At 40.9% G+C, this 143,078-nt stretch overlaps 7 protein-coding genes across 7 annotated transcripts; 1 reads left to right on the forward strand and 6 right to left on the reverse strand.

Annotated features, from left to right (window-relative positions):
- Positions 1–514: 514 nt before the first annotated feature.
- Positions 515–3,949, reverse strand: runx2a (RUNX family transcription factor 2a). The gene is made up of 6 exons (XM_072391546.1): positions 3,916–3,949; positions 2,741–2,931; positions 2,393–2,552; positions 1,927–2,031; positions 1,771–1,842; positions 515–916 (listed from the first exon to the last, which is right to left on the reverse strand). Exons 1-6 carry the CDS (start codon positions 3,947–3,949, stop codon positions 585–587), a joined length of 894 nt encoding a protein of 297 aa, XP_072247647.1. The 3' UTR covers positions 515–584.
- Positions 3,950–3,966: 17 nt separating this feature from the next.
- On the forward strand, positions 3,967–11,031 carry supt3h (SPT3 homolog, SAGA and STAGA complex component). Its single transcript, XM_072390562.1, has 12 exons — positions 3,967–4,027; positions 5,032–5,137; positions 7,280–7,364; positions 7,697–7,783; positions 7,883–7,979; positions 8,062–8,198; positions 8,293–8,368; positions 8,610–8,722; positions 9,568–9,669; positions 9,757–9,885; positions 10,008–10,097; positions 10,764–11,031. The coding sequence occupies exons 2-12, from the start codon at positions 5,046–5,048 to the stop codon at positions 10,803–10,805; spliced, it is 1,050 nt and encodes a 349-aa protein (XP_072246663.1). The 5' UTR covers positions 3,967–4,027; positions 5,032–5,045; the 3' UTR covers positions 10,806–11,031.
- On the reverse strand, positions 10,957–20,086 carry cdc5l (CDC5 cell division cycle 5-like (S. pombe)). Its single transcript, XM_072390561.1, has 19 exons — positions 19,879–20,086; positions 18,682–18,785; positions 18,318–18,479; positions 17,754–17,881; positions 17,443–17,542; positions 17,200–17,326; positions 17,016–17,107; positions 16,626–16,770; positions 16,309–16,500; positions 16,027–16,175; positions 13,873–14,038; positions 13,615–13,779; positions 13,410–13,490; positions 13,012–13,263; positions 12,777–12,884; positions 12,531–12,620; positions 12,297–12,428; positions 11,895–11,975; positions 10,957–11,331 (listed from the first exon to the last, which is right to left on the reverse strand). The coding sequence occupies exons 1-19, from the start codon at positions 19,921–19,923 to the stop codon at positions 11,218–11,220; spliced, it is 2,433 nt and encodes an 810-aa protein (XP_072246662.1). The 5' UTR covers positions 19,924–20,086; the 3' UTR covers positions 10,957–11,217.
- A 696-nt stretch (positions 20,087–20,782) lies between these two features.
- napba (N-ethylmaleimide-sensitive factor attachment protein, beta a) lies at positions 20,783–30,364 on the reverse strand. The gene is made up of 10 exons (XM_072390569.1): positions 30,142–30,364; positions 27,735–27,814; positions 27,159–27,275; positions 24,866–24,912; positions 24,712–24,789; positions 24,556–24,611; positions 23,862–23,946; positions 23,131–23,235; positions 22,944–23,012; positions 20,783–21,793 (listed from the first exon to the last, which is right to left on the reverse strand). Exons 1-10 carry the CDS (start codon positions 30,237–30,239, stop codon positions 21,641–21,643), a joined length of 888 nt encoding a protein of 295 aa, XP_072246670.1. The 5' UTR covers positions 30,240–30,364; the 3' UTR covers positions 20,783–21,640.
- A 4,960-nt stretch (positions 30,365–35,324) lies between these two features.
- On the reverse strand, positions 35,325–66,009 carry LOC140312768 (1-phosphatidylinositol 4,5-bisphosphate phosphodiesterase beta-1-like). Its single transcript, XM_072390570.1, has 32 exons — positions 65,548–66,009; positions 61,974–62,051; positions 59,661–59,729; positions 58,479–58,619; positions 58,315–58,394; positions 56,883–56,936; positions 56,198–56,273; positions 54,953–55,053; positions 54,150–54,313; positions 53,044–53,190; positions 51,231–51,388; positions 49,856–49,938; positions 49,672–49,756; positions 49,404–49,569; positions 47,147–47,202; positions 45,983–46,079; positions 45,593–45,677; positions 43,799–43,923; positions 42,283–42,437; positions 41,897–42,064; positions 41,731–41,830; positions 41,158–41,262; positions 40,553–40,665; positions 40,331–40,481; positions 40,148–40,201; positions 39,865–40,042; positions 39,513–39,645; positions 38,753–38,829; positions 38,083–38,172; positions 37,857–37,914; positions 37,682–37,768; positions 35,325–37,229 (listed from the first exon to the last, which is right to left on the reverse strand). Exons 1-32 carry the CDS (start codon positions 65,644–65,646, stop codon positions 37,077–37,079), a joined length of 3,486 nt encoding a protein of 1,161 aa, XP_072246671.1. The 5' UTR covers positions 65,647–66,009; the 3' UTR covers positions 35,325–37,076.
- Positions 66,010–80,766: 14,757 nt separating this feature from the next.
- crls1 (cardiolipin synthase 1) lies at positions 80,767–88,554 on the reverse strand. Its single transcript, XM_072390571.1, has 7 exons — positions 87,974–88,554; positions 84,729–84,866; positions 84,402–84,531; positions 84,212–84,297; positions 83,853–83,921; positions 82,406–82,497; positions 80,767–81,499 (listed from the first exon to the last, which is right to left on the reverse strand). Exons 1-7 carry the CDS (start codon positions 88,400–88,402, stop codon positions 81,403–81,405), a joined length of 1,041 nt encoding a protein of 346 aa, XP_072246672.1. The 5' UTR covers positions 88,403–88,554; the 3' UTR covers positions 80,767–81,402.
- A 158-nt stretch (positions 88,555–88,712) lies between these two features.
- On the reverse strand, positions 88,713–97,539 carry mcm8 (minichromosome maintenance 8 homologous recombination repair factor). The gene is made up of 20 exons (XM_072390572.1): positions 97,423–97,539; positions 97,156–97,221; positions 96,973–97,055; positions 96,708–96,857; positions 96,356–96,453; positions 96,077–96,275; positions 95,853–95,938; positions 94,226–94,371; positions 93,893–93,967; positions 93,670–93,808; positions 93,248–93,278; positions 92,986–93,123; positions 92,728–92,788; positions 92,523–92,603; positions 92,163–92,358; positions 91,864–92,077; positions 90,825–91,034; positions 90,649–90,725; positions 90,133–90,322; positions 88,713–89,471 (listed from the first exon to the last, which is right to left on the reverse strand). The coding sequence occupies exons 1-20, from the start codon at positions 97,439–97,441 to the stop codon at positions 89,379–89,381; spliced, it is 2,352 nt and encodes a 783-aa protein (XP_072246673.1). The 5' UTR covers positions 97,442–97,539; the 3' UTR covers positions 88,713–89,378.
- Between the last annotated feature and the right edge of the window lie 45,539 nt (positions 97,540–143,078).

Raw genomic sequence — 143,078 nt, forward strand, 5'->3', positions numbered from 1 at the left:
CAGTCTTATATTAAAACACTTTGTTCATCATGTTTATTCAAACAAGTTACATATGTACCAATATGTCTTCATTTATCTATATGCTTTTTGTATTTAAAACGTGTTTTGCTCTATAGATGTTACTGTTTTTATTTATTACCAAGCTTGTTAGGATTGTGTTTTTTCATTATTTCTGTCATTTATTCTGCCTAAAATTCTCTTTATTATTTAATCAATTATAAACACGCACAATCTAAATCAGCAACAATTAAAATTTTATTGTCTGCATTTGTTTAGAATATCTTTAGAAGTTTGTTCAACCCTCAGCAGATGAATTCAGGGTAAACAGTTTCATTACAGCAGTTTGTGTGAACTTGTTAAGTAAATGTAGGTTTAATATCCTAAAAATATCAAAAGGAGAAACTGCTGCGTGATTTTTTTTGGATAACTTATTCTTTCACAAAATCCAAATGTATAATTACAAAATAAATAAAAATGAAAAGGACAAAGTCATCAAAGTTGACTTTTTACAGGAAGGTGAAAACAAAACAGAAAACCTGGTTAATTTTTTACGTTATTTTGAGATGACTCAGCACATCCAATCATCAATAAGGTCTCCAGACAGGCTCCTCCCCCCTCATGGCAAAACACGCCCCATCTATGTAGTTGGTCAGCGCAGTGATGGCGTGGCGGTCGTCCACCTGTTGGTTCGGTCCATAGTAGAAGCTGCTCGGCTGGAACGAACCACTGTGGCTCAGTGGAGGAGGAGCAGGAGGAGACGACAGGTAGGAGCTGTAGGAAGGGGGCTGGGTGGAGTAGGGGAGGGCAGACAGGTGGTGCATTCTGGGAGTTGGAGCGTAGGAGGAGGTCAGAGAGGTCACCTGACCCAGAAAAGAGGGCTCATTGGTCCATAGAGAGGCGGAAAATGACCTACAGTCTGAATAGAGAAAAAGATCGTCAGCATAAACATATGTTTTTATTCTGGAGCTTTCAGCTGAATCTCACGGTCTTCATCAGTGGATCAAGTTTCCTCAGTTGTTCCATAATACGCGAACATCCCTGAATCTCCCTTTACTTCACAATGACTTATAAAAGTGCAACAACGAGGAGGAAACTTGGATTGTTTCTCATGAGAATATCTGGGATGTCTGAATTGAAAATAAAACCCTCTTCAGATCATTCCACAGTTTGGGCAAACGTCATTACCTCTCATATGGATTTTCTCCTTATTTCCAACCCCTCTGCTGTTGATTTGCTTGTGCTCTGTAGCAATGTGTCATCTCAAAGCTCCTAACCCTCTGATCACAGACTCCTGTCGTAACACTTCTAGAAATAGTCTGAATTATTCCCTAAATGATGGCATCTGGGTCTTGACTTTGCAAAGCAGCCACAATCCATGATGCTCCTACCATCATGCCTCACAGTTGGGACGAGGTTTAGGTGGTGCTGGGGGCGAAGTTAGGACCCTCTACAAGGGTTAGGGTTAGGGTTAGGGTTATCATCGAAGAAAATTCCTGTGGTTACAAGGCAGCTTTTATATCCTTATTAGGAGGGAATCCTCTACAACCAACACCCAGTCTGATCAATTCATTTGAAGTCATTTGCACAGAAGCACATATGTCCTGTCTCCATTGTCAGTGTGTTCAATGAAGAGTAATTTACCTGTGCAGTACAATTCAGTTCCCACTGTTGCTAAGAACTAGCTAAAAGGTTCTTCTACCAGCTCATACTTGACCACTCCACTACAACCTATAGTTGTGTAGTTGTTTCTCGTACCGGATGGGGCAGAACTGCTGCTGATGCTGCTGATGTTGGAGCTGGAAGGTCTGAACACTCCCGGCTTTAGCTCCTTCTGTCTCTGCCCTGTGACGAAAGAAAAAGAGTGTGAAGAAATTTAAAAAATGGATCGCAGCAACTTTGAGTTTACTCTCACCGATGGTTACTTACGTCTCGGCAGCCGAGGTCCATCCACAGTGATCTTGATGGCTCGGTGCAGGGTGGCGATCTGAGGAGGCGAGGTCATCACATTTATTGATAAGGTGAAACTCTTGCCTGAAAAAACAAAACAACACACATAAAATAGTGGCACTTTGAAGGACACTTCGTTTTTCTGCCCAGTCCAGGGTACTTGGATGTTACAGTGACTCATTTACAGCTTGAAAAGCAGACATTTATCTGAAGTAACATTTCAGATAGCAGAAACACACGAGTCTACCCTGTGGCTGTAAATCCTTCTCAGCCACACTCATCATTTTGAGTTCAACAAATAAACTTGACTAATGAAATGGTGCGTTCAATGCGTAAAATGGCTTTCCCAAAGTATAGTAAGTAATGTGAAGGTTGTCACAGGAAACAACAATGACTATATTTGAGGAAAAACAGTTCAAAACACTGCAAACATCTGGCTGTGTACCTCTGCCACTGCGACCTATGAAGCGGAGGTCGTTAAAGTGGGCGCAACCTTGCTTCATAGTTGTTGTCGCATTGCGTAGCTCAGCGCTGCTGTTGTCGTCGTTGCCAGCCATCACTGTCACAACCACGCCATCAGGCACGTCACTGCCTAGGGCGACCACCTTTAAATGAAGCATCAAGAGGGATCCTCTTAGGGGTTTCTGAGTCTGAGCAAACCAGACTCAGCAAAAAGCAAAAAGGCAAACTGGACGATAAAAGTCATGTGCCTACAACATTAAATTACCTTTGACACTGAACTGAAGGCCGTGTTAACAAGACAGAGAGATGGACTTATAGTTGGGTTACTCACAGTGAAAGCTCTTGGCAGGGTCTTGTTGCACCTCCAGTGCTGTGGCAGGCTGCTGCAGAGAAAGTTTGGGCTGTCAGTCTGTACCAGACCTCTGGCTGATGCTGTGCTGCGATGGTGCAGAGGCCTCTCCTCTTGCTCATCATGTGGGCGACTGTTAGGTGATGGCGCCAACCGACATTTCCCCACATTATCTGAAAAAGAGTAACGCATAAAAAGCTTTCTATCGGTTCTAGTCTTTTTGTTCTTTCCTATAAAATGTTGGAGGCATGATTGTTTTGTCTGAAACAAGAACATGTTTACTATAAAGAGTCCAAATGGTTTGTTTCAAACTTTAATCTCTTTCACATACTTTTTAAGCTGTGACTGATGCACCTTCTGATGTGTGAAAGTAAAGAGGCGGAATGAGGTCAAAATTGATCCACCATAGATCTTCCTCTGAAGCAGCCGGGAATTAGAAACAGGGGCGAAACTATTCCCCCTTGTGTGTGCTTTCAAGCTGGCATTTTAGAACTCGCCTCTCCAACTAATAGTGGCGAGTGTAAGAATACAGTGATGCGGTCTCTGTTTGGCATGTGTGTATTAGAAAATATATTTTCTCCACCTATGAGGTGCACCATTTGTAAAGAGTCTTTTTACGTTTCACGTTAAATTAAGATTAATATACATCTTGGCTAAGGGGTGTAATACACATACTTCCATGTAAAGATGAGCTAATCTAAAATAACTATTGATTGTTTTGTGGGGCTTGCAAACGTCCACACAAACACAGCAGAGGTGTGACAAAACCCACAGGTTCAATAGACTGGATAGTAATGTGTTAAATATCTGAAATATGACACCTAATTTGTAAAAGACAAAAAAGTGTTGTTATTTGCAATAGAATTTGTTGAATAGGACGGAAAATGAGCCAAAGGCGAATAACGTTTTTTTTTAAACAATTCAACAGGTCAATGCTATTAGATTAGCTAAAACGTTTGAATTTAACTGAGACTAAAAGGCTAATTTGTCCAAATTGATCCAATATTTCACTTGTAAACCGAGCGCACAGGTCAAATTACCAAGTAATGGTGTGCCATAGGGCGTTATTTTCTTCACATATTTTGTTCACATATTTTCACGTAAAATAAAACTTTTTTTAACGTAAAACGTGGAAAAGGCAGAAAAACTACATCTACCAAAGTCCAACGCTTCCGGGGACACGTACGTCATCAGCGCGCGCCTGGAATCGAACAAATTCGACAAACTCAACAGCAGCAGTTGACTGCGGCTGGTTTCTGAGAAACTCCGGTGAGAATATTCACTTTTCCACCTTCTTCTCCGTGTCTTTGCTTCTCGTTCCCCCATCCTCCCGTTCGCCTTTCTTCTTTTTGTTTTCTGTATTGTGCTTTATTCACCGCAGTGTTTGAATAGGAGGGAACTGCGCTGTATTATCATTCAGATTTTACTGCCGGAGGGGAAGTTACTGCGGTCACACCACCTCTCCGCACCTGTCCAGCTCTGAGCGTATGAAGGGGTGTGTTTGAACAGTGTGTTTATTCGCCTCATATCTGTTCTGCTATTTTGTTATTTTAAGCCACTCATTATCTGTTTTGCTCTCCCACACAATTGACAAAAAAATACCCAAACTTCGGAATCCCTTTGAGAGATCTGAAGTCAACAGACCACAAACAATCTTTTTTTCTTTTTAAACACATGAAATAATAACGTAATCATAGAAAAATGTTACAAATAATGAACAGCTTTTGCAGAATCCAACATGTAAAAAGCACAAACGTTTTCTCAAAGAAAGGAAATTATATTTTTTTGTAAAAAGATACAAGAACTTTATATTTTCACTTGATGAATAAATAGGGAATTATATCACTCTGTTACTCATTTTTCTGCTCATTGATTAATTGAAGAGCTCAACCAATCAAGTGAATTGATGCCATTATCTTAAGCTGTGATGTAAACAAATTAAAGCACTTTAAGATGATATTTTACAGTTTATCAGATGTATGAAAGCAAAAAGCTCTTTTCCTCCGTTTCCTCTCTTAAAGGTTGATAAAAGAAACTGTTAATCTACGACTTTAAGTTTAATATTAAATTATTTTCGATCTTGAATCCCGAATGTCTTGCTTGTAAAAAAAAAAAACAGGTAATCGGGACACAACATCACACTTCTTTAAGATGCTGACATTGTTCAACATATCGATGAGTGGCATCATCATAAATATTAGCTCAGGAATGATCCACAACCCATCAATACATGTTTGACTCTTGCCTAATGTTTTTTGTTCTTGTGTCATCAGGTGTATGTGTGGTTATGAGCAGTCCCATGGCTGGATCTGCTGCCTCTAGTTCTAAAGACCGTCCAGCTTCCAGGACCAGTTTCATCCCAGAGCTGCAGAGCATGATGTAAGACACACACACACAGAGGAAAAGATCTCACCCCAGTACAGCATTGGGCTGCTGCTGCTGCTGCCGAACAGACTGTTTGAAGCCATGGAAACCTGTTTAACAAACGACAGAGCCGCAACAATCCCATTGAGATGTCTTGAACTAGAACTTTACACAGTGAGATGACAATAAAAGGCTAAACATTTCATCTGAGTCATTTAAACTCTCAGCCTTTGACATTCAGCTCATTCAGTTTCAAGCAAGTGTGCAAAATAAATCCTAAAACCACAGAGCAGCAGGAAGTATGATAAGTATGAATAACAGGTTTAATTTTTCTTAAAGTTGAGTTTGCAGCAGGCTGGAAATGATTAGTCGGTGAGCAGAATGACAGATGAATCACTTTTAGGTCAAAACAGGGAAAAAGAGGATGGAGATTCAGCTCTTAAATTTGGTAAATTGGTGTAAAATTTATGGTTTTAGTTCAAATTATTGAAGCTATCAGTAGAGATCCATTTAAGTCCACTACGTTCAAACTGATCTTCTGATTTTTAAATGTTTGTTTGCACAAAACGAGATTTTTCCAAATATGCGAGCTGCATGCTGTGACATCCATGAGTGTGAGTGGGTGCATGAGTGCGATGTACTCACCTCGTGTTGAGTGCGGGCTGCAGAGAGGTTGTTGGTGGCGGTCAGAGAGGCTGAAACCAAACTAAACCCCAAAACCTGAAACCAGCGCTCTGCCTGAAGCCAGATCTGCAATCCTGAGGCCAACATGCCCGCAAACCCAAACCAGAGCTGTTCTCACCTGTGTGACTGATGGCTCCAGACGGCCAATCACAGCTCAGACCTAAGAGGAGGAGGAGGGGGTGTCTGTCAGGTGTGTGATGGGGGAAAAAAGAAAGGATAGACGGAGGGAAGAGAAGAAATGAGAGAAGAAAATAGCTGCAGGATGTGGGTTTAGCTTAGTTTGGAAGTGGCCTCATTGGATGCAAATTGTGGTTTGACCAAATTGTGGTTAAACTGTGTGTGTGTGTGTGTGTGTGTGTGTGTGTGTGTGTGTGTGTGTGTGTGTGTGTGTGTGTGTACACATTTGCAATCTGTGTTTATATAGACAGACTTTACTTCACTATACTTCAAGTGCAGTTTTTCATCTGAATGTAAATGCAAATTGATGATTTTCTGATGATTTTATTTTAAAAAAGTTAAATTTTCACAGTATGATGGATAGACTTTAATAATCCCTTTGGGAGGTTCGCTCTGGGAAATCTCCATCTCACTCACGCTCAGCACTGTTATACACAGAAATGTACAGAATAAACAAAAGTGGAAAAACACCCAACACCAGCATCCGTATAAACGGAAAGATAATAATAATAAAACTAATAGTATACCAGTAAAAGTGATGAAAATAATAAGAACAATAGTGAATAGTGATGCTAATGAATAATAGTACGTATATAAATGTCAGTATAAAGTGGAAAGTAAGGTTATTGCACACCACATAGATTATTGCACTTGGTTAGCCAGACAGACTGACTGCCACCCGCAAAGAGGACGAAACATCAAAAACAGTAAAGACCAAAGTGAGAAAACCGGCTGCACCGGTAGTTCCTGTAAGATTTAGTTTCATTCAGTCATAAAGCAGATCTTTGTCCACAGCTTTGATGAAACAACTGTTGTGAACGACAGCTGAAGTCTATTAAATCAACTCGACGGTTCTGTGAGGTCAGGATGAGAAGTGGCATCGTAACTTATTCGGCTTCAAACTGTCAGGTGCTAATATTTTGAGACGTTTGACACACTGTTCTGTCTTCATCACCCGCTGTTGAGCCGGTGAAGCCCAGAACAAGCCACGCTTCACCATATTTCCTTGTTGCCGTGTTTGGTGTCATGTTGCCATCATTTGCGTAATGCGTGAAGAGAGGTGCTGTTTGTGGGAATTCATCACAGATAAAACCATTTTTGCAGGAAAAAGTTTATCATCATTGTTGTTTCTAGTCCTTCCTCTGCGTCCCGGCACTGAAGCAGCAGCCTATCGGCAGTCCCACAGATGCTGAGCTCTTAAACAGATGAGCAACAGCTGCAGTTTAAATTTCACAGCCGCAGGAGATTTACCGGAAGTCCTGTTTGGCTGATCCTTTGCACCTGTTGGTTCTCCAGGTTTGCTCTGGGAGACGCTCGCAGGCCTCTGCAGGAGACGGCGGCTCTGGTGGAAGATGTTGTGCACACACAGCTCATTACGATGGTAAGACAGATGTTTTCTGTGTCTTACCTTCGTCTGCACTTAGAGGTTCAGTTCATTCAGTGAACTTTAGCACTTTGAGAGATGTTTGTGGTTCTATTCATGCCAGATATACAAAATATTCCAATAAAATCTATGTAGAAATCTAGATTTACTGACATGTTGTCTGAGTAGCTGCTGGGAGTTTGTCACTGAAACATGAGCGCAGTCTGCTGGATCATTAGAATCATCAACAGCTGATTTCAGACAGCTGCTTTATTGCTGAACGTCTGATTGACACGAAAAGTCGTGTAGCTGGACTCTGCTGTGTGATCCTGATTTGATTTTTCTTTCAGCTGCAACATGCCTGCGAGGGCGCAGCGCTTCGTGGTTCCAGGGTCATTTCAGCCGAGGACATCCTTTTCCTGATGAGGAGAGACAAGGTACGCACTGAATGCAAGCTTCCCTTTACAAGTCAGCCCCACTGATTTGTGGCGTTGAAATGAATCATTTTCCAACCTTCTTCTTTGTCTGGAAACCAGAGGAAGATGGGACGATTATTGAAATATCTCCAGTTTCGAGATTACAAGTCAAAGCTGCTCAAATCTTTAGAGGATGAAGACCCTCAGCAGGAACCAGGTAAACACGGGACAGTTTATCATAAAAACACACGAAAACAAAGAAACTCGGGCTTTATCTCCGAGTTGTGTCGTGTTCGCAGGTTCTTCTTTAGCCGGCGGTAACCAGCGGAGGCAGCGGTTGGCCCAGGACTTCCTGGTGTGGATGGATCAAACCGGTGAACTCCTGTCACTGGCTGAGCGACAGGAAGTAGACCCAGTCAAACAGGAGAGGATGGAGGTCAGAGGTCACCACTTACTGGCAGCACCAATTTGACCGTATCTTGAAGTTTGGTGTAAAGAAAACTGATGATTTTATTTGTGTGAATACTCAGCGAATGGAGCGCCGGACCCAGAATATGGACCAGGCTCAGTACACCGAGTTCTGCGAGAGCCGACAGCTCAGCTTCGGTAAGATTTATCCCCTCTGATTTTATTCTGATTCATCTCCAGAAAAGGTGTCAGTTTGAGCTGAACTGAAGCTCAGAGTGTGCAAAGCTAATCCAGGGGTAACCCAAGATTAAGAATAAATGTCTGGACAGGATCACATCTGGTCCACTTTGGAATTGTTGATGCCTTTGTGCCCATTTGGGCTCACGGTTCAGGCTCGTTGTGACCTCTTGTGTGTTTGTGTTGTTTGCCTGTGCTGCAGCCAAGAAAGCGTCAAAGTTTCGGGACTGGCTGGACTGCAGCAGCCTGGAGCTGAAACCCAACAGCATCGCCATGGAGATCCTCTCATACCTGGCCTACGAAACAGTTGCCCAGGTAACGCAGGTTTTCTTCGGGCTGCCTCTTCCCGTCCCTGCAAAAAGAAAATGTTAGGTAGAGGTTGAAATGGTTGGATATTGGTGATCAAAGCTTTTATATTTCTAAAGTCACCTTCACTGTGACATCACAGAGCTCATTATTCAGAGATTGTGACCATATTATATTTGGTTAAACGAATCTTGGCATCCATCTTGTATTTAGAAGCCTTTATGTTATTAGAATTTGTATCTTTATTGCAGCAACATCCAAACTTTCAAAGACTATCTTCTGACATATCTCAGACTCAGGCTTTATTGGCCCAACTTAAAGCCATTTAAAGGGGTAGTTCGCTTTTTTAGAGCTACTGAGAGCAGGGACTAATTATCACATTACAGGTAATTGTACATCGCATCACTAATATATCAGAACATTGTTTACTGTGTCACTATTTTCTCAGTGAACAACGTTGGTCTGCGTCACTGCACTGTGGCTGCCAGCGTATCCTGATCTGCTGAATCCACCACAAGTTGTTTCAGATGGATGTCTGGTTACATCTCTTACCAGCAGTTCTTTCTCTGGCTCAAACCGTCATCTTTGCTCTTGTAATCATTTTTACAGTCTGGTGGTTGTAGTTCTGGGGATTAGACTGGCAGAACTTGGAGTCACAGCTGATAAGCAGCAGGTTGAGAAAATAGTGACAAAGTAAATGATGGTCTGTTAAAATAATGACGCACTATCCCTTTAATGCTTTTTTTCAAATAACTCCTTAAAAGTCTTTATTGTGTTTCTATGTACGCTACATTTCTGGACAGACATGAAGACAGTTAGTTTAGCTGTAAAAATGTTTCTCTCCATCTCTGCAGATTGTGGATTTGTCCCTGTTGATAAAGCAGGAAATGATGGCAAAGACTGATCCCGTCAGTCATGTGATCTCTGCCAGCTACATCCACTACAACACACACGAGGTACGCACGCTGCGGTAATTTGAGTAAATTAAGTAGTTTTCAGCCGCTAATTTTAGGTATTGTTTAATTTGACTTTCTCCCTGCTAGGTGAAGAAGGATCCAGACTCACCTGAGGCCACGCCTCCTTCCACTCCAGGGTCCTCCCACGCTTCAAAGCCCCTCCTGCAGGGTAACGGCAGCGTGGACAGCCGAGCGAGGCAGAGGAAACGCAAAAAGGTGTGTACAGGCTTCTCATCAGTGGTTATTTCTCATTTTCACCAGCTCCACATGAGCATTGGATTTAAATAATGCCATTTATGTCACTAAAGCAGATCCTAACGCTGAATTGTGCGTTTCAGAGCTGTCCAGCTGCAGTGGAGCCTCCCAGTGGAGCCATCCAGCCCTGTCACATCAGAGAGGCTATAAGAAGATACAACTACAGACATACGGTATGTACACACACACAAGCAGTTGCATGTTAATTTATTTGGGCTGGGCAAATATTAAATTCTTTAATCGCATGATTTCCTGGGATTAATCCCATTGTTATATGCAAAATCCAATAATGACTTCAAAAGCAGCATATAACACACTGTTATTGGAACTGTACAGTCATATGATGGAAGTACTCCGGTGATAAGACAATTCAACGTTACAGAGCTTACAGATAACTTGGAAGCAACTTATGAGGCTTTTTCAAAATAAAAGCTGGTGAGCAACAGACGTTTACAATAAAAATAATAAAGAATAAAAACTGCGCTAATGGGAGACAAATAATTGTTGACGATAATGAATTTATTAGCTAACGTTAAAGTGCCCAGCCCTGTAAATTACTGGTTTCCCTGATTCCTCTCCTCTAAATTCCACATCAAGCCAAAGTTTATAGTTATAGAATCCAGAAACTCTTAGCTTAAACAGCAACTTCTGAGTTTAACCTCCACAAATTAAGGGTCCTTAACGCCTTCCAAACATTATGAGACAGTCATGAGCAGAACCATGTGTTTACATGCAGAAACATGGGGAAAAATCCAAGCTTTTCCCATTAAACAACAACATGTTGCACTCAGAGGTGACTCTGGATCAGTGCTGAACACTGTCGTCTTTCTGTTTGTCAGAGTGCGTATCGGAGGACTGGGATGGCGTTCCTCGCCTGCTGAGAGCGCTCACATGGACCTCCGAACACATTGTTGTTGTCTTGGTATAATGAAGACTTTTTCCCGGTAAGCTGGTGTGTTGGAATTTTTGACCCACACTGAATCGCTCAAGCTCACAGACCCCCCCCACCCGCCTTAATTAAAATGCATCACGTCATTGCTGAAAAGAAACTTTATTGGTCACTACTACAGAAAACTATTGAGCATGCTCAAACTCAACATGTGACATCGTAGCAACATCAGCACAGAGGAGGAATTTATCTCTGGAGTTTGCAGCAATGTTTAGAAGACCGCACGGTTCAACACGACAACTCGGGTGGGGGAGGGGTGGAATAAAGCTGTATTTCAGAGCAGCTGCTAGCTTGATATTAATGTCTTTGAATTTCTGAATGAATGTATGATTAGCTTGTGTTGTTCAGTATTTCTGAGCGCTGTTGACCAGCGACTCCCTCTCCATCAGCAGCTCTCCATATCTCTGCTGAAGCTCTCTTTCTCTCTCCATCTGCCTCTCGACATCCTCCCGCAGAGCCTGAAACACACAAGAAACATGTCAATTAAGTCTTCAAGGCTAAAGGTGATGTTTCTGGACCACTTTTTTATTTAGTCGGGTTAACAGGAGGGATGTGCAGACATCTAAACAAACTGACGTTTCCTGCTGCATTGATTATTGTAATGGATTAACAATCTGCAGCAGACCTTAATTGTTGAACTGGTATTAAAATAAAAATTTATCACAAAAAACAGTCTGTTTCACACCTGGTGCCTAAGTAACAGCCTCCCTCTACCCTGAAACAATATTCCTCAGCTCAAAGTGTAATTTCAGAGTGCTAAAGCTAAGCTGAAACCTTTTTGCTTTTATTATTGTCAGTTATCTTAAGAAAGACCTGGAGAAGCAGAGGAGAAGTGTTGAGGAGGAATCTCTGCCAGTTCCCACAGTCAAAGGAGAAGTCTTCAAATTTCTATCTATGTCCAAAATGCAACTACATGTCATATGAAAAGATCTGTAACAGGAATAAGCCACTTTCCCCTCAACGTGGTGAGTTACAGCTGGAAAACAGAGCTGTTCAGTACAGTAACTGTTAAATGTTTTACCGCTTGTCTCCTGGGAATGGCGGTGTCCTCCTGCTTCTTCAGCTGAGTGAAAGTCTGCAGCTCCGTGGCTGCCTGCTCCACCTGGTGGACACAATGAGCATAACACCATTACTGCAAGCTGTCGAAAAATAATCATTAAGCAGCCCACCTCAAGGGAAATGAGGCTCTCTTTTGATAAGTTTTGTAAGAATACATCTGAATTATACGAAATGTTACATTCACTTTTAAAGCTACAATGTTTGCTACAACATGAGGATACACTTGTAATGACTTGAATGATATCATATGTGGCTGTGAATACTGGAAATAAATGGAAATAGTGAGTTTGTTTTGAATTCTAGTGTTAATTCTTCCTCCTGCTGAAATGAATCCTGGCAGATGAGATTCAAATCTGTTCTGTACCTGTTCCCAAAGTTCATTGTGCTGCTTCAGGAGTCCCAGCGCTCTGGACTGAAAGCCTCCGAGCAGGATTTTCAGTTTCTTCTCCAGTTTAGCTGCTCTTCGAGCCTCTGCTGTCATGTGACCACGGTTCACCTGAAGAGCGCACGGACACATTGGACCAGGATTCTCTTACAGCTGTTCGAAAATAAAACTGAACAATTCAAGCTCAGGTTGAAGTTTTGTGTAGTTTCTCACCTCTAGCTTCTTGTCCAGGCTCTCAATACGATCTTTCTTTGATGCCAGATTCGCTCTGGTGTATCTGTTCTGACCCGGTAGATACAACACCTGCACAACAGCAGAAGCAGACATTATTAGAAACAGTCAGAAAAATGCATTAGATCATGAATCCAGCAGATTTTCCAAACAATTACCAAGGAATGTGTTCTCTAAAATGATTGATATTAAGGTTTTTTATGTGGGGACAGTGGCTACGATGCTTACCTGTCCGTAGCATTCCTCCCACACCTGGCTGTAGGCCTCCATACTGAGATCACCGTGACCCATTCCTCCCTTCACCACCTCCATTTCTGCTGCCAGGATTAACTTTGCCTATTTATTTTTATATTAATCAAATGGATAATGGTTAAATTGCTGCCAGAAGTCCATCAATACCACTCGCAAATGTACTGAAACCCTAAAGCGTGTGAAGAGGAAACAATGGTGGCGCGGGCGTTACCTGCTCCATATCCTCTGTGTTGACTGGTTTGTAGGGACGTGTTTCAAGGTAAGAGATATGCGAGGCGTTGTTGGACGTAGAGGCGGGGCCTCTGCTTTTGCCGCGCTGCAGCTGACTGGCGGCGTTGGCTGAAGGATGGTGGAGGCAGTCGAAGTGCAGCATGGTGATCATTTCCTGTTTGATGAGCTCCTCGGCCATCTGGAGGTCAGAGAGCGGCTCCATGGAGGAGGGCCGGAGGACGGACTCGTTTACCTGCAGAGACGGGCGACAACAAGTGGATATTCTTCATTTAAATAAAGGCACTCGTGATCGGAGAGCAGAGACTCCATAAACCCAACAGACAGCCTTTCAGTGGCTTGATGAGCACTCGTGGATCTGGTGTCAGGGTGAGACTGTACCTCAGTGGGTCTGGGGAGACTCCTCTGAACGGGGGTGTGCCGCAGCTTCAGCTCCTTCTCTCTCTCTGCGTCCCGCTGCGCCTGATAAAACAAGTCAACGGTATTCATTAAACTAAAGACCTCTGAGCCACCGGGACACAACAAAGGGAATAAATCTGAGCTGAGGTCATTCCCTGCACATGCAAGTATGGCTCTGTGAGATTACCTGCTTGCGGGCCTCAATATCAGCAGAGTCCTCGATAAATCCCGTCTCCGTCTCAGTTTCTTCAAGCTCCTTCTCTGCGTTTTCAGGAAGAACGATCTCGAAGTCGTTCTTGGGAACAGGAAGTGACATGAGGCCCTGCCTCAGCTGCTGCAGGCTTTCCTTTTGCTGTGATGGGAAGAGAAGGGCAGCAACATTGACTGATCGTCACTAAAAGCTGACGTTTGTGTCCTTATATGTACAGCATTTACAGTTATTTACCAGGTGTTTGGCGTACGCAGGGTCAGCCAGCTGCTCTTCGCTGTTAATGTTCAGTTTATCCCTCAGCGGCGTGCGGCTGGGGGTCAAACCGGGCGTAATCGCCCCACGTGGGGTCATCACACCTCCAGCTTGAGGTGTCATGCCCTCTGAACCCTGCCCAGGAGTTCTGTTTAAGATGTAAAGATTCGCATTTACAGCAGGACTGAATGATAACAGTAAATTAATTCAATTAACATTACAAAAACAAGAAAAGTGACAAATAGTCTCAAAGAAATAGTCCCTGTGGTCTCTAAAACGACACATTCTGGTGGCAAGAAACAGTTGGAGATTGGAGACACATCAGATGATTTTAGCAGAACAACCTCAAACATTCCTGTTGAAATCAGATACAGAGAAATAAATATTTCAGTCAATTAACTGGCCCTAATATTTGCCTGCTCTCCAGGTAACTATCAGCCATTGTACAGCTCATGTTTGACCGTCAACTGGAAAACAAAGGGTGGCGAGCCCTTTAAAAACCAGACTAAACTATACCTCTACAGCATCTTTAAGAGGATTCAACCAATCAAATCAACAGAAAGGAGCCACTTGGTGAAACACTTCCAACATGAAAACCCATTAATGTTCTTTACTCCTTATTCAGTTGAGATTCCTTCCAGTTCTGGTGTAACTTTTACCTACTTTTGGTCCAACTTTCCACATATTTGTCAGCCAATTTATATTTTATCATCCAGAACAATGTCATATCTTCAATAATAGTAAAAGCAGCAATAGAATTTTCCCTCTGGCATTAATAAAGTATTATTGAACTGAATAACTGTTATACACATCCAAGCTAACTCACAATAAGCCTAAAATCCACCTGCAGCTCCCATGGAAGACAACACCTGTCCAAAAACGACGACCATTGGCTGTAAACACAATCTGAACCCTGTTAGGATGACTGTAGTCCCGCTGCCTCGCAACGTGACAAATAGGTCTCACTAACCTGTAATGTACTGTTAGCTCATGGGCGTGAGCGTTTCGACTGAAACAGCTCAGGCAACACAAATCAGACCACAGGTTGACATTTAGTGATGTGAAAATGGTTCTGCGCCATGAGGCCAAATGTCAGACAGACGGGCTGTAACATCACAGCTAACGTGTTGCAGGGCTGTAGCGATACACTAATCTCACGATACGATACACGGCGTTCAGTCAACGATTCGATTAGTACACAGAATATTCTGAAAGATTTTAAAGGGACAGTGTCCCAATCATCTTGAAGCAAAGCCTGACAGCACATAAAAGCCTGGATGTCTGGGATTCGTTACTGAAATTAAAGTGGCGGATGTTTTGTCTGTATACAGACAGGCTCACACTAACATCTCTTATTTTATTTAAACTTATGTGATTAAAACTGTGAGCTAGCAGTGCTACTTTTAGAACCATCACTCTCTGCAGGTGACAAACAATGAATAGCATATAGGTTAGGAGAGTTATTTAACCATCAAAATGGCAACAATCAACTTAATCTGAACATCTTTGAAGCAAACTTTAAACACAAAGTCACCTTAAAAACAAACCATCAGCCACAATCCACAATTTTGTGTCCCATCAAAAGCAAAAACACCACAGTAACATGCACTAAAAAAGGGGAGAAATGAATCAGCTGTGGGGAGAGCAGGGCCTTGACACTGCTCCAACCACATGTTGTTTAGGACCAGAGTGAACTCCACACAATGAAGATGAAGCAGCAGGTGCCAGATAGAGATTGGGTTTGGGCCACATCCACACAGAATGATATCAAGGGGTTAAGAAGATCTCACAAACTAAGGTCTTAAGGTATTTCCGTGCATGCTGCCATGTACATGTCTCTGTGTCGTTCTGATCAATAAATTCTCCATAAGAGGCTGCAAAGGTGAGTCCGACGACTCTTTCCTCCACAACACAGCCCATATCTAGGCTAGTCAAAATATAATTCACTCATTATTTCCACTCAAAAACCCAACACAACAAACGTTTATGAGCCTTCGTTACAGTTCCCTGTGAATAAGAATCAGTTTGTAAAATGAAAAACTCCAGCCTTCCTGTGCTTTTAAGCAGCTTTTATCACTCAGCAAGGCGTGACCATGTACAGTCACATGTGTTACAGATGTTGGTGGAAGTGGCTACCTGAACGGTGTGGTGAGAACAGTGTTTGGAGTCTGAATCTGCTGCCGCTGGGGCGTCACTCCACTGAAGTCGCTCTCTTGCAGCGGAGTGTTGAGGCCTCCCTTCAGAGGGGTGTCGATGTTGGTGAGAGCCATGAGGTTCTGGGCTTCCTGAAAGACACAAAAGTCGTATATTTAAAACAAGAAAAAGCTTAAAAATAATGGGAATATAAAAGCAAACGCATAAATGAGGCAGGAAATCAATTCACTATAAGGTGTTCCATCTGTGCGAGTTTCTAATAACCTGCAGTATCCTGTCCTGCACAGCAGGGGTGCGTGGGGTTCGTAGTCCTGTTGCCATGTTGTTGGTGACGCTGTACTCCGACAGGAGGGTGGAGGAGGCCGAGTTACCACTTTCGCTCTCCTCGGCAGCTTGACGGGCGACTTCACTGGCGACCCCCAATTTGACAACTTCCTCTAACTCGGCATCACTGATCTACACGAACACAGTCAAACCAAACAACGGGTAAAGAATCTGTTACAACAGGTCACAATGAAATGGACAGACCCAGGATCAGCGTGGACGGACACATTAAAATCACACGAGTGCATATTCGTCACCTGTGGAGCAGGCAGCACCAGTTTGGAGCGTTTCTTGGTGAACTCGGCCACTCCGCTGGTCTGCAGGATCGCAGATGGCAGATCGCTCTCTTTCTTCTTCTTAATCTTCTGTTTATCTTTCTTCCGATCCCTGTCCTCACGTTCACTGTGTGCACAAGCTTTCAGTTTTATATCGTACTGTAGCCTTCGACATGCTTTTGTATTGATAAGATGTTCCTTTTTTATCTTTTTATACATGCAGCTGTATTTCTACCATCTCAGAAAGTTTATTTTGTGTTCTCCAGGTGTTGCTTTCTGCTCTTCGGTGCACTTTGGGTTGCACTTGAGCTTGAAAATGCAATATAAATTAAGTTAAACACGTTCTAAAACATGGTTTGTGGTGTTACTGACTTGCGCAGTTCTCCATCTAAGTGCTGCTGTCTGAGCCGTTTGAAGTTTGGCTCCTGTGCGTCATACTGCTCCATGCTGGTGTCATAGAAACCCTTAAAACAAACCAGAATGAAAGTCAATTACAGGTTAAATTAGGCTCTTCACTGTTTATTCTGCACATATCAAACAGTACTAAATCAGATACCGGCGCAGGTTTCTTCTCGAAGGGTATTTCAGCATTGTAGTCCACTCCTCTCTTCTTCTTCCTCTTCTTCTGAACATCGATTCCTGCAGCTCTCAGCTCTCTGCGTTTCTGCAGAGCAGCCAGTCGTCTGCAGCACAGTATCAGTAAATAAGGTGAACTCTGGTGGGTGTGTTCCTTCTCAGCAAAATACAACTAGCTTGTCTGATTCTGTGGGAATTTCTGAAAATATTGAATCATTTTCACCTGGCTTCCTCCAGCTGTTTCTCTCTGGCCTTCCTCTTGGCTTTCTTGCCCTGGGTGTTGGCCAGACGAGCTCTGGCTTCTGACAGCATCTCCAACTCATCTGCAGACAGAGAGCAGAAAAAAGAGATTATTCTTTTTTTCACCCACAAATCTGGTCAAATAAAGCATTCATAAGAAATGCTGCTACCATTGTGAGGATGAATCTAACATTACTTGCAGGAAACTAAACTATTCCTAGAAGTTCAAACAAATGCTTCTAAAAATCCGCTTCATCATCATCATCTGAGACGGTGTTTGGTGTGTTGCAGCACCTTCGTCCATGTCCACAGGGTCGGGTCTGGCGGGTTTAGTCTCAGGATTAGGGTCGATTTCTCCTGGTTTTAACTTCCTGGGATCATCTCCCACCTCTTCTTCGTTGTCTCTCTGTGCTGCTTTGTCTCTAAACGAACAAGAATGCAAGATAATAAACAACCGCCTCAATGAAGCGTTCCTGACTGCATCGTACTATATCCTGCTGTTTTCATGTCATTTTGTTCATGTGTAAACTCTGTTTTGGTTCGGAGGGATGGAGAAAACCTGCATTACCACTTCTAGCAGAAAGTCAGACCATACAGAGCTCTTTCTGTAGCAAAGTTAGCATCAAGATGCTCAAATCAACAAAATCAAGATTACAGTTTGACTATGATCCTTTAGAGAATCATTTCACATTACATGTCAGTAGGTTTTACACATACATCATCATTTATCTGTTCCATTTCAACCTCCATCCATAAATATCCACACAAACAGGATAATTCTCCTCTGTTCTCCTGCTAAATCAGGAGAGGCTGCTTAGGTTTAAGAGTGTGTAATGTAAAGAAATCCTGAAACCGTACAGCAGGTATTCATAGTGCTCCAGACATTGGGCAGCAGTGCGTCCTATGATGGGAGCAATGGTTCTCCACTGAGTGGGCATCAGCTTGGCCAAATGAAGCAGTTTCTCCTCCTCTTCTCTGGACCATTCTGTTTTCTTGATGCTGGGATCCAACCACTCGTACCTGCACAGAAACAAGGTCAATGAAAACATCCTGATTTTAGCTGGTAATCTAAACGTGCTCCTTAGAAAGATCTTAGCGTGGGAAACATAAAAAAGAAAAAAAAAAGGTTTTAGAGACCTCTGTAAAACGTTTAACACGATGAAAACAGAGTTAAGTTGGTGTTTAAAGCTGGATTTTTGGTCAACTCTGTCTCAACACTCACCATCTGGCTTTACACTGTTTTGCAGACTTGCGGTGAAGCAGGGAGGCGATACGAGACCATTGGTTTTTCCCATATTTCATTACCGCTGCTTTGAGGATCTCATCCTAAATAAATGAACAGGAAGGCAGACAAAGGACAGGCAGAAACAAGAAGTCAGAACAAACTTTAATCAGCTTCACTGTACCACAATAAGACAATAATGCTGCTGACAAATATCCCTCCTCCGGCTCTCACTTGCACAGTCGCTTTGAAATATTGATAATCGCAAGCTGATAGCTTGGGGCTTGTTATCATATCAGTGTACACTGAAAATATGTTTAACATTCTGTCTTCTACTCCATTCTCTTTGTGTACAAAGAGGTAAGAACCAGTAAGGCACAAAAATAAGCAAATTAGGTGTATTTTATTACTTTGAAAACTGTGGAAGTGATTAAGTGGCCAAAATATGCAACATGTACAGTGAGACTGTAAGTTGTTGTTCAAAGTGTCACCAAATGTAAAAAAGAAACCTGGTGCCATGCTTTTGAAATATGCTCCTGTTGACTGAAATAATCTATCAAAGGTGAGTTATTTTTGTTTGGTTCTCGCTGGTAAAATAATTCAGGCAGATCATTTTATTTAACTTCTTCACCTTTCTTTTCACTTGTTCTTTTTTGCTGGACAGATCCTCACATTTTACTTTAAACTATTTTAAAACCAAACACTGATTATTTTAACCTTAATGGTGACAATTTGGACTTCGGGAAAGGTGCATTAAGCCTGCATTAGATTGATCTAAGTGTTCATTTTAAACTGACACGTGTGTATATGTAAAATCGTCAGCTGTTGCAGGTGATGTGACGTGTTTTGCGTTTTTTTTTCCAAATCAAGCCGAATAGCTTATTCCCAGACACGGTGGAAGTTTTCTTTCTCGCGCGAACTAGCAACACTGCTCCTGAAATCTTGACGCTTGCAGAAATGTTTTCTAATTATGTCGCTATCTGTGGTATCTAAATACACTTTTTTCAAAAGTTATTAATTCAGTAACGAGCACAACGCTACACAAGTACTAAATAAACAGCAATACAAATATAATGAACTCGATATGTGAGATGAATCCTGTTAAATACGTAATTAGCTTCAGGCTAACTTGAACCCAGTCGTTTGCTGTACGGGAGTTAGCATCATGCTAACCAAGCTAGCCATGTAAACACATACCTCAGTGTTGCGCCACACGCCTCCCTTTATCATAATTCGCGGCATCTTGGCGGCTTGCTGGCGTCTCCCTTTTAATTAAAAATAATGGCTAATTCAAAGCCAGTTATGATCCAAAGTATCGTGGACTCTTTATGATGAAAAAACACAACCACACGCAGAGCACTTCTACAGAGAAGCCAACGCGCATGAATTCACCGGAAACTTGAGTTGCAACGGATCTACCGAAAGGCATCATGGGTATTATTGTCCAAGTGTCATGTCCTAATCAGTTCCCGTGTGTATTCGCTTTGAACACGTTCCCCAAACATAACCATTTACATTTTCCCAAACAGTAAATTATTCTGATGTTTTATCTTCAACCCAACTTTCTCCTGACCCATACCAGTTGTATTTTGCTAACAGCTATCTGATTGAACCTAATGGACCTAACTTTTTGGGAGCTTTGATTGATAAGGAAAAGCCGATTTTGGCCCAACACCGGAACAACTGTCATTCGGTTTTTCGATTTGCACAAGCTATAAACTTACAGTCTCTTGTTCTAATTTAATGCTGACAATGGAAGTAAAAAAGATATGGCACATACATAGTTAATTCAAAACGAATTAAATGTTTTAACAGTAATTTTACAGTTCAATCTTGGCGTTCACTTGCCAAGTGGACCCTAAAACCTTTAGGCTACACATTTATTCTAAATCAGTACTGTACAGTTCTGTAGGGAGAATAATTATTCGTTTAAAGGTATTTTTATGTTCAGAAAGTGAAATTAAGGCATGGAATTCAGAGATACATAGTAGAGATGTATGGTAAATTTAACTGAGAGTTGTATTTTTCAAATATATATAATAGTACACTGAAGTTATCTGGGATGTTTGCCACCAGTGCTCTGAATAAAAAGTCAGATATATTGAGAGATGATGTTTTTATTTCAACTCGATATCTGAGGTACATATTTACTGATTTCACACAAATGATATCAGGCTACACGTATGTTCTTCACACGTTAGCACGACACGGAAAACACTTACATCAACATGACAGCAGACATGCACAAACAAGGCAGCGACAACTGCACACTCCCTCCAATTGGCCTGAACACAAAGAACGGACGGGTCACAATGGGTGATTTTACTGACTCTGATGGGGTGCTGGGGCAAGGAGAGGATGAGACAGAGGTGGAGGAAGAAATGACGAGAGAAGGAAGTAAAGGAGAACAAGAGAAGAGGGAGGTAGAGGGGCTAATACCTAAAATATTAAGACAAATTGTAACACTGAGCACCATAATAAACAATAATATTTCTCAGTATTGACAATAAATATGAATATTCTCCTAAATAACATTTTTACCCCTTTTCCATAACATATATCTTTATATTCTATTTAAGTTTCACACTTTTCCATCAAATAGCATATATAACCTTTATGCATTGGACACACACACACATTCTCTGTCACACACTCATTTTCTTCCCATTCTTTATAATTCTGTCCAGTGTTACGGAGCAATACTGTAGGACGGGACACAGGGTCATCTAACAGTGATTTAAAGGTGATGCTTAGTTGAGTGGGGGCCACATGCAGACTGATATGTACAACTGTAAACTCCCAGAGTCCCACCATTTCTCCCTTACACCACCCATCAACACTTTTATCCACCCTAACACATCTTTCCCTACCCGCCCTTCTCCCTTCCAAAACCCCACTTCCTTGACCCTTGTCTTCTCTTTTGCCCCCCTCGTTCCCCGGCTCCCTGTTCAGTATTTGTCTACTTCAGGTCCCCAGCGTCTCCCTGGATGGTCTTTTTGATGCGGAGCAACATCGTGGTCAACCACTGGTCCAGACGGGACACAGAGTCAAACTCCTTCACGGCCTCCGTGAACGCCTCGCTGTTCTGCTCCTCGTGGGCGTCCAAGAGTTTCTGTTGCAATAAAGTTCAACACATGTCAGGAATCAAACGACTTGGAAGTAATGTGTTTCAGGTCTGAATAAAAAGATGCATTTTAAAGTTTTAAGGAACTTAAAAGCAAAAGATATTGCAAGCTCATTGTAATGAATGCAGGACTGGGTGTACGATAGGAGATTATTGAAGTAATCATCTGATGTACGCTGATGACTTGGCCATTCTGTCTCCTTATAGTGTGCTGGTTTAGATGACATTAGATTCAAGTTTATTGTCATTGAAAAGTACAGGTCTTGCACTATGAATTTAAGTTTGGCATCCAATCCAAAGTGCAAATCGCAGTGTATACAAATAAATAAGAAGATTGACAAAAAATAGTGCAGGTTAATGAATTTGCATGGATGTACAGTGTTATGACTGCTATGCTTTCAGACTGCCAAAGTTATACAGACTGTGGTGTGCATGTGTCCGGCTGAGGTTGGTTGAACCTCCAGCAGCTCACAGAGGATCAGCTCCTGGAGAACAGATCAACTCTAAAGACCTGGGATGATCGATCACTCATCCCCCTCTCCCCCCGACCAACTACGCAGTTTGCAACACATGAGATGCTTGTGACTATGATGACATTCTCCGTCAGTGCTTTAAATTGTACACACAAGCAATTATACCGGCAAGTAAATTGAATATGCTAAAATATATATTTTTTTTTTTTAGAGCTTACTGTACTTCTTTTTATGCAGCCAAATTGGTGGTGCAATTCTAGTAAAACAAAGTTAAATAAAGTTACAGATGGAATTTAACGGTGCACTTAGACTTCCAACATGGACAGGGGCCAGTCACATGTTTGTTGAGATATTGATGAGATATTGTGCCTTTTGTTATTATATTTATTGTTCTTATTTTGTCTATATGTTCCTTTATGTCTGAACTAAAGGTTCTTGATGACGATGATGTCAAAGCAGCTGTATATACGACTGTTTATAGAAATTTTAATCTCAGATAACATGATCTCGGAATAACAATGTAAACAGTAATTTTACAATATTCATGTATATTTATGGGGGTTGTGTAGAGAATGCAGTGGAATAAATAAATATTCTGCATGTCAGTGATAAACCTTGTCAAAATCTTAAAATAAACCCTTTAATTCAACAGAAGAAAGAAATACCTTTAGCAGTTTGAGCTCTCTTGAGTCTGAGAAGGCTGGAAACATCTCCTCGTACTTCTCTATGGCCAACTGAAACACACAAATATAAGCAATCATGGTGCAGCTAACCTCCTGTTTGCCGCCAATAGCAACAAACCCACATATATGTATGACTGCATGTATCTGTGACAACACTGTCTGTAGTTACCTTGGCATTGAGCTCGTCCACTATGAAGTGACACAGTGAGGCCTTAAAGAAATACTCTTTAGCGTTGTACTTCAACAGAGGATTGTCCATGGTGCTCATTGCAACCTGAAACACACGCAGTCACAGAGGTTTTAGGACCACAGTGGTTGTTGTTTTGATCTCCAATAGTGGCTTTAAGAGCTAGATTAAAAAAGAAATGTGAGATTCTCCTTTAAAACGATTCAGTTAGGTTGTTGGACTGATTTTAACTGTGAATTTCCAACCTGTTCTCATTCTGAATTCATCACAGACTGACGCTTGGTCAGGAGGCGGCCATGTTAATTTTCAACATGCAGGATACCCCTGAAGCATCATTTTGGACTGCAAGTACTCCTAAAGTGGTAACAGTGGCAGGATGCTTCATTATAGAAAACTTTGGCGAAGGTTTTTGCAGTAAAATGTATTTGAATTCATAATTCAATGATGTTTTCCTGATCGTAACCTTTCAGTAACCTTAATTAGGACTGTGAAGTACGGAGGAAGCAACTGGGGACCATCAGAACAGTCAAAAAAGCTTTTAGCTTTTGTGTTCTTGTTTTATTAAAATATTTGATAAAATGTGCTTTAGGATCCTTCGGACTTCGTTGATGGAGGATCTTTGAATTTAAAGACAGAAAGTTGCAACAGCATCTCTCTGACATTAACTGTCTAACAAATGCAGGCTGTATCGGTGGCTTACACTCAGCCAGTACCTGTTCGTAGATTTCGATGGCTTTCTGGTACTGCTCGAGCTGAGCGCTGTAGTGTCCGACCTTCAGAAGACATTTGTTGGCCGAGCTGAAGCCCAAACAAAGAAACTCATTAGCTCACATACCGGCTCCTCCTCACATGAATGTAAAATAAGTTTTTTTTTATTCCCTGACCTTTCATACTGATATTCTTATTCAAATTATGTTTGGCCCCATTGTAAAGCTCAGCACGCCTTGCCGTGATAAATAAACAGCAGAGTGAGTCAGCATTATTCATTGGCAAGCTTGGAATGATGGCACAAAGAGATGCCTTTTCATGTGAAATACTGCACCAGAGTACCCTGTAAAAGCTGGGGAGGCTAAAACTAGTTCCTCTACTTTCATTTTAGATCAGGTTGCCAGTTAAATTCTCAGTTATTTCAATCATTTTTATTCTTTAAATCTTCAGGACACAATTTTCCATGATTACCAGGCAGCATCTTTAAACTGTACACAAACAGAAAATGCTAAAGTTACACATTTTTAAGAAAGAAAATCTGCAAATGTTCATGTTTTAGAAATATAATCTGTTAAACAATAAGTAGATTATTACAATAGTACTGTAAAAATGTTCATTCATTGACAAATTGCTCCTGCTTTTTGAACATATGTGTATATTTTATGTATCTGGCTTTTAGGGCAAATTCAGCTCATTTACCTGTTTGATTCCTCTCCCTTGTAGTAATCTGCTGCCTGCTCATAGTGAGCAATGGCCTGGAAACAATCACATACATACAAGCAAGGACAGTAAGATAATGCATTTAAAAACACAGAATATAACAATTGTTACGACGAAAGGAGCTCCTCATTTTACCTTCTCAATGTCCACCAGCTCAGATTCATAAATCTCTGCTATAGTGATGTGATGTTTGGCTGCGATGGTAAACCGACCCTTTAATCAGACACATTCGGGGTGTTATATTAAGACGAGACATAGGTGGGGATTCAACAGCTGGTGCAGGGCTTACCATGTCAGTGTAGATGTCAATGGCCTGGTTTAGACAGTTGATGGCCTCTGGAAGAAGAAGGATGAGAAAAAGAAGGTAATATATTATTAGAAGTATTTTAGAACAAAGGCTTACCCGAAGTCCTCTGAGTCTACTAAGTCAAATTAACGTTCTTCATTCTCATTTTGCTCCCTCTGTGACAGTGAACCTGCTAACCCACAGTTTTTTATTAAGTCCACTACAAAGCAGCAGAACGCAGATATTCATTTTCCTCGAGCAACACAGGAACCCATTTTGATCCTCCAACATAACAACCTCTGAGTCCTGAACATGTCTGTGAAATGGAGCGGTGCAGAGGCCTCTGTCATGCCTCGATAATGCATCACCTAACATCATTCTGAATGTTTTCAAACATGGATCTGGCTTGACATGATTGTTGTTGCCATAAAATACCAGGTTTGATGGAAAAAAGGAGGCCCAATTTACCACAGCAACAGTAATCAGAGACTCATTATTTTCCTGCTTCTGGTCAAAACTTCTGTTTGTCTGAATAATTAAGGCTTAGCCTAGATAATGCAAATTTCAAAGTTTCATATAACTTTCAAAACCTTGTCCCAACAACAGGGAGCCACTGACTATCATGTGTGGGGCAAAGAGATATTTCAGAGAGAACTGCTAAAAGGATATCTCGAAGGACAAACCAAATATTCATTAGACTGGCACGAGGGAGTTAGACAGAACCCTCTGGTTGCAATAAGCAGTGGTATGTTCAGACGAAAAGGGCTGCAGAATTTCATAAAAAGAAAATCTTTCCAACTGTTCAGCATGGAGGTGGATCACTCGTACGTTGAGCTTATTTTGTTGCCAAAAAGGAGGCTGTCAACCGAGTAAAGATCGTAAACACGCTTCCACAAAGAGATGAACTTTAGAGGTGAGAGTGTTTTCATCCCCACACCTAAAAACGTTCATAAATCTGTGGCTAGATTTTAGAAAAGCAGGATAAACAAAATTCCATCAAACAGAAATCTAAGACACTACAAAACACTGACAGCAGCATCAGAACCAGTGACTCAAAGAACTGTGCTGGTTCTGTGCTGGAGACTGCTCTGCAGGTCTTAGTGTGAGACAAAGAAAGTTTCACAAACTTATCAACACAGAGTGTCTTCAGGCAGAGGCTTCTTCAGCTCCACTGCAAGAAGGAATGGTACTGAACATCATTCCTGTCCACAGTGACTCTTTATAACGACTATCCAATAATATATGTACTGCTATAATATGATTAAGAAAGTATTTCAATTCAATTTATTTCCTTAAGTGTTACAAGCTGCAGAACCATATTGGATACGAATGATCAGGACGGGTTTCTCAGTATCAGGTAATCAGTATCAGAAATTTTCACCAAGGCTGTCCAAGGTTCCTAGTGGGACATTTTTACACCCTCTGGAATGAAAAATAATAGAAAATAACATTAAAAAAATACAATTTGAATTTGGTTAAATATGATTTATCCTATATTTTTGTTCTGGCGAGACCAATGAGATCAATTAAAAGAAAATTAAGACTGAAGAAAACAAAGAAAAATGATGCATGACCATTGCAGGTGGAGTCAATGTAATTGCAAACGAAATTCCAGCTGAATTTTAGTGTGAGACAGGCAACATGTGCTGAAATAGTTGTCCAAAATGTCTTGATGCACATCTAAAGTTTTAAGAAGTCTGCAGTGGCCAAGATTTCTAGCCTTAAACGCTGAGAAGGAAGCACTTTTTGATCAATAGGGAGAAAAGGATTCACAATGAATGACAAGTAGACTACAGTGAAAGATGTACACCTACAAAACCCGGCAGGAAGATCTATTCTTACATCCAGATGCACCAACAACAGTAAAAATGTGCTGAGCACATAGGTGCTGCAGTCTGTGATTGAAAAATCAAATTAGGGTGAAAGAGTGAGCAACAAGAGCCCTCGACACATGGAGGGACTCTGATTTATGTGGCCGTTCTGTGGATGTTTGAAAACCAGAAATCTTAAAGGATTTAATCAAGCAGCAAATAAAGATTTTATCTCCCAGCTGAGATTTATGTATGGTTTTATGTCTCGACTATCAAAAGCAACTTGCAAAGGCTGCATTTATGTCTCTTAAGGCATTGAAGCTCAAGTGATAACCACCTTAATTATCTTTGAATCCAGTGGTTTGCAAGCTTCTAAACTAATATTTTTCTGTGTTTTATACATTCTCTTTAAATGTGACACAACAGAGCTGCAGTGCGTTTGATTCTGGAGGTTTTCTGTGTGTTTGTCAGACAGCATCACTCACCCTGAGGGTCGGCCTTCTTGTAGGCGTTGCCGGCATCAACGAAGCTGGTGGCAGAGTCCAGTTTGTTCTGAAGCTGCATGTGGAGCCGAGCGGCCTGACAGAATGCGCTCCCCGCAGCTGCACACACACACACACACACACACACACACACACACAGAGTCACAGTTAAAAAGCTAAGAATCCAAAAGCATTTCAAATTTTCTTTTTAGCTACAGAAAACCAAATAAGTCGAATTATTTTCAGTTTTACTCTCACTGCTCCACTGTGTTTGTGACCGAGTGTGTCGACACACACATCAGGCACACCATGAAAACGCACAAATCTAAACAGCTAATTTACACTCAACATGAGCTATTATTGGCACCTCTACTCTGTGTGGAGCACACGCTGGTCTCTGCACACATAAACATCCCACTTATTTCTCCTGTAAGCATTCAAATCTCTCACTGCTGGTAGCAGGAGATCTTTAACAGTCAGGTTAAGACAGGTTGGAAAAAAGGCTTTGAAATAAATGTGCATGTGGGTGGCAAAGTGCAGATCTTGCATTTGATGACAGTGCATGTGGACGACACCCACCGCTCCAGTTCTTTGCCATCTTAAACATGTTGGCTGCTCTGGCGTACATTTCGCAGGCATCCTCCACCTTATGGTTCCCCCTAAAACACACAAACACGAGACAGAGAGCAATAAATCGTTTTATCTCTTTGTCTTTTTTCATTAACCTCATGAATCTGTGAGGCTTGTTTTCCCTTCCTGATTAGCTTTAGATGATGCAAACTGTTATTGTCTAAATAAGCACATGAAACTAGACAGCCTGCTTTGCAGCTGCAGGGCATCGCTGTGGAGGGCAGCTGAGGATACCAACACCCTACCGCTGAGGTTATGAGGTCTAAATGTGATGATGATGCTGCAGCATGAACAAACACACTGAAAACTGAATTCATTTGTGCACCTGTGTCTTATCTGGTGTGATATAAGCAGCTTGAACTGGATCACTTTATATTACTGTCCACAGCACTGGTTTTGCAGCTCTGCCTCTATCTAAGAAGAAGATTTGCTCATTTGGATTCACCATAAAAATCTGTAGCTGTCGCTGCTTTTCTAGATAAGATTGAAGGAAGCCATGAAGACATGGCTCCTTTGTGCTGCTTACAGTACCTTATTTTTGTAAACAATGAAGGAAAAACATCTTCCTTAGGAACAATCCCTGCCTGGAGGATCAATAAATTGTTGTGGTTTGCAAAGCTCAATCAGAAGATGTTTTTCATTATTCGACAACTGGGGACTTCGTTTCCCTCTTCCAAAGAAGAACTTTTAGAAAAGATGTGGAGTAGATGCCACGTGGCTCATCTTCATCAGAGACACATGTAGAAACAATAATGTTCAGTAACAACATGTGACTGCACCGGTGGGAGTAGCAAACATCTATAATAAAAGCAACGCCGCTTCTATTCGCTGGCAGGTGGCATCTCAGATCTAAGGGACCACACCAGAGGCTCATGAAATAAACATGTTGGTGCTCACGAGGGAAACTCAGACGTGACCCAGTTCATATCCCAGCTTTTAGGACACTGTCTAATTACAGAAAACAGTCATCTATCTGTGACACTTTCAATAGAGACATCAGTGGAGACGTACTAAAGTTGGTAGACAGGAAGATGATTTCCAGTGATAGATTTAAACTTGCATTCCTGGTGAATATAAAGGTCAGGGACCAACAATATGAACTTCAACCAGGCTGGACACTGAAGATGAAAAGACCACATTTGCCTCTTCTCATAGCTAACTATAGCTGCTCCTTCTTATTCTAATTATATTCTAATGGTTCATATTTAATGCTTGATGTTTCCATGTAATTATTTACAGTTTTTTGTAATAACTTGTGACAGTAATGTGTAAAATTACATAAATCCACCCCTCATTTCTCTATATTTTGCTTCCAAGCAGCCAAACATTCTTGGAACGATACAAAGTGGTCTTGAGCAGTAGTTCTCCAGGCTTTCTGAAGGTCTTTCAAAGTTTTACGTTGGACATTCGCTGCTTTTTCACTTATTTACAGCATGGTGTGCAGTGTGTCCTTAAAACATTTGAGGAAACTGGACAAGTGGAGGACAAAAGAAGAAGTGTCAGGCCTAAAAAACTATCTACAGCAGATGAACAGGATCTGTGAAGTGATTATAAATACAGTTGAAAAATATTTGTTTCAGGCGCAATTTGTTTGGTTCTTTCTGCCCTCCTCTTTCATTTTCCCACAACTGATTACAAATCATGCCCTCCAACATGAAAAGCATGTCCCAAGACCATTTCCCCAAAAAGAAGTCGATCGATAATCCTGATCAGTCAAGCAATTGGCGTTATCTCTCAGGCCAAATGCAATTCATCCTCTCTGTTCCTATTTTACTTGTAAACATCCGCCCCTCCTACGTTATTCAAGGCCCACTCCGATCCACACAAAAAACAAAACACACACAAATAGAACAACGTCCTCCGCATCAGGCCGTTTCGTCCGCAGCTCTCCCCGCCTCCCTGCACCCTCCGCTCGGCCTCACGCCCGCTCCGGGCCCGTTCTCACCCCACAGCAGCAGGAGGACGCACATTTACATTTCCCATTTTAAACATCTCGACACTAATACCATAAATGATTTGATTTATGGTATACAGGTGCGAACTGAAATGTCTCATAAGGACATACCGTCACGCAGTTCAAGTTAACACCCCTTGAACGGATGAAGAATCATTTGCATGAATATCACGATCATAAGATGCAAAGGTGAACAATGCAGGGTTTGGTCTGGCCCGTTTAACGCTGATTACTGAGCAGCAGACGCCCAGCGGTATGGTAAGAACAATATGCCAATGTTATGGCGTTTAATCGGTTAAGAAAAAAACACCTTGCAGTGTTTTAGGGGCCCTGCATGCAGAAATCCCTCCCCCATGCGAAAATGAGCGCCACTGGTAAACAGATAAGGAGGGCATCCTTTACCCGAACATCCCTCCGAGGAAGGATCCGGACGCTTTGACCTTTTTGTCGGCTTCAGCCATCAGCTGCATGGCCTCCTTCTCTTTACCCGAGTTGTCCATGGCGAGCTGTGTCTGCCACTGGCGGAGGGATGGGAGGAAAACAGGCCGGTGCTCTGCAGTGGATGGAGAAGAGGAGCGGAGGAAGACGTCTCTGCTGGTGCTGATGCTGAGGGAATGATGCTCTTCTTCGAAGGCGAGAGCGAAACGTAATTTGCGACTCAAAGTCACCACCTGCTGGACGGAAAATAGAAGTCATGAGCTGGTGCAAAGCAAAAGATAACGTTCAGACAGGACTATAGAGCGTCGGTTCAACCAGATTTTCGAGCTTACCTCCAGTTTTTCCACAGTCATATGAGGAGATCCCATTTGCCACTGACTCAGCAATCCTATCAGCACTGTTGATTGACTCCATGAGGGCTAATTCTTCTGAAAATGTTCAAATATTTAAACCTAATTGATCTTGATGCGTCTACAGACCAGAGACAGTCAGATATACTCTGACTGAAAACATGAAATGACCACAAACACGTAGTTTTGTATCATTTTGTGGTCATTCTTTGTCTTATTATCAGTGATTTGAATGCATTTGTAAACATTCGGTGAATCTTTGGGGTAATTTTACATTTTATCAGCGTTGTTTTGGTCACATTTGACCACATTCTGTTCAGGTTCAGGTCTCTTGCATCAAATTATGTTTCTGTCTTGCCTAAGTTTGGTCACTCTGAGCATCATGGATGCTTTTGCATCTCCTCATGGTCATTTTATGTAATTTTCCTTCTCTTTGTGGTCAGTTTGTGGCCCAATTTCTGCAGTTTTGTATCTATGTTCAATGGCACATTTTTGTTTTTGTTTGAAATCTATTTTTTTGCTATTTTGTGATATTTCTTGTCGTTATTATCGTAGCTTTGTGCCTCATTTTGTAAAACAGATTGTTCACATTGTACTGAATTTTGGGTGATTTTGGATCTGATCATTTTTGTCACAGTGAGTAATGGGAGTGGGACCCTAAAAGCAGGAGAACAGGCAGGAGGTAGCTGGTAAAAAGCAAACATAGACTTTACTTTCTGAACTCAAACTGAAAATCAGGAAGCCAATTAATTCATAATGAGAAGACAAAACTAAGTAACCCAGCAAGGCACACCCAAGACACAGAAACACGAGGAATGACATAAAATAAATCAAATTAGAGAATGAGGGCAATCATTAAAGAAACACAGAACAGGAAGAAAAGGAAGAAGACTAAGACTGACCTCAATAACGTAGGAGACAATAACAGAACAAAACACCAGAAAACCAAGAAACCAAAGGACAAAATCCAGCCCCAAATACCACAAAATCTATTGTTGTTTTCTTCCGCTTTGTGTTCAAACTACGGCCTCATTTGTCTCTTTCATGCGTTATTCTGTTAACAAGAACAGAAACAGTCTCTCTCTGTGGGGCCCCGAGCCTGCACACGTCATATAGAAATACTGCGACTTTAGATGCTCAAGATGCAAACTCAAACAGCATCAACTAACATGAGTATTGGTTGGTTGGTTTGAATGAATATTTTCAACTTTTATCCGCTTAATCCGTCGGTAGGGTCGCGGGGGGGCTGGAGCCTATCCCAGCAGTCACCAGGCGAGAGGCGGGGTGCACCCTGGACAGGTCGCCAGTCCATCACAGGGCCACACAGAGACAAACGAGACAAACAACCAGTTAACCTAACATGCTGTTTTTGGACGGTGGGAGGAAGCCGGAGAACCCGGAGAGAACCGCGTAAGCTTATGTTCTGTTTGAAGTCTCCGCTTGTGAATATTGGCTATTCCACTTGCTCTTTCCTCTTCCACTCTTTATTTCTAAGTCACTGAACTTGTTCTTCCTGTGATGGACTGGCGACCTGTCCAGGATGCACTCCACCTCTCGCCCAGTGACGGCTGACATCTGTGCCACTGTCACTTAGCCTTTTTATTCTCTTACCTTCATTTAACTGTTGCTTCGATGTCATTTCTCATCTGAGTCAAGCCACTACAAACAATCCCTTTTCCCCAGTGATCTCTTCTTATCAGACAGTTCTCTAAATTATGAACGTGAAAACTGTACTTGCACTTTTTGCTTGTTGACACTAGATGGCGGCAGAATCAAGCTTAAAGCTAAACTGCACAATTTAAAGGTTCACACAAGTTTCAGGCCTCATTGGTTGTCAGGTGGAGTCACACAGCAATGAATGTAAAGCCCAGTATTCTGCTTTGTTTCATCTCAGTTTAGGTCTCTCACTTCTACATGTTAAATACAGGTTTTCCTGGCTTTTAGTGATATACACGCAGCCTGTTTTTGTAAATTAATCACTGCTGCCTGAGACAAGATAAGACAATGAGATGAGAAAAAGCCTTAAAACTTTGATCTCTAGTAATAACTGTCTACAGCTTTATCACCAAGAACAAAATCTCCCATTCAGAGCTGCTCTGATTTTGAGATATGTTTGTTTAAAAAGAAAAAACTCTCACAATAATTAAAAATAAGGCATTTTGTCTTTTATGAAGAGTGGCATCTTTACAGCATTTGAAAGATTATTGTTTCCTAATTTCTGATCCAGCGTATTTTCACATATTAGAAAAACAGCAGATAATGCAAATAAATATACAACAAAAACACACAATGAACAGTAGAAAAGTCACCCATAACAAAACTGTAATTGTAGTTCCTGTATTTTTTGTTTTCATAGATTAAAAGTTTAATTTCGACTTTATGAAACATTTCCAACCTACTTTAACAAACCTGGATGATCTGCAGTGACAATCCCACGATTTTGACTTTATTTGACCCAAGAATTGATCTTTTTTGGCTGATGCTCCATTTTTAAAGCCTTTATCAGCTCATACCGATTACATTGGGCCCCTTTAATTGTAATTTCAGAGCAGCATTAAAACATTAAACATCAGTAACATGTAAACCAGCATCTTTTCACTCACTATTTCAGATTTTTTTTAATGCAATGGACTCAATTACATCTAATTAATTGGTTTTATAAAATGAAGGATGGCAACATCTGTCTAAGGACTCTGCTGCAGCCTTGTATTTAACCTAGATTTACATATAGCAGTTTTGTCTTGTATATTTTGGGTTTTGCTAATTTTTCTGTCTCTGGTCAGACAGATTCCAAGAGATTTAGATGTAGTCCAATAAATCCTCTGTGACAGGCTGTCTCTCAGCTTGAAAGTCCTCATTCCCCTCCAGCCACACTCTCCTCCTCCTTATCCTGCTCACACACAACATCACAACAGCAAAGTTTAGCAAACAGACGTAAACCCGGTGGGTTGAACTGCATTTTCTAACATGCCTTTTCACAGAACAGCAAGCTCTGAATAAACTCACGACAGCTCATCTTTAGAACAAACATTTTAATAGTTTTTCAGCTGGTCTTCAAATAGCATTCAATAAAACAAGAAACAATTCAACCGGTGGAGAAATCCAGCACAATAAAGCATGCTCAGTATAATCGTTAAAGCAGGGCTGCGTTCAAGAAAAGGCCTTTTACTGGAGAATCTCAGCCACTTTCCAGCCTTAAGCATGTTTTAACAGTTAATTTATTGAATAATGAGGTACTGTGATGCTTGCTTGAGGAGTTAACAGCCAAGTTAATGCCATAAAACTGCCGTGGAGGCCGCCTGCAGACTGTGGACCGGAAGGTTCAGCTCAGTCAACAGTTGCCTAAATCTAAAGAAAAGATTCCCTGCTAAAAGGTTGTTGAACGCAGCTTCGACTTTAGATGGGTAAGTCCAGAGAAATAAACAAAACATGGAAAATGTTCCAGCAGATATTGTTCTGGAAGATCACTGTACGAACAGGGACAAGCTCCATTCATTTTACATTTTGACAACAACGTAAAACTCTGAAAGTGTTTGAAAACTATGTTCCTGCTTCTTAATTACAGTGAAATAACAACTGATAAATGAATGCACCACCAAAGTGTCGACTATGTACGAAGTTCACATCAAAATAAATAAGTCATGCAGTGGCAGGAGACTTTCAGACCCCTCACATCGAATAAAAGTGTGAATGCTGGACCGTTGGTCCAGAGGTCCGAGGGAACTCAGAGGATGTTCCAGCTTAAGTAATACATTTTTTTTTATATCTGTACTTCCTTTCTTAGGAAATGATTCTCCTTCCCTTTAAACATTACAGACCACCGTAAATGTCCCGAGTTAACAGCCATTTTAAACAAATTACCAGAAACTTATATTCATATCTTCCCAGGATCTCAATAATAAATTAAAGAGTAAATACAAAAAAATACATGACTAAAACTGAGACTGTCCTCATTCCCAAATATGCCCCCGTGTTTGTCCATGCAACCCAAAACTGCTTATAATCATGTTTATGGAAGGTGCGACCTCTAGGGGACGTGAGAGAAACTGCAAGTGAAAGATGGCGTCTGTGAAAGTGATGGTTGCATTGTAAAAAGAATGTATTTCAGTACTAACCCTGATCCGTTTCTAAACCTAACCAAGTAAGGTTAAACCCAACAAGAAAATGACAAAGGTACCCTGATAAAGCAAAAAAGTTGTTGTCATGTGTTGGTTTTCATTGATCAAAGGCGCTGTGTGTTACCATGACTCCTTACAAGGACTGGATGGAGGTCAATACTTCTTTGAGCTACATTAAGCCGCCTCGTGTAGCGTCTCCAGATTGTGGACATCTACATTTAACATGTGAACTGAGGACTCTCAGACACAAACCATACACTTTACCATTGTGAACAGATGAGACATACTGTATGACCCTTTGAGACCACGAGCAATGACCATGAGCTTCTTTTGTTAGCGGGATGCAGTTTAGGCAAGTTTTATCATTTATGAAGTCACTGTTTGTTTCGAACATTACAGAACATAAAGCCAAAGGGCAAAAAATAAAAGAAAAAGGGGTCAATTTAGGTACTCATTTAAGGTTTTAATGAGTATTTTTTATTAATTTGGGCCCCTGGAGGTTGTCTTCTTTGGAAAAAGAGGAGTGGGAGGGTGGAAAAGTTTGTGTTTTTGAGTCATTAGCCATGATTCTTTGTTGTTTATAACAGTACTTTGAAAAACTATTCACTCCCTTTGGCATTTTTCCTATTTTGTTGCCTAAAAAACCTGGAAAAATAAAATAAACCAAAAAAATAATATAATCATGAAGTTACCTGTTTAACACCATCCATCATTCCTTCAATACTGAACAAAAATCCAGTCCAGTGTTGCTGAAAAACACATCCACAGCATGTTGCGGCCACCACCGTGCTTCACACTGTAGATGCTCCATGAAATAGTTTGTTTATGCTAAGTCTGGGGGCTTTCTTTCATGGCCAAAAAGTTCAGTTTGACTTCCATTTGGCCTGAGAATATTCCTCCACGTGTTTGGGAAGCCTCGTAGATCCCTTTTGGTGACCTCCAAACACGCTTTTCCTTACGTTTTTCTCTTCAAGAAGACGTCTTTTTCTGGCTATTCTTGAATGAAGCCCAACACTGTAGAATCTACAGCTTAAAATGGCCTGGAAAGATAGTCCTCATGCCATATTCTTTTAATTTCTAACAATGAATTTAATGATGCTCTGCTGCATAAGACATATAGCTTTTGATGACTCATAACAACCTTACTCTGGACTTATCAAGAACTTTATCTAGAAACTGATTGGTTAGCTCCTTGGTCTTGACTGTGATCTTTTGCAACAGGTTTGTATAAACTGAGATCATGTAATGCTCAGATTGGACACGGGTGGACTTAACTGAACTACTAATGTGACTTAGCACCAGGTCTTAATTTGGAGCTTTTAATTTCTTCTTACTCTTTGGACATTTTTGTGTAGGTTCCCCAGATAAAACCCAAAAACGTGTTCATTTAACTTACAGATTAGAATTCAACAAAATACAGAGAATACCAAAGGGGGGGTGAATACTTTGTCAAGCCACTGTGTATGAAGCTCTAATACGTTGATTTCAGGTTAGAAAAGGATGAAAACAGCCTCTGAAGAGCCGAGTTAAGTTTAAGTGACAGAAAGCGTTTGCTAGAGGCCTTTAAGTGTAATGGTTAAATCAGGAAGCATTGTGTCACAGAGGGTCCTCACAAGCACAGACAAAAAAAAAAAAGAGTATTTTCCAGTATCCTAAGGAAGCTTATCCTATCTATCTTATGCTGATATGTGTGCATCATCTTCATCATCAGCTTGTGCTGTTCTGAGTGTAAATGTCATCTGCAACTGTGCTTTATTTCCTCTGCTTATAACAAGCAACATTTGGTGGATGCATGCAGGAGGGGAAAGCAAAAGGGGGGCCTTTCCCCCTTTTAGGTGATCTTTATCGACGTCATTAACACCTGGAATACAGCGGCTCAGAAGCCAACAGAGCAGTCTGTGGATATATGGAGGAGCTCTAAGTGTGCAAACGTAAGTGTCAACAGGGAGTAACTGAAAAAGAAAGCTTTGTAAGTAATAATTATCAATAAATAAAGCAGAGAGAGTGTTGTGAATAACACTACTGTCACCAAAATGACTGGCAATGGTATTCATAGTGGCATGAATCTCCTCAATCTGACAGCAAACTTCTAACGTATGATCAGATAGATAGATAGATAGATAGATAGATAGATAGATAGATAGATAGATAGATAGATAGATAGATAGATAGATAGATAGATGTCATGCATCAGTTATTTGTCAGAATAACAGATGACTAAATGATTTCTGATTAAATGCTGAAATACAACAAAGTGCATGCTAAAAAATAACCTGTTAAAGCATTCTTTCTTTAAAAAGAGACGTAACAGTCTTTATAATCTGGATAATTCACTCCCTCATCAGTACTTCTTACTGTCTTCCTCAATTTGATCTTCCACAGAGTCACTGACTCTTCTTCACCGCCCACACTCGTCCATGCATTTCACTCCTCAGTCATCCTCTGACAGAGTTTCGTGAGGGGTGGACGGACGAGACTTGCTTTGACCTCTTTCCTCCAGCTTCCTGTCCTGCAGGAAGTCTTGAATCTCTCCGGGCAAACGCTCAAACTTCTCCTGAAACTCTGACTCCACAGCCGCCTGCAGCTGGAGAAAAACAAGACATTCACATCGATTACAGACTGAATTCTTGCTGGTGGTTTCTGAGATAAACAGAGTGATTTTCAGTTTCCAATCAAAAACAACAGATATTTGTTCAGTTTATCTCAGACTATTGGGGCAGATGGGTTGTACATTTAGATTTGCAACCAGCTGTTGTCAGACATTGCTTCCAACAACAGGACAGCTCTAAAATGGCTGCCAGGAGGCATCATTCAAACACCCCATGCTGATGTCATCACTGACACCACAATGTGTGGGTGTGGAGCTACAGGCAGCAGCACCAGCATGGAGCACCATGCGCCAGAAATTTCCTGTTGAGTAGAGCACTCAAGCATAAAGTATGCAAACTGGTAGGTGCCACATTTCATCAAGGCAAGACCAAAGATAGATAAAAGGAAAAGGAAAGAACAAAAATAGGCATTTCCACTTGTGTTTACCTTTGGTTTCTGGTCTTGTATCTCCTGCAGGAGCTCGTTGTGCTGCTCCACCAGCTGATCGTGCCGCTTCGTCTGAGTTTCTTCAAGCTGAGAGCAAACAGAGTTTTATGATTGCACAGTCATAAAACTGAAAAAAAAAAACTCCCATAATCCAGATCCTGCATCAGCTGCTCACCCGTTTTATGTTCTGAACGACTTCATTGACATAAGATTTATTGATCTCCATCTTCTCCCTGGGACACACAGACAGATGGATCGAGCTTCATTGGATTTGGGTAAAACATTTTCTCTTCAGACATGATTAACATGACGGATCAGTGCATGAGGTGAATGAGAAAGCTTCAGCAGGTGTCTGTACAGCAGATACAGTAAATACTGATGTGTGTGTCTTTTGATCGTACTCCTCAGCCAGATGTTTCTCTTTGGTTTTTGCTTGGTTGATCTTCTCAGTTCTCCTTCGATCCATCTGCCTCTTCAACTCCTTTTTCTCCCTACAGCAGCAGGAAGAAAGATTCGAGCTGATGGTGGGGGAATGCTTTAAGAAAACTTCAAGTTGGTACTATATTTTTGGCACTGCATCATATGAAAGTCTTGGCTCACAAAATGAATGTCTACACTGTATAGAATGCCACATATTTTAAAAGGACTTCTTAGAACGGCTACATAACCACTAACCCGTGACCCATTCCTGCAAAATGATGTAGGGACAGGTCATGTGATGGGGTTAAAGGGTGGAATTGGGATTAGGACAGGGTTTGTGGTCCGGGATTGTTTGCATTTTGAGTTTGTTGTGGCTTGTATGCAATGCCACAAAGCCAAAATGAACAGCTAACTGCTACGTCAGCATTTTTTTACATCAGCTGACCAATCAAAGCACACTCCTCCTTTAGAAGCTTTAAAGAATAGAATAGAAAATGCTTTATTCAATAACAGGAGCTAAAAGTGAGCTTTTTAACACAGAAAGTGACAAAATATCCTCAAAGATTGAAAAGCATTTTTTAGCACATAGTTTTAAGGTTCACAAAGTTCTCTAGTGTTGCTTTAAATATTTGTCACAGATTCAGATCTCACTTGTCACAGATGTCCTTAAGTTTCTTCATCTGGGTGTTGTGACTCTCCTCAGCCAGACTGCTCAGTCGTTCTGTCAGCTGAAGGAAAAGTCATGTTAAAAACATACTGAGGCAACATAACAAGGGTGTTTGTGGGACATCTAAGGCCAGCTTCACACCAGAAACACGACATGTGCTTTGATCAGTTGTCACAGAGGAGGCTGCATGTGTGCATCCACACCATCGCCTCCACAATTGCTTTTAATGCCTCTGGTAATGACCATGAATGTGCTCGTTTTTCTGTGACCCATGGTTAATATGGCCTGAAGAGCAAAGGCATGAAAGTTGCCCAGCTGTAAGTGGAGAGCTGTAACATGCAGCTAATGAAATTACCTGAAAATCAATCATGATCATAACTGGCACGGTGTATTTTTAACGTTTATCAAACAGTGCTTCCACACAGAAACTTTGGTGAAAGGTGTATTGTTGCGAGGTCATTATGATGACCCAAAAATGTTTTTACTGGGAATTTTGGTGAAAAAAATGGGCATCACACGCCACAACTCCTGATGTCCCGCTGTGGATCTAATCTGTCCTGATCTAACTCATTACAACTGAAGCTGGGTGCTCTGGGACCTCAGAATATAACACATTTCACTTAAGACACAGATTTAAATGTACAGTCTGTGGTTACCTTTATCATTTAGAAGGATTTATTTAAGACTTTTTCTTATTATTCTTCACATAATCATTAAATGAAATGAACCAAAATGAGTCTTTACCGTTTTGATATGTTCCCTCTGTAGGTATTTCTGACTGTAATACTGTTCCTGCCTCAGGGCCAGAAGCTGCTGCTGCTGTTCGTCTCTAAGCTGCTGGAGACGATCGTCTCTCTCAGCATCCGAACACGAACCCCTGAAAAACACATGTAAAAATTCTAAGATCAAACATTTCCCCTCACTTTTCTATTTTCACTTAAGTTTTACATTAAAGTTTGTTAGAATATTGATCAGTAACAGGTAAGGATAATCTGGTGCACATGTTTTCACGTGGCTAAAAGTGTCCAAAATGCACGACAGCTTTTTTCTGTCAACTCAATCTTGGGTTAAGATGATGAGATGAAGGTGTGATCACCTGCTCTTGCTGCACTGCCTCGTCGTCTTTTTGTACTTGTTGTTGAACTCTCTGAGAAGCTCTGACGTTTTCTTCTGATGTCTCCTCACCAGCTCCTTCAGCTCCTTAAACTGACGTCTTTGCTCCTTCTGATAAAGCTTGGACTGCTGCAGACTCTCCAAAGTGCACGCTGGAACATCTTTTAACACAAGTTATCATACAGCATAAAGTTTACTAAAAATGGATGTTATTCAAATTCATCTTACGCCTTTAAGTGTAGTTTGAGTATCAGGTAAATACTGACCTATCAAAACACCTAAAACCAGGTCTTCAGTCTTCGCTGCAGGTTTGGCTGCTTCTAAAATACAGAAATATCACCTTTAACACCGCAAAGCAAATGTTTTCACACCAAATCTCCATCTAAAGTTATAGTTCCAGCTTTTCGTGGAGCATCCCTGTAATATTTGCATGGATCTGTGGTTGCTACCTGTCGTAGCTGCTTGCTGATTAGCTGCGGTGGCCTTGGGTGTCGTGGCAACGGGTGTGTGGCCTGCTGGGCCAGAGGTGGGACTAAGTCCATTTTCCAGTGGAGCAGGTTTTAGGTCGTTCTTGCGCTCTACACTGTTGTCAGTCTCATCCTGGATGTCAGAACAAAGAAGAGTCACAGCTGTTAACATGTAACTTTAAAGAAAAGGTCAGATAGTCTCACCTCGGTCTGTGTGTCCTCCTCGCCGTCCTCCAGAGTCAGAGCTGCCAGCTGTTTGGATCTCTGCTCAAGGAGGTTGACGTATCGGATCGGGTTGGACAGAGCCTCAATCACATCTGGTAAAAGTATAAAAACACATTAATGTAGAGATAAAACCACATCAGCTGATGTCGAAACATGTTGACTGGAGAAAGGGTCACGGGTTCAGATGAATTATGATCATTATGATAATTATGAATTATAATTATGTAAGGACGACTGTGTTGCTCTTAAACAGCCAAATAAGGGCTCAAACACTCAGGAAATTCTAATGTAAAAAATATCCTGTAGGTGGCACGAAATGAGCTGAAGAGCATTTGTGTGCTCATTAAATTTCTTGTTGTGGAAGTGGAAGTTTAGGCTGTGGGGTAAAGAGGGATGTTTTCAAAAAGCTCTCTGTGACTAAAGCATTTTAATGAATTAATCTAGATGTTTGGGAGACTTTATTCTCGTGCCACAGTGTTCTTTAATATGATGCTTTGATCTTCTGTGCTTTAATGGGAACAAATAGATAATTAAGATCTGTCAGTGATATCCTTTTAAAGACAAGTGATCTGACGAGTTCATACCTGCAAAAGTATCTGGGACATAGTCTTTGACTTCAATGTAGACGAACACAGCCGGCAGAATCAGTGACTGGTTCTTCTCATTTCTCAGGCCAATGTAGCGATAACCTGCAGAGAAAGGTCACTCAACACCAAGAGCCAGATGTGACCACAGTTTGGTTTATCTAGGAGGATAAATGTGTGATAAAATGTAAAAAAAAAACAAGACAGCAGAAGGGGATGTTGATCCAAGTCTGATGAATCCAAGTCAAATTAGCAGGAAAAATGAACACTTATTTCAATTAAAGCAGCCAAAGCATGTCTCTGCAAGCTGAGTGGGTTTTTGAACACAGTGGAAGCCAAGCTGTGTCTCACAGGAAGTAAGTGTGTAGGACAGACTGTCAGTGTCTGAATAATGTGACAAATTTATCCGTGGATTTACAGCCTCCACAGGCAATCCTTCAAGTTTGTTTCTCTGTGACATTTACAGTGAAGAACATTTGTTTGTTTTTTTAAATCCTGGCTATCGCAGATTTCTGGGAGGTGAGGTGAACAAACCGAGATCTCACAGATGACAACACTTAACTCACTACATACCCGGTCGGATGGCAGAGACTGGAATAATTCGATGACCGATAAACTTTCCTCCCTCCTCAAAAGCAGCAATTCTCAGAGAGGCAAGAGTAGGAAGAATCACCTGTAAGAGGGCAGAAGTTTAATAGTGAAATGAAAAAACGCTGCGCGTTTCTCGGCTGTTCCCCACCTTTTTGAAAATGATCGGCTCTTCATCCCACACCGGATTGACGGCGTTGTTGTTCTGAGAAGTTTTGGTTTTCAGAGCTTTCCTCCTGGTGTCTACAGGGAGTCCGAACATCTCCACCTCCACATACACGCCCACCCTCCGCTCAGTCAGGAACTGACCGGAAATGATCTAAGATGCACAGGAGCACTTAGGTAGCAGTGGAATGCTCTGACATAAACAAATATCTTGGGTAATCTAAAAAAAAACACCTTTTATCTTCAAGCATCAATGACTAGATCTCTAACTTTGAATGCTAATTGCTAAACATACAACTAAGTATGAAACAATGCAAGCTGCTACTCTGTTACTCTGCCATGAGTTGAAATTATTCCACACTGCAGGCATACCTTCACAGAGAGGGTGTTAGCTACAATTCCATCCACTGTGTTTTCTGTAAAAGGGTCAAAGTGTTTGTCGTGACGCCTCATGAACTCAGGCTTCAGTCTGTAGCCACTGCGACCGTTGTACTCGAACATGAAGAGGTTCAGCTGCATGGACAAATCTGGAGCAGAAAGTTCATGTCATGCTATCGATGCCAACGCTCACAAACACAAACAATTACACTTCTGGTTAGAGCTGTTGCACGTTTGTTGCAGAAGGGCTTATTTTTAGTAATGGTTCTGCTGCTAAATGGCTAGCATGGCTGGAGCATAAAACATACAATCAGTCCATCCAGAGAAGGAGGTTTAAATGAGTCAGATTCATTTAGGAGCTTGAATCAAAGACCTTGCGTCAGAAGCTATGGGACAGTATTCAGATATCTGTTCATATAACCTGTTAACTTAGCCAGGAAACTGAAACCAGGGTTCCTGAACAACTCAAATGTTCAGATTTATGTCAATTCTTTAACCATTTCACACCTGTACAAGCTCCCAGATGTTTAATAAATGGTTTTAAAACCCAACATGTATGTTACATTATACCTACGTGTGCTAATATACAGCCAAATATTTGCCAGAAGATTGTAGTTCCAGGTACTGTAGCTTGTAAAATTGAGTGTTTTCTTCATGCTGCAATGCTAAAACATCTGTCCTTTTAAACATCTGTCTAAAAAGGAAATAAACTAAGTGGCGCTGGCTCTGTTTGTTAACCTCAATGACACTGAACAGCAATTTTTCTTTTTGTTTTGGTAGAAAAGGACTGAAATGACTTTTTTTTCATGGTTTCTGTCCAGTCTTGGTCATTCACAGCATCATGCAGTCCATAGAGCAACCATAAAGCTTTCAAGAACGTCAAGCTCATTCTTTTCCACCCTCTCTTACACAGTAATGGGACTCCACTCTCTGCCTGCTTCAAGCACCATGAAAAACTACAGAGGATTAAGGATTAATATTGCCTCCTGGTCAGAAAAGTCAAGCCAATACAAAAGTAGGTCGTAGCCAGTGGGAATGACACCTCTGGTTGTAAAAAGAAGCAGACGAGTTTCTCTCTAAATCTTACCCATTCTCTTAGTCTGTGGTCCAACCATCACTCACCTTTCTTAGTCAATACAACATGGTGATAGTTTAGTCTAATCATGGTCCCACTTAGAGTCTAATAAATGATGTTACTGGCTAACCTGTTTAAGTATCTTTGGACTGCGCTGTGCTCAGTGTCTCGTCCAAAGAGAAAAATGGTAGATAAACTCAGAGGTCACGTTCTGGTGTCCATCTTTAATATCTACATGAAAAACACCTTTAATAACATGTTTTTATCCTTTAGGAAACAGAAAATGGGCAACAACATGGAAAACACAGACGTTTTTCCACATCTATTTGCTTTTTTCCATACTTATCAAGACCTTGACAGTACTAAAAACAAATTCCATAACTTTCCAAACAACACAGGAACTTTTACTAATTAATTATCATTTTATTTCTTTACCAATTGTTTGGTAGTTGAGAGCCACCAGCTGACATCCAGCGTTCCAGAAGAGCTGAGGCATGAAGTTTGACGAGTCCACCCTGGTTCCTTTGGGGTAGATACGACTCAGCTGGGATTTATTGTATCTGGTTAATGTGAGGTCAGGAATATTTTCAGAGTTTGTTACTTGTCCTCACTCCATTTCAGAGGTTACGGGACATTTTTGTCCAAAAGAGAGCTATTTATCATGACAAATACATGAGAATAACTTCAGCTTGCATATCTTTCTTTTAAGAAATATGTTCAGCAAAATCTGGTACGATAGAACGATAAGACTGTTCACTTTATAATAGCAGCAAAATAAGAAATATACCATTTTCTTTGTCCTTCTTGCCTGCAAATACGACTTCCTGAAAAAAAGGCTTTTGAATAAGACTTTATCAAAAGAGATAAAGATGGAGGAAGTGCCTGACAGCAACAAAGGGTCAAGGCAATTTATCAGCAAGCTTTATTCAATAAAGATGGATTAATGTCCTAAAAAACACGCATTGATAAAATTAGAGGAGGGAATCTGACCTGGAGTTATTGTAAATGACGACCGTTTCATTCCTGTGTAAAAGCATGTTTGTCACCGTGAGGATTTAAGCTGCCACAGACAGACAATTGATGACTCTGGTCTCTTTTTGTTGTTCCTGTCAGTTTCAGAAGCTCGAGAGAACGAGAAAGAGAAATCATATATTCTCTTCATTGGCTCTCTGTTAAACTTAAACAGATAAAGCTCTTAATGCCCGAGCTCCATCATATCTTAAAGATATCCTAGTTGGATATTTTCCCAACAGAGCACTTGGCTCTCAGGCTGCAGGTTTCCTTGTGGTTCCCAGAGTTTCTAAAAGCAGAATGGGAGGCAGAGCCTTCAGTTATCAGGCCCCTCTCTGTGGAACCAGCTGCCAGTTTGGCTTCAGGAAGCAGACACCCTCTCCACCTTTAAGATTAGGCTTAAAACTTTCCTTTTTGATAAAGCTTATAGTTAGGGATGGCTCAGGAGACCTTGAAACATCCCATAGTTATGCTGCTATAGGCCTAGACTGCTGGGGGAGCTCCCATGATGCACCTCTCCTCCCTCCATGTACATATGACATCATTGTTGGCATTAACTTGTGTTTCTCTCTCTCAGCAGGTATCTCTGGCCTGGTGTTATGGTGCTTGTCGTCCCCTCTTTCCTGTCCTCTCTACCCCCAGCTGGTTGAGCCAGATGGCCGGCATCCCTGGTTCTGGTTCTGATGGAGGTTTCTTCCTGTTAAAAGGGAGTTTTCTTCTTTCCACAGTCGCCTGGTGCACACTCAGGACGGGGGATTGGATCCAAGAGAAGTTTCAGTGCAATCTGTTGGTTTCCCTCGCTAGGTAACATTTAAAAAAATTGGCTCTGTATGAAATGGACTAATTTGGAATTGAATCAATTTGCTTGGATTGGACTGTGACGGTACAATGAATTGGGTTATTTGCTGTGACTTGGCGCCATATAAATAAAACTGAATTGAATCAAACTGAATAATTGTGTATCAGTCCAATCACACGGTTGCTTTAATGATAACATGGAAACAAGCCAGCTGTGGACTCCTGACATTTGAACCGACTCCAGCAGAGGCCGACATGAATGCCCTGAACTGACAAACTCAAAACCTGCTCTGTGACTCACGCCTAATTCTGAAGGTTTATAAATAAAATATATATATATATCGAGGAGGAAAAGGAACACAAAATATAGAGGTGGTTGCCATGGTATGCTGTAACTGCAGCAACTGTTGCCAAGGATACTCTACAAACTCCACTGGTGACTTTGTGAGGTGCTCCAAAGCTTTGGTCTCCACAAAAGAGGACATGTGGTAACAGCGGGCTGCCTCTACACACAAAGAAAAGACAAGAACACACACATTTCTGAGCACCACACTCCTCATAGCTTCAGCAAAGACAATAAAAGTCTAAACTACACATCAGTTTCTTCTGATCTTGTCATTTCAAAGCATCCATAGCAGAAAAAAATGCTTTGACCCCAACCCTTCAGGTTTTAATCCCAGAACATCGAAGGCACAACACTGGATTAAAGTAAACTTTAAGACAGCAGAGTTAGAAATAGAAAGAAACAGAACATTCACACATCAGTAAGGATCACTGCAGCTCAGCAGATTTCTCATCTGCTTTTCTTACTCTTTGATGCTTCGAAGGAGTTGAACTTGGTTGGTTGGACGTAGTTTACCAGAGTTGACATTTCCTCCGTAGCGACTGCCTCTCGCTCGGCTGAGCCCTGAGATTAACCACAACAGAAATGGAGTTTAACACTGTAATCTGAAATGTTGAAATCAAAGCTCTTACTTCAATGGTCTCATGGACAGAGAAGCAAAAGTTTGGAGACAGCGGCTGTCGTGATTTTCGTTTGGTTTCTGTGTTTTGTGGTTTTTAGTTTCCTCTCTGGTTTAGTTTAGAAGTTCTTCTTGTATGTTCCAGTTTTGTTTCATGTGTTTTGCTCGAGTTTCTGCTGAACTGTGATGAGAAGCCATCATTTAAACACAACTGCTTTGTTAACTGATAGCAACATAACAACATGAGCACACAGCGGAATTGATTCCAACACGACATCCAGGTGACTTTTGAACACAAATGCACCCTAATCGTATCTCACATCAGTTTTTGTTTAACCTTGTGATTTACACATGTGGCATCAACCACACATCAAAGAGTGTTTACAGGTCTCTGGGAGCTGGGTTTCATATATGGTAAACATGGTTGCATAAAGTCTTTTGTGGCTCCAGAGGGAGCTGCATAAAATCTGATTGATGGCCTCAGGTGATTTCTCTCTGTGCTTGTCGGAGATGAAGATTTCAAATTAGAAAGCTCAAAGAAGCAAAGCTCACATCTAAAGCCTGCTCCTTATCTCAATCTAAATTCAACTGTCTGCGGTAAAGGGTGAGATTTTTCACACAGAAAAGGAATCTATTTCAGCGCCATGGGTCACAGAATATGGTGGGAAGCAAATAAAAGGTCAGTGGAATGATCTTTGAATCGAAAAGTGAACAAATAGGTAGGTTTGCATCACCTGTGTGACTGAAGTTCAGACCAACACTGAACACTAAAGACAAAGAGAAACTAAACTAAATTTAGCAAGACCAGTACAGGAGGAATGATGAGGAATAAACAAAAACAACCTCAGAGACAATAGCAAACATACAGCTAAAAACAACAAGCTCGACAATGACAACAGCATGAAGAATAAACCAACAAAGCCGTGAAAGTACACAACACTTGTAAACATTAACAGATGGCGACAGCAGTGAGGGTGACCCTGTGTCAGCTCTGTATGATGTCACCACTGACCTTTTTACCATCATCATCTTCATCATCATCGTCCTCCTCACTCTCAGCCTCCATCTCTGTTAAAATTAAACAAGTCTTCATCATCTCCTCATCCCTTCCTCTTTACACAAATAAAACAGAGCAGAATGAAAGATGACTGTGTGTGTTCAGCTGACAGTGAAGAAGAAATCTGGCTACGAGGCAGGCGAGTCATCAGTGACTGCGTGCTGTCTCACAGTGAACAAAATACCTCCAGAGTTTAATGAGAGAGACCGTAAAGCCCCGAGTCAGAGACAGAAAAACAAACCTTAAATAGCAGAGACTTTGCTGCTGGTAAACAACAATTTGTAATCAAATGTGACTGAGACACGACTGACTGAGCAATGCTGTGAAAAAGTCTTGAGCCAGCCGTCATTTCTTTATGTTTGCTTCCAAGCAGCCAGACTTTCCTTTAAAGTGGTCCTGATCAATAGTTCTCCAGGCTTTCTGAAAGTCTTTCAAAGTTTTTCTTTGAATATTGGCTGCTTTTTCCATTCATTTTCAGTCCTTCCAACAGACAAATTTCGGAGGAATGTGTTTTTTTCTTTAAGCCACTTAACTCTGACCTATGAATCATTCAAGCAGAAAAAAATCTCCTAACTCAAGGGATGAACCAGTGTTGTGATAACAACTAAACAATTTAGCAAAGAACCAAGTTTAAATTGTATCTTTAGACACTTTGTTACTAGCAGCCTGTCACAAAGACATATCGTTTGCTCCCATTTCTTTAGTTGCATCTATGAAAAACAGCAAAGATAACACAGTCTGACAGACAGAAAATAGGATTTCTGCAGCAACAAGGTGATTCCCAAAGAGCTATTAGCTGAAAACTTGGCATATCTCAGCATGGTGTGCAGTGTGTCCTTAAAACATTTGAGGAAACTGGACAAGTGGAGGACAAAAGAAGAAGTGTCAGGCCTAAAAAACTATCTACAGCAGATGAACAGGATCTGAAAGTGATGTCCTTAAGAAAGAGGAAAAAATCCAGCTGTGACCTGACAGGACCTGAGAGATGCATCTGGACCTTCAGCTGATCCATCTACTGTTGGCCCAAGCCTCATCAGAAATGGTCTCCATGGAAGGGTGGCTGTCAAGAAGCCGTTCTTAAGGAAGGGAAACAGGGAGAAAAGGCTGAGCTATGCCAAATGACACAAGAAGTGGACTGAAAATCAGTGGCAACAGGTCTTATGGAGGGATGAATCCTCCCCAGAGCCCGGACCTCAACATTATTGAAGCAGTGTGGGATCATCTGACAGAGAACGGAACAAAAGGCAGCCGACATCCAAAGAAGAGCTTTGGGATGTCCTTCAAGAAGCCTGGAGAACTATTCCTGAAGACTCCTTAAAGAAATGACAGAAAGCTTGTCTCAGAGGGTTCAGGCTGTGTTGGAGAATAAAGGAGCTCAGACCAGATATTCACTTTCAGTTTAAAATCTGTCCACAAACCAAACATAGCTAGTCAAGCACGATATCTGATTAAAATGTGTGCATAACAGACCTGAACCGAAATCCATCAGATGCCTTTAGAAGTGCAAACAATCGTTTGTTCTAACATGTCTGAAGCTGATTATTCAGCCCACTCAAGCACTCCCTATCTAAAGGGTCATGGCACCTGTATGAGTATGTGCTTCAGCACAGATACTAGTCTGGGCTCTGTTTTCAGGATCAGCGGAAAAACATGTCAATACGGCTGCTTAATTTCCCTCTGCACTGCAGTTTAATTGCTGTTCAGAGCCTCTGATCTCAACAGAGATGTGTTGCTCATTACTGAGGCATCCCTGATGAGATGCAGAGGACTGCAGAAGTGAATCTGAATGAGAGGATATCCGAGTGCCACTTTGGCCAAAGTCAAGATTTAAATTACAGCTGAATAATTGAGGGTGTCCCCTGAAAAAATACAGAATCAAAAGTCCTTGCATCTCTCTTTTCTCTCGGTCACCAAGGACAGCATAAAGCTGCAGCTCCACCACTGTACCTTTTTTCAAATGATACTGATGACTCATGACAAACGTCTGCTGAATGTGAAAACAGTTCAGCAGATTTGCACCAAAAACATTTTGATTTAAAGCCTGAATACTCTTTAGCGCTAATGTTTTTCCATCTTCATGCAGCTGTTGCTGTCTGAGAAATTCGAATAAACTAATGTTCATTATTGGGATTTGATACAAAGACACATTCATTGTTGAATACATTTCACGTGATTTCTAGGCTGAAAAAGTCCTTTTGTCTTTGTGTCATACCTCCTGTGTTGTTGCTAGGAGACACCGGTTCGTTGCTCTGATTGGCAGGTTGGTCGATCAGCCTCTTGGTGTCTGTGTTGTTGGGGGGTTTGTGAGATTTCTTGTTCTTGATGAGAATTTTGCCCATCAGCTCCTGAGGACTGGGCAGGGGGACGCTGGGCTCCAGCTGCAAACACACAAGATGAAAGAGAGCGAAATGAGTTCAGCATTAACTGCAGACTGCCTTCAACACACAGCTTGAAATGACCCAGCAATCTGTACTTCTTACAGGGTATTTGTCCAGAGGGTCAATCAGCAGAGCTTCTCCAAAAATGGATCGACAATATTCAGCCATTTTAGCCTGCTGCTTCAAACTGAAAGACAAAATAAAGTGGATAATCAGACACGTGGATGTGTAGATAGTTTTTATCAGCAATAAGAGTAAAATCAAAGCTACATGAAGAGATTCTCACGAGTCGACGTGGTTTTCAAAAGATAGTATGACAGGGAAAGGGGAGGTTTTGAAGGCGCACTCTGCGATGGCTTCAATCACCTCCTAGAAAATGAGAGACAAAATCAGTTCTGATCAGTTCTGAAGGCAGCAAAAGAAAAATATGGGTCGGCACATGTTGCTCAGTCCAGTGAAAATCAGAGAAAAACATCAACTGTCCACACACTGCCATTCAAAGGCCGTTTGAATTACTACAAGCTAATTAAGCATGCAGAGAAAAAAATGATGTTTTTGTATGTTTTTAATCAGCGTTTATGATTGGAACATTTCAAGCAGGCTAATTAAGCATTTCAGCAGTAGAAAAAATAAAAAAGTAGCTGTAACCAACTTATAAATATCTGATGGAAAAGAAGACAACAAAGGTAGAAATCAGGGTCCTGGCAGCTTCTGCTTATATATGTTTTGATTAATTGCAGCAGACCTTTACTGCCTTTGCTGTCACCCGAACAGCTAAAAAGAGCTGCCGGACCAACTATCGTGGCCAGTGGAGCCAGGACAAGACAGAACAGGGCCCGGATACATACAAGAGCTTTAACCTATTGGTCTCCACCCACCGCCTTGTCACAGGAGAAAGGAGATGAGGTGTGACTCAGGTTGTAGCAGTGGGATACATTCTTACAGAGACCTATGGAGTCTTGAGCCAGCCTGAAGGTATTTCAAAGTCTCTCTTTGGCTTTTTCACTCATTTTCAGTCCAGTACTCGGACCAGACAAATTTCAGAGGAATGTGTTTTTGTTTGTTAAGCCACTTGACACTGACCTATGAACCTATGAATTGTTCAAGCATAAAAAGGCACCTTGTTTAAGGGATGAACCAGTGTTGTGCCTTCACATAACAGACAATTTAGAAAAAAGCAGTGCTTACGCAGATTGGCACAAATACACATAATTTCTTCCCATTTCTTTAGTGGCATCAGACACTGTGATAATGCAGCCTCATCACCACTTAATGGGTGGAACGTGATCTGCACTGGCACAGCAGGGGATTTTGGCAAAGGCCCCGATACACCAAGACTACAACTGAATCAGGTAGATCAGGACCGTCTGTGAACATGTTCCACCATTTAAATCCCCACAAGAGGAAAGAAATGCTTTCATCTATCAGATCAAATGTTTATGATTCTCCTATTGGCTCCCAGTGGATCAAACAATCTCTTAAAAATTACAATTTTGTGTTGTGAAATGACAAATAAACAGAACCTTATAACTGTCCAGAGTCAGCACATTTGGAGTTGTGTGATACAATCTCAAAAGATAAATAAAACTGGTCGTAAATGCAGATTTTAATTTACAATTTAGGTGAGCGGTTGATTCACATCCCTGTATATTTGGACCCACCTTAAAAGGGATTTCTGATGTCATGGTGAACCCATGAGTGATGACAGGTTCCTCCTCAGCAGTTCTTCCTTTCCACACGTCTAATTCCACACAGCGACAGCCCGCCAGCAGAACCTGCCTGTACATCTCCACGGAGGAGCTACCTGCCAGCTGACCCGCTAAAACCCACAGAGAAGAAGTTCAAATATAAAACTAAGGGTTACTAAGGTACTAAGGGTTTTTATTCTATTTAAACTTTTGTGATGAAAACTGTGAACATGGATGAGATTCTAGGAAAGAATCCACAATGGCGCCCATGTTATATAAGAGCAGAGTCATAAATCCAGACACAGTTAAAAGGTTTTAGGGGCACAACTTTTATCTTTCTAATATGTTTGTTCCTGTTTATCCTCTCAGTTTGCAACTTTTGACTTGTACGTTTGTGGTCAGTATGAAACGAGGTATGTTAGGAGTGTGATTTAACACATAATAGACATAAAGTGTCCCCCACAAATCCAGGTTTCCAAGCCTGGATTCCAATATGTCTCAGTTAATCACAACGATCAATTTGTCTCTCTGCTCTTTACTTTTCGTCAGTTTATGAAAACAAAAAAACAGTGTTTTTAAACCAGTCAAACAGTCCCCAGCCATTGAGACGGCTTATACCGCTCAGGGGGGCGTAACTGAGTATAGTCACATGTCTGATGACATCACGCGCATATCCTCTATAGTTGAACCTTTTCAAGCGGAAGCAGATGTGCCAGCCAATGAAACCCTCGGACTAATTTGCGTCTGGTCTCGTGACTGATTGTGGTTAACATCAAGGTCAGCGTTAACATGTTGCATCTGTGTGATGAACGGCAGGCTCGCTTAATCCAGATCAGGGTTGCGGGAGTCTATCCCAGCTGCTATCGGGCTAAAGACGGGGTACAACCTGGACTGGTCGCCAGTCCATCGCAGGGCCAACACGGAGACAAACAACCAGACACACTCACACTCACTCAATTTAGGATCACCAATCCACCTCACATAAATTCTCTGGACTGTGGGAGGAAGCCAGAATACCCGCAGAACCCACACATGCATGAGGAGAACATGCAAACTCCACACAAAAGGACCCCGGCTGATATTTGAACCAGGATCTTTCTTGCTGTGAGGCCACAGTGCCAACCATCACACCAGCCAAGTCACATATTCCTCAAATTTATTTATAGCTCTATATTTCCTGTGTGAGCAAATGACTCATGAGATCATTTTTGGTAAGAGAGCAGTCTTCAATACTCACCTGTCAGATGCTGTTCTTTTTCACCGCGGTCATGCAGAAAACACAAACCTCACAATTTTAGGTCATTGTGCTTTAGATTCAGGGCCAATAAGTCGGTGGGTAGCTTTGACTTAACTCCAAAATGATCCATGTGTGTGTTGGCTGCCTCTGAGTCCTTATTTCCTTTAGGTCCATTCACAGCAATGCAGTTTGGTAACTTTGGTTTCGATCAAGGTGTTTTGTCAGAGTTTATCGTCGCTGTATAATGGCTATGACTAACTACACTGGCTCACCGAGAAGAGCTGCTTGTTCTCCTGATACTCGCCTTTGTTTGCAGAGTTAGAAAGTGATTTTTCAATACATTTGGATGTGTTGGAGCACTCATAAACAATTCAATATGGGCTTTTTCTGCTGTTTATATCAGCCATTAGCTGAATGACTTAGCCTCAAGCCCACACTTTATTTTCTTCTACTCGGTGAAGGAAGTCAGCAGCTTCTCCACACATTTGAAACAATGACTTTGTTATGAATCGAGTGCTCAGTGTTTAAGTTTGTAGTGAGTCTGCGTACCTGTCAGGTATGTATTATGTGACGAGTTGATGAAATAGTTAGACAGAGGGAAGCTCATGTCCTCAGACTGATCCAGCTTCTCCGGGGGAATGACTCCATTCTCGTCACTGGACAGATAACTGGAGAACGCCTGGAGAGAAATCATGCCTAAAGGCAACATGCATACAATCATACAAGAAACATATTAAAGGCTAACAGTGACAAACACATTTCAGTAAAAATAAATAGAGTCTCACAGAGTGAGGGATATGACTTTAATAAAGTTGATATCCTTAATATTCTAATTATTGTATATGTTAACGTCACATTCATCCGATATAACGTGACAATTAAACCTCACCAAACATTACGCAATAGTTTATTCATGCCAAGCAATTCCTGATACTCTTCCAAAGAGATGCAGATAAACACTTTTTCTGCGTCCGTTTGGGTGAAAGGTTCAGTGCACAGGATGCTATGACATCTAGTGGCGCAAACTGAAAACTACAACCAACTGAAGTCCATTACTGTTGTGGGCCAACAAGGCCATCTTCTTTTGTATTCATGCATCCATTATTGGTTTTCTTTCAAGTTTCCTGTGGAAGAAGTGCCGCTCACAGAAAGTTCCATTACTGGCTGCCTGTCTGGACTCCCTGATAACAGCTGAAACATGTTGGTTTTTTAGCACTCACCATAACTGTGCCACTAATATGACGGCATTTGAAATATTTTTTTTTCAAAAAAGAGAGCAAGTTCAGTATGTGACGACTTTGAAGAATTAAAGAGAAAGCGTTTCATTTGTCCTTTTTGGGGCTTAGCATGGCAAAGAGGGCGATCTGCAAAGTCTACTCTCAGCTGATGAAAACATTTTTCAACACAGTGCATCGTCACATGTAACACCTAAAGTAAGATTGCAAAATATTAAGGGAGAAAAAACGATTTCTGCCACCAAATTCTCTGCTGGATAGAGCAAACACTAACGTGAGAACCATAGCTGCTGAATTTAACAGTTCACACTATGTGTGTGTGGGAGGGTTCGTGAGGTATTTTGATTCCTACACAAAATAAAGCGTAGCTCTACTTATCTTGCCAGGAATGTGGGAGAGAAAGTGTGTGTTTGTGAGCACCTTGCTTGAGTTGTGCCTGGTCATGTTGGTACCTCTCCATCAGAGAGTGTGTCTGCACAGGACGAAGAGGCGGGTAGAGGATTTCGTTGAGCCTCGGGTCTCGCTGCTTGTTGTTGATGAACTCTGTCATCTGATCGACTGACAGCGTTCCGCCATCGCCTCCTCTGCAGAACAAAGCTGTGTCAGTGCTGAGGTTAGAGGGCTCTAAATCCAAAACTAAGAAACGATACACTTTTAGGCTTCTTTCTTTTCTAAAACCATCCGTGTGTATGGATTTATGCCGCATACAGCACCTATGAGCTTTATCCAAAGAGACGCAACCTACTGTTTTCCAGAACTAAAGAATAATATTTCCAACAAATTAAGAAACAGCATTTCATCATCATACAGCCAAGAAATCTTCTGTAAATTATTTATAGGTGCCAGCAACTTATAAGCAAGTATTTGCAGCCTTTCTCTATTGAACAATATTATAGATTAAAAACTGCTTAATCGTTTTTCAGACAAAACAAACCAAAAGGCGACGACTGGAAACCACTGATAGATATTTGTCATTATCAGATGTTTTGTAGTCTAATCAATTGAATAATGACTTGCAGGATGACTTTGAATACACTAAACACGACAGAGATAAGACTGATTACTGCTCCAAAGTCTTACATTCAGCCTCTTTCTTTAGTCCTTCTCTGTGCACAAGTGGGGCAGCAGATGAATCATTATTCATCATTCTTCTCATGTCAAAGAAACTGGCCTGAAGCAATAACAGCCCACTGTAAACAGCTCATTTTGTAGTCTAGCCTTACTGCAGTTTGAAGATGCCGCTGAGCTCAGGACGGGGGCAGAGACTGTCCAAGAAGCTCCTGTAAACTTCAAGAGTAAAGTCCTCCAGTTTGATACTGTCACCCTGTCAAACAAAGAAAACATGAGCATAAAGACAGTGTCTCAGTGTCAAATACATCTTTATCTAACTTATTGTTGTCCAACTCTCTGATCTGGTACATATGCAACCATTTTCTCAACTTTCGGTTAACAAAAACATTCTTTCTTTTTCACAGTGGTTGTCTTTGTGAGGTTCATATGAGAAGAGATGTTGACTTCTGCATTACTGCCACTCATTGGTTGGCAGAAAATCTTGATGACCCAGATATTTGAGCTCATTTCACCCCTCCATGCACTGTGAGTCAATCTAGACCAAAACAATCAGATAAAGCCTCAACAGTAAAACAGAAAACAGAAAAAGAAGAATGAGGTTAAATTTACACTATACATCTTAACAAGGGACTTATCCATGACAGATTCTACACAGTTAAACTACTATACTGTTTCCAAAAAAGTTGGGTGTAAAATATTGATGCTCATTTGATGCCAAAGACCTCTTTAGAAAATACATACATTGAGATAACTCGTGTTGTTGCTTTGTAATGTGTAAAATGTTGAAAATTCAAACTAACGCACCTAGTTGTAAAATTTAGGCACGCAGCACCAAAATAGGGTCCCAAAAATGCAGCTAAATCGCCTGCAGAAGAGGCCCATGAGCTGCCTGGAGTTAGTGGAGGACTGTTGGAGGAATGGGTCGAAGCCCCACTGTGAGCCCCTTCTGGTGGGCTGCATTCTGCTTGGCATCAGACAGTTGCAGATAACAAAAGCCACCAAGAACATAGCTGAAGTGCCAAAAAAAAGGCATCGTAGTGGTTGTGGATCATGAGGAGTGACCACTGGTGCAGCACACTACTTGGTCACAAGGTGGGAATGATCACCTGTAGCTCAGGTGAATACGTCCGATGACTTCAGACCTGAAACACTCTGGACTCTGGGTTTATTACTGATGATGTGCTCAGGTTGCACCGATTTAGGTAACAAGCACTGAAATGTGTTGTATATTCACCTGGTGCGTTGAAATCTGATGCTAAAGGTGTGACGCTTGGGCTCCTGACAGAGCAGCGGTAAATGATGCCATTTAAACTAAATGTAGGGTTTAAATGCGTCCCAACTTTGATGGAAACAGGCCTGCCCAAAGTACCATGTGTATCAACCAAACTTGTGTTTACCCGTCCGTATGGCAGTCTGCAGCTGTCCAGGGAATTCTCTACTCTTTTTCTGTCTGATGAAAACAGCCGAACAATGCTGCAACACACAATGACATCACAGAAACTCATCACTTGTTCTTGTTCTTTCTAAAAATGTCTTTTTTAATCACCCCTTCAAAAAGCCGTTCATCTCAGACAACCCTCACATACCTAAGCTATCTTGCTATCTTGCTAAACGTTCATTATTTCCCTTTGACCCCCTAAAAGCGTGAACATTTTCAGTATGTTGTCTTATCATCTCCTTCAAATTCGAAACCTCTTCGCTTGTTTAAAACTCCCTTAACTTCCAAGATATCAACTGACCTTAATTCTGCTCTTGGTTTGCTTCTAAAATACAGCTTTCCTTCATGACTGCTTTATCCATCTCATGCTCTGGCACCGGTTGATTACCAGGTCAGTGCTGAATTAAGCACCTTCGTGAATCATGTCCCTGTTTTTGCTTCCCCAAGTGCACATGGAATTAAGTGTATTTTTGGAAGCATGGGACAGGAAAGAGCAAAGTTTAAGTTTGTGGGTGTCTCTGCAGATTTTGTCAGGCTATTTCTTCACATCTGGAAAAATGTGCTGTAACATGGGCTCTTTTATCTTTTAAGTTTAAGCAGAGACAGAACAACAGATTGAAGATAAGGAATCATCACAGACTCACTTTTTGACTGGAATTCTTCCTTCTGCGTTCGGCTGAAGTGTTAACCTGACGTACCTGAATCAGAGAGAGAAGAGACATGACTTCCAAAACATCACAGGCTTCAAAGAGCTATCTGGAAAACTGGTCTTCTTCATTTTTAGTCAATTAACTAACTAATATGGAAATAATTCAGTGACCAAAGGACAGCAGGTATTGGGTAAAATATGTCTAATGCAGATCCTTATGGTTAACAATTCATTAATCCAGTTGCCTAGTAATGGAAAATTAGTGTGAATGACAACAAAACCACCCAAGTGTTTCTTTCATAAAATGAGGATCTGATTTGAACTGAACTCAAAGTATGACCCTGATACTAATTGCCTTCTCAGATCAGCTGAAAAAGAATCATTACACCTTAACTTCTAACTCCTGGAGACAACGTGGACTCTGGTCGGAATACTCTTCCTAGAAGTAATATTATGAGGTTTTGCTAAAAGTATTTTTTAAATTCAGTCTTTATTTTTCCAGCCTGCCCTCACACAATACATCCAAAGACACAAAAACACCTTTTCAATCAGACTGCAGCTTAACAAATTACAAAAAAAGTGGGAAAGATGCATGTTGCCAAGACAACCAGTTTCATTTTTACTTCTTTTTGCAGCATGTATTTTGTTTATAAGATATTATGTCAGTGTTATCAAAGCACATCCCCCACACTCTGGCTCATCTCAACAAGGACAGTTAATTACTTTATTTAATTAGTTTTTCTCTGTTTTAATTTCTTCTGTGTTTTCTTCTATCTTTAAGATTAATATTCACAAGTACATCAACATTCAAATTTTCCACTTTTAATAACTGATATCAACTGGTTGGTTAGGCTTTAATTTTACATTGAATATGTTGAAAATGATATTTTTGTGTGCATTAAATCTCAACTGGATCAACCAGTTAACCAGCAATGAACCTAATCATTAGCTGCCGCTCTACTTGAAACAGAATAACTTCAATAACCACATTTCCTTGTGGACACAACATATGTTTCGAGTGAAATTGAATGTTTATTGTGATATAAACTCGCAGTGGCCTGTCTTTATAAACTCTCAGAGCCCAAACCTCCCATAATAAATACAAAATATATTAATGCCTTGAGCTGCTCCAAAGGAAAAACAACTGTACAATAAGACATACAGATATGTGCCAAATGAAATGGAAAAACCGACATGAAGAGAGCTGTTAAGGTTCTGGGCGATTATGTGGGATGCAACAGTATTCTTTCAAAACATTTCCTTGGCAGTGGGGTTGGGATGTGGTGGCCTTGAAGGCCGTGGCATTAACATTTTATGCACTCCCATCAGGACCACAAAAGATGGACACGGCTTCCATCCAGCTCGTCTTTAGGCTGTTACACTGAATGAATATACACGTGTGTGTGTGTGCGTGTGTGCAAACTCACGCTTTCAGCAAACTGTGGTCTCTGTTGAGATTGTAGCTCAGCAAATTGGAAGACAGAGAAAACAGTTCCTCACACCATGCCTGCAGAAACACACACTCTTTCATCGTCAACAACAATAGCATCATCATCAGTCCCAGTCACGGACGCACTAATGAGTTCAGCACCTTGGCTTCGTCCTCCTGTGAAGCGATGAAGTTAAGCTGGTTAACATTTACGAGGTCTGAGGCTGTAACCACGGTAACCATGCGGTTCTCCAGCCGACCAACAAGGTTCCCCACATCGAGCAGCTCCCGTAGCTTGGCCTCCTATTGGATGACACAGAATGAGATCTCTCAGCTGAAACAGAGTCACTCTGGAGGCTTTTGACAGGCAACAGCGGAGGTGAGGGGAAATGGAGGGGGGGCACGAAAGATGGAGGTTATCTGGACCAGATTATATGCATCTGAGTTATTTGAAAGGAATAATACGCTCACAAACTTTATATACTGTGTGAAATTATGGTAAAAAATGAATGCCAGTATTCTGCATGTTGTCTAATTCAACTGAATGCAGGTTGAACAGGTCAATCAACCAAATGCAGTTTTATTTATTGCTCAGTAAACATTCCTTGAGCTGCAACTGTGCATAAAATCTCATCCATCTTTCATTAATTTGGTTGGTTTCAAAACTAACTAAATGTATCATGAATGTATATTTTATTAGAGAACAAATTCTAAAAAACTTGGTTGAATTAAAACAGAGCCCTCGAATATGTCAATGATCAACTGAAGCCTTCTGTTTGATCTCATCATTTATCTATTTATTGACAGGAAGTAGATTTAAATCTTTCCTCATATAACAATGACCATCCAAAGGAGGAAGGGAGGAACGGAAGGAGATCATCAGAGACATCGGGGAAGCAAGTTTAAGATAAAAAAACAATATTGACAAAATGTGTCCATTGCTATATCTGCAGAACACTTGTCAAAGACTTGTCCTCTTAAGAGAGAGGAAGATAGAAGAAGAATTTAAAATTCACACAAAAAAAACACATGAAAAGGAAAACAATATACATACACATGAGAGATGTTACATGCACAGAAAATTGGAATCTGAATATCACAAACTAGAATGCCAACTACAGGAGTTAATTCAAACATAACATCAAATATGAAAAAATAGATTAATAAAACATCAGTTTTCCTGCTACATTAAAGGAGGAACCACTGAGTGTGAGGTCACTGAGAGGCCTCACAGGTGCGGGAGGTGGGCAGAAAATCGAAATGCAAGAATGAGATACCATAAGTTTGACACATGCTGGGTGAAAAGTCAAGTTGAGGTGTCAGGAGGTGGAAAGGTGATGGTACCTTGGGTGTTTTGGTGCTTCTACCCGTTCTGACATCCTTTACGAAGATCAGGTCCAACAGTTCTGTGTCCTGATGAGAGCACACCCACACAAACACACAAAGAGTCAGCTGTTATCGATGAATGCTTCCCCCTTTTTCCAGCTAAGGATTTAAGCCCACCTGGAGATAAAGTGTGTGTGTATGTGTGAGAGAATCAATGACCACATGCTGTCTCGAGTTCTTGCTTTCAAAGATATTCTCTCTGCTTTTCAGTATATTGTATAGCTCTTCAACACGTATTGCTCTACAGTCCAACACATCTATTGGTGCTCACACAATGAGCTAAATATAAAAACTAATTCATGATAGCATAATCTTTTTAGCTTTAAAATTTCTTTAAGATAATGTGCTACGAGCCTACAGGAAGACTGACATAGACCGTGTGGGAGCAAAGTGTTAGCATCTTAGCATGCTCCTTCCTCACTTTTTTCCAATATCAATTTAACACATATTATCACATATATCCAAGTCATGTTAACAAATAAGCTGTGTTCAAACCCATGCTTTAGTTTAAGTGGAGTCAGCTTGTGTCATTGTTAGCTCTGTTTCACCAGCGAAAAACAGTATTAGCTTAATTGTTAACAAGTAGCAACTATAGCAAGTAGTGTTGCTATAGATACCTGGTAACTGTTGGTCATGGTTAAACATAAAATGAAAAATAAGTAAGATGATACTTGGGCTACTTTTAATTAATTTGGGGGGTACTTTAGGTAGTGAAATCCTAAAAAAAAAACTAATATAGCCAAAACAACATATCTACAACTTTTATGGCCTTGAATATATCGTCATGTCTTAAAAAGGCTTACTTGTCCAGAATCAAATAAAAGCAAATCTGAGGATATGCAGATTAGCTCCACCACTTCCATGGCTGTAGCTGCTTAGCCTGGACCCTGCTCAAACATCTTGACTCTTCAGCTTGATTACATTAATGTTAGATAAACCTCCCTGCCAGCTGAGACCTTCTTAGCTCAAGTGAGAGGTTCCATAGGTTTGTTAAGGGTCATTGAGAGTTATTGCTTCATACTTTTTTTCTGCTGACCTGTATGTTCTATACATTTTATGTTGATATAAACACAAAAATTGTGATTAAGGAGCCTCATCCATCATTCACAACATGTAGTGAATGACATTCCAGCTCTGAGCATCTCTCCAACACATTTCTCTGTGAGATTCATGTGCAAAAAAGCTGACTGCACATTCTCCAGAAAATGTTTGGTGTTCAATTGTAGAAACTGCTTTTGTGACTGTCTTTTGTTGGGTTTCCATTCCCGAGCAAAGCAAATCTGATAAAATATTATGAGAAGCCTAAAAAAAGAAATGTGAATCAGGCACGTTTGCATTTGTTGGTGTGGACTATGTAGTCACACCAGAGGATGGTTGTGAAGCAGTAGAAGTAGTTGTCCTAGCTTCATAGAAACCTTTAAGGACGATAAATAACAATAACTGTGGTGAACATCCAGAGAAAAGAGGAGACAACTCTTCTTTAGCTATTATTTTTCTCTCTGGTAATATCTGGGATATCATATCTGGGAGTAATGTGAGTTTATTGCTTGCTGTGAGACTGGAAACAGCTGGTGTATCAGGTCAATTTTTTCCAGGACAGATGCAAAAGTGTTTGCATGTCCCCCAATAGGTATCCTGTCCTCTTCAAAACAGGCAAAAGCCACCTCAAATGAGTGTATAATCTGATTTGGTGCAAGAGTGGAGGTTTTATCAATTTTTATTGTTGCTGTTTATCTTATCTTTCTAAATGAAAAATCCAAAACGTAATGAAATCCTGGCTACAGGTGGTTTTATAAGAAGTTGTACTAGTGGTTTCAGATGCTGTGAATGCTGTGTGGACGGGTGAAATTGGATTAGGTTCTACTTCGCAGAAGGTTGGTGGTAAATATCAGTACTTCCTTATGTCCAGGCTATTTTGGCATCATATTTAGTATTTTTCTTTGTTATGAGAATGTACTACGGTGAGGCAGAAAGGTGTCAATCAAAGTCTTTTAGTTTGTTTAAACTGTGCCCTATATCTGCCTCTCTTAGAATAGGGCACAAAAATCGGTCAACATCTGTGCTCATGTCCACTTCTCCCAGTAGACTAGGTAGATGCAAGAACTGCTGCGAGTCTCATCAAGATGCAGGTCAGTGGCAAAAACTGGACGTAGATGCAGAAACTGACTCTTGAATGAGAGTCTTGCTTATGAACTATAGTTTCAAGTCATAAATTCTCAACCAGGCTAATTTGTGGTAGTAATCTATGGCATTATGTTTGTGTGTGTTTACCTTGTTTTGGTCAGTCCAGTAGAGGTAAAATCCATGTGGGTCTACATGTAGTGTCACTGGATTGACAGTCGACAGATCCTGGAAAGACAGATGGAGCCAGTGAAGACAAGCAGAAGATAAAACTATCAAAGCAACAGCAAACATTTCCTTTAAAATGCACCCAAAAACTCCACAGTAATAAAAGCAAAACACCCATCTCAGTGGATCGCTGTTTACTTGTTGGAGAAGGAAAATTAGGCAACACTACGTCTGCTTTGGTGACACAGCAAAGATTCATTAGATTCACTAGTGTACACTTTTGAATACGTTGAATAAACAGTTATTAAGCACTCAGGATAATGCATACATGTTACAGACCAAAGTCATGCTCAGTCATAACGACACCCAATTAGTATTCCTCATCAACCCGCCATGACAGTTGTAAATTGGCCCCAGGTGGAACTAGATAATTCAGTTCTTTTGATGAGCTGCTGCTTGAAAAGCCTTTTGCATTTTCATAAAAAGTTCAGGTGGGTCATTACTGGCTGGTACAGACTTGAAAGATGCAATACTGTTTTAAATATAAGCATTACATTTAAGAAAAGAAGGTTAAGTGTCGCCCGACACAGAACAAAGCAGCAATTAACACAAAGGACATGGTAACGCTAAATGATATAAGTTTATTAGAATGTAAAGAGATGCTTTCATCTATATTTGTAAAGAATTTGAATAATTCAACCAACCCAGTTGCATGGGGGAGGAAGGGACATTTTTATATAAATTTAATCTATTTAAACGTTTGGTTCGTACAACAGTACCACGGCTTTTTCATGAAATGGTGATATTCTGAGTTCAGAGGGCTTTCAGGATGGCGCGACTCGTCCCTGCTTTGAAATCACTACTTTGAAACTGAAAGGTTTTGCATTCAGTCACTGTTTCTGGTGTTAAAAATGAAAAGATTAATGTTAGGAAATCATGGTTTGCATTAAAACTGACCCTGTAATGACAAATCACATCAAATGCTCCCTTGATTTCACACACAAACCAGATGTCCTGCTGAAACAAATTACTTTGAAAGTTCACGGTCTTTGTCAGCACAAATGCATAATTTTGCTTGTTTATCCTGTGAGAGTGGGCTGCTTCAACATATAGAGAATGTGAAAGCATGTCACGCCGTGTTGCATGCTGGGACTTTGTGCCATTTTATAAAGAACACTCTCTTTTATTGCCTGGTGAGCTTTTGTTTTGTTTGTTTGACTAAAAAAAAAAGGTCAAATGAGGTGAAGAAAAGAAAAAACAGAGTGAAAGATCGGCTAATTGAAAAGTCGTAAGCTGAAAAATCCGACCCCCCTTCTTTGGCCTCTTCCATATACATTCAACATATGGTTATTTGGTGAAGTCAGTATGAGTCACTGTACTGATGAAGAAGGATTTTCTTTAATCCTCATTAAAAACCCTGTTAGAACGTGTTTTTTCTTTTACTTATAGTGGACAGATTGTTCAACAATTGTTTAAAAATGGGTAGAAATGAACTGAGATATGATTTTAAAGGCTCATCCTGCAGTTTGACCATGAAAACATGATATTGGAGTTAGAATTCAGGCTCTGTGCTGACAAAAGACAGCCACACAGCGAGCAGGAATACAACATGGCGTCGAAACAGACCTACGGATGCTTCACATCACCCATACCCATATATCAAGACATATTATCTAAAGTATAATAGTTTCTTTCCGATGGACCCAGACTTTCTCATTTTTAATATTAAAAAATTAAACCAATTTACCAAAAACTGGGAAAGATCATTGATTACACTCTTGACTGGCTTTTCAATGTAAAGCTGCATCTTTATTTTTTACACTACAATAGGGTCGACTTCAAGTTTTCCCAATCATCATGAACATGCAAGAAAACAAACAAGTGGTCCTTTATGTCATATTCCAGCAGGATTTTGTGTAAGTGAAGACATTACAGGTATAAGCTTTGTGTGAGAGCACATCTCAGGCAGATATGAGCGTATGAAAGACTGTCTTTGAGTGGAATTTTCCAGTTAGCTGTTTGTGGTGGCACAAAACAATGAGTTCCAGTTTGCCTTCAGGTGTTGCAGGGCACTGCTTCCTGCAGCTGTCAGCTCTACAATGAGCACTGCTCCCAGCGACAGGCCACATAAACGGGACGATTTCACTGTGAATTTTACACGCTTGCACATATGTGTGTAGATGCTTTTGTCTTTGTATGTACAGCGCAGTAATACACCCTCATCTGGCTGATATCAACATTTGTAGACCATGTAGGATCATATCCCTTAGCTCTACATATTTTTAAATTAATAATTCTGAATTTTCTTTGCTCTGTTATGTATTAATTATTTATTTCCCAGTTCTGTGTCATATTCTTAACTCTTCTGCTGCTGTAACGTTTTTTTTTTAATGTGACTTTGTGGGACGAATAAAGGTCGATCTTATCTTATCTTTAGGTATATTAGGCCATCCTCACAGCAGGAGGGTTTCTGGTTTGAGTCCCGGCTGGGGCCTTTCTGTGTGGAGTTTCTCCACGAGCATGAGTGTGTTCAGTCCGGGTACTCAAGTTAGTGTGAGTGTCGATGGTCGTCTCTGTGTGACCCTGTGATAGTTTGGTGACCGCCTCTCACCCCGTGGCCTCCCCCATGACCCTGAACTGGATTAAGCAGGTTTATATAATAATGGATGGATGGATAAATGGCCACAGACTGCAGAAAGCACATTAAAAAGTGCACACTCGCCTCAGAAAAATGTTTGTACACCTGCCGGTCTCTGCTCTCTGAGTGAATTCCTTCATAACGGCACACCCCACATTAACAACAATAAGAACTAGAAGAAGCTCAGAAGACTGCAAACCAGACCTCTGGTTGTCACTCGTTGTCATAGCAACATATTCTTTCTTTCTTTCTTTTTAAAAAAAAAGCTTAGCTCCAGGATTTTAAAAGGATTGGAGTGGATTCAACAGCACATGGGACTAGTTCTACCCCAGGTGTGATCCCTGATATGGTGCACACAAACACACATAAATCCATTCCTTTGTGACACACATAAGATCTGTTTAGGTGGCGATAACCATGCCAGTTACCATAGCGACTGGACCGCATGTTTCTCATTGTCAAGGCTATGTACTTCAGCATACCAACACACACGGGCAACTCCGCACATACCCACAATTATGTGTTTGAAGGCACTCATGAAGTACATCAGAAGAGCTGTGCATGTGTGAGTGTGTGTGTTTTACACAAATCTGAATGCACACATGCACCAAATACCAACATCGATGGATCTGTACCAACAGGTGGCAACAGTCACACTTGTGTTTTGCTGGCGTCTAATCTACAGGTTCTTACTGCCAAAGCTCAATCAACAAATGGATAGTAAACACATCTGACAACATGGCACATTCTCTCCTCTTCCTCCTCATTTTCTCACTCTCCACATTAAGTGGCGTGGAATTCGCCACCAGTTTCTTACACTGCTCTGAAAAAACTGGATGAAATGAATGAAGAAACAGGAATAAACAAAGCTCTGCGGTTTGTTTCAGCTCTCTCTGTAGGTGAAATCAGCGTCCTTACCTCATCCCATTTAATGAAGTTGCTTCCGTTCCTCAGTGTGTGAGAGACGGAGGGAGGCTGGAGTTTCAATGCATGGACCCCCGGCTGAGCGCTCGCCATGGCTTCACACACACATCAACACACACGCTCTCACACTCACTAACTGGAGATGCTCAGTCTCAAACACCAGGATGCTGCATCTCAGTCATGTCCGAGCCCAAACTCCTCAGAAGTCAGGAACGGATGCTCGGCTGCAGCAGCATCCTCTCTTCTTCTGACTCTGTCTGGCTTCTTCTGTGGTCACGCTTTTTTTTTTTATTTCAGTCCTTCTTCTGCACACTTCTCTTTCTTTCTGCTTGGTGTTTCCTTCCTCACACCTCTCTCTTCTTATCCCTCCCTCCGCTCGACTCCCCCTTTCTCCTCTGTTGGTGCTGCATCTCACAGAGAGACAGACTGAAACAGATGCCTTCGTGGGAGACAGGATACATGTGTGTGCGTGTGTGCCTGGGAGTGCACGTGTGTGTGTGCGTGCGTGCATGCGCTGCCTCCACAAATTGACTCATCGGCGACATGCGCACAATGGCAGCTTCCCACAGATGGGGGAGGGATGAGAGAGGGAAAGCGGGAGCGACAGGAAGATAGCAAGAAAGAAAGAAGATAGTGGGAGAGATGGAGGGAAAGGAGAGGAAGAAGGAAAGAAAAAATACAGGAGAATGAAAAGCTAATGGGACAGCGTGGAAATTACAATCAAACGAGCCCACTTTTAAACACACAATTTTCACAAGTATGCGGACACGCACTACCACAACCATATGTGCTTCCCTTACCATGGGCATTAATCTGGTGCTATAACAGCCTACTCTCCTCTGGGAAGGCTGTCCATCATATTTTGAAACCAGGCTGCAGGGATTTGTTCCCGGTGAACATTAATGAGGTTTGTCACTGATGTTGGAAAATATGATCTGGCTGTCAGACAGTGTTGGCGAGGACACCATTGATCCCTGGTTTGAGCACAGATGACGGGGTCAAAGGAATCTGAACCATAAAAATGGATCTATCCTACGGTAGACCTCATTATGGCAGCCCAGACATAACCTCAGGAGTCTGCAGTGTCTGAGCCTCTGTTCACATGAATATTGACATATTGTGTTTGAAATCATTATATGTATAAACCTGTACAAAGGAACCAATTGAAAACCAAAAAACACACACACAACAAAAAAAAAACAGAGCAGAAAACTTCAGAAAACACGTGAAAGTATAAAACAAAAATTTATTATTTCAGAAAACTTATTATTTCACCCCTAAATATAAAAAAATCATATTATTATTATCGAAAACAAAATATAAACAAAACACATAAAACACAAGAGCTATTCCCAATATGCAACACGATAATGAAATGGAAGACAACATTTCAGAAGACCGAAAAGCAAAATAAAAAACACCTAAAATATTTCAGAAAACACAACCCAATAAAAAAGTTCCAAAAAGCTCAGAAAACAAAATGTCTTCATATTGATTATGAGCTGGAAAAGCATCAAATTCTGTAGAAAACACATTTTAGAAAACAGAAACACAGCAACATTTCACAAAATAACACTATTTAGATGATGAATAATTTAGAAAAACACTAAATGAATAATACATCACCATGGTAACCAACAATAACCCTGAACTCATAACCTGCTCCGGAACCTTTTACGATCACGATTTCTGATTAAATCATCTGAAAAAAGTGAGATATTTTATGTGATTGATGTCCTGATGATATCAATAATCACTCAATAACTTATAGGTCATTTTAAAAATCATCAACGCACCAGATTTAGATTATTATTGCCAAATTGAATCCCAATGCAATGCTGATTCGGTGACATCTTTTCAGCATTTAATCCATAAAATATTTGAGGTACAATAGATTTAAATTTTTACTAAACAATCAGAACTCAGTGTTGAATCCACATCTTGTGATGTAGATTCTCAGCTGAAGCAATGTGTTAAATATCTAAACCTCCTGATCCACCAGCAGCTTTGCATTTACAGCAAACTGTGTAGGTTGTGAGGTGTGTTATCAGGGGAACCAAGCATTCAGTTAGTCCATCAGAATGAGCCAACACATCTGTTTTAAAGCCTGCTGCTGATATCTGATCCAACACACACCAGCAAATAAATGGGTCTCGGCCATTATGTAAGCAAATATTCAACCAATAAGAATTTAACTGATTTTGTTAAGGGTTTTATGCGCAGCTGTCATAAAATCAGGCATATTATCTTATCCATCAATTTTCTATACCTGCTTATTCCAATTTAGGGTTGCGAGGGCCGGAGCCCCTGCCAGCTGTTATTGGGCGAGAGGCGAGGTACGTCCACAACAGGTCGCCAGTCCATCACAGGCACAGGTGACGCTCACACTCAATCCAAGGGACAATTTTAGAGCCACCAATTAACCTAACATGCATGTTTGTGGACAGTGGGTGCATGCACACATGCACACTCCAGCTGGGAATCGTACCTGGAACCGTTTTCCTTTGAGACGGTGCTAACCACCACACCACCGTTATTAAATAACTGTTTCACCTATTTCTATATCTTTCACACTTCTCCAGTGATACAGCCTCCTCCTCTTGTGAATGAAGTATCAGAAGAAAGGTGTAATGACACATAAAACACCGCCGTAGCACTCGTTGTCTCTGAGTAAAGAGACTAAACATGGAGAAGCAGCATGTAGCTGTTATGCTGCAAACAAGTGGAACAAACTGCCAGAGGAGATTAAACTGTCACCAAATGTTGATATTTTTAAATCCAGGTTAAAGACATTTCTTTTCTCATGTGTATATGCATGAAATCTGCATGGTGTCTTTTAACTTATTGAGACTGTTGCTTGTTTTTATTCATTTGAATGATTTAATTTCTTTCTCTTTATGTTCTTTTACATATTTTTAATGCTTTTTTCTGCTCCCCGCTTCAATGCTTTTACTTTATGTAAAGCACTTTGAATTGTTTTGTACATGAAATGTGCTACAAATAAATTTGACTTTGACTTTGAGTTTGAGTGAGGATTTAGGGTTTATGTCAAGACAGATTTCATAAAGAAAACATAGCTGTGTTCAGGTTGCTTTGAATAACAGCTGTCACTGAAAAAACCCTTACTTCTACTACTACTAATACTAGCTTACTCCAGATCAGGGTCGGGGGTAAGCTGGAGCCTATACCAGCCACACAACAAAAGATTTCTGTTAAATAAATCAAATAATGATGTTAATTCTGGTCACGGAATTGTTTGTTGTTGGATCAAAACTGAACTTTGAGTTTGTCTTACCTTATAAACCTGGGACTCCGTTCACAGGAGAATGAAATATTGCTGTATTTATAATTATTATATGATAATAAAATACTAGAGGAGGTATATTGGAGTATATATAGTGTCCATATGGAGAGGCATAAACAGAGAGGTGTCAGAATTTCATGTTTACAAACAAAGCTAATTATAAGGAAGGACGGAGCAGCGTGGGCGACATGGAGCATGTTGAATTACAGAGTGCTGGAAAGATGTAAAGTCACAGACAAATTATGCTCTAAATGCTGAACCTGAAACAGAGATTTCTGGTGCAGTGTCCAGTCGAATAAATATGTGAGCTCGGTCCATGAAATGAGTGATGATTTTCAGGGACAGGAGTTGAATGCAGACATTTAAGGACACAACCTTGTCTCTGAAATCAACTCCTGCTTGTTGAGTTTGCTAATAAGCAGTGGAATTAAATCCAGTTGTGCTTTCTGTAAAGCAGTTTATCGCGTTGCTAAATAATTGCAGAGCCGCAGACAACACAGTTACGTAAATACAATGCTCATTAAAATGCATCTTCACTGATTTCACAGGGACATTAGTGGCAAATAAAAGTGACAACTCTGTGAAGGATGCAAAAAAACGTTTACTCACATATAACACAGATTCAGTGTTAATAAAGCACATTTTCTTTATAAGACAAGACTTTTTTAACTTCTGTCCTATCATTTTAATGCAGCAAATCTGGACTCTAACTAATGTTTGCTTGGTTTCATTATCAAACTTTACTTTCTGAGTAGAGATGCTGCTGTTGAATTCTGATCTGTAATTATTCGTGCTGATGAAATTTAAATGGTTCCTGCTGTGTTGGAGTGCCTGCACATAAAGTAACCAAGGCTTCTGGCCCAAATTCTTCATTATTTCAAGAGTAAGGTGCAAGTTTTTTTATTTGGAGAACAAACTAGCAAAGACTCTGCCACAGCTGTGCAAGTTTATTGATTTATGAGTAGGCAAAGTATAAGGTGGTATGAAGGAAGGACCCCTAAATGATGCCTGAAAAAGAAGGGAGTCGATGGAGGGAACAGTGGATGGATAGGAAGAGACATGAATAGGGTTGGGTTAAGCTGGGGAGATGGATAGATGGATGGAAGGATGAGGGAGAGCAACCAAGGAAGGATAAGAAATTAATGAAGGAGAGATGAGGGAGAAGGAGGATGTCTCGATGGTTGGAGTCACGGTGCATGGACTGATGAAGAAGAGGAAGGTGTGGTCAGAGAACCAGATGTGAGAAGGCTCATCAGGTAACTAAGGAAAATATTAATGACAAGTGGTCATCAAGCCCATCAACCAGGAGCTTGGAGGCTGTTTCCCCAAAGGAAAGTGACACATACTTGAAAAAAGGAGCGTTAGGACCAAATGAGAGGGATCTGGTCCAAAACTAGAGAATAGCATGGCTGAGACCCATAGGAGGTAAATGTAAAACCACAAGAGTTGACCCACCTGAGAATATGTTTTTAATTAGTAGGTTAATCATTAAGTCATTATGTCAAAAGTTTGATGCGTAGCAGATTCATATTTTGGCTGAAGAATAAGGTGTTGTCAGTGAAACAAAAAGAGACTAAATACTTTCAAGCAGCCTTGCAGCTGTTTCCTTTGCACATGGCTACACACTGGTATGCATGAAATGATTGATTTCCACATTCAAAGTCACACGAACACACGGTGTGGAGCGATGTCAAGTTAATCAGATAAAAACTTACCCAGCGCTTTACAACACTGTTATGATCCGCTGATATATGCTGCAGCAAGGCCCACTTCACCAGCCTGCTGCCTCCTACACAATCACACTTTTTAGTGTATGAAAAGACACGTGAAGAGAGGCTCATGTTGCCATGACACTGTGAGCTCGTACCTGATACTGTTAGTCAGTGCCAGAGATGAACAACTATCCAGATTTACACATTATTTAAGGTAAACTAAGATCTAAACCAAAGGGTTAATATAGAGGAAACCAAGTTACATGAAGGTTGTTATCAGTAATCATTAGATCATAATTATGGGCAATTACTGTACAGGATCAGGAAATGCTGTGAAGACTAGAGTTAAGAAAGAAGGTCAGCGTTGAGAGCGCTTGGAGCTATTTTGTGCTTTGCTCAGGCTTCAGGTCAACATCTCAAAGCACACAAACACAGATTTGTGAGAACAGAGTTAATTCATTCTGAGGAATTGCAATCACAACAGATTATTTGAGGATGGCAAAGGAACAGTGGAACAAGTTTTTCTACTGATTGAATTGCACTGAAACTACACTCAGTTAGTAAAAGATCTAATTTTCCATTTGATCTGAGTGATTTTATTTTGTCGGTTGGAGACAAGTGGTGGGCACACCATATCTGCATTTAGCTTTCTAATATATATAAAAACTAAATTGTGAAAAGCATCATAAGAAAAACAGATTGCTTCCCTTTTCCTGTCTGAGCAGATGGCTGCTCTGAGAATATACTTTGGGGGTAATGATGTGACTCTACGTGAGATTACACAAAATGATGTGAAACAGTAATAGTTTCCCCCAAAAATATTTGCTCGAGCTACATTCAGATGCAGTTTGAGAATATATGTGGTGAGAATTGACCAAGTTGCAGCAGAAAAACAGTGTAATAGAAAATCCGAATCTCCAAAACATGCTAGTGTCTCAATCCATGATTAGCTATTTGGAGATGTTAACGCATTACAAGCTTTTACTTCTGTTGTGTGTGAAGCTAGGCAACCAGGTTACATGACGAGAACTAGTTAAGTTGGGATATAACTGACGATAATCATGATATTAAAGGTGGATTTTGTAACTTGGGTCAACACAAATCATCACCACAAGGAGGCAGTTTCACCAGAAGAGGTGTGGCCTCATTTATTTATATACCGATTTTGTTTTTCAGCTTATCACGACAATATGGAAAAAACAACAAAGCTTTTTAATTCCAACTGAAAAAATAACCACAGTGAAAAGAATATATCCCTCTGTAACTGCTGGGATTTGTGGATTTTCTGTGTTTTTATTTGTTTTACCTTTCCATCCTCTTGAACTCACCTGTGGCTACGCCGATCTCCTCCCTATAAGCCAGGGTCTGCTTTCGCCTGCTTTCAGAAGTCTCCTGTTCTGTGAAGATTTTCTGCTAGTTAATGTTGTTTTCCCTCCTCTGTCTGTTCCAGGAGTTTTTGCATCTGTCTGGATTTGCCACCATCATCTTCTCTGGAAGGTTGTTACATCCATGCTCTCAAGAAAAACCCTCCCCAGTCAGCAAACTTTGTTCCTGTACCAAAATCATAAGAACAAGAACACTCACTATAAATACTTCCCTGCATATATCATACATACTCATGGCTTTCTGTTGCTGGACCTTTTCTTGTTTCCTGTCTCTTGTCCTTTAGTGTTTCCTTGTGATATTCAGTTGTTTATTGAATAATCTTTAAGGATCATCTGCCTGCTACGCCTCCCTCTTCCCTCCATTGTCTGCATTTGGGTCCTCTCACTCCGCTTATCCGCGACAAAACCTTCAACATTACTTTCAAGGCCACCTTGAGAATAATGTAATTTCCAAAGAAAAGTTGTTTAGTGGCTATTTCTTTATTTGCTATGGGAGAGGGCTGATTATGAGGACGCTGCCTCTTCTGCTGCATCGTCAGCATCACAGCTAAAGTGGGCTCCATCGGAGGCAATGCTATCACCCTGAACAGTGATGTGAAGTGAGGGATATACAGATGCATGACCCATACATCCTGATGTGACTGCATCCTGTCGCACATCGTGACAAGCAACCGCTTGCTGTGCTTAGAAATGACAAAAAACAGTTGGAGAAAACTGAAACAAGCAACAATATAGAGATTACACACTTAAATCTGACTCTGCTCTAACCAGCTAAAGCAGACTTCAACCTTTTTTCAGTAATATACCTCCATGGATAGCAGACCGGGACAGTTAACATAAACACAGCAGGCGCTTTGCTCCAGAGCACACTGGGGGATCAGTGAGCTGTTTTTCTGGCTGCCAGCATTAAAGAACAGTCACTTTGCACCTCGGTGAGATGACACAGAGACACTGAGGAACTCCTGCAGGGTGGAAGGTTTTCTCTCCCAACCAAATCCAGCGCAAGACCCTTAACAAGCTTTTAGCCTTGTTAACATGTCCAAGATGCTGCAGAGCACCACCTTGTCTCAGAAAGTGACACAGGTCATATCGTCCACATAGACCAATCATGACTACTTGCATGGGATTGTAAAGCTCTCTTGCATGGTGAAGACCTGATGAATTGAGACACTGAGTTAGCAGCTAGTACCTGTCCACTCCATTGTACTGAACTTGGTTACTAACAGCTTGAGCATCATAGAATCATTGAGATAGTCATTGTGATGTTTGTGTAAAGGCATCTGTCGGCCATACAGAGGTATATGTTACATATTTGGAGGAAGTCACAGAGGCTGAAATACTACGAAGCTGTGGCTATTAAGCATATTAGATCCACCCCCAGTAACTGAATTGAACTCCAATAGTAACCAGCATTATATCCAGTTTCTCGCATTTATAAGAATCTAATAAATATCACTCTACCATGGAGATGTAGATGCATGGCGATAATGTATATCTGCCTGCTGCCAAAGAAGCTTCAAGAGCTTGAAATGTTCTAGAGAGGTTGTGGAGAACTGGCTGGCGAGAAAGTCAGCAACATTGGACTTGTTGTGGAGATTTTCCAGCCAGCCCCTGAGTGAAATCTCTGGAAAATCAGCTGGTGTTAGTGCTGGTCAGAGCCACTGCTTCCTTCTCCTTTCTGCTGACCAATCATGGGCACACTCACATGCATTCAGTGCCGACATCAGAACAAGAAGGAGCCTCATATACTATTCTCAAGGTGTTTCCCACGCAAAAGTGATTTCCACAGTTTCTGCATCATCCTGCCTTTTGTGAGGTATAGACAGACATTTCCCTGCACGCACTCCGCCACATTTCCAGCCACGAGAGCGCATTTTCTCTTACAGGAAAATGCTGTGAAATGCAGAAAAAGTCCGGCCGAACCTTCTCCTGCAAACCTCTGGTGCTCATGTGTGATAACAGCTTATGTTTGGTAAATCTGAGCTGGGTAAGGACACGAATTTGCTTGCTTTTTAATCACATGTACACAAAGGCATCTTGCTCTGTTGTGTTCTATGCCTGTTACCAGAGGATTCCACCGGGGACACAACAGATGCCTCAGGCCAGAAAAAACACACCATTGGCACCGTCCCTACTCCATTTCTCCAACACTTTTCTCCATTCATTAATGTTTCTAAATGTTTCTGGATGTGTTTAGTTACAGACTTTCTTCATAAGCTTGTCTCCTAAACTTCCCATTATTTTTACCACGGCCGACCCTATGACCCTACATCTGGGCCCCTATCAGTCACCCACATATTGCAGCTTACAAACATATGGCGTTCATTTCTGAGGACGTGCATAAACAACGCTCCACACAGACGCTGGATTTGTGAGGCAGCCATGTTAAAACATCTAAAAGCAAGTATATTCCTGTCCTTAAAGGGTATGAGTGGGTCATTTCACTATGACTAGAGGACCAAAGTTAGTGGACTAACTGTGACATGCATGGGTCTGATCCGAGCACGTGCCACTCACATTGGGTTGGGAAGTGACATCCCTCATAGCTGGATAGTTGCGAGCAGGCGAAAGCTGCCAGGACGCTTTGCTGGCAGTCTTTAGTTGAGGCTAGATTAGCATTATGCTAAATGTTCATCACGAAGAGAAAAGGTACAGTCAAACCCAAGCCATTTTAGCTTTGAAATGTGCAATTTTGATGAACATGGGTAAGTTCTGAGGGGCTTCATAAGTGCTGCATTGGGAATTTCAGTGCACTCTGGTTATGGCAATTTCAGGGGCACAGATTTCTCCAACAGATTTGGTTTCAGTGTTAAAAATTTAAGATTCAATACAGCTGCAACTTGGCCCAGGCTGCATATCTCTAAAATTGGCTGAAACGAACAAACAACAGATAAATACCCTATTTTTTATTAATGTTTAGACTCACGTTTTTACCTGAAATGTTTAATTTGAATGAACTATGCTGAATTTCACCATATTACAGTTCCCACTTCTACAAAATATGTCGTTGCTCATGGCTGCAAGCACAAAGCAATGAGCATTACTGACAAAAAAGCCAAAAACTGGGGAGGAAATGTGAAGGATGGGCCTATTGTGCAATGGAATTTTACTATGGAAGTAAAAAAAACAGTAAATACAACACGTTTGTACTTAGAAATGTTTGCTATAGCCTTGTTGTTATCTGGACCGATCTGAGTTTTACGTTTGTTTGTTTCTTCTTTGTCTCCCACAAAATATCTTAAAAAAAGATTTCATGTAGCTACTCTCCAGTTATATATATATCTTTATGTCTGAGTTGATACTGTGCTAGATAACTGCCGTGTACTCTTGTGCTGGGGTTAGTTCACAACTTGAATGTGTTGTTTGCCCTTGAAGACTCCGTTCTGATCATATCACCGGATCTCAGCGCTGTCAGAACAGATGATGGTCAAAACTGCAAAAATAACACAGAGATTGTTAAATTAAAACCAGAATTCCTTCAAGGACTTGTCATCTAACTTGCTGTATACTGATACCAGCAGGAATCATCTCACAGAAACACATCCAAACATTTCCACACATGCATATGTGCACACACGACTCAAGACACTCCTACTGCCCACTCACTGGCACACACACAGACAGAGGCAAAGGCACACGTGTACACGCATACATATAAACAGGCAACAACACACACACACTTGCACACACCCCAGTCTTCACCGGCAGATCTCCGTGCTGGGAGCTTATATAAGGGAGAGTGGGAGGCTGAAAGCTATTTCAGGACCAGAAAAGACGAAGTGTGCATGAGCGTGTGTGTGTGTGTTTGTGTATGGCTGTAGTACCCATATGGATTTGTACTGCTGCTGCTTTTGTGTGTAGGCCTGCTGTAAGGACTATAAGCACTCTGATTCAGAGGGTTTCATAAGCAGTCAAGTTTGAAGTGAAGTTTGGTTTCGAACCTCTGGCAGCTCTGAGAGAGTGTTCAGTCTGCCTGCTCGCATGCTGAAAACTCAGCGCTCCCACAGAGCTACGACTAAATGTTTACTTGCTGTAGCCACAGACAGATAAAGTGCATCCGGATGTTGTGGCAGCCGCATCCTTAGCAGCTCTGATAAGAGCCTTTCGAAAAACTTTAAATTGTAGTTGTCTCCTGAAAAAAACCCTAAATTTCCTCTTCATTCAACTCAACCTCGCTGACTGAAACAAAAGCAGCGACTGCCATGAGGGGAATAAGTTCTGTTATCTATGTAAGCAGGGGGCAACCGGGGTTGGTCCAGGCTGACATATCTTTCCAAGTATTTGCAGGATTATTTCATGAAATTGTGCTTAAACACTGTACAGAGATGTGAAAACAGAAGCATCACACAGGAGATGCAAGAAAGAAACATCCCACACAGGCAGTGACTTCTGTTAACAGAGGACTAAAACTGAATGACCATGTCACAAAGGAACAGTTTTACATCCAAAAAACGTTGTGGGCATGTATCCTTCATCGCACCCAGAAATATAGCTTAAAGTTACGACTGACTGGTCTGTGCAGTGCAGAGACTCTGCTCAGCTCAAATCGCACGTCTCCATTAAACCAAAAAATATAAATGGAGAACCTTGAGGGTTTAACAGTCTTTGTAAAGAGGCTTTTGTGAAGAAAGTCATGACATGCTGCGACAGGAGTACCACATAATGAGAACTGCCCTCGAATAACCAGGTCAACTTTTGATATGTTTGGGTAAAAGGTTGCTAAAAACTCCCAAATCTCGTGGAGATGGGAAAGAAGAGAGAAAAGGAACCAAGAAATGAGATAAACAAGAAAGATCCATGTGCTGGTCTGGATTACTGGTCCTGGTGCAGTTACTCCACTACATTTTTGGAGTGAGTGGACGGCTTTGTTTGAGTTTTTGAAAGTTTCACATATAAGGAAGCACAGGAACAGCTTTTAGTGATGAAGATCTGCTAAGTTGTAAGCTCACGCTGTGCCGAAACCTGACATGTTTCCCATTGTGTTCCATCAGCTTCCTCTTAATGACTCTTCTTAATGGTTTGGGACCTGAGGATACTGATTGTTGCAGCTTTTCAGTTCTTGCTGACGCTCAGCGTTCTGTGGTTGCTGTCTGATTCTCCTCTTCATGATGCTTTCAGCAGGAGACAGATGTGGACTGCAGGCAGGCAGCCGAGCACACACACTCTGTGTGTATGAAACCACGCTGCTGGAGGTCCTGCAGAATGAGGTCTGGCATCGTCCTGCTGGAATAACCACGGACCTCCTGGGAAAGACATCACCTTGATGGCAGCATCTGTCTCTCCAGAACTCCAACATCCAGCTCTGCATCAGTGGTACCTTCGCCCTTATGAAGCCATCCATGCCATGGACTCTGAGTGAGTCTGAGTTGAGTGAAAATACTTTTCCAATGGTTTTCTTTTTCCTTGGCCTTTATGCACTTAGATTTCCTGAGGTTACATGAATTGTTCTTTATAATTTTACACACTGAAAGACAAAAGCTCTATGCTATTCTTCGTCTAATATATGCAAAGGTTTTCTTTAATGATCACTGATTCTCTGAGTTTGCTGGTGAGCAAAGATCGATCCTTACTTGGAGAGACTAAACCTTGGTGGAAGCTCCTTTTATACCCAATCATGACACCCTCACCTGCCACATCTCAAGCTGCTGATTGTTGAATCTTCCAGAAAACAGTTTCTTCTGTAAACTCTTCTCCATTAATCTGAAATTCAACAGTGTGTTTATAGACTCGGTTGGGTCAGTGTTCCTCCACGCCATCATTTCTGATCATTGTTCAAAGTGACTGTTGTTAGACCTTATTTAGATTCCCACAAACGTACAGAACCAGAGTTGCATCCAGTAACAGGTTTTTGGTCACTGCTGAAGCAGCAGCAAAGCAACCTGCCACCAGTTAGTGGTGTTGAGGTCCATTTAGAGAAGATTCAGACAGTCTGACCTTACATTAGCAAAGCTTAATGTGCAAAAATGTTGAAATGCAGCTTTTAGGTGGAGTTTTGGATGAAATCAATCTCTCCGGAGATGTTGTTGAGCAGAGCTAACCGTTCTTTATCTGTATAAGAGACAGGATACCTCTCACCTGGTTCAGGACTGACTGAAGCAGTGAGAGGTAGCCGGAGGGAGGTGCTGACATACGGAAACACATCTAAAGTTTGTCCTTGTTAGTGTGATTCAGCCTGTTGGGTTCTGAAGAGCTGGGCCGTGAAGTGTGAAGGCATGTTTGGCTGCTCTCGCCTCCTTCCCTAAATCACCTGCATCTGCGTTAGAGGGAGTCTTCCAGCGCTTGCTGCAGCAGCTTTGAAACCCGCCTGGTGTTTTCTGAACATGGATGGTCCCTGGAGATCTTTTTTCCAGTGCGTCGTGTTGTTAATGAAAGCAGAGAATATGCCCCAACAGGACCTAAACTCACTGAAAAGGAAACAGCAAGGAAGAAAATACAAAGTCACCATATTACCCCTCATTAAGGACATTTAAAACCAGCTGGAAGCATCACTTTCTGTTACTCTGCTATGAATGCTGAGTATTCTGGGTAAACGAAGAACATTTCTGCTCCTGTCTGCTACAGATTTCTTTGGAGGGAAAGAATATTCCCGTACAAAACTGCACTAAAAGAGGTTTTAGTGACATATTGAAATGATTTTATAAAGCCTACATTTCCCCAACAACCTCATTTTACTCCTCCCATGGTTGGAAAAGGCTCCGAGCAGCATCAGTACTACAATAAGTCATTAGAGAGCAAATTAACTGCATTTCAAGGGCTTTTTAGAAGCCCAGTTTCGGTCAGATGAGCACAACGAAACAATGAATTCTCTTTCTATTTTAAAGTACATATGCTGAGTGAAACTGATGAAACCAATAAGAAGGCCGGGCGCGGCTCTGCAGCTGGTTGTTACATAAGATGCTCAACACCACACAGGGTGCAGCTACACTGCAACGAGGAGAGTTACAGGAGGTCATTCCTCCCACCACAATCTACTCCAGCAGTGCCACAATTACTTTGTTCACACAGTATTTCTACCCAACTATGTCTGTTTTCATTAATCTGTTTGGAGGCAAATCCTCCAAATAAGATTATGATTCATCACGTTTTTCCAAAACTGTTCTAATGCAGCCATCGACAGACTCTAATCTAATGCTTAATTCACACAGTAAACCAACACTGTGCACAATTTAAATGTCCTGGATTTCACCGGCTGTGGACTGGACAGAACACCTACGTCCTTTCAACACTAAACCATCAGCTGCTTTTATCTGGCTTTGAGTTTGATGCTCAGTTTATGCGTCTTATTAAGCTCACAATGACCACAAATACTTAAATTTGATCTTTGCATGTTTTACATGAAAAAGTGACATAATCTCTGCATCCTTGAGTTCTTAGTTTTGCACAAACATCTTCAGAGTTGGTTTGGATGCAGTTTTACCAGCTAACCAGGTGCCTTTGCACATTGTTGGTTTGGCTTGATGTGATTTGGTCGTAATCTGGTCGGAGCCGCGCCTCAGGATTACTTTCACTTCGTCTCATTTTAGGAGGGCTTTTTGATTCTGTGGTTTAAAATGGTGGCACATTCCTGGACTGCCCCCCCCGTTCCCTCATGGTGGTGCGACAGCCATCGCTTTAGGCTGACAAACACAAATCTGTGCATTTTACAGACAAATGCAAGCGGGAGCAATTTACTGAGACAAGGACATCGATTCTTTTTGAATGTGACCAGAGGGGAGTATTCAACAACAGGCCAGTGTGGCAACCTCATTCAAAATAATCACAGCTCAAAATGATTTTAGAGAAGTCAAAAATACTGATGAGGAATAACAGCTGAGAAGTTCTCAGGTACATCCAAACACACACAAATCACTTCTATAATGTGTAAATTTACTTTATCATTAGCTATTTTTCTTTTTAATCATTCATTATTGCCAATTCTATTTCAATAATGACTGTATATTTGTATAATTGTACCGTTTTCAAACCCTTGGGATTAATAAAGTATATGTGCATGAGAACAAAAAAAATACAGCCAAATATTAACTGTTTTGTCTGGTAGAAGATATTTCATGCTTTAATCTCAGAAGTCCCACCAATGAAGGAGCTTTCCCTCCACACACCAAAACACTGCAGGGTATTAAACAGCACTTTTGAATTAAGACAGAACCAATTATCGTTATCAATCGTGGACTTAAGAGGCTGCCAGAGAAAAAAAAAAGCATTAGAACATCTTCTTTTAATCTGGTGGATATCTAACTTTAAAATGAGATTCTTTCACTTTCTCACAGCAGACATAACGAACACACATCTCACAGAGGCCAGAAAAGCAAGCTGCACAAGCCTGGGAGTCATCTGTGCACGAGCCTCAGCTTTACCAACGCTGAGCAGCCAAGGAAAGGTTGCACTTCCCGGTTTGTAGAGGAGAAAATGAGCAGCGCAGTCAGATACGATCGCCACAGGAGTCGGTGAAAAAGGTTTGGTCTTCGCTTATGTTCTCCCAGGGTCTCCATATAACCTCTGGCTTATTGATCCTGAGACTGTAAGAACTAAAAGCAGCAGCAGAGCTGCAGCAGTTCAGTTAATCATCAGAATAGTGAGCAGGGAAATGTGCAGCGGCGAGCCGTTTCATTCCCCAATTGACTGATTTTTTACAGTATTTGTAGACAATTTACCAAAATAAATTAAGATTTAACTCCTCTGTGCAATTAATTATTTACAATACTGATTAATCTGTCATGTTTTTCTGCTTTCAAAGGGACAGACGATGAGAAAGCGTTCAGGCCAAAGTGAGACCTGAAGATTTAGGAAAACTGTTGGATAAATAATCAGATGAAATAACCAACAGCTTTATTCAGCAAAGATATGAATCAGAGGCTCTAAGATTACATTTCTGGGGACTTAGTAACACTGAAAGAATCGGGTTGAAGAGGACGTGCTGGTGCTGTGGAGCCCGTGAAGACGGCTTCACGTTTCAACTCCTACGATAAAAACCACACCTACATCCAGAGCAGTCGGACACCTGCAGAGGAACAGCGCAGATGTTCCTTTTTAATCACAAATCATTGGCTTACAAAACTGACAGTCATGTGACATCTTTTAGTTGACGTGGCGTCCCGATGACAGAGAGCAGCTCGCGGCTGAGCAGCCGACACGTGGCTGAGCGGCATGCTTCAGGGTGTGGGTGGATGGTCTGTTGATATTTGTGTTTATTTCTGTGCACTTGGCTCCGGACCAGACCGGCGGCAGAGCTGCCGCTTCTGTAGTGTTGCAATAAACCATCTGCGGCTTCAGTTGTTTTCTGTGTCATTGCCATGGCGACCCATAAATGGTTGTCAGAGCTACTTGTTTTCAGAGCTCCTGCCGATCGTCCATCTGCACGTCCGTCCATCCGGCGTTCGTCACGCCGGCGAGTGTCTCTGCAGAGGCTGCTTCCAGCTTTTCTGTCCAACTCCTGCGCTTCCAGCTGTGGTTAGGATGGGGATTTGGTGTTCAGCACCTTGACTGTCTTGCGGCCGTAGTGCCAGTAACTGTAGCCTGACGCCGTTGTCGTCACAGCTGTAATGTACCTGAAACATGAAAAGTGACAGAGTTCAGACCACAGTTTAATTCAGACCAACAGAATGGTCTAATATTTCCGTCTCAAATGCTGCTCGCAAGAAATTATTCGGTTGGTGAGGATTTTATCAGTTATCCATCTGTTACGGTTATTCAACGAGCCGACACAATACTGCCCCTGGTGGCGGCATCAAGGAAATCATTGTAGAGGATGAAAAACACAATAAAATAGTGAAAAAGTAACATTTTCTGTTAAAAAAAAAACACTTTTTCTGTTCTTGGGGCGTATATTTTCATGTCTGAAGTCACCAGCAAGTGTAAAATACAAGCCGTTGAGTGTGCCTTTGTTTGAAATTTAAATCGCTCCTTAAGCTCCCTCCACCTCCTCTGCTAAGCCTCAACCTCTGAGCTCCACCTGCCAGACGGATGAAGGCAGCTTCTGCTGGAAATGTTCTGCCGTCAGCTGCACTGAGGAGCATGCATCTTCAGAGGATATAAACTATATCTGAGGCTAATGTTCCAGCAGAGTTAGCTGCAGACTGAATGTGCAGCAAACACTCTTCATCCCACTGTTTGAACAACTCGGTCCAGTTCAGCGCTGGACTGAAGGAACTGAGCCACAAAGAGGGATCAGTTCCAGCTCTGCAGTTTAACATTTTTATGAACAAAGGTTAGTGGGGTACAATAAAACGTCTGTACCGAGCACAGCTTCTGCTCCAACTCTGAGGTGGAAATCAGAAATGAGTGAACACACTTGACACAAACTATTACTTAACACAGCGTTTGTGTGCTTGACAAAGATGAAGCCATTGGTCTAATTCGTTGCTTTAACCCTGCACTGAGCACACTGGAAAGAAAAGGGAATTAAAGGGTAAGTGGATGGCACTGTGACTGTGTTCATGTGTAATCTGGTTTACCATAAACACGGCAGCAGGACGCTGTCTGTATAATGGAAGACCGGAGCAGCCAGAGAGGCTGCAACCAGGAAGAGCTGGATCACCGTGTTGGCCTGAAGAAATCAAACAAGTCAGAGGACAAACATGAAGGCAAAACATTTAGCATCCACTGACGTTTTGGCAGATGGATTAAATTCTGATTGGATCTTTTCAGTGTCTGCAGACAGACCTCAGCCTTCATTAGAGTACTGCTCGCTTTGGACTCGCTTTAACCTCATTCATTCAACACCTTTCTGATAAAAATGTGACGCAAAAAGCAGGTTACTTAACTTTGAATCAAAATCAGACTTTTACTTTTTAATTCAAAGTGACCACAAATTTCAGGGTTAAAAGCATTATTATTCATGATTTTCTTTAAAGCATCGTGTTCTGTACTCAGTCACTTCACTTGGTGGCTATTCATTTGAAAAGCTGAGTTTGTGTTGTGCACACGCCTGGAATCTTTAAAACACGGCTTTCCCATGCGTATTAAGGACCGTGCATCATTTGGCTGTTGATCCTTTGGATCAGAAACACACAGAAAACACTGAGGAGGCAGAGTTTAAGCGTTCGTTAACGCAGCCGCCCCAGAGAGATGCACAGATGCCAAAACTAAAAGACTCGCTTGACATTAAAGCAGAAGTGAAGAAGAGGGGGATTATGCAGTGTGGCTGATATTGGCTGAGGTGCAGGAAATCTGGAGCTGACAGAAGATAAAGAGAGGGTGGCTGTCGTTTTACGGCTATTTTACCAGTGAAGAAAATCTCCACCCCCAGCAGAGAGCACTGCTCTGATTTTGACACTAATTCATACACTTGGGCTCAGTGGTTAATCACACCTTTGGACATACTTCAGTCAATATCACCTCCTGTGCATGTAAACAGTTACAAGGTTGGGGGTCCGGTTAACCGGCCAAGTAACTCGACTCAACTGTGCATGAAGAGACAAACGCAGAATTATCCAGATTTAATTCTGCTTTACTCAGACTGTAACGTCTGCGTTTCTCCATTCGTTCCACTACATGTCAGATATATCAACGGTGATAACTTAAAGACGAACGAAGCACAGATGTTTGGTTTTGTTTGCCCAACTGCGTCCAAATGAAGCACAAACACCAGAGTACTTCACGAGAGACATCCGAGTGGTAATTCTCAAAAACAGTTCAAGCATTACAAGGTTCATTCATATTCTGTGCAAACCTAAAGCGGTTCTGCAGTTTCATTAAACAGCCAACGTGACGGGCTGCAGAACCGGCTGTGCAACGGTCACATGGTTAACTGGGCTGGTAATGATCCGTTTCTCATAAACGTTCTTGTTACTGTTTGTTTCGTCTGTAATTCGACTCCCAGCAGCAGCAGACACGTCTGGGTTGCTGCGTTTTATCGTGAAAATCAATGAAATGTAACATTTTTGGGAGTTGGAGGCTCACCTTGCTGAAGAGTGTGGGCTTGAGTTGTGCTGTAGTATAGCAGGGGTTAAAAAACTTACTAAGGGTCACCTGCAGAGACAAAGGAAAGGGATCACAAAGAACAACATTATAACATCCATCCTACGACGGATTTCCAAACTCTGTTGCCTAAAAACGAGTAAGGAGCTTGGCTGGTGCTTCCAGACACGGCTGATAATCAAATATAAATGACCCACTGGAGGTCTGACTCTCCAAAATCTCAACAGGTTCGTTTTACGTTCACATCAGGCAGGTTTGTAAAAAATATGTCCAAGTTTCAGTGCCAAAAAAGCTTTGTCAGAGTGTGCCTATTTGGACTGAAGTGTAGTTTTTTCTCTCACCGGTGGAGGTACAGTCTTGTATCGGACCCAGAACACTGCCGCTATCAAACCAATGTCCCTGAAAATCACTAAAGCGGTCAGTGGAGCTGAAACAGAAGACAACAGTTAATGCCTGTGCTGCACCACATTGCAGACCTGAAGCTACCAGTTGGACCTTTGAAATTAGAAAAGTGTGAGACACGCACGGTACCTGGTATAAGTTCAGCATAGGTGAGACTGACGTATAAAATACTGATGAGAATCTTGTCAGCGAGCGGATCGAGCGCACTTCCCAAAGCGGATTTCTGAGTGGGCCACCTTCTGGCAATGTATCCGTCCAACTGAGACACAGACAGGCAGAAACACTGCTATTCAGAAACAAAATTCTGTCTTAATCTGAGATGAAAATACAATTAATCAGTTGACGTCAACATTAATCACTGGGTTTTTGTAGTTAGAGTTCATGTGTTAAACGTTTAGAACCATTTCAGGAGCTGAACTCAGCGGAGCAGCGTATCTGTGCGTGGCTCTGCGTTACCAGGTCAGTCGCTCCAGCCAGCGTAAACAGAGCCAGGCCCAGGTCAAAGTGCTGCTGGATGATCAGCTGACCCAGAAATGGAGCCAGCAAAATCCGACACACACACAGCAGGTTGGGGATAGTCCAGGGGTTCTCGTACTGCAGAGAAACAGGTTGCACACATGTGTTACAAACTGTGAGTTTACAGATCAGAGACACAGCGCAGCATCATCATTCCACATAAGAACAAACACCAGGTTGGTACGAGTCTGTCAAACTCTCACCTTACTGTTTACCTGTGCTTTGATTCTAACCAGATTAGCTGTATGAGGACAGAAGGTTGAAGACTCACACAATTTAAACTTTGAAATGTATCTTTCTGTGTTGCCTGCTTTCTTAAATGAAGCCCTCTGAGGTGCACCATCTCCTCTAAATCCACTTCCCTCAGCAGTTTCACATCTCGGTTCCTCATTGAGGTGTTTTGATAAATGCTTTCTATGTTTTATTACATATCTCTGAGCATCACTAATTACTAGGAGCATATCTGAGATTCTTGTTTAAGACATTCAAAAGACTTGTTGGAGCCTTCATTTCTTTATATTTCGCTTGCAGTGATCCAGACTTTCTTGTAACCCTTTAAAGTGGTTTTGAGCATTAGTTCTCCAGGCTTTCTGAAGATCTTTCAGTCTAATTTTAGTTCAACTAATTTTCAGAGGATTGTGTTTTCTCAGACCATTAAACCCTAAACCATGAATCATTCAAGCATAAAACACATTAAATAGTATGTTAGCAGCAACAAGGTGATTCCCAAAGAGCTATTAGCTGAAAACTTGGCATATCTCAGCATGTGTGCAGTGTGTCCTTAAAACATTTGAGGAAATTGGACAAGTGGAGGACAAAAGAAGAAGTGTCAGGCCTAAAAAACTATCTACAGCAGATAAACAGGATCTGAAAGTGATGTCCTTAAGAAAGAGGAAAAAATCCAGCAAAGACCTGACAGGACCTGAGAGATGCATCTGGACCTTCAGCTGATCCATCTACTGTTGGCCCAAGCCTCATCAGAAATGGTCTCCATGGAAGGGTGGCTGTCAAGAAGCCATTCTTAAGGAAGGGAAACAGGGAGAAAAGGCTGAGCTGTGCCAAATGACACAAGAAGTGGACTGAAAATCAGTGGCAACAGGTCTTATGGAGGGATGAATCCTCCCCAGAGCCCGGACCTCAACATTATTGAAGCAGTGTGGGATCATCTGACAGAGAACGGAACAAAAGGCAGCCCACATCCAAAGAAGAGCTTTGGGATGTCCTTCAAGAAGCCTGGAGAACTATTCCTGAAGACTCCTTAAAGAAATGACAGAAAGCTCGTCTCAGAGGGTTCAGGCTGTGTTGGAGAATAAAGGAGCTCAGACCAGAGATTCACTTTAAAGCTTGTTAGAATTGTACAAACTCTGTTTTTGCCTTATATACTGTAACTAAACTATTTCCATCAAGAAATGAAGAGTGGCTCAACACACTTATGCTGTACTGTATGTGTCCCCCCGCCCCTGCAAACTCTGAAGGATACTGTATGAAGTCACTTTGGCTAATAGCAGCTAATTTATTAAATTAAACAGTTGTTAAGGCTACTGGATTTAGTTTTACCACCCAGTAGATTTTAGAGTCTAGCCCAGCAAACTCAGATTCTGATCTCTGCACCTGTCTTATTCTGCAATTTTACATCTCTAAGGAGAGGATATTTTGCTTTAAAAAGCCTTATAGATAAAACTAGTAACCTTCTACTTCAAAAGCAATTAAATTACTCTGATCCTATCCCCTCTGTTTTGCATGTTCCAATCATAACCACCTTAGGTTTTAAGAAGTCCAACACTGTGATCTGCTTTGAGATAGTTAATTCCATGGTCTGTAGTCCAGAGCATCCACCCCAATGATCGGCAGTGACTTGGGGCAGCTGGGAGTCTGGGCTCCCTCCAGGATAAGAGTCAGCAGTATATCCAACCTGGTGCCTTCTTCTGTATGATTCTGCTAGTGGTCCACAGGATTCAGACAGGAGATAAATGAGCCCCGAGACTCAAAAACCTACAGCTTTTATCCCGTCCCGAACAGTGTTGACGCTCACGTCATTGGGAATGCAGAAAAACTGAGGAAGGATGAGTTACAGATGGTGTGCCTGAGATTAAGCCACACAATCTATAGTCATACATTTCTGATGGGTCTGGGGTTGGATGGAGAAGGGACGGCACAATCAGGGCCAAGATGAACACAATATACAGTTCTGACAAACACTTGGGTCAACAGATTAGTGTAATCGGAATAATTATCAAACTAACTGGCATTATAAAATACTATTACGTCAGTTTAGCAGCAAACAAACTCTTCTATCTGCAGCTCAGACCTTGACACAGAAAAACCAACTTGTTTCACAAGAAAGAAACAGAACACAGGAATATGTGCTCAACTGACCCTTAGGAGGCCCTTTAATAGCCTAAATGTAAGCCTGGTGGACAAATATGAAAATTAAAGATGAAAGACAGAAGTCCAAAATCAAATCTTAACATAAAGGAAAGCATTAGCTGCCGTTTAGATCAATCTGAAATCAAAAATGGCCTTTTCAATGGGACAATTGTCATTGGGAACAAATGTGCCGTTTTTTGCGAAGCTTAGTTTAGCTAATTTCATTCAAAACATTGAAAATTTTTCATTGAAAATAAAAAAAAAAAAAACTGAACGGCTCAAGATGTCCCTAGGATCTCCAAAAGGTTACAAACTTTCTAACTGATGTTAAATACCTTCAAAACCTATCGACCCAATCATAAATATTATTTATTTAATAATTTATTTATTTATTCAATCATAAAAATCCTCATTTTAGCTATAACAAAACAGCATGTGATGATGAAAACTGATCCTCCTGCTCGATATAATTTAGTTTATAGCCTATTTGTTCATGGATATTTGGAAAAATCAGACTTTTTCTATGTGTTTGCACCCATCGTCCACATGTAAATGCAGTTCTTGGACTTTTTTTTGTTTGTACCTGCCCTCTTCTCAGGACCTCCTACATTTGTCATTTTTACTTTATTTGGCATTAATTCAAAATAACTTAAGTGTTTTTATAGTTTATCTACCTTCTGATCTTTATAACAAGCAGCAGCTGCTTCCAGGAATAGATAAAACAGTATTAACTGTGCAGGTCACCTCCACACCCTTCCACAGGTGCGTGACACAGGTGTCTCTTGTGGTCCATGCAGGTGTAACAGCTCAACACTCACCAGCTCTTTGAACTTGAACAGGCCCTGTCCCGGAACCACACCTCCTTCCTCCCGGTTTTCCGGAGCCTTCTCTGACTTTCCACTGCAGAGTCCTCGAGCTCTTAGGGACAGCAGTGGCCGGAAACTGGCAGCTGACCTCTCTTGACCTCCTCGATACACGAGCACGGTTCCACGCGCGTGCCAGGGAGTCCGTTTAATCTGCTGGAGGATCCCACTCCGGCACGCGAGGCGGCTTTCTGTCCATTTGAGACCGAGGAGCCACGGCCCGTTTAACTGTGGTTGTTGCAACCTCGCGCACTCGGTGACAGGCATGTATCCGAGCCGCCATAATGCAGGCTCGAGCCGGCACACACCCGCGCACCGCGCAGGAACATTCGCTGCATTGTAAAGCAGCGGCGCGGAAATCCGCCGAAAACACGTCGTCATCATTCTCACGAGCCCCGCGTTACCGACCAGCTGGCATTGTTACCTCCGCCCGCGTGGTCATGGTGAAGTTGCCAAATCTCACAGTCAGAGCTTATAGGAGCCCAGCTCCAGACAGCAGGCTGCCATGTTGCCGTAAACCGATCCAGCCCTCAGTGTCGTAAAATGTTTTGAAATGTAGCTCTTTTTCAGACTCGTTTAATAGAAAACTAAGAGAAAGACGTCCTAGAAAGTCTTAAAGATATATTTGAATAAAAGATATTTAAAAAAAAAAACATATCAGTTTTAAAGAACATATTTTAAGTATTGTGTCATATATTCAGTGGCCGAACAAGTAAAAAACACAAAAACAAATGTCTTTATGGGTAAGAATATTTTATATTAACCAGTATGTACACTATACCACCGGAAAAAAACAAAAAGTAATACTGATGTTGTATCACAAATTTAATTATAAATCATCTTCCTGTTTCAGCCTGTTTTAAAAAAAAAAAAGTTTGAATTGAAACAAAATCAGCTTTACAGACTAAAGAAAAAAAAGGTTCCCAAGCTACTAAACAATGGACATTTGTACATATATACATTATATACATAACATTTTCTTCTCCAAAAGTAAGGCGAATGAGTAAGTAGATGTTTCTACTGCAAAATTGAATAATACATTCAACCTGTGGTGTTTTGTTTCAGGTACAGTCACAGTGAGGGTGTAATCATGCTCTATAAGAGTCCGTCTAAGTTTGTTTTTCCTTGGTTTTGTCAGAGGGTTAGTGTTACTTCATGACGCTGTGGTGAACATGCAGAGAGATAATCTTTGACAGCTGTGATTGTCAGTGTTTTTGGAGGGACACGGCGTTGTCAGCTTGTTGCAGATTAATGGGATCCCCGTACAGTTCCTTCTATTTTCAGATAATCTAATGTGCATTTCATTCCATACACTGACCTTGGAGTAAAGTCTGTTTGTACTCTGAGTGTGTTGTCGTTGTCAGACGGTCTGCAGCTGATACAGCTTGGGCCCTTTCTTCAGCAGGAAACCCTGTTCGTTCAGGGAACTCAAAAGACCTTGAAAATCCATCACCTGGAAGAAATCCACAGTTGTACTGAATAAAATGTACTGTACACTAGAAGCAGACTTCAATCCATGTATTCAGAGATAATAGTATACATACTGTTGACAATATTTGACCATTTTTTTCAATGCTTAGTTAGTTTTTAAGGGAATTTTTCCTTAACAGTCTACTCCAGCAGTTATTTATCCCCTTAGAAACTCTGATTTTGAAGGTTTAGCCATGAAAAATATCTCTAATCGCCTTAAAATGGCTTCTGGTACGACTATACCTTCTCCCTCATTGAATCATCGGGGATCTCTCAATATGCTAATCTTGTCCTGCATGTATCTGTGCTCTGTTTAGCACTATTTATACTTTTGTTTGTTCCCACATGACTAAACTAAAGAAGAGAAAGAGGAAGCTTAATTACAGAAGGTCTTATGTAAGTGGAAGTATGTGAATGATTGTATTCACCTTCTCTGGCTCTCTACAGCGTTAGAAAGGCACCACTCGGCCCGACTGAAATCCTGAAGTGTTTAACTTGGATATTTTATCACAGAACAAATGATGCAATGCCACGTGATCTATGCACAAGCAAATATTCTCCAACGCCAGCTTAGTGCACGTACAGATGGATGTGTGCACAGTTAACTTCACGGTTTTGACAGGTTTACATCTGGGTGCGTTCACCTTTATGTTCAGTTTGTCAGCAATAGATCGAAGCATCTGTAGGTCAAACTGCTTCTGACTGGTCCTCTGAGCGTGTGAGTGCAGCGCGTTGATCAGCCGCTTCGCAGCACCACGCTGACTCATGCCGGACCCGAGCTGAGAGCGCTCAAAGTCCAGATTGCCCAGCCCATCTGAGTACGTGTCAGCCAGACTGCAAAAACACAAACTATTATTATTCTGTGAATTACATCACAGAACCGTGCACTGTGGCTCAGGCGTGCACTTTTAGAAGCTGTATGCTTTCACTGTGAATATTATGTTGCACAGAAATGTCAAGGCCCATCTTTGTGAGGACATTTTGTATTTATGAGGAAAAAAAGGAAGAAAATACGTGTTTGTGTGTCAGATAAAAAGCAAAACAAACATGAATTTAATTATTATTGAACTGAAAGACAGAGACAAGCAAATAAAAACACATCATCATATAGCGTATGTCACATTTACAGACTTTACCACCCACGAACACTGCAGAGTTACCTGTGTTTCATGATCTCCACCACATCCTCAGCGTCACCGTTTGTGGCCGTTTCTCTGAGCTCCAACTTCGCTCTTGCCTGCACAAAACATACAGAAACAGAAATAATTGTAACGAGGACTCTTGTTCCTTCTGTTCCAAGTGTTTGTAGATGTGTTGGGTGAGAACACAAACCTACCTCAGTCAGTCTGATGAGAGACTCCAGCTGTCGTGTGGTGATGGGCGTCACATCGGCAGAGTTTGCCTGAGATCTCAGTGACAGGTAGAAGTCCTGAAGGGTTTGTGCTGCTTCAGGAGAGATTGTGGGATGGACATACTGACGAGCGTAGCTGACGTATTTCCTTAGCAAGCACGCTGGAATTAGGTCGAGAGTTTCACCTGCAGAGGCCTTGAAACAGATCGCAAATAATTCAAAGATTTGTTCAGATTCAATCCTGAATCTGAACAAAATGTGTGATGATACTAAGAATGTTTGCAGTAGAGACCTCTGCCTGAATCCTTAGCAGACGCTGAGATCAAGTGTAGTGACAAATTCAATCTCTTCTGGAACGTATTACCTAATAGGATTCAGCCAGGTCTTTCTGGATGAAGACTGCTTAGTACCAACCTGCGTCTGGTCCTCAGGACGTCGCACACAAACTGGAATGAGTGGATAAGAGAGTAGGCCAGCACACAGACTGACAGCCTGTGTCTCTGCTCCCTGAACCTTCCCTCTGCTCCACATCTGTTAGATTTTGAAGGACTTTACACCAATCTGTCTGTGCTGGATGAATACCCAAAATCCTTCACTGTGCGCCAAATGAGACCAGCGAACAATGGTGTCTGTGTGCTACCGCAAACAAGCCCACAGTGTTATCTGACCCAGACTGTGGGACATTTGACACTGTGGATCCTGAATTACTTCTAGACAGACAGGAAACTGGGTCAGCTCCCAGGAACAGCCATCCAGGGATTTACACCATACTTAAAGTCACAGGGCAAGTAGTCAGTATTGATAATTATGAATCAGAATTCCTAAAGGGATCAGTTCTTGAGCCTCTCCATTTCAACCTGTACATACTGGACTGTGGCTGCACAGTCAGCTACACAGATCATACCGGCTCGCTCATCAAATTGGTGTTCCTCTCCCCAAGCTTGATGTAAATAACTCTGAAATGGCTTTATGTGTGAAACATGCTCCAATATAAACTTGCCTCGTGTGGAGGTCACAGTTTTACCTGCAAACGCTCAGACAGCGGCATAGCTGAGTGTTGTAGGAGGATGGAGGTCTCCAACTCATTGTTGGTCCTGGTGACTATGGCGCTGCTTGCTCTGCCTTTTCCTGCCCTATTTGCCATGACGTGCTCTGACAGGCGGCGGTCATGTGACTCATCTGGGATGTCCAGGAGGAGGAAGACGACGTCAAAGCGAGAAAGGAGGGCTGAGCCCATTCTACAGACAAAAAGAAAAAACAAGTTAAATATTACAATCATTAGCTTTAGGTTATATCAGAGGCTGCAAGGCATATTGAACTTACTTAAGATTTTCAGACACAGTCTTGCCTCTGTTGTAATGTCCTCCGATGGGGTTTGCAGCTGCTACGACGGAGGTTCTGGCAGGCAGAGAGGAAACTATGCCAGCCTTAGCCAGACTCACAGACTGCTGCTCCATAGCTTCCAACAGAGCCTGCTGCTGGTGACCCAACTTATCAAACTCATCAATGCAACACAAACCTCAAGAGATCAGAAAAGATCAAATAAGGAAGTTTGACAAGTGCTTTATGCCAGGGATTATTTCCCAAAAACCCACGGAAAGTAATAAAAATGTGTTTTACATGCACAAGAGGTGCAAATTCACTTCTATACACATTTTTCTGCTCTTTTATTTTTTTTTTTACCTTGGTCAGCCAACACCAAGGCACCGGCCTCTAGAGCGTAATCCCCTGTTCCCGCATCTCGGGACAAACTCACCGTTAGTCCTACAGATTAAACAGATAATATTACTTCTCCAAACCAATTCTGTTCTGATGAAACCAAATAATTATACAAATCACTAGTTCATATCACACTAATCAGGAAGTTGTCCATTTTAAAATAATTTACCTGTGGTGCTGGTGCTATTGCCACATACATAGATTCCCCTTGGAGCCACATTGCACACTGCCTGCACGGAGAAGAGCATCAAAACAAAACACACATGCATGAGTTAAGTTCACATTTGCTCTGAAACAGTCCAAGAACAAAATATCACAGTTAAAAAGGGAAGAAAGCATTAAAACTCCAAATTATGAGTCAAAACTGGAACAATAAGTTTATTAATCACTGGATTATTCCAACTGTGTGCTGCATCTTCTGCCTTACCTGCAGCATCTGACTCTTTCCCAGGCCGGGGTCTCCAACTATCAGGATGTGAGGGTCTCCTCGCACTGGGACGCTGTTCTTGCCCGTGTGCTTCGGTCTGCCTCCAAACAACGCCAAAGCAAGGGCAGCTTTCACAAGCTGCAGACACACGAGAACGTGTAAGGAAAGATGCAAGATTCAAGATTTAAATCACAGAGTAAGAAAGATATGATTTGCAAACTCTCTGTGGTCCTTTCAGTCTTATTAAAAGTGCTGAACTCACCAGATGACCGTAGATGGCAGGACACAATGAGCTGAAAGAGGTGGACACATTGAGTAATGTGTTAGCAGCATGCTGCAAGCTGTATCACAAACCAGGAAGCTAAATGTCTGGATGGATGAGCAAGACGTAGTGTTTCTAAATCTTTTTCTCTGCTGTGACAGACATGTAGTGGTATGATTGCCACCTTCCGTGTGGGAGCCCTGGGTTCAAATCCCCTGCATGAAAGGTACTGCCTCCAGTAGGGGTCCTTAGGCAAGACCCCCTTACCCTACCTGCCTAACTGTTAGTCGCTTTGGATAAAAGTGTCTGCCAAATGCATAAACTCATTAGATGGCTTTGAATAATGCATTATATGGTTTCCCATCACTGGACTTTTCCCAGATTTATCCATTTCAGTTATTTGCAAGTGGTGATAAACTTACTGTACAATAAGTCGGAGCAAGTCAGGCTGTGACTGGATTTCCTGGATGGCATACAGCTCCTTCAGACTGAACTCCTCCCCTGCAGAGCGATCTTCAAGCGACCCTGTCGACCCCTCATTTCCAAACTTGGACATCTGGCCTAAGCAACCAGGGAAAATAACTAATCACAGAAGTGTTAAATGACAATCTATCAACTCTAAATGGAAAAGGAGTCAGATGGTACCTTTCGTGTTGCTGATCGAAGTAGCATCGATGTAGAGGAGAAACAAACACTGATCTTTATTTGCTCTGGAATAACCTGAACATAAAAAAACACATTTAAACTTTAAGCTGCAGCAACTTATCTGCAAAGGAAGAATACGTGAGTAAATAAACCATGACAAAATGCCTTTCTGCCTGTGATCATGACTGATGAAGCAGGAGAGCAGCTCTTCCAGGATGGATGCATTCATAAATGGATCAATTAGTTCTTCATTTCTCGGTCTTGTACAGAATTAGAGATTTCACCACGATGTATTTGGTGTAACCTCCCATTATGATCATATGTGTGTTGTACCATCATTGAGAACTCTAACTATTCCCGTCACGGTAACCGTGTCTCCAGGGACGCAGCTGTCACAGAGGTCGGAGGTCAGGTGACACTCCACGGTGCGTGGGATTCGCCCAGTCTCCCGCTGCTCTCCACCCATCAACTCCTGAACCCTAAAGCAAGACAAAAGCAATAATTCAAGTAAAGTCTGCAAATAGATAAGAAATGTGCTGGAAATTTGCATAAGAAAGCATTTTTGACACGAGTTATTCTTGCACAGTTCATGTGAGAAAGCCACCCATTGTTAGGCTAATTCATTCCACAAATGCCTATTTGCATGTCAACCAGGGGCGAAATGTAAAACTGTGTGCACAGTATGTAGATCCACACCAAATGTGCACACGATCACGCTTTGTGAAAATATGCTTTTATAAATCTTTGAAGAGCCTCTTAGTCTTATCAGGGTTCATTTGTAAGTAGAGATCCAAATGAAACAAAGTCTGAGAAGTGTTTATGTAACATCAACACCGACATCAGTGTGCACAATAGCTGTGTAGCAGGACATGTAATGTCATGTGATGAGGATTAACTCAAACCATTTTGAGTTTGCTGCTTCATCCAAAAGAAAAAGATTCATTTGTTACAGGGGTAACATGCAGGCTCTGTGTGCACAAGGAAACGAGTAAAAATAAAAACAACACTTCCATGAAAACATAAAAAATGATGGCAACTAAAAACAGGTATTCATCCTCGCAAATGTTGCCATAACAAGTGCAGCATGACTAATCTGTTTGGTTCTGATAATAATACTGTGTGTTTCATCATATTTCTGTTTAACTCACTACAAAGCTCTGAATAATGAGTGCAAAGGCAGATGCCTGGATTGACTAAAGCCTGGGTAGCTAAAATAGTAGCAGCGATCCCCTGGTTAACTCCTGGTTTGAATAGCTATATTTAAGCATTTCCTATATCTAAATAAACTCATGACAAAATTTCAGATGTCAAAGTATTTGGTCGGAGCAACTTTATTCTTCAACACAGCCTGAACCCTCTTAGACAAGACTTCTTCTAATTTCCTTAAGTAGTCTTTGGGAATAGTTTTCTAGGCTAACTGAAGACATTTTCAGTTAACAGCTCTTTGGGAATCACCTTGCTGCTGCAAAAATACATTTTTCTGTCTGTCAAACTGTGTCAACTTTGGTATTTTTTTCATAGATGCAACTAAAGAAACAATTTAAAACTGGCTCTTTGCTAAGTTGTCTGCTATGGATAGACAACACTGGTTCATCCCTTGATTCAGGAGCTTGTTTTTCATGCTTGAATGATTCATAGGTCAGTGTTCAGTCACTTAACAAAAAACACATTCCTCTGAAAATGGTCAGGTACAAGATGGGTGAAAAATCAGCCAATGTCCAAAGAAAACTTTGAAATAATCAAGAGCTAAGACGACTCAAGACAACTTTAAAAGATCAGAAGAAAGCTGCTTGGAAGCAAAATGAGGGCTGGATCAAGACTTTGCACAGTTACTCCAAAATCCATGCAGAACGCAGTTGCCTCAAGCCTGTTTTGGGTGTTTCACTCTACAACTACTGGAACCAATTATTTACATACTCTAATCCTTCAGTTGCACTTTTTACTCACACAGTATACTTACTTGATGATCTGCCAGTCTACAGTGTGCGTAAGAGGAGAACTACGGATGGGGATGAAGGAGCGACTGCGACATCCAGGCTGGATGCACTAAGTGATAAAATACACAAGTGAAAAACCTGCAAACGTTATGAAGATACATGCTGGTATATAGTATGATGATGATGTGTCGATACACAAACCATGAAAGTGTAGGAAAAAGGCTGATATTGAAGTGTGTATGCACACCTTGGTAGGTGTAGCGTATTTTCCATGCTGCAGCGGCAGAGCCATAGTGTTTGTGCAAGTCTGGCACCTGAAGGCCATCCTGGTGCACACGGGTCTGATGCTGCTCACTCTGACCACGGTTCCCTTCACACAAACCAGCCGTCCAAACACGCTCGCACGCAACATCCGCAACGGTGTCACCGGCTCGTAGTTATACAGCCTGTGGACGGTGTTCACAAATAAACTCGTCTTCATTCATGGTCAGGAAAACAACTTACTCCGCCTGGCTGCGTGCATTACCTCGCACTGATGTGAGGAATGTTGATGATTGGTGTGGAGACGGGAAGCTCGTCCTCCTGCAGCTCAGCAGCTTGTTTCTCCAAATCTGTTGTCAACACCTGAATTACACACACACACACTTGTTAGTGTGGTATTCTGGGGAATGATGACACAGATTACATCCAAGTTCTTTAATTTTATGATTTACAAAGTTTATATAAAGTTAACATCATACTAATAACTGTAAATACTATGGAAAATAGCTATAAAACTGTTTTAGCTTTTATTTTCAACATAATTATCAACTGAAAGAGCGACTGGAGTGTGTGTAACTCTAAATATGAAGATTTATAAGATATGAAAGCACTGATACCTGATGAATGGCCGCTCCCAAACAGTTGAGCATCACCTCTGGCTGTTCCTTCAGGTCATTAATTATTTCAGGAAGTGCTTTACACACCTTTTTGTCTCCAATCAAGTCTGTGTAATCCACCAACACACTGCCTTGACGCTCAATATCATCCTGTATGTAGACACAGAAGAGCTGTTCTCATATAAACCTACAAAATATGTGACATAAATATGACATAATATCTCAAACAACCCGTTTATTAAACAGAGAGATACACACGACTGACTTTGTCATACAAGTGAATCCTGGAGGCAAAGTATTTTTCAAACACTTTGATCTTCTCCACGCTGGGTGAGCTCTGTATGAAGCCTACACATAGAAAACAAGTATCACAGAGACAGAAAGAGACAATCACACAGGCCGCTCCATAAAGATGTTATCATGATGTAAAACAGGCCACAAAACATACCCTCTGTGAAGTAGAGAGCCCATCCTTTGTATGGACACAAAGCATCAAGAGTTGTCTGACAAGGGACTGTAGGGGAGAGTCAGGCAGTTAGTAAACTGTTGCACTGGTTTATTCAGGCCTGGAAGAACGTTGGATTTTAATACTAAATGAAAATCAGCAGATGATGTTGACATCTTTTCAAACAAGAGCATTTTATTTCACAAGCTGCCAACAAAGAGAAGAAAGCAAAATTGCTCATTTCTGAAGATTCAGTGGAAAAGAGCTCACCTCGCTGAGAGCTAAACATTGGGTTTCCTGATCCTCCTCTGCCAGCACCACCTCTCCAGCCTCCTCCTGCTGATCCTCCTCTGCCAGCACCACCTCTCCAGCCTCCTCCTGCTGATCCTCCTCTGCCAGCACCACCTCTCCAGCCTCCTCCTGCTGATCCTCCTCTGCCAGCACCACCTCTCCAGCCTCCTCCTGAGCCTCTTCCTCCTCCTGCTGATCCTCCTCTCCACGGTCTACTCCTCCATCCTCCTCCTCCTCTCCAGCCACCACCACCATCTCTGCCGTTTCCTCCTGAGCCTCTTCCTCCTCCTGCTTCTCCTCCGCCTCCTCCTCTCCATCCATTACCACCTCCTCTCCATCCTCTACTGCCACCCCTCCACGATCCTCTCCTGGAATCTTCTGCACTCATTGCTGTAGAAATAAAGAAATTCAAACATTTGTGAGAGTTAACAGCAGAAAACATGATACTATTTATTTTCCTGTACCTGATTCTGCAAAACATACTGTAGTTAAATACACGACAACACCAAGAAGTGAGTGGCTAACAGCAATCAGATACCACAATGGCTGTCACCCTCAAAAAGCTGCCAATCTCTATAATCATCCCAATTCAGGAGGAATCATTTGAACCAGAGGTTTTCAAAGTGAGAGGCTGGCCTCCCCATGGGAGCTTCAAACTGTTTAGGGGAGGCTCAGTGGAAGGAAGTGAAGAAAAATTATACCAGTTGTTGAATTATTTATCCAAAGGAGATCACGTGGAATAGCGTAACACGTGATATTTGGTTGGACACAGTTCACAGATACATTACATTTAGAGGAACTGTACAAGTTTTCCCACAGAGACACGACTATAAACTGTCCAAACAACCACAAAACACACACAATTACCACAAAAAAAAAAACAGCCACAGAGAGACTGTTTGTTTAATTTTGTTGCATGTACTTCTCCGAAAATAAGCAGTTTTATACTTCTTAAATAAAGCCTTTGACAAACAGGTCTGTTTTGACAATGACCAGCTAATGTAGCTGCCTCTGAACATTTTTAACGTTTCTTCAACAGTTTACTGAGGGTTAGCTACACAGAACCCGTAAAAAGAAAAAAAAAACACTAAACAGAAACGCTATTCATTTATACATTTATTCTGCGTGTTCTGGACCTACGACTGTCACAACTGCTTGCTCTGTAAAACGTTGAAATACAGCAGAAATAACATTTTTTACATAGTTTGACCAGTAATACGTTAGCAACACTCATCTCTGTCATCTGTGAAGTTTTTCTTCATTTAATACAAAAAAAACCTTAAGACAGTAACAAAAAATATATACAAACCTTTCTTTTTGTGTCGAATAAATAATTTAAAAAGTCTGACAATCAAAGCAGGCCCTCTACATACTATTTTAACCGAAATGTTACGAACATGTTTGTTACCAAACAAACTGTCAAAGTTCCCTCCACTGACGTCTGACGTCATATTTCTTCTTCTATTATTTTATCAGAGCAGCCTTTCGGCTTGTTACTGCCCCCTAGAGGACATCTAAACTACCACAGGTCAATTCGATTGTTATTTTTTTTCTTCTTAATTTGATTGAATTACCAAACTTAACAAGTCTCATCTCAATACCAAAATAAAAACTTTTTTTCAATTAGAATAAGCACTTATTAAAGTATATGTAGAAATATACGTGGAGTAGAATGTCTAACTGAGTTTATTTGACTGACAGTATAGAAGGGCTTATCACGTAAGAAGAATTTACAAGAATATGTAAGAATTTACCGCTCGGGATATAGGGATGTCAACCAAAGAAAATAAGTTTTCTAATTAAGGGAAAAAGCATTAAAGACAATGAACACAATACAAAACAGTAACTTTTTAGAAAAGATTTCAGGGGAAAAGAAGTGTTCCCAATTCAGTGCCTGACATGTCGTGTTAGGCCATAATGTGCTGTCAAGATGTGCTGTCAGAGCTATAGAGTATATACATAGAGTATATACTCTATAGCTCTGGTGTTACCTACTGACAGGGTGCGATTTCTGCTGGTTCACACGTCCTACCCTCTGCTGAATTATTTTTTTTATCCTCGGTGGGGCCAAAACAAAAGCTTAAATCAAATGGAGAAAAAATTAAAAGAATCCAGAGCAGCATATCGTCATATTTTACAGGACCACAACAAAAAATATATACTGTTTTCATATTCTGATCAATAGTCTTTCAGATTAACCATGGAAAGAAAACAAACAAAAAAAAACCCATCTTGACAGCACATTGGGGTATTTCATGTTTGTAGCCTAAGTGTAAGGTTTATCTCCACAAGAATCAACAGTTTTCATGTTTTTTTTTTCTACAAATCGCACCCTGGGGACTGATATGACATTGTGGGGTACAGTCTAAGAATCCTATTAAATTAAACCTTTATTACTTTGTCATCAATCAAAAGTCTATATGATAGCAAATAATCTATTCCAACACAAAGAAAAGAATGAAGACTTTGTCTTGTTGAAACAAAGCACAAATATGTTATAATTGCTCTTATGAGACATAACAAAACAGTTTCTGCCAACATAAGATTTTAATAGCATACAGATTTCACAAGAGAAAGCATAAAATAAAAGATTAAGACGTCAACATTAGGTTAAGCTCATACCACATCCATACCACAACTGTAGACTCGGGTTTTTTGATCTATAGTGAACCAAAGTGAGCCAAGATTACATTGCTGTTTGACATATCCAGACTGCACTAAATATAGAAAAGGTCTGCCCTATTTATTAGTTTCTGGCTTTGGGGAATACAAATCCCCTCAGAACGAATGTAATGTATTGTATTTAATATTGTATGTGTATGTGACACTGACAAATAATGTTTATTTTTCCATTACTTTTTAGATTCACAGACCCATAAAATGCTGCCTCAAAACCTTTGGACAGGAACGTATATCGTCTTTGCACGACAAGACAAGATAGAGCGCAATGGGAAAATAACAGTTTTGCACAGTTTTGATTAATCAATTCTAGATCATTTGAAAATATCTGGATTCTGCAATTATCTATCATTTACACAGTGACTCACATCTCTTGGAAAAAAAGGCTGTAAAATGATGTTTGTTTTAATAACTGTGCTACCTGTATTATCTTTTTATGATATTATTTAGACCAATTATGCTTTGCCTTTTAATTATGTCATAATTTCCTTTTTAACATGATTGTATTCACCTTTCACAAAATCTTATGACCTCAACCCACTTGTTTCAAAGTGTCTTGAGTCTACTGATTCTATCAAGTAAGGACTGCAGTGGATTTGAGATTATAAAACTACTGAATACTTTAAAAAGTACTCTGCTGCCATCTTATGGACATTTTCTGTTATAAGATAAAACAAGCACCAAGTTTATTAAGGCATGAGATCACTTTCCTCTGATCTCAGACTTATTTCAATACCATACTAACGTACACACAAATCATTTGCATATAATAATTGATGTCAAAACTTTCATGCTTGTGTTTTCCCAGACTAGGAACTGGTTCCACAGCAGAGGGGAAACTAGGATCTTCCTCCCAGAACAAGAAGCTTCCGTGGGTTGATATGGAACAATGAGATCTTTAAGGTTATATGGAACTGGACTATTAATGACTTTGTATGTGATAAGAAGAATCTTAAATTTGATTCCAACTTTAACAGGGAGCCAATGCAGCGAGGCTGAGACAGAACTGTTGTTTTCTCTCTTGGCGGTGCCAGTCAGAACTCTGGCTGCAGTGTTTTGGATCAGTTGAAAAAAATACAACAGTCGAGCCTAGAAGTGATTAAAAAAAAGGTGTGGATTAGCTTTTCAGCCACATTTAGGGACAGGATGCTTCTGATTTTGGAAACATTCCTCTGAGGAAAGAAGGCTGCTCTGGAACAGTGTTTCCCAATCCTGGTCCTGAAGGCACCCCACCCAGCATGTTTTCCATGTTTCCCTGCTCAAATGAATGGCTCGTCCTCAGCCTTCTGCAGAGCTTAAACACCTGACCCATTCATTTGAATCAGGTGTGCTGGTTTGTTTAGCTTGAAGAACAAATTATAATTAATAAAGTGACAGATGGGCTTATTATCCAAACCATCTGCTTGGAAAAAATTGAGGACTGTGAAAATGTTGTTTGTCATAAACTGATAAAATAAAATCTAAATTTAGAGCCTTCCATTGCACACAGCAATTCAACTGCTGTGTGCAACAAGCTAGTCGTCCCCCTCACATACAGATATGAATCCTTCACGTGTTGCTTGTCTTGGTCGGGTCGAGGTCATGTGTCAGCTGACTACCTGAATATACTGAGCAGGTTTTCCATCAATTTTCTCCGATGACGCGAAGGATTCATCTGGCTAAAACTGTGAAAGTAGTTCAGGGAACACGAGACAGGTTTGGTGCCACTACAGAATCCAGACTTGAACCCCTCTGAGAACTTTTGGGATCTTCTGTTGGAGACGTTCCTCAGAGAGATAAAAAACTTATTAAAATCCTTGATGATTTCTGAGTTTACAGAGTAGAGGCTCCAGCTGACAAAGTGGAAGAATACAGAAAGATTCTTCAGAAAAAAAAGTTTAACCCCTCACTGTTTCCAACTTCTTTAAGCCACACAAATAATTTTAGCATTAAAACATAGAACTATTTGTCATCTTTCAACCAATGTGACTTCATTAGCCTTCAGAACTTTACTTTATGAATTAAAAGCTTCTGAATCCGAGTAGTACCTTTCAACTGCCAGTCCTTTTTGAATTTTTCTTCTCTTTTCTTAGGTTTTCTGCCTTCATCCAGCTCCTTTCAAAAAGTTATTATTCCATAACTTTTCTGAAGCTTAACTACTTCTGCATACTTTCACCAATTTCAACTATTTTGGTCTCAAAACCTCCGGCTCTTTCAGAAGATTCTGGCTTTGACTTTTGGTGTTTGTAACTTTTATACTTAAATATTTAGTATTCTATTCAAATTTTATGCGAATTACTGGGAAATGCTTCAAAATGTTCCTCCTCTTTTCAACCCAACTACTTCAGCACAGTTTCAGCTGGAGACACAAGACATTCAGCTATTACTAAATGGCATGGACGTCTGAACTATTTTCTGAAGGGGTGGGAGGGAATATAGCATGCAGTTATAAGAGAACTGGAATGGATGAACAAGAAAATTAAGGATTGATAACTAAATCAACCACGTTCAAAAAAGCTTACCCAAAGGTCAGACTTTGCAATGCTCAGAGAAACTTTGAAAAAGCCCAGAGCTACATCTCAGACTCTGCAGGCCTCAGTTAGCATGTTAAAGGTTAAAGTTCATGACAGCACAGTTAGAAAAAGACTGAACAAGGATGGCTTGTTTGGAAGGGCTGCAGGAGAAAGCCTCTTCTCTCTAAAAAGAACATGGCAGCACAGCTTAGGTTTGCAAAGCTGCATCTGAACAAAGCACAAGACTTCTGGAACAATGTCCTTTGGACAGACCAGACCAAAGTGGAGATGTTTGGTCATAATGCACAGTAGCACGTTTGGAGGAAACCAAACACAGCATATCAGCACAAACACCTCATACCAGCTGTCAAGCACGGTGGAGGAGGGCTGATGATTTGGGCTTGTTCTGCAGCCACAGGACCTGGGCACCTTACAGTCATTGAGTCCACCATCAACTCCTCTGTATATACAAATATGAATCACTATGACAACAGAGTCAGAGGTTTAAAAAGAGGAGATTTAACTTCTCAAATGTGTCTGTCTTTATGTAATTTCATGTTTTAGTTTCTTCAGACACTGAGAATAAAAGTTTTAGTGGACAGTTGTTAGTTTTCAGCCTCCCGCAGGTTTCAAAAGGACTGTAAACAAAGCTTTGGCTCTGAATGGTTAACCTGCCGTTTTAATGCAGACTCAAACAGAACAACACAACATATGTTAGGACCTGACTCACATGGACACAACAGAGACACACCATCAATTCAAGTTAAAGAATCATTTTATTAACTCACATCAGACTGAATTAATACGCCAAATTAAAGCTTTATATTATGGGCTGTGGACATAATTTAAATCAGAGGTGGATCATATTTCTGAGTGAAAGACAAATGTAAATGCTGTAATTCAAGATTCAAGAGGCTTTATTTATGCCGAGGGAAGTTGCTGTCCACCAGTTATGGAACAAGGGGGAAAGTACTAAATAAAAATTAAATTAATTAAAATTAAATAGACAAATAAGACAAAATAAAGCCAACATAAAATAACATAAGTAACTGAGTACAATATGTGCGATGTGTAAATAGAAAATAGCAGCCTCAATAAAGAAAACTGAGCAAATAGATCAGAAAATTAAACTAAAACACAATAACCAAGAAAGCAGCACCTGTGGAGAGGAGCAGAGTAATCAGACTAAAATCAGGACTAAAGGAGCCAAAATAAGATGGAAGGACCCACAGGTGTCCTAAATCACCTCCCAGCAGAACAAACAGACACTTGTTAATACCACAACCAACCACAAAGGTCCCCATGAGCATCATTTAAAACTGAACTCCCAGTGAAATGGATCTGAGGTTTCTTCTGGAACACATGTCCATTGTTCCTCTTCAGAAGGAAAATCCAAACCCAAATGAATACGTGTACTTTTCATATTTGATGGTTTCATGATGGCACCAGTTGTCCCTGTATTCATTAACCAATCAGAATCCTGTTTGTTCACACATTTGGAGGCACTGGATCTAAATTCAGACACAGAACACAACACAAATAAAGTGGAACATGGTCTAAAACTTTTTGGCTGTCCTCAAGTTAGCAACATGTGAGTCAGCTCCCTCTGATTATACTGATGCTGACTAACTGATAGAAACAGGTTTCAGAGTGTTCAGGAGTTTCTGGCTGCTGTCTACATGATCCACTGTTACACCAACAGGAACACTGAGGTGCTGAAGAGCTTCCTGGATGATGATGAAGAAGAGCAAGTCCACAGAAAATGTGGAAATCCAGAGCACTGGTGGAGGTGCGTGGCACTGGTCCAACACACCAGCTGTGATCCAGCCTGTGGTCACTGGTTGATGCTGTGTAAGGGTTGAAGGTCAACATCACTACTCTATGTCTGACTAATGGAAGGCTTAATCTTTTGGTGGATAAGGAGGTTACTTACAGACCACAACACAAACTTACACCTATCTTTGTCTGTTTTCTGTCTACCGTCTGTCGCTGATTCTAGTGTTCAGACTAAATCAAGGTTTGTTTGTTTTTTTTAAATCAGTAAAACAGGTAAGATTAGATGGTCAAAGAGGGCTGGTGAAGGGGGGAAAAAGTGGTTTAAAGAATTATTTAAATCAACAGAACAACCAGGAAGCCTTTTGTTCAGATGAGGCCGGACGACAGATTGGTCAGCTGATGCCACCTCCATCAAACCTGGGTTGACTTACTGAGTTGATAACCAGCATCATAGCACCGCTCAGTGAAACCTTCACTGTGTTAAAGATGAGCTGAATAAGTTGAACCAACTCTGAAGTTAAGGCTCTGATGAGCTTTCTGAGGACCAAAGTCACAGATCTTCTGTGATCTCTGGATCAGTATGTTTGTGATAAAGATGCAGGTCCAACATGTTTAAAGACAGTGTGCTCAGAACATTCCTCCAGCCGATAATTCATCATGTAGTTCTGGGATAAAGACACTGTTCATGATATGTATCTCTGTACCACCTGCTCTCTTTGGGCCTCAAACTGGACAGATGGAGAGAACATGTGTGATGTGATTAAACACACCGTTTGTATTTAAAAGAAGGAGAGAACACAGGAATAAGAAGTCACACTTTATTTCAGTTAAACACAAATTCAGAAAGTTGTGGAATCCTTCATCCAAAGCCTCTTCAGAACTGCAGGTCCCGTCAGGTCAATTGATCCCAACTAGATGTTACAAATCAAAACAGTTCAAATTTTAAAAAAAAATGTCTTGTCTAGATAAGAGATATGATCGAGAAGTTTTAAAGACGATGTCAGCTGCCTTGTCTCGTAAGTAGGTCATTAACGAGTCGCACAGCCTCACGGCAAAATCCTAGATAAGAGATATGATAGATCAGTTTTAAAGACGATGTCAGCTGCCTTGTCTCGTCGGGCCGTAGGTCTTTAACAAGCCGCACGGTAAAATCCTAGATAAGAGTTAAAGACTATGACAGTTGCCTTGTCTCGATAAGAGATATGACAGATGTGTTTTAAAAACTATGTCAGCTGCTTTGTCTCGTCGGGCCGTAGGTCTTTAACGAGCCACACAGCCTCATGGCAACATGCGAGATATGAAATATAAGTTGTAAAGACGATGTCAGCTGCCTTGTCTCGTCGGGCCGTAGGTCTTTAACGAGTCGCACAGCCTCACGGCAAAATCCTAGATAAGAGATATGATAGATCAGTTTTAAAGACTATTTTCAGCTGCTTTGTCTCGTCGGGCCGTAGGTCTTTAACAAGCCGCCCAGCCTCACGGCAAAATCCTAGATAAGAGATATGATAGATCAGTTTTAAAGACTATTTTCAGCTGCTTTGTCTCGTCGGGCCGTAGGTCTTTAATGAGCCGCACAGCCTCACAGCAACATCCTAGATAAGAGTTAAAGACGATGACAGTTGCCTAGTCTAGATAAGAGATATGAAAGATCTGTTTTAAAAACTAAGTCAGCTGTTTTGTCTCGTCGGGCCGTAGGTCTTTAACAAGCCGCCCAGCCTCACGGCAACATCCAAGATTAGAGATATGATAGATCAGTTTTAAAGACGATGTCAGCTGCTTTGTCTCGTCGGGCCGTAGGTCTTTAACGAGTTGCACAGCCTCATGGCAACATCCTAGATAACAGTTAAAGACGATGACAGTTGCCTAGTCTAGATAAGAGATATGACAGATATGTTTTAAAAACGATGTCAGCTGCCTTGTCTCGTTGGGCCGTAGGTCTTTAACGAGCCACACAGCAACATCCCAGATAAGAGTTAAAGACCACAACAGTTGCCTTGTCGAGATAAGAGATATGAAAGATAAGTTGTAAAGACTATGTCAGCTTCCTTGTCTCGTCGGGCCGTAGGTCTTTAACGAGCCACACAGCCTCATGGCAACATGCGAGATATGAAATATAAGTTGTAAAGACGATGTCAGCTGCCTTGTCTCGTCGGGCCGTAGGTCTTTAACGAGCCGCACAGCCTCACGGCAACATCCGAGATAAGAGTTAAAGACGATGTCAGCTGCCTTGTCCTGTCGGGCCGTAAGTCTTTAACGACAGCTTCACAGTTTTTCCATTAAGTATATTTACAACACCAATGTCTTTAGATATTTTAGTGCCTAAATTCTTCATTAATCTATTCCAAACACCAAAATCCTCAACAATCACTTTATTTACAGACACCTTTCATGGCACTCAAGGTCACCTTACAAAACAACAAAAGAATTAAAAATAATAAAAATCACTGGTTTGATGCTGGGGGTGGCAGGGCGGGGCGAACAAATGGTCAGACGGGGAGGGGGGGGGCAAATGAGGCTTATAGAAAAGGTTGACCTAAGTGTCCGGGAAGGGGTGTTGATATGGAGGAGGTCAGAGAGGTATGGGGAGAAATGAGGGCTGAACTTATTGCAACAGACTAATCAGAATTAAGAACTTGTACAGTTATGTACAGATAATGTTTGTGTCGTAAAATGGAGAGCGGCAAACAGGCTTACAGTGTGTCTTATAAAAAAAATAAATAAAATCACGAGACTACGGACACCAGCGAGCACCCGACTATAAACACCAGCTTTGTGAGTATGAAAAATAAAAAAAGAAAAGGGCTCAGTGCCCTAAAGGGGGGCAGAAGGGCGCGGCGGCCTAGAGGAGAGAGGACAGAGGCCCGCGTCCAAGAGGGGAGAAGGGCAAGAAGAGTGAAGGGCCAGAAGAGTGAAGGGCCTGAGGCCAACACACAGAGGCAATAGTGTGGCATACCTTTAGATGGTCCAAACAGAAATTGATCTAAATCGATTTTACGGACAAATTAGCAACTAAACGGTTTTGATATGACAGATGGTTCCTCTTGAAGAGACGATAAATCCAGATGAGGTGGAGTCGTCACTCAGCGAACCTTTAAAAAAAATCTGGTTAAACCACTAACCTTAGAGAGATCCAACCTGTAAAAAAAGTCAAGTTAGCCCACTAACCTTAGAGATCCAGATCCAACCTGTAAAAAAAGTCAAGTTAGCCCACTAACCTTAGAGATCCAGATCCAACCTGAAAAAGTGTGTCATATCTTTTATCCGAGATCCAAATTAAATTCTGCTCCATTTGATCGAAACCTATTTTATGGACTAACCGGCAACTAACACGACCGTTTGGTACTTTTGGACTGACAATAAATTGAGATGAGATCCAGTTGTCACAGCAAACCTGTAAAGAAGTCAAATAAAGAATCCAGACCAACACAAACAAGAAACTATGTTGTACTAACACTAGATGTAGTGCTGAACTGTTATTGAATAAACGCTTCAACAGTCAGTTAAATGTAAATTAACTACACAAATTTACAGTTAATGCAAATTGGTGTTGGTAATAGAGAAATTGAAGAAAAGTCGTTGTGATGTTGGATCGCAAAAACTTTATTTGGGAAAAAAGAAGGAATAGACGAAGCACGAATAGAAATGTAAAAGAAAAGTAAGACTTACAATTCGCTCATCTACCTGCAGGAGGAAGGGATGGGATTAATGGCAGAAAATAACTAATGAGACAGTTGAAGTAACACGAGAGAATTTGGTGGCTCCCCCTCCAGTTGGGGGATGCTGCACTATTGTGATGAAAGCAAATCTCCATGTGAGCCCTGCACATGAATTTCATGTTGAAGAGGCCACAAAAAATGTCAAGCAAAGCTAAAATGGACAGTGTGGTGCAGGGTCAGAGGTGTTAAAGGTTCACAAACTTCTCTAGTGTTGCTTTAACTGTGACAATAAGCTCAGACCTCATTGTGACATCAAATTAAAATAAAGGCACAGAGAGACCAGTCGTTGGAGAACAGAAACATCGGCACAGCGGCCCCCCAAAACCAGAGGAAAATGGCGCTTACTGGTTGTAGATCTTCAGACGTTCTGCCTGTGGAAGAAGGAAAAAGAAGGGTGTTAAGTTTTACAGAAGCAGTTTGGGGCTCAACGGAGTTCAGAGGTTAATTTAAACAGAGACATAGAAGTTTTTAATCTTTTCATTGGTTTTGAAGCACCATTTTGTTCAGAAGTGTAGTTTGTGACCATTAAGCTGCAGAGTCTAGATGCGTTCATGTTACAGCTGTAAACCTGAAATATATCATAGCTTCTTCTGCTGCATCGGACCAATTCAACTGTTTAAGCAATTTAAAACAATCTTCTGATAATTGGGATCATCCAGCATAAACAGTGAAACTTCTCCCCTTTCATTTCTTTTCCACGAAATTTAACCCATTGTTTTCATCGTATTTGAGTGGAACAGATCTGCTTACATGCTTTTATACAGTTATATGAAACCGATTTACATAAGAACTCAGAAAGCATCTGGCTGCAGACAAGATGGCCGAACTTGTGTAATATGATGATGTAAGAATGAAACAGCATTCCCAAATTTTAGTCTTGCCGAAATGGGCCTTATTTAAAGATACATTCCAGTGTAAAAAGATCTCATTTGGTGATTTAACTTCTTTTAAATATCTTAGTTTTATTTTAAAGGGCGTTTCTAAAATTCTGTTCTTAAATCATTTACAGATCTCCAGGATTAGTTTCATTGTTTCATTGATGAATTTTCTGAATTATTGTCTGTTATTTCGACTGATTTTAACCATTCTATCTTGACCGGGGATTTTAACATTCACATAGATAATATGATGGATGGTAATGCCAAAGAATTTTCTTTTGTGCTGGACATGTTTGGTTTGTGGCAACGTGTAACAGAACCGACCCACCTTCGAGGTCACACTCTGGACCTGGTCATTTCTAAAAGTGTTGATATTTCGTCTGTTGTGGTTATTGATTTGGCCTTGTCTGACCATTTCTGTATCTTATTTGATTTATTAATTACTCAGAATGTTCAAACAACCAGTTTCTCAGTTAAAGGTGAAGTCCGGTATTTTTAAACCTGGTCCTGATTTTTGGCATGGAATACATTTATCTACTCAGAGAACAGTTTGGCGAAAGTCAGCGTCCTCCAGAAGATATTTAAATAACTTCTGATCCATATAACGGAGTGAACGGGCCTTAGACGATGCAGCCTCTAAATAAGGCATTATCTGTCTTTATTTCACCAAAACTTTAAGACGAATGAATGAACAAACCCGTAATATTGCTTTGTTAGCACATAGCTTCTGTTATGTGGCTATTTGCAGCTGACCGAGGGAATTCTACGCACACTCCAACTGAGACAACTTCATCCACACGCATGGCTGCAGCACAACTCAGTTCATTCCAACAGTGTTTTGCACAATTTGAGGGAGCGCCGTGATCTGTGATCCGTCCTCTAAAGACCCGGCAATTCAATCTATTTCCCGGCACATTTGCAATGTAATGCAATGCAGATGAGCACACCGCCCCCTACCGAACAAGATGGGTAGCTTGGTCAGCAGGGAGCTGAAGAAGAGCTGACGTCCCTCTGCAGTTAAAAGATAAGTTCATATAAAAGTTCATCTGAGAGAAAAAAGGAGACGTGTTTATATTTGTCACCTAATCTGTTACCTGTCAAATGTCAATCATCTCAGTCCTGTTTTGCTATTGGTTGTGCTATTGGTTTACTCACGAGCCAATCAGAGTAACATCACCAGGTAAGGGGCGGGATTAGTGGCACAAGTTATTGCGGGAAGTATCGAGCAAGCAGAGAAAATGAGACAGCCGCTAACGAACATAGAGTTAACTGAGGAGGCATCAAAGAGTGGGAAGCATTTAAAGTTTTGTCGTGAAGGTCGAGTACTCGTGATCCTGATTTAAACTTTGGTGTAACCTGCAAGAGGTGAATATGATTGTGTATGCCTGTATTGTGTGCTATAGCGAACTGTTATAGCGAAAAGACTGGACGTGTAATGTGATTAGTTACATGCTAGTCATGCAGTAACATTCGGTGCTAATGGCCCGCATATCGAAGCTTTAGTACTGTGATATGTCTGAAGCTAAAGCAAAGCTAATACTAATTCAAAAAGAGATAGTGTTTGATAATGTGGCTCAATTTGAATAATATGTTCTAAGGAGACGGGCGTTGGTGAGAGCGAGAAAGACTGTTTCCAACTTGCTTTTGGGAAAGTAAAAGTGTTTATTTGCTTGTAAGTTTATTTTGAAAATCTTTTGTTTCCTACCATTGGATAAGCCTGTGGTTATTTATGTTTCTGACCCAACTTTTATTTCATATTGTAAATAAATTTTTGCAAATATTTTTGCATAAAAAGTGCAGTTGTGGTGGTCATTACAAAAATAGGCAATATTATTGAAAGTATAGATTTAGAAAGTAACCTATAGAACACAGTTGTATTTCACTACAATGAGCCCAGGCCCAGTCTCATTGTATTAACCACTCCAGATCTATTTTAACTTCATGGGTCCTGGGTTACACAATGATCCAAACCCAGCCTACTCCCAACTGGTTTCAATCACTGGACTCAATAACACGTAAATTCTTTGACCAAGGATCAAGGATCAAACTTGCTTTGCCTGAGATATTCATTCCCGTCCTGACAGGTGTGGGGCTACCTGACCACCGACCTGGGATTAGCACCGAATGTTACTGCATGACTAGCATGTAACTATGACAGTAAGGTGGCGTCAGGATCAGAAACACCTGTGTTTGGTCTGTGGAGTGCTTGGTGTAACTTCTCAGTATGTCCCTAATATTCCCTTTATCCTATATTTCTTGCTGGTCATGTCCTCATGTAGCACTATCGCTTTGTTCAACTCCACCATCCCAGAATGAATCGGGGCTCATTTGCTTTTGGTGGGAACATGGTAAAAGCAGGGATGGCGCTAAGAGATAGTGCCAAGGGGTGAAGTGGGATTGGGCCAAAGAGCCTTGAAAAAGCTGCCCTGGCAATTTGCCATCAAGCCCTGCTGACATTTCTGTTTTCACTGCAGGCCAGCAGACAACAATTACAGACGAGGACACTCCAGCTGTTATCGGAGGGTGAAATATTTGTGAAGACATCAGCAGTGACTCTGAAATACAGAAACTGAAACCTGCCTCTTATAGCCACTCTGTGAGCAGCACCTCCTTTCTTTGCTTTAGCCTGATGGAAATGTCAGGAGTCTTTTTCTTTCCCTCCAGCCCTTTTCAATTTGAACACAAAATTACTCTGATGACACAGCTTTGCTCTCTGCTTTTCTCCCAGAGCCTGTGTTTAAAAAAAAAAAAAAAAAGAGAGATGCATAATCATCTCGTCTTTTTACGGAGGAAAAAGGACCGTTAGGACTGCTCCTTGACTCGTGCACAATGACTTCTTCAAATGCATGAAACACTTTGCAGCACCCACTCTCAGGAGTGCAAACAGCCAGAAATGTCTTTGTAAAACTATGTTGAACATCCAGTTTTCTCCAGAGATTTTGTATCATTTTGTTTTAACGCTTTTTTAGATTCATCGTCAGAATGTGTGTCTGTGTTTTAGAACCTCTGAATTATCCTGAGCCTGTTGTCACTTCGTCCATTCTGTGTTTTTAGTGCCCACACGTGGACTATTAGGAAACAGACAAGGGTGTGAATTTGCATGTTGGTGCATGTACCGTACTGTATGTGTGGGTGTTTGGGAAAATATGACTTTGCATGTTCAAGTCATCAGTTTCAAGCAGTGAGGATAGACAAGTTTTAGCAGATTATGTGAAATGAACCGCTGAAGATCTTATTAAATCAGCAATTAGCTCACAATGAAGTGCCTCTTTACGAGACCCAGATTACAACTGCAGAGCAGGAATGAAACATTTAATTAATGACTTTATAAAGACTTCTGGGAGATTTCGAAACATGTTACTCGTAGCAATCTTTGAGGAGATTGTTGTTCTTTAGAAAAATGTACTTTAAATCTAATTTTTATGAGAAATAGCTTCACAAGACTTACCAGAAGATGCAGGAAAAAAAGAAGCAATATCCTTGATGCCAGGAGGTGATTTACTTTGTGTAAAGACTGTAAACAAGAAGAAAATTTAAACATATTCGTCTCGCTGAAATTGCACAAAACTGGACAAACACACCCGGATAATTTGATTGAATTAAACTAAATTGAACAGAATCTAATTTAATATTTTCATTAATCCCAAAAAAGGAAATAATTTTGGAGCATAAAGAATTAAAACAGCTATTTGATTTAAAACTCTATTAGTGGCTGTGTGTGTTGCAGTGGCAGGAATGCTGCCTGCATCATTCTGTGTTGAGCTGAAGAAGCCTGAACACACTCCACTGTTTCAACACTATGTTCTGTAGAAGATGTGCAGTGTTGTCCATTATGTCCATAACTTATGCTGCATTCTTCTTTGCACAATCAGCTCCAGGGCAGCCCCAGCACAGAGCCCGCCTTCTTCATCAGTTTGTTCAGTTTCTTTAGCTCTGATGCTGTTGCCCCAACAGTTGGTTGCAAAGAAGATTGAACTCCCCACCACATATTTAAGCTTTCTTCAAGAAGTAGTCTCCTCTGTCCCTTCTTTTAGACATCCTGAGTGTTGTCAAGGTAAACTTTGAGGTATTTGCAGTCCTCAGCCCCCTCCACCTTTTTTTCCCAGGATAGAAATAATGTTTGGCTTATTCCTGGTCCTCCAAAAGTCCAAATTCATCTTTGTTCTGTTCGTGTTCAGAATGAGGTGCTTGTCTCCACACCATGCCACAAAATGATTGACCAGTTTCCTACACTCTGAGAATTTCTAGAGATGGCAGGACTGTTAGTTACACTGGAAGTCTGAGCTCTACAGGAAGAAGAAAATCAGAGTGCAGTCCCCTGTGGTGCTCCTGTGCTGCCGACCACTGTCTCAGACACACAACCCTTCAGTCTCACAACCTGTGGTCTGTTTGTGAGGTGCACAATAATCCAAGTGGATGTGGCGACATCCGCTCATACTTTCTGCAGGTTCTTACAAAACAAATATGTACAGTAATAACAATATTTCCCACTTTCTTTGAGCTTTCTTTCCTCGAACATGGGAGCGACAGTGTTTGTGTGGATTTAAAGGATTGTTTCTATCAATCTCTCCCTCTGGGTATCAGGTACTTGACTTTAAGCAGAGAGTTACTTATTCCACGCACAGATATGAAAATTTAGGCAGAAAGACGAGACAGAAACTCAAAAAAATGATGTTCATGTTTTCAGATCAGAGCAAAATTATCTACACAACCCATTTCTGACCATGTCGCTATGCTCAGCCTATTTGATCATGTTTTGAACTGTTTTGGCTCAGCTTTTGTTAAATAAACAGTGACACTGTGTAATATGTCATCAGTTTTTATTAATCTGCTTTTTATTTACATAGGTCTTAAAACTGAAAGAGGGTGTACTTTCTTTTTCACATCAACAGAAATTATAAAGTAGTGTAAGTCTAAGCCATTTCGAAAGCACCTGATTCAATGCATTTTCTCTGCAAATACTTTTGCCAGTTTGATTATTGCACAGCTGGGCGAAAAGCTTCCACCACATGCAAAACAAAATATCAATGACAAAGTATTATCTGCTACGGAGATTAAATTTGTGGTTCCTGAACTGTCCTGCTGCATTGATTTGCAGTGCTGAGACAGGAGGCGAAACGTTACCTATGCAGTGGCTCTTTAACATTTGAGAACTTATATTTTTCAATGTTTCTCTTCTGTGTTCTGCTTCTGACAGTCATAACTCGTGTCAGGTGAGTGTTTTTTCATTTGCAGATCTTTATTAAAACCCTGGTTTAGCTGGAGTTTTTCCTACGCAGATTTCTAAATTCACTTGATTGCATTGTGGTGGAAGAACTCCCTCCAGTCACACGAAGGAGTCCTGCACATCATGCAGAAAGCACCAGTGGTAGGTTCATGCCTGACATATTACGGCATGTGTGTACTGCTCGGTTTCTGCCAGGCAAATCTTGAAGAGGCACTTGGTGTTCAAGGAAAGAGCCATTTGTGTGTCTGTGCGACCGACTGACTACACGATGTGTATATTTGTCCTCTCGAGGCCCTCTCCTCTCCCTGTTGATGGTATGAATTTGTCAGCTGCTGCACTTCAGCGATGAAAGCTTTTGTTAAAACAAACACAAAACTGCAAACTGTTAGTGCCTGTGGAAAGCCTGCTGCCTGTTAGCTGATGGTAAACACAACGTGGGTGTTTTGTACCAGGAACAAGTGGCAGATTCCTTTGTGCAGGGCCTTGAAAGCAGCAGGAATTTTTTTCTTATCTTGGTGACAGCGAAGCAGACATTCCCTTTGTATTGTCACAGTCAGTGACAGTAACCGATAACCCCAGTTTCCATTCAGAGCACTAATGGCGGCTAACAGCCTCCACCTGTGCCAGCTGACCAGACCAGGGAGCTCGAGAGGGATCAGTAAGTGTGAATAGTTAACTTTTTGTCTCTGAGAGTAACATGACTGCCACCTTAAGGGACCCTTTCCACTACAGCAATTAAGGCAGGATATAGGCTGGTTAATGAGCCCGTGGACTGGCGCAGATCCCCGGCCTTCACCCAGACAGTCTTTAGTTTTGATCAACGCTAACTGTGGAGGAAAGACAGTGCGGCTCACTTCATCATTAATTTCATTCATAGGAACTAGCCATTGGATTCATAACTGCAGAAAGAAATGTACATTTGAACTGTTCCTTGTGGGAGCTTGAGAGGGGCAGAGATTATATGCTGAATCCATCATGTTAAAGTAAGGAAATAACAGATGTTGTATGTGAAAAATAACATTACAATGTTAAAGACATCTGAGATGACTTCACATCGCTGCCTGAACAGATGATGTTTCACTGGTCGCGATGAAGACAAGCGGGAAAAAATGACTCATTTCATCAGCAAGTACCTTCGGTAAGTAAGAAGCAAACTGTTGTTCCATGAGAACAATGGGAAGAAGGTTTCTTTGTGTCTTTTGCTGAGTCATACAGATATTTGTGTCTGAGAAAACAATGCCGAGAGCCACGAAATATGAATTTGTGAATTCTGTTGTGCATCAGGAAGTCATGCTATTGATCTCTGTGTTTATACAACTTCTGTCCTTGACTCAGGCTTTCACTCGCTGCCAAGTTTCTCTGGCATGAATTAGACTCTTGTGAACTTGTTTGCTCCCAAGATCGGAAACTTTACCGTATTTCATGATGAACATGCAGCAGAGAGTGACTGTCCAGGACAACCTGTAATTTTGTATTTCACTTAAATACGTCAATGAATAGCCTGCACATACTCTGTCCCTAACACTGCAGACATATCAACACCTAAAATGAAAGAACAACATGGATAGACACAGACTGAAAATAAAAGAACCCCTTGTTTTGTGGTTTACTGTTTTAGAGACTCGAGTTTTGCACTTTGGTCATTGCCACCATCTGTTTTTTTTTATCCAGATGTTATAGGTGAGTGATGGATCTGATTGAGAAGCAGAGGTGACTTTGCTTATCTATTAGATAGCTGTATGCCATTCACAAGGATGCCCTTCCTTAACATATTGTCATTTTCTTCTAGATTTCTATAAATTAGAGGCACGTCTGACTTGAGTTTCCTTTTCAAACTCAAAAATGGTAAAATAGCCAACAAACAAAGGGAGTTTCACTCCCAGCATGTCACATCAGACTGCTTTGTTAGGCCTCCTTTGCATCACATATCAATGCACAGCTACTGTCTGGCATCAGCAGAGTGTTAGGTTTATAAAATATCTCCTATCTCTTCCTAAACATAACCAGGCTACTATGATGCCAGACTGGACCTGAAGTCAAGTCTCCTTATTCCTTGACATAACCACTTCTCAGTGTTGCTGGAGCATAGATGCTCCTGGCATCTAAGATAGCTGTGGGTCACGACACTGGCAAATAACACCTTGCACATTAATCCAAGTGCCACCATCTTTGACAAAACTGCAGTGTTGGATTAACTGGGAATGAAACCAGCTAAATGGAGCAGCTCTCACTAACTGACAGTTGTTTCCAAGTATTTACATCTTTAAATTACAAAATTTAAAAGCAGGGCATGACTTGGTTACTCTCTTAACTGTTAATGCTTAATTGAAATTACAATCAACAAACTGAAAGGTGCCTCTAAATGCCCCAGTTTCTCCAGATCACTGCTGAGCTTCAAAGTATTGAAGGTAAAAATATGTGTATGTGTTCTACAACGTGGTTGTGCTTACAACGATATCCTATATTCTAACAATCTGTCAAATTACATGTTTTTCTTTTTGAAGAAATATGTTTTCTGTTATATTTTTAACTTCAACACATACATACATTCCGTCTGTGTGGCCCTGTGTTGGACTGGCGACCTGTGCAGGGTGTACCCCGCCCGTCCGATGACCGCTGGGATGGGCTCCAGACCCCCCCCACCCCGTGACCCGACCGTCGGATTAAGCGCGTATAGAAAATGGATGGACATACATACATTCGTTTTGATGGATTTTGTTCGCTCTTGGTAAAATGAAGTGAGGGAGCATATCAAAGCAAATGTGTGCAATAAAAACTAAACTTAATGTAACAGAAATAAATATGTAGCATTTGAAACACTGCAGGATTTGTGCGCACTAACACCGGACATCTCACTCTTTGGATTGTTCCTGTCGTTACATCAGAGCGTTAAAATGTGTGAAACCGTAATCCTCCGCTCTTCATTTCTCTTGGTTTTGTTCTGTTTCTCTTCTCGAGAAGGAGCAGAGGATCAACAACTTGTATCTGCTGTGAAGCAGATCAGGAATGCACACGATGTCTCCTCTTGTTCTGTGTTAAGATTGTCGGATAAATAGTGCCGGATGCTAAATGCTTCTTCATCGTGATCCTAAGTGGTGTGAAGCAGAAGAAGTGGTGTGAATGATCTGGAATTAGTTGTGTGGTTCCAGTCTGTTTGTTTGTGGTTACGGCTTTGAACTGTGTAGGTCTCCAAAGGGCGCTTTCAGATACCACCAGTAATATATTGTTCATGCAGGGCCTCGGGCAGACAGAATGATGGATTGAGCCGTTCTATTTTCTTCTCACAATCCGTCTTCAAAGAAACAAATCGATCTGGAACAGAATAGTAAAGGGAATGGGAAAAATCACAAAAATAGACTTTCTTTATAGTGTTTTGATGGGAGGTGTTATTTTGTCAGGACCCTTTTCAAATCAAAGTTTACCCTCTGGAGCTGAGAAGAGCAAAGGCTTGAGTATGTCTGAAGTTTTAATGTGTGTGTGCACCATGGTGGGTGAGCAGCAATAGGGAGCTATTAGCTACAAGAGCAATGCTGCATTCAGGGCCCGATAAAATAAAGCTTGAAATGCATCCAGAAAAAAAAGTTAAATAATTAGAAACAGGGTTAGAGGACATTCAATAACTTTTACCCCAATGTATGGTTTCAGTATTGATTTGTGCACAAGTAAAATAATACTCATCCATTTCTGCATTTCCTGGCTGTAACACATTCTAAAAAAGTTGTGGGCAAGTTGGGGATAGTAGGGAAGTAAAAGAAAATGAATTTCAAACAGGCTTTAATTAGTCTTTAATGAGCAGAAATGGGTAGAGGCTATGTGAGAAAACCATTGAACTGTTTAAAAATGTTCCTCAAAGAAGGACTGAATCTGGATGAATTCTCTGATTTCTAATCTCAGATCCCTCGGACAATACAGCATCAAGCAGGATGATTAATCAATAGCTGAAATAATCACATGGACAGCACTAAAACAGAGAGTTGCATTTACAAATTCCCCTTCAAACTCGTCTGTGCAAAAATCAAACATTTGTCAAACCTGTCCAGAGAAGGCGTCGACTTCTTTGAGTTTGGAGGCATCTGGGATGGACCATCACACACTGGAAATGTGTAGAGCATCCGGACTGTTCTCAGCAGCTAGTCCAACAGCCAGGCTCTGTGATGGTATGGGGTTGTATCAGTGTTCTCATTTCCACTTCTGTGATGGCAGCAGAAAGGTTCACAGAGATTTTACAGCAACATATGCTGCCTTAAAGACCACATCTTTTCCAGGGACGTCCACTCATTTTTCACGTAGAACCACGTTCTGCACACATTCCAAAGGCATGGCTGAGGAAGAAGACGGTACTGGACCGGGCTGGCTGCAGTGCTGAGCTGTCCCTAAAAGATATGTGGAGAGTATGGAAAAGATAGAGAACGATAAGACATTGAACACTCTCTATTACTTGGTATTCTCAGTGCCAGAATGTCTTTTAAGTGTTGTGGAAGAATGACAGCATTACAAAAAGATAAAAGCTCAGACCTGAAATGCAGGGGTTGATGTTTATTAACAAATGAAATTAAGCTGATGAGAGAAAACATTAGATATGTTGAGCTCATACCGTCTGCAGTGAAATAAAACAAAGTAAATGTTGGAATCACTGCAACTTCTTATTGCATTTTCCCTACTGTTCCAATCTGCGGTTGTACAGTGCAGAGGGTTTAATAAAAGGTGTTACTCACACCCTGCGGCAGAGCTGTTGTAACGTTTATCACCTCTTGAGGGCAGAAGGATTCCACAGTAAAATGAAAAGAAAAATCTCAATTTTGTTCTTCACTCTCATTCCCTCTGCTTTATCTTTCTGTTTCCTGTCTTCAGCCCACAGCTCATTCTTTCTTTTCTTTTCCTTTCTTTTTCTTTTTCTTTCCCTTGACCCCACCATTGCCCTCACCCTCTCTGGTGTGCCAGCTGAAAGTGTCACAAGCCTCGTTGTTTTACCCATTCCATCAAAAAGCCATTTAACAAACCCAGACCTGAGCAGCAGTGCTTGCGATGCCACATCTATTCCCTTCGACACTCACACCCCACCTGAAAAACACACCTCTCTCTCACTTACTGTCTTTCAATCCGTCTGTGTTCGTTTTCAGCATCACTTTTGTTTTCGGTTTCTCTTTCTCTGCTATTTGCTTTTCTCTGCTGGGCCTTTTTTCCCCCACCATCTCTCCTGTTTGATATCTTTATCAGCTCAGTTTATTTAGAAATATTGCCTCAAGTGGAAAAAAAAACAGGTTTTCTAATTTCCTATAAATGATAATGTGGATACTAATATTAATACATAAACTGAACACAAGACAAGCTTTACTTTTTCTGAGAGAAACAATCTCTGAACAGAAATTATATTTAGTTTGTTATTCTGACATAAAAAAACTGATGATCACACTATGCTCACAATGTAAAGCTTCCTCATAAGACATTACAAGGTGGCTATTTTTAGACATTAAATAAAGGAAACATTGTGTATGCTTCAATCTGCCATCTCTCTTAAGCTAAATGTTTGCTTTCTTCACAATTCTTTAGTCATGGAAACGGTACGAAACGGTTGAGAACTGCTCCATACAAAGGGCTCTGAATGTGATCACCCTCTGCAGTCTGGACCTGTGTGCCTCTGAGAGCCCTCCACACCATGCCAGAAAAGAAAAGGTCAGGAGGCACTTGAGGTGGTAGATGTAAAAGCTGTGGAGGAGGGGAGGTGCTACAGCAGATGACTCATCCTCTGTCGGAGGTAAATGTGCTGCTGGGCCTTTCATCCTGGTCATCTGTCAGACAAAGTTGGCCTCCTTAAATCTTTTGAAATTGGGAGCCATGGTCAAGGGGATGGAGACAGGCCGGAGAGACTAACATGTTCTTTCGTAAACAAACAAAGGACGCTGTCGAGCAGGTAATCCCAAATAAAGTACTCCAAATGAACAAAAAGTAAAGCCCAAAGAAGCCACATAACAGGAAATCTGGAAAGGAAGAAACAACAAAAAAATGGAGCAGGAGCCCATCCCAGCTTCCATTGGGTGAGAGGCAGTCCATCACAGGGCCACACAGAGACAAACAACTATGTTGGGACAATTTAGAGACACCAATTAACCTAACATTCATGTTTTTGGATGGTGGGAGTTCCAAAATACCCAGAGGGAACCCACACATGCACAGGGAGAGCATGCAAAGCCTCCCAGCTTCTGCCTGTGAGGCGATGATGTTGACCACCTCACCACCATGCAGCCTGAACTAAACAACTAGAAACTAAACAGAACACGAGAAAACCAGAAAACTAAACACAAACTCTCACAGAATAAAAAAAAAGAGGACTGAAAACTAAAATTAGAAAACACAGAGTATAAAACAGTCGCCCAGAAAGGTCAACGAACAACATCAGCCACAACGGAAGTGGGTCCTGGCGGTGTTACGCCGAGAACTGCATTTATCAGCCGTATTACGGGTCAAAATGGATGCACCATTGTTTGTAGGTTTTATTCATGGATATACATCCAAACAGTTAGAACTATTCCACTGAGGGAAATGTTGTTCATATGCTTCATCTGGACTTTTGTATTGTACCCACGTTGCGGAGGTCTCCATCGCGTTTTTTAAACTACATATATATATATATATATATATATATATATATATATATATATATATATACAACTCACAATACAACGTCTAAACAGTCAATTATGATTAGGATACACAATTAGGCCCTCCAGTGTCTGTATTTCAGCAGACAGAGACTAAACCAAGGCTCTAAGATACATTAAATCCGAGCATCGAGCCAAAAGAGAAATGATCATAGACGGATAGATAAAGTGAATATGACAGGTGAAACCAAGAGACTAGAAGACAAAGAATAAACTAGAATACAAAAAACTGCTAAATTAAAACCCACACTCTCTAACAATTGGAATAATTTCATCACAGATATTATTGGATCTTTTAGAGTTTGGAAACAATGATGGAAAAGGCCACATTTCAAACAAACTTCCTAAGTTTTAATAAAAGTAGAAAGAAAATGACTTTTTTATGTAAGTTTTCTGAAGTTTAAACACTGACATGAGCGGACAATCCCTTAACAGTCTGGTTTATTCACTTGAAAACCAGGCAATGAAAATGTTCCTGATGCACATTTTCTGTCAAGTGACACTTTAAAATTTCCTGCAATGTACAGCTGCAGTGAAACAGAGAGAAACTGCTGCAATTCTATCTGCAAAATTCATGGCCAAGTTCACACTTTCTCAGCCCCTCAGGCCGTTGACACATAGCAGAAACAGGACGGGCAGAATCACTGCTCTCTGTGGATGTGAGCATGACAGGACGGACGGAGCTGTTGACTCTGACAGCGCACTTTATTTTGATGTGGAGGTCCAGTATCCAGAGGACAGTGGCCCCTCCCTGCATGCTGTCCCAAATTCTTTTTATTCATGAATCGTTCCTGTCCACATTTGGTAAAATGAAACAAACTGAAAAGAATTCTTGATTTATATAAAGAGTTTCTTTCCAGGTGTTAAAAGTTTCTTCATCCTCATTTTAAAGTGAGAGTTTGAGTTGAAGTTATGCAACAGTTGCATAACTTCAACTATAACATCTTCGGTTATTGGGGTTTCATCTTCAGAAATGAATACCCTGGCCTGGAGCTACAGTTTGGCAGTGGTGAGCCTGAGAGGCCTGTAAGCAGGATCTTTGGATCTGCACCTGCGTCATACGTTTGCTTGGATTTGATCCTCCAGACCAGGGATGTCCACATCCGCTGTCTTGCAGGTTTTAGATGTTTCCCTGCTTCAGCACACCTGATTCAGATCAATGCATCATTAGCAGGCTTGTGCAGAACTTAACAATCTTTTGAGGAGATCCATTTCATCTGTATGCCATAACAACAGTTAGTGTTAAGATGTAGTCTTTAAGCTTAACTATGCTAATGCTATGCTAGCATCGGGCAACATTCTTCTCATATAACTCCCAAAAAGTAGTGAAAAAAGTGAGTAGCTCATATTCAGACATATCCAAATAGTCCTCTAATTGATTATTTGATATAGATAGTCAAGTAAACCACATGTTCATTAAATCATTTACTGTTTTTATCTCTCAGAGTTGTCCAGTTGAAGCAGTTTCCACCAGAGTCACCAGTCCATCTTCTCACTCTCACCTGTTTTGTTTTTCTTCTTGGCTGATTCATTCTTTGTTGACATTGTGATTTGTGTGAGCTCTGCCTGTTTTTGCCCACATGTAGTATGCACTTCATGATTAATTTTTCTCACCCAGAGGTGCCAAAGGTACAGTAATGCAGGCAGCCAGAATCTACTGGTCAGTCTGCCCAGCAGTACTTGACACTTCATCTGTTTCGTAAAATGAAAACGAAGTGAGAGGCAATTAACAATAATTGTTTTTCTCTTTGCATATTTTAATTCTGTCAGATCTTATGAAATTCAAATATTTATGCATCTTAAAGACTGAGCATTAGGCCTGTTGTACTCAGATGGTCAGTTTTGGTTTGTATCTCCAAATGTTTTCCTATTTCATTTCCAAAGGTGGGTGACTCACACGGTAGCAGTCATAAATCAGTAGCTCTCTGCGGTGTGAACATTTTACTCCTGATAGTTCCAGGTAACACTGCAACCAGCAAGATTTTTCATTTGTGGCACCTGGAGCATGGCCACACCTGCTGGCAGTAGGTGTATCCATGACAGAATCATGCCCGTTTTTAATGGAGTGCCACCTGGGAGCTCAATGCTCACAGCAGTCCAGTATTGTTTTTTTGGTCATATCACTTGCACACGGCGAGGTTTCCAGATCCTCTGAACCTATTTAATGATATTATCTACTGTAGATGATGGAATACTCAAAGTCTTTGTAATTTATGCTGAGGAACGTTATTCTGAAATTGTTTCACAGATTTTGACATAGCTTTATGCATATTTTTGAACCTCTGCCTATCTTCACATCAGAGAGATTACACCTCACTGGGGTGATATTTTCATTCCCAGTTCGTACAACCAGTCAAATGAATTACCTGTTTCAAATTTACATAATGAGATGCAACATGTTCCTCCAACTGGAATGTATGGTTGTGTGGTGGTTAGCGCTGTCACCTCGAAGAGAGAAGGTTCACATTTCACGGTTTCCCTGTGGGATCTCTCCAGGTGCTCCATCTTCCTCTCACAGTCCAATAAAATGCATACTAAGGCAACCCATGACTATAAATTGGTCCTGGGGAGTGAGTATGAGCATGCCGGGTAGTTTTTCTCTGGACTGGGGATCTATCCAGGGTTGACCCAGCCTCTCGCCTGAAGGCAGCTGGGAAAGGCTCTGCCCCCCCTGCAACGCTGAATAGAATGAAGTGAGTTAAGAAAATGAATGAGCTTTCCTCCAGCTGTTTATCTTTTGCACCTCTTACTTTTCCAGCCTTTTGTTGACTCCATCCCAACATCTTTACATTTGAGATGTGTTGCTGCCATAAAGTTCTATATGTGCTGATATTTTTCATTAAAATGTCTTACTGTCAGTATTTTTGGTTTGTTTTCTATGTTATAGTGTGAATAATTTTATTCTGTTTTTAGTTATATTTAACAGAGTGTCCCAACTGTTTTAAACTGGGGTTGTAAAAATAAGACTGCTTGTCTTAATCCCATTTTCTATCCAAGAAAAGGTCTTGGATGTCAGGATGTTTTGCCCTTGGTGAGTAAGCCTCCTCATGCTGATGTGATAGTCAGGAGAAGGTGTTGTTCAGCAGGAGGCCTGAGATTATGCTGAGACAGGGGGGAAATGTCAGGGACACGAACAGTCTGGACATCCTAGTTGACAGCAGGGTGCGTCATATCCTTTCGTCCTCTCCTTTATTTCCTCACCTTTCCTCCTGCTTTGTTCCTTTGCTGCTATCCTCCATCCATAATTCCCACACACATTATCATCTGCATCACTCCCTCCTTCCTTCCCTCTGTTTTTTCTACCCATTTATCTCTCTTCCTCACCTACAGTGCTGGCTTGAACTAAGCAGCACAGGCAGTAATAGACATTGAATTACAATTAATCCTGCGTCGCTCAATTTGCCAATAGTCATCGTGCTGAGAAAAGAGAAAGATGGAAGAGAAGAGATACAAAAGGAGGAGGAGAAATGAGGAAGAGTGGTACATCTTGCATAAAACATTTATGCATTATTTGGTTTGCGTTGCAATTATTCGAATGTGACAGAGTGGAGAGCAAAAAAAGAGGGGATGGTGGAAGGAGTAAGATGTAGCATTATGGAGAAACAAGAACAATTTTAAAGGAATTGAGAGTTTTGTTCTTGTTTTGTGTGTTTGATGGAGCAAAACACTCTAACACTGTTTAGTTTATAGTCAGAGAATGTGACTTAAAATGAATACAATAGCGTCTCCCCTCAGCAAGCTGGACTTCACCTGGCAAGATGATGTGGGTAATTTCTTACACTCCAACAAACTAGCTGTACCACGGCTTGTGCACAGCTGGTAATCCAAGAACAAACCTAAAAATAGACAAAATGCCAGCGGTAAGGAGACACATGAGGAAGGAAGTAGGGGAAGCAGACCGTGATCTGTTTTGGTGGTCTGTGAGTCTTGAGAGCTCGTCTTCTGACTGTACCTCTGAACGAGTAGTTTTCGTAGGATATAGGCTTTGGCTGGAGCAAAGAAACACAGCAATCATCTTGTAGAAATCTCATTTGTGGCTTTAAACAGGTGGTATGTTACTAGCTGGCACTTGAAGAGCAGTGCTGCAGGGCAGCTTTCACCAGCTTCTGCATTTCTGTGCTCCAGGCAGACTTACCAGGGAGGGTGAAGGGCTTTTCCTGGAGGTTGCATTTTTTTTTTTACCTTTTCTGTAACTCATTCTGGCTACTTTGCTTTGTTTCATGAGGAGCAGTGTCAGGTTATGGAACAGTAGTCCAGAGCTTTACCGAACTCTCCGTGCTGCTGACGATGTGATGTGAGTTTCACCATCTAGACCACATGTGTTTTGTTGGCTTTGAGAAGGCTTACGACCAGGGACATGGTCGTATTCTGTTGTGGTGGCTATTGAAATATGTGATCTCTGCGTAACCAACCATGTCTGAGTCCCTGTCAACAAAGTCTGAGTCTGTAAACAAAACTCGTTTCCAATGCATGTTTGAGTCCACCTGGTTTGCCCCTTGTCATGGATCCTGTTTGTGATCTTCATGGACAGGATCTCGATGCGTAGTCGTGCAGAGGAGGTGGTTCTCTTGGCCTTTTCAAGCTCTAACCTCTAAGACTGGAATAGACTTGCTGTTAACTACGAGTATGCATGTTTTTCATGGATGCCTCTTGTATGCTGTGTTTGTTTGGTGCGTCTCAACTGGAAAAGGGTGGAGTGTGCCGTTAAGGTAAAGCTGCTTCTCATTTCTAAATCTATCAGAAGCCCATTCAAGAGAACTTTTAATTCTAAATAAACAAGTCATGCTGGTGTGTTTTAGTATTTTAACAAACCTTGAGGAGGAACCTTTTGGGGTTTCCTTACTTCACTTTGTTTTTCATTTTCTTTGACTGTTTTTGACTTTTGACTTGATCTTGATTCAATCAATTCAATCTAATCAATCTTGTTGATTCTTTTTTCCTTCTTTCCCAAAACCTATGAGTTCCAATGCTCAAACTAACTAGGTGATGTTGTCAATACACTTAGGTGCCTGCCTGGAAAAGCTGAAAGAGTGTTTGCATTTCCTCCATTTCAAGGCTGCACAGTTTTTTTTCCTGTAGACGTAGGCATTTATTATCTATTTGACATGAGCATAAAAGCCACTTAAACCAAAGATGAATCAAACAACACACTTCTAAAGTGAGATTTCAGCTGCTTGACCTTGACGTGAACATGTTATGTAAAGAAAACAAGACAGCTGGCAACAGAAATTGAATGACGGCATGCTTAGCTTCAGCTCGACATGCTGTTTCCTTTTCTGTCTGTTGTCTGCTGTGTTTTATGCTATTTAATTATGTTTAATGTCATTTGTAAAGATTACTTCCACTGCAGGAAAAAATAATTTATTATCCTGTCTTGGTGTTCACAGAAAATTGCCGACAATAAGAAAATGAGTGCAGACAACCTATATATCATGACCAAAAAGTGTGAATAACAAGCTGAAACATCAATGTAATGCAAACACTGTTCATATAACACTTTAAAATGTTTTTCACTGATGCGTGTTTACCACAAATCAGTTTTTGATAGCAATAAATGCACAGATCTGCATCTTCTCACTGCAGTTTTGGTTCCGTTCATCATAAGAGAGGTTTGTTCAGTTCAAAGAATACAATGATTTCTGAGCTTATTAATGGTAAACCTGCGTGAATCACAAGCAGCTAATCAGTGAGTTCTACTTCACCTGATAATATGTTGAGTGCAACTAGAGATAAAAGGTTTTTGAGAGCCTATATCCACCCCCAGCACACCCGAATCCTCTGACAGAAAGTACTAACAAGGTATAAAACCTGCTGTACGATGACCTCATGTAGAGCATCTATAATACCTAATTTAGGAACCAGGCTGTTAGCAAAACTGCTCTTCTGACACACACTTTTTGGTGAAATCAGTACTGAAATTCTCATTAACAGTTGTAAAGCATTGTCCGTGTTCTCATGCTGAGAACCACATTTATAAGTTTGCAGTTGTCTGACAGCTTAATCTTGTCACAGTCTGCTCTTTCACAGTCTATGTTTTATCGGTCACAGTTTGTTTAATCATGGTTTCAGTTATGTTCTAGTCCTGTTTTTCCCCTGCCACCTCGGTTCACTCAAGTCACCTGGCTCATTGTTCACAGCTGCACCTCATTCACTGATCACTCCCTCCACAGTATTTAGTCTTCTGGTTTCCTTTCAGTCACTGCAGAATCCTTACCTCACTCCATGCCTTGCCACATAGATAAGTCTCGTTTTGCCGTGCTCAGTCTTGTTTTGTGTTCCTTTGTCTCATTTAGTTTCATAGTTAAGTATTTTTGATCCAGCTCTGCTTCGCTTTATGTTTTTTGGCCTTGTCTTGTTTTTGTTCTTGCTCCCTGTTTTTGTTAATAAACCTTGTTACGTTTGGAAGAACTGCATCTGGGTCCTACCTCTCCGAACCGTGACAAATCTCTTGACATTTTCCATGATAAAACACATAATGAGACTTCAGAGCTCTGACCCTGGTCACCTTCATCACATTTAATAAGTAAAGTTTAGGATTCCAGTGATGGGAAAGACTGCCTGACAGATCAGATTCATACAGTACAGAAGTTATATTGTGCAGCTGTCACATCAGAAAAAAACAGCCAAAGCTGAGAGTGCATTAAGTTCTAAAGTGCCAGCGATTTTTCATTGGCGTTATGTGCAACAAAGTATAGCTTAAAAACAAGCTGTGATACTGGGTGTCTAATGATAGATAGACCAGATGCGTATGGGAGAAAAAGAACAAAAAAAGAGAAGCAATCAACGGAGTTGAGAACAGCTGTGGTGAAAGTAAACAACGGAAGCAAAACCAGTAGAAATTCACAAAGGAAGAAGCCCCTTCAAATTTAAACGTGAATTCAAGCAGATACAGAAACAAATCACATAGACAACCCATACACAGTGAACATACCCAAATAAATCATTATTCGACTAGAATTCTGCTGATGATCTGACATGAAATTTCATCCTTGACTTAAAATATTCGTCAGAAATGCACAATCCTAAACAAACTAAACCAATTAATGTGACCTTATGCCAACTGTGTTTGCATCGTGACATAAAGTTACAGATTAAAAATGTCAGCAAGTGGACAATGTTCACATATACTGTCTCTAAAGCTGAACATGAAGCTTCTCATAACGCATGAGCTCATATTTCATGTGTAACAACAGTTTATTTAAACTTCACATATAAGGAATGATCAGTATTGAACGTTAATTCAAGGATTAAACACAGCACAGAAATTTAAAACAAGCAAACTTTTCATCCCTTATGAATTATTCATAAAGGTGAAAGGTTCTCCTAAATTTCACATTCATATCTGTTTTGAATAATGAAACGTCAGCATTCCCAGAAAACCATTACGGATTCTTTAATACACTTCAGCCCGAAGACAATTTCCTGTGTGTGTCTGCATCCTCCCTGTAAGACGTTCAAATTTTTTACTGGTGAATTTATACTTGCAGATGTTATCTGTTTGAGCTTAGATAAAAGTCAGATGGAGAGGTTTTCCAGAGACCTCATAGAGAACTGAAAGGCTGTGAAGGACTGGTTCATCTTATGAACAAAGCAGACGCAGAAAGCAATGAAAAGTGTAGATTAAAGCGACATCAAGTGAAGCCTTTACTCCTGATTTGCAGCCAGTACTCCCACAGAGCAAGGTCGCGCCTGCTTTTTCCATTCCCTGCTAAAAGGGTTTTTATGCTATGGGTCGGTAAACAAAATAGGTTGAGGGCCAATAAATGGTCCCCACTAGGCAGGAGTGAGGCTATTTTTCCACAAATTGCTCTGGGTCTCGGAGAAAAAGGTTACATTTCTCATTTATTTGCAGAGTTTTAAAACTACCAATACTTAATCCAAACAGTTTAGAGTCCTTTCTGCCTTTTTATTCAAGAAATTGAATTTCTCACTCTTCATATTATATAATACACGTGACAGTGTGCACTTTATTTATTTCTAATTCAGCACCTGGCAAATGGGAAGGCTTAACAACTTAGTTTAAACCTAAAGTAGAACTCAAAAAGACAGAATTGTAGCTGACAGAACAGCGAAAGGGTTTTAAGGGCAAAAACAGTCAGTGAGAAAGTAGCCAATATAAATTCTGCTTTATTAAAATAATTCCGAGGTAAAGTTTTCCCCAATAAACCCAGCAGGAGAGATATTTAGTTTCTTTGCTTTAAAAACAGTTCTGGTTGTTTGATTGGTGCTCTGATGTCTTGGTGATAATGCAGCTTTTATGATTTAATTTTTATTCAACTTTATTCAAAGCTGCCCAATCAACTATATTTCGCCAAAACAATACAAGCTAAAAAAAGTGAAATAAAAAGACCCACCCCTCAGATTTCTGGGTAAGTGTTGTGGTTGATACATCAACTAAATCAACTTTCTCCAAACATTGTTTCCTTAATGTGTGGAAACCAACAACCGCTGCCATGGTTACGAGCCGACAGCCTGCTCTGGAGTAAGGGGCTTTGGAGGCAAAGCTGAAGCGCAGCAGAGAGGGAGGGGGAAGAGCTTTTGAGTTGTATTCGATCACTTTTTCATATTAAGACCAAATCCATCTCAAGGTTGATAAATTTAGCTTTAAAAGACACCTGCGTGGGTTTGAAACACAGCCTGAATGCATGCATGCATGCATCAGTTTATAGGGGTCATCTGAAGTTATTTATGCAAAGTGGACATAAAAAAATCTTCTGGAAGCTGGAAGCAGCAACATACTTTTGGACAGTTTCAGTATTCATGATGCAGACAATACACAACAGCATCAGTAAATATTAGAAGAAATAGAACCTAAACATTTAATGTAAACCTTGCTTTGCTTGCATACATTTACCTCCAAGGCCAGTGCCTGAGGGGTGTGTGTACGTGTCAGATTGGAAAGTCGTTTGAGCTGTAGGATGCAGATGAAGCTTTTTGATGATTTCACAACTGTGGTTTTAATAATAATGGCACATGAATTTTAAAGTAAATTTGACATGAACAAATAAATGCATAGAATTCCCCTTTTGGCTGATAAAAACATACTTTATGTGTCAGCGTCCTGGTTGGATAAATCAAAACATTTCTCAGTCTGGATTCAGGTGTTGGCTGAAAGCTTGTTCAGGAAAGAGGGGGCTCTGCGGGAGACGGCTCAGCCTCCTGCTGTTTTCTCTGATTCTCTGATGTGCTGAATGAAAAATTTTCCCACAACCAGGGAAAGTTCAAGCTCCACTAGATTTATGTTGGTTCAGTCAAACAGTGATAAATTGTTGAGCATTTAATGCCTTGCTGTAATCAATGGTTGATTTTGAAAAGGGGCCCCTGAAGGAAGGCAAATACCAAAATAATGTTTTCTGGCTGCCTGCTCTGGTGGACAAATGCAACTATAGTTTTTTTAATTAAATGGAAAATAAGTGTTTGGGAGCTTTAGTAAAAATAATGAAAAACTCATCAAACCCAGTCTCATAAGTGTGTTTCATGACTAAACATGTTTGAATGTGAAAAAGACAAATGGTCTAAATTGGAAGAAAATAGATAGAGCACAAAACAAACTGTCACAATCATTCATGGCTGTGTTGTGTTTTGGGTCCGAGGTGGGCTGAGCAGGTGTTCCTGAGAGCCTTGGACGGAGCCTGGTTTGCTCCTGTGACCACACCTGCTCCTCATCATTCCTCATTAAGACGGCTTTGTAGGAGCTGCAGAAGCAACCAGTCTTTGCCAGATCATCTCACAAACTTAGTGGTAAATCGGCTCACTCTATGGTCGAGCATAGTGTCCTACTCGTGGTTTTGACTAACTCTTGTCCTCTCAGCTTCTGCCTGCCTCCTACGCCTTGGTTCCCTGGTTCCAACCGGTACCTGACTCTCTGTAGTCTGGATATCCTCGCCAGTCACATATCCACACCTGCATGCCTGCCTAGCCTCAGCTCGGACTCCTGCTGACACAGCCAGAACCCTCTCCTGCACCACAGGCTCCTACTCTCACAAAGTAAGGACTCTCCTGGATTATTCATTCTCACTTCATGGAGGACCGTTCTAACCATCTTCTCCCTTCTGCAGAATCCTCCCGTGCCTGGAAATCTCCACCACTAAGCATTACTCTGTTTAATAAACATTTGCCTTTTATTCCTTCTGGTCTGCATTGAGTTTATATCCTGACGGCTGACACAAGCAGGAAGTACGGATCAGAATATGTAAGGATAAACTGTTCATGTGTATCATTAAGAAAGGGGGGAAAAAAACAAAAGGTTCAAAACTGCCTGAAAGATTTCAGCTGAATAACCAAATGGGACCAAGAGTAAAAACCCTCTTTAGTGGATGTCAGATCATTACCACTGCACAGCATGCATGATGGAGTTGGATAATAACCAGAAAAACAACTTATATTGCTATGAGATGCACCAAAGTCCACCCACCTTTAAAAGTCCTGCCCCAAAAACCCTGTCACTGTCAGTCAGATTGGCAGGTTATTGCTTCATCACCAGCTCAGAGCAGAATTATCCTGCTTTTTTCCACTCACAATTTCAAATCCCGCTGCATTCATTACAGTCAGAGAAAGCAAGTAGAAACTCTTTTTTTCTTTTTCTTTTTGCTTTTCAATCGACTCTGCTCAGTTAGTTCTTTCTTTAGTAATAATAAGCCTGTGGTTTATCAAGTCGATCAGGGACAAAGCTTTTGCATTTTGGCTCATCTATAAACTACCGGTTGGCCGATGCTGGTGAAAAACCAAAAAGGGGAAAAAGATTCAAACACGGTTCCATAGATGGCTTTAAGGAAAACTAAGAGCAGAATAAGGCAAACTCAAAACAGACAGCTACTAATCTAACAAACAGAACGAAGAGAAATAACGGCCGGATGGACAGACAGGGTAACCACAGGGAAATGACAAAGAACAACACAGAGATGATCGAGAAAGCAACTAAGGAAGACCACTAGAACATATACTGAGGGATAAATTACAAAATGAACGACAGATCAGGTAGATTTGGTAGATCAGGATCTACCAAAACACAATAAAAACCAAAACATCTATGAATGATGACTTTTGCCCCCCCCCCACTCCCCACTCTATCTGACCAGCCATTTCCTGAATAAATGAGGGTAAAATTGCCTGTCACGTATGTTTCTCTCAGTGTGGTGTTAGCTGTCAAACAATAATGACGTGCTTTATGGGTCATTTAGAGCAGTTTATACTCTAATTTACATTTGGATGGACACGGAAAGCTGTCGGACTGATCACCAAAGTAAATACAAAGAGGGGTTAAGTTAGGCTGAGTGACTCATTTCACCCCCTAAAACCAGCTGAATGCATCCATAACTACTGGTAAGGATAATATTTCCCGACTACACTTTTGGCACATTGACAATAAATCATTTTAAAAAGCTGTGACCAATATAATGCAACATTTTCCAGGGTAATAAAAGAGCCTTGCTTATATTTGAGACCACAAAGTGTTACCTGCAGTTAAGCAGTAGTTAACACCATCAAGAGGAAGAAAATCTATTTCACCTTAAAGGCTGAATTTACAACAGCTGTCAGAAGCTTGCTGCTTTCTCAAGGGTTTGTTAATGTAATGATTTATTCCAGTCAAGTTGTTCAAGGTATACATAATAACAGGTCTATATTACACAATATGGGCAGTTTCAGTACAACCTTTTTCATTTTTCTACACTCCCATCCCTCCCTTCTCTTCCTCCTTTCACTCTTCGCCCCCCCCCCAGCTCTCTGTCTCTGCCTGGTTCCCAGCCATCCGTCTGCCTCTGTGCCTGAAATGCCGTTTGCTACTTGGATGATTTAGTCCGAGTGGGAGAGGGGGATTTCATTAGCTGTTTACCTGAGGGCCTCTGGTACCCACCGTGCTATAAGGCTGCTTTATTAAAAAGAAGCCCACATTCAGCTGCGGAGAAGCTCAGTGGCACGGTGAGTTAAGGTTCATCCAATGCATCTGGCCATGGGTTTGAGTCCTTGGAGTGGGTGTGCACCTTTGGGCCTGTGATACCTTCAGCACTGTGGGAATGCTTTATTTGTAATCCTTCAGTTGATGGTGAGGAACACAGGGCCTCAGCTTAAAAGGGTGCACAAAATGTTGTGAGTTCGAGTCCTCTGAGTGGGTGTGTGCTCATGGGACTACAACACAGTTTTATTAGAAAGCTACATCACACTGGAACAGAGTTCACTTCCAGTTATGAGTGTTCAGGCCGCGAGACTGAATATCACAGTTTAACTCTTATTAGCTATGCTTTAGCCAATATATTGATCAGTTATTGATGTAAAACAAAAGAAGAATTATGACATAAAAACTGTAAAGTCCAAAAGAGTAAGAAACACAATCACAAATATATAACAAAGGCACAGAAAAAACAGGAAAGTTAGCATAATAATAAAAACAGGAACAAATCTTTCGAATCTGCAACAGTAAACCAAACTAACCTGCAATAAGCTGAAGGGACAGAGGCTGTTTTTTTACTAAATACCCTGAATACTTTTTTTTTTTTTGTTTTATAAGTAGTCAACAGACAGATTTCCAGACGTGTTTTTACTTCATTCAAATAGATAGAGATAAATAGAGATTAAAGTAATTCCTGAAGAAGAGCTCTCTCCATTTCTCTCTCATGGAAGCCAGTGAGAGACAAGTAAATGAAAAAGCTTTTCAAAAGATAGCTTCTGCTTTGCTTAACGGGTAAATGGAAACCTGACAGGTTTCTTCACAACAGTAAACAGCTGTTATCTGACCTATGTCCATATTACATGTCATTCCTGCAGGGTGGCTGCCCACAGAGTCCATCAGGAGTTGTTTCATAGCAGTCTGCTGGGCATTGACTTGGTTAAGAATAGAAAAATGGCGCTTGTTTGTTCTTTTCCAAGCTTTTCACTCATTTCTAATCTTTTGAGAGTAGACTGGCACACTTATCTGTCACAGCTGATCATCTCATTCCTAAGTGGAAGGACTCATTTAAAAGGTGTCCTGAAATTGTTTTCAGTGATAAAATCTCTCAAAACTAGCATCTAGATAATCTTTAAGTCATAAGAAAACCTGAGAAGATAAAGGTAATACTTCATCTGGAATATTTCAACGTTCTTTTATTTTCATGATTGCAATCTAACTGTACATTAGCTGAGTGTTGATTCTTTCAGTTAATGTCTCAAAAGTGTACTCCTATCTCTGCTTCCTCCTGTTTAGATGAGAGCTTCACAGTGCTCCAAAGCCACTGTGGAAGGACAACTTAGACTTGGCTAAAGATGCGACACAAAGTTGTCTTTTGGAGGTAAAATCGCTTGCCAGAGATGGAGTGAGGAGATCCAATAACAAGCCATAAAGCAATCATTTACAGTTGGCTGATCAAATTTATAGCAAATGACATATTAACCGTTGGCTTAACTGTATCCGATGTGGGTTTTCCAAGTCATCTCTTTCATTTTAATGATAAACTCAGGCATGTTGCAGTCAAAATACAGCCAGAGGTAACTTGGCTTTTTTCCTTAAATTGGTTGCTAAGCTCCGTGTTGCAAAAATAAATCTTACAAACGTCAGTGACCATTTCAGGGAAATTTTAAGGATAAGACTTCACAGCTTTTTGTGCAACTGATTCTAACCTGGGCTTTTGTGCAGCTGGCTGCAGAGCTTTATGCACTCACCACTGCACCATCATCCTCCAGTGACTGCAGTAAAATTGTTGAATTATCCATGGAGCCATAACATTTCCCTCAAGCTGAGAGAGCAATCACACAAACACACAAATTTGATGTATTTTAACACCTGACAGTTTGGATTTTTAACGTTGATGTACAAACAGGTCGGGTTTACATTCTCCTAAATCAAACATGAGGACAGGACTACAGCAGGGCTCTACATTAAAGATTGTCTGCTTGCCCGGAGCAACTAAACTCTGAGTCTGAGCAGGTGAAAAGTCGAGTATTGGCTTAGAAATTAAAAACAAAAAAAGTTACCTTCATTTATTTTTCTGTATCAATAATTGCGTTGATGTTGTTGTTATTATTATTATTATTATTTAAACCTTTATTTAACCAGGAAACATGACTCTTGAGATTTAAATGAACACAACAGTACATTAGAACCCGGGACTGGATAGTGTAGTGGTATGATTTCCACCTTTCATGTGGGTCAAATCCCCTGCATGAAAGGTACTACCTCCAGTAGGGGTCCTTAGACCCCTTTACCCTCCACACTTTCCAGTGTAAGTCGCTTTGGATAAAAACGTCTGCCAAATGCATAAACATAACATAACAGAAGAGAATGAAATATCCATCCGTGATGTGTTGAGCTGAGTCCGTCTCCCAATCTCAGAATCTGTTCATGACTTCTGGTCCAATCACAGCCAGTTCTTCTCACATCTCTTAGTTTGGATTTAGAAACACACAGTGTATTGAGATCAGGAGCAACCAACTGGATTTGGGTTTAAAATGTTCCTCGAACCACCTATTTTGAGCAAATTACTGGGAAAATAAGACAATAAAACTAAACGGAAACAAGCGGATGATGAAAAAGCAGCATGACTACAAACTGAAACAATAAATAGAATTCAACCAGAGCTGGATGGAAAAGTTTCCCGACATCCACTATTGTCTGTAGAATAACAACATTCCTGAAGTTTCTGAAGGTTTTTCCAGCTGTGTGATGGTTGTCAAATTTAGATTATGACAGCATAATGAAATGAAAATCAAATTCTTGTAAATTCAAACAGAAGATGGCGAAAGACAGCAACTGTCAGGGTAAGCAGTGGTGAAAGATTGTGGAGGATCCAGATGCAGACGACAGACCGGAGGGGGAAAGAAACTTAACCAAAGGTTTAGAAACAAAAGCAAACACAACAACTAAGGCGAATCATAAAAGAGACAATAGAAATAATAGAAATAGAAACAAAAAGTCACATCAAGAAAAGACGAAAGCAAACTGCAAACAGATCCAAAATCAAACCTTAACTCCAAAATACTGAGAACAAACAAGAAAACAGAAAATCTAACCCAAGGTCGCAAGTTTCACAACAACCTGAATATTTCCAGGCAACATAGTAATGTGTTAGCAATAGCAAAAGGTTAACACAAATATTTAATAGTTCAACATACGAAGCATGTCTTCATCCTTTTAGCTGTTAGCAGTCTGTCTTTCAACAGTCAGAATAACTTACATAACGTTTAAATCAGGCGAATAAATCCTCTGCATGCATCTGACACCTGAAACCGTGTTGATGCCGAGCAGACTGAACCAGATTAGCGCTTTTTATTTAAAAAGCTAGAAAAAGCAATGAAAATGGGAATTATAAGGATTGACATAAATATTTCTTACAAAAGGGATTTTGACCTTGTATTTTAGTCGGTCACTACTACATCTCAGTAATTGTACAATATCTAATAGAAATGATGGTTAACACTGTAGAGACTTATAAAAACACACATTTAATTAACGATTTACCTCAGGAACGATGCTGTAACTAACCAGAATCAAATTTTACCTTCTCCAGCCTGATAAGAAACTACATAATGAGTCTTTTTCACATTTGTCATGTCCAAACTCTTACGTTCACATGATGGATATTTGATTTTGTAAAAGTCGACTCCAGCAAAGCAAACGTGGGAATCCACCTTTCTGAGCAAACATAATCAAACATGGATGGGTGATGGAGAGTCCTCACTTTTAGCAGCGATTAATTATATAGCAGCAGTATTTGTTCGGTTGTCAACCTGTACTAAGTGGCAGAATTAATCAGGGTTATCTTTGTAATGTCAGCTCCAGTCAACATTGCTTTGCATGTTCTGTGCCCTGTGACATCATATGTATGCAGCAGTCTGCTCACACAGGCAGCTGTGGTTATAACAGGTCACACACAAATCCACTCAACCGCATTCACTCCTAAAACACATACAGCAATACCATTGAAGAAGCAACATGTTGCATTTTCACATATTTTCCGAACTTTTAAACAACTTGTGCATATATGTAAATACTTTGATTTAAAGCTACAGCAGGAGATGCCCAAATTTGTTATGTAATACTTTCATTCTACATGTTAATTATTTGGTTTAACAGTTCTGTGCAAAAGTCTTGAACCACTCCTAAAGTCTTTATACACTGCCAGAAGACAGGAAAAAGATGTGCAAACATAAATGCAAAGACAGCTTATAAGGCAGAAACAGTATCTGTACAATTCTTGCAAGCAAAGTCAGTGTTTGGTACGAGCACCTTTAGTCTTCAACACAGCCTTAACCCTCTTAGACAAGCTGTGTTTTAATCTTTTATGTAGATTGATGGAGGAGTACTGTGTAGCTCTATGGGTTAAGCTGGCACCCCAGCTTAACCGATCTGGGCTCTGGGGAGGATTCATCCCTCCATAAGACCTGTTGCCACTGATTTTCAGTCCACTTCTTGTGTCATTTGGCATAGCTCAGCCTTTTCTCCCTGTTTCCCTTCCTTAAGAATGGCTTCTTGACAGCCACCCTTCCATGGAGACCATTTCTGATGAGGCTTGGGCCAACAGTAGATGGACCAGCTGAAGGTCCAGATGCATCTCTCAGGTCCTGTCAGGTCTTTGCTGGATTTTTTCCTCTTTCTTAAGGACATCACTTTCAGATCCTGTTCATCTGCTGTAGATAGTTTTTTAGGCCTGACACCTCCACTTACCAAGTTTTCAGCTAATAGCTCATTGGGAATCACCTTGTTGGTGCTAAAATCCTATTTTCTGTCTGTCAAACTGTGTTATCTTTGCTGTTTTTCATAGATGCTAAAGAACTAAAGAAATGGGAACAAATTGTGTCTTTGTGACAGGCTGCTAGTAACAAAGTGCCTAAAGATACAATTTAAAACTTTCTTTATTAAGTTTTAATGTATCGACACAACACTGGTTCATCCCGTGAGTTAGGTGTCTTATTTCTGCTTGAATGATTCAGAGGTCAGAGTTAAGTGGCTTAAAAAAACAAAAAAATCTAAATGTTGACATATAATGACACTTTAAAAGATTACAAGAAAGTCTGGCTCCTTTGAAAATATTATAGAAAATAAAGAAATGAGGAGTGGATCAAGACTTTCGCACACTATTGTTATATCAATTTGCAACACAAGTCATCTCAAGGCTGAAAGAGACAATAATGTAGTTATAGACTGTCCAGACAGTCTAATTCTATACAAATCAGTGTAGCGTTAGTAGAGTATAAGTGAGGACAAACTGTGTGGAAAACAGGAACAAGACGTTCACAGGGACACAAAGAAATAACAGAAATAAAGAGATGAAGATGGAGTAGAGACTTGCTGTTTATCTATTCTGTGAATTTAGGCAGCTCAGCTAGAGAGTGACACACTTATTATCAGATCAGTTACACAGTAATAGTGATAACGAAACCAAGAACACTGCAAAGCTGCCTGAGGATGAAAAATTCAGCAGCTGAAACTTTTCTATTAGAAAGAAAATATTTCAACATCCTAATGATGATATGGGCTGTAAGGTTGAATTTACAAAGTGTCTGAGTTATTAGAAATAGAAACACAAGGAAACACAGTTTAGCGCTTGCAAAAATGTCCACTCAGCAATTATGTTGAGTATTAAATCTTCAGGTAAAGCCGTGCTTTGCATTTCATTTTACAGACAAATGACATTTTTTTCTCCTTTGTTACTGTGATTTTAAGGTTGTGGCTTTATGGACCAGACTGTTCTTTAGTTAATCCACCGCTGTGGCACAGCCTAACGTATCATCAGTGAACTGTACAGATTTTCCTCTAATCATGTCACAGATATTTCTTTAAAGCCCGGTGAATGAAATCTAATGACTGAAGTGACTTTTCATCTGGTGCAACCACTGCTTTGATTAGCAAAAAAATGAGCAAACTTATCACATTCTCATCTATTTTGATTGATATATATTAGAATGCCAATATGCTGAAATAAAATGATTAATCTCAGACAACACCAGCTGAACCAACTGGTTAAAGAACCCCATGAAGTCTATTTTTTTCTAGATATGGGCAAGATGCTCAGTTTTCTTTGTGTCTTTTCTTTTATTCACTATAAACCAGTCAATGACGGGTGTCTTCTATTTCAAATTCACTTTGGTAGTAGATGAAAACCCAGTTAATGTTGGCAGATTTGATGTTAACATGTTAAAATTCCCTTCAAAGCATCTCATGGCTGCACTTTCATCATGGATTTTATCGGCGTGGGTCTGATAAGTCAGTTTTGTCTTCCACACAATGTCTTATGACACCAGGAGAGTTTTAGAAGCAGATTGTCTGATCTAACTGTACAAATCGCATCAAATCGGACAACATCAGGTATATCTTTGGTGTCTTACTATTGGGCAATTTACCTTCTACCTTTACCACTGCGTTCAATGTTAACACCTTATCTTGCGTTGTCCTAAGAAACAAGAACATGTGGTTTCATAACACCTGGGGGCGAATGGATAAACCATTTTATAATGAAAGGTTGTGTGGCACCTCACGCAGTCTTAAGACCATTTGTAGACATGTTCTTTAACCCTGATATTCAACCCTGATATGGTGAGTGGAAAAATGTTGGTGTTTTACCAGGCATGTACAGACTTTCCACAGGCTTCATTAGGTAAGCGGTGGTGGAGGTTTAGAGCGGCTGACTTCCAGGTACTTAAAAGTTTGAAAAACACACATTAAAAGACACTATAACCATTTAACACGTGGCCTGTATAGACACTAATTGACTCAGTGAATATCTAAAGTGGGCAGAGTAAAATATGCTATAAAAATGGATAGAAGGATCATATATTCAATACCAATTAAAATAAGAACATACAAAATAGAAGACTGTCCTTCTGTTCCTATTGTCCAGTGTCAGGTTTCTAAACAAAGAATCAGACTCATCCACATTCGTACTATTTCCCAATGACTGGGATTTATAAAAGAAAGCTAAATATGTTCACACAGCCTGCCTTTAGCTTTAATCATGAAACTACACAAAGATTTATGTGTCTGCCTCCTTGTGTTTTTCCACCCTGGAAAATCTCATTATCTGTTTCCAAAAATGTTCTGTCCAGTTCATTTCTGGCCTGATGAATTACTGATGCAATACACTATACCATTTTGAATTTGCATACGCTGCTTTTTAGTGGCGCACAGCAGAGTGCTACTTCTGAAAGCACTACGGCACACTGCATTTGCTTGAGACGATGCTATCAGCTGCAGTGGCGACAACACACCCAGACCTGCAGGAATCAGGATTAAAGGACACGTCTTACTTACTTTAAAATATAACAAAGCAAAAAACTAAAAATGAACTTCAGATGATGTCATTGGGTTTTCAGATTTCAAGATTTCAGAAAACAAGGACAAAACTTCCATGTTTTAATTATAAATGTGCCACATCTGTCTGTTATGGTGAGGACAGAATTTGTAGATGTGATGATTTACTTTAATGTGACTGCAGTGAAAAAGAAATACATGTTTTATGTGCTTCATCCTTTGTACAATGAAAAGATTTTCTTTGAGCCTTCTTTTTTGGCATCAGTTGGAAAAGATAACGCTGACTGACAGGCAGCTGGGTGGAAAGGCTGCTTTGGAGATCTATCACTCATGGGAGAGGCCTATGAGCTGTGCACCGCCTGAAAACCACCACTGATACAATAGGGCAAGCGCCATGGGAGGCATCCCCTCCTCGCTGCTGCTCTCTGTCTGCTCCCTCATGAGAACAAGTGCACGCACATGCACACACACATATACAAACATACCAGGTAGCTGAGAGAGAAATAGAGATCACTGGAGGTGAACAACGTCGCAGCTGGAGCTGGAACATCCCTCTTCTGTTCCTTTTTGCCTCCAACACTCTAAGTGTCATTGCTTCCTCTTTCTTTCCCCTTTCTCCCCCTGACCTTTTCCTGTAACCTTTCCTCTCGACCTCCTGTTATTCTCCCACCTGCTATTCTCCTGCTCTCTGGCTTCATGCCTTTAGCTTTTTCCTACATCTCTCCTTCTTGCACTTACACCCCCTGTAGCCCTCTCCTGTCATTTTCTCCTTCGTTCGCCTTATCCACTCTTGTCACCCCAAACTATTCCTGTCGCCTTTCTGTCTCCTCTTCTGCTCCCTGCCTTCACCCCTCAAGTCCTTTTCCATCAACCCCTCCTCTTCCTGCCTCCATCCCCACTTTCTCTAACAGACCTGAGAACCCCTGTATGTCACTTCACACCCCCTCCTCCTATCTCATTTTTCTCACCTTCCGCCTCCTGTCAATCTGCCTTTTTACATGACCCACATACAGCAAATCCTAGAATCCTTCATCCTCTCACCAGCACAAATTGTTCCTCTTCCCCCTCCCTCTCTTCAGTGGGTTGGTCAGCCAGCATGTACTGTCATCACTGTCACACACACCTGGCCTACTTCCACCACAACCTTTTCTCACTAACGGCCAGTAGTTATGATAAAACTCTACACTCCACCAGCTGGTCAGTTTAGTTTCTTCCAAGTCTAGGCCTTAATTATTTATCTGTGTAGCAGATATAACTTGTAGTAAGGACAAGAAAACCAAAGAGTTTTTGGCTCTGAATTACTGAACATCTGAGGTTAACAGCCTCCGTGGAGTGATTGATTGATGGGAGCAAAGCACAGACAAAACAAACATGCAGAAATGGATGATTTTACCAACCACACAGAAAGACCCTGTACAATGAAGCAGGATTAATAGTTCAGTGAGGTAACTTCAAGTTTAGCTTCACCATGACAACTTATTCTGGAAACCTGTTCCCAGCAACCAAAGAAGCATCTTTATTAGAGATGTGTTATAGCCAAAGGGAGTATTGATGTAGCCTAAAACAGAGAGTGATTGTTCTAAAACATGTTGCTGCTGACTTTAACAGATTTGGAATAAACACGAATTACTTTTATTAATAATTTTTTATGTATAAAAGATGTCCTGGCCTTTTTCTAAAACATTATGACTGTATAGTCTAATTTGCAAAATTTCATCAATTTGTGTCTGTAGGTTCTTTAAAAGTGCTTTAAAAATAAAAAAATCATTAAGCAACAGAAAACTATCTTTTATATTTATATATTTATGTTTGAGAGCCTTTTTTTGCACGTTTTTGTAAAGACAGTGAGCATCAATATGGAAAAATACCCAATAAAACTGCTTTTTATGTTAGACTATTTGTCTATTCAGTCATTTGAAGTATTTTCAGGCTATAATAAAACTCTGATTGAATAACTACAGCCTCATCTGACAAAATCCCCATTCAGGGAGCTTCAAGTCAGAATTCAGCTGTACTTATGTGTACCATGATCTCCCACAGAGAAAGTTAGAAGCAGCAGCATATCTTGAATGTTTTCTCACACAGTCCACAGCTGCTCTTTGTCATTGGTTGGATTCAGCTACTGTGCACTTAAAGTGGAACAAGGACAGAGGTCCAGTTGAAGGTCCAAGTTGACTAAACCATGTAATAGTACAGTTCCATAACAGAATATCTGGGAGTATGAAAGGGTACTTAAACTGAGAGATATGTATAAAGAACAGGAGCAGCCTGATAAGAAAAGGCGATGGCATAGAGTTTAGTATGCAGATCAGCGGGACTGGAAACAATAAAGATGTAATAAGAAGAAAGATGAAAATTTATAAAGTCTTTGATACTCCTGGTGAACTGAACTAAGAACATATGTTAAAGAAACAACATACAGACAACAAATAACCAGAAAGGGCATTTGTCTTCTATTCAGCAAACACAAGTGGATCAGGATGCACATATTCCTCCTGCACAGCAGCACAAACATCAGATTTTTATTGTGTTTCAGCTCACAGTTCATGGACTTCCTGTACTAAAAAGTATCTGGCAAAAGATACTGAGAGACAGAAATATATAGTTTTTATTTTTACTGTGGTTTGAATTTCTCAATTTTTCTCAAGCTATTTGAATTTATTTCCACCATATAAAGTCCTCCATTCATATCAGTGTTTTTGTGCTGATGAAGAGGAAGAAAAACAGAAAAAAAACACATCCAGTTGCTCTGTACGTCCTTTTGTGTGCTCCAGGAGGCAACTGAAGGGGTCACTAATTGTTTTCTGTCATTCAATAGCAATAAAATAAAGGGATCATCACGGTTTCATTTGACACTTTTACAGATACACCCACGTTCATTTAGAAAATTAGGTGGAAATGAAAGAATGATACTGAAAAAAAGCTTTTTCTGTACCTTTTTCTCAACTCTCTTTGCACTTGCTCAATCAGAGCTCAGTGTGTATTAATG

This window comes from Leuresthes tenuis, unplaced genomic scaffold (genome assembly GCF_036924035.1).
Source record: "Leuresthes tenuis unplaced genomic scaffold, fLeuTen1.0.hap1 SCAF_8, whole genome shotgun sequence".
Classification (NCBI taxonomy): domain Eukaryota; kingdom Metazoa; phylum Chordata; class Actinopteri; order Atheriniformes; family Atherinopsidae; genus Leuresthes; species Leuresthes tenuis.

What these genes read in the sequence shown, in the direction of transcription:
- supt3h (XM_072390562.1), top strand. Translation starts at nt 5,046, where the DNA reads ATGAGCAGTCCCATGGCTGGATCTGCTGCCTCTAGTTCTAAAGACCGT. An exon ending in TCCTGATGAGGAGAGACAAG is followed by an intron (nt 7,784 to 7,882) that starts GTACGCACTGAA and finishes TCTGGAAACCAG; the next exon opens with AGGAAGATGGGACGATTATT. An exon ending in GGCAGAGGAAACGCAAAAAG is followed by an intron (nt 9,886 to 10,007) that starts GTGTGTACAGGC and finishes TGTGCGTTTCAG; the next exon opens with AGCTGTCCAGCTGCAGTGGA.
- crls1 (XM_072390571.1), bottom strand. Translation starts at nt 88,402, where the DNA reads ATGATGACGACGTGTTTTCGGCGGATTTCCGCGCCGCTGCTTTACAAT. An exon ending in TGGCTGGAGCGACTGACCTG is followed by an intron (nt 84,532 to 84,728) that starts GTAACGCAGAGC and finishes TCTGTGTCTCAG; the next exon opens with TTGGACGGATACATTGCCAG. An exon ending in CTATGCTGAACTTATACCAG is followed by an intron (nt 84,298 to 84,401) that starts GTACCGTGCGTG and finishes CTTCTGTTTCAG; the next exon opens with CTCCACTGACCGCTTTAGTG.
- napba (XM_072390569.1), bottom strand. Translation starts at nt 30,239, where the DNA reads ATGGACAACTCGGGTAAAGAGAAGGAGGCCATGCAGCTGATGGCTGAA. An exon ending in CAAGAAGGCCGACCCTCAGG is followed by an intron (nt 24,913 to 27,158) that starts GTGAGTGATGCT and finishes TTCTTCTTCCAG; the next exon opens with AGGCCATCAACTGTCTAAAC. An exon ending in GAGAGCTCAAACTGCTAAAG is followed by an intron (nt 21,794 to 22,943) that starts GTATTTCTTTCT and finishes TTATTGCAACAG; the next exon opens with AAACTCTTGGACGCCCACGA.
- cdc5l (XM_072390561.1), bottom strand. Translation starts at nt 19,923, where the DNA reads ATGCCGCGAATTATGATAAAGGGAGGCGTGTGGCGCAACACTGAG. An exon ending in CCCTGTGGACATGGACGAAG is followed by an intron (nt 17,543 to 17,753) that starts GTGCTGCAACAC and finishes CTCTGTCTGCAG; the next exon opens with ATGAGTTGGAGATGCTGTCA. An exon ending in ACACAGAGGATATGGAGCAG is followed by an intron (nt 12,885 to 13,011) that starts GTAACGCCCGCG and finishes AAAAATAAATAG; the next exon opens with GCAAAGTTAATCCTGGCAGC.
- LOC140312768 (XM_072390570.1), bottom strand. Translation starts at nt 65,646, where the DNA reads ATGGCGAGCGCTCAGCCGGGGGTCCATGCATTGAAACTCCAGCCTCCC. An exon ending in ACTTCATTAAATGGGATGAG is followed by an intron (nt 62,052 to 65,547) that starts GTAAGGACGCTG and finishes CTGTCTTTCCAG; the next exon opens with GATCTGTCGACTGTCAATCC. An exon ending in CTCCTTCGAAGCATCAAAGA is followed by an intron (nt 45,678 to 45,982) that starts GTAAGAAAAGCA and finishes CTTTGTGTGTAG; the next exon opens with AGGCAGCCCGCTGTTACCAC.
- runx2a (XM_072391546.1), bottom strand. Translation starts at nt 3,949, where the DNA reads ATGACGTACGTGTCCCCGGAAGCGTTGGACTTTG. An exon ending in CCCTGCCAAGAGCTTTCACT is followed by an intron (nt 2,553 to 2,740) that starts GTGAGTAACCCA and finishes CTTCATTTAAAG; the next exon opens with GTGGTCGCCCTAGGCAGTGA. An exon ending in CATCAGCAGCATCAGCAGCA is followed by an intron (nt 917 to 1,770) that starts GTTCTGCCCCAT and finishes TTCTCTATTCAG; the next exon opens with ACTGTAGGTCATTTTCCGCC.
- mcm8 (XM_072390572.1), bottom strand. An exon ending in CTGCCATCTACGGTCATCTG is followed by an intron (nt 93,124 to 93,247) that starts GTGAGTTCAGCA and finishes GTGTGTCTGCAG; the next exon opens with CTTGTGAAAGCTGCCCTTGC. An exon ending in GAAAGAGTCAGATGCTGCAG is followed by an intron (nt 92,789 to 92,985) that starts GTAAGGCAGAAG and finishes TTCTCCGTGCAG; the next exon opens with GCAGTGTGCAATGTGGCTCC.